Source organism: Hemitrygon akajei, chromosome 5 (genome assembly GCF_048418815.1).
Source record: "Hemitrygon akajei chromosome 5, sHemAka1.3, whole genome shotgun sequence".
Lineage (NCBI taxonomy): Eukaryota > Metazoa > Chordata > Chondrichthyes > Myliobatiformes > Dasyatidae > Hemitrygon > Hemitrygon akajei.
Window position 1 is genome coordinate 80,113,299 of NC_133128.1, and position 119,720 is coordinate 80,233,018.

Sequence of the window (119,720 nt, forward strand, 5' to 3'; positions counted from 1 at the left end):
CAGACCAAGACTTTTCTTCAGGGCTGAAAAAGGGTCTCAGCCAGAAACATTGACTGTTTAATTCTCTTCATAGATTTCTGCCTGACCGGCTGAGTTCCTCTAGTATTTTGTGTGTGTTGCTTTGGATTTCCAGCATCTACAGACCTTCTCGTGTTTGGAAGTTACCAGAGGAACTTTATACTTCTTCTATTCAGGGGGAAAGGGGGAAGAGATAGCAGAAGTAGAAGAGATGCAGTTAAGGGCCGCTTTCTGTAGTAGAAAGGAAACCATGGTTAAAGGAAACACATGCCTTTTACTATACGTTTACTAGATCAGTTTCATGTTTATTATTGAATGTGGACACCATTCTGTGATAAATATAGCCATAGGGTGCTTGGTGCAACACCTTTTCCACCTCCTCCTCCTCAAAAGGGCTGCACTTAATATTTCTTTTGAATCATTCTCAACTCCAGGGGTCTCCCTGAGAACATTATTGAGAACAGGAGAAAGTGAGGCGGGGGAATAGACAATAGGTGCAGAAGTAAACCATTCAGCCCTTCGAGCCTGCACCGCCATTTTGAGATCATGGCTGATCAATTACTATCAATACCCGGTTCCTGCCTTGTCCCCATATCCCTTGATTCCCCTATCCATAAGATACCTATCTAGCTCCTTCTTGAAAGTATCCAGAGAATTGGCCTCCATTACCTTCCGAGGCAGTGCATTCCAGACCTCCACAACTCTCTGGGAGAAGAAGTTTTTCCTTAACTCTGTCCTAAATGACCTACCCCTTATTCTCAAACCATGCCCTCTGGTACTGGACTCTCCCAGCATCTGGAACATATTTCCTGCCTCTATCTTGTCCAATCCCTTAATAATCTTATATGTTTCAATCAGATCCCCTCTCAATCTCCTTAATTCCAGCATGTACAAGCCCAGTCTCTCTAACCTCTCTGTGTAAGACAGTCCAGACATCCCATGTTGCATCATGATATCAGCTTTAAATGAGAACAACCAGACTTATCACAAAACACTGTTACAATTCATTGGAAAATGGTCCTATTCAAAAATGGATTGAAGAACTGGGTGCCATCTTAACTTTAATATAAAACCAGAGCAGCTCCACAGTGAAGTATGCAAAAAAGGCAAACTGTATTGTTGAAATCAAGGTGGCAAGTGAAAAAACAAACTAAATTAATTCATACAGGAAGCATGGAAATTAAAGACACTAGGGTCTTATGATTACTACACGTATGGATTTGCAGTCCAACAGTTTTCAACTCATGTGAGCAGTGTGCTTGAAGTGACTTTGCAATCATTTGATCTTAACAGAGCAAAAGGAATAAGATTAAACTGAAGATTAGTATCACTTAAATATGTGCAATTTTTGTAATTGAACACACGAAGGAAGATGGAGGTGCAAAGATTATCCTATTCAGTAATGTAAGTGTTTGGAACTTTTGGATTCTGGACCAAATGAAATACTAAGTCCAAATCACTGATGTAGTGATGATAATGCAGGATCAAAATGTTAAGGTCTTTCAAATGGCAATGAGAAATGACCAGACCTATTATAGCGATGTTATGTCAGATCACTTGAGGTACTACATGATTTATGAGACGACTATGCCATACTGCAGGACATCACCGTAGCAGCTTCTCAGTAGGAATGTAATCTTTCGCAGAGGTCAATGGTAAACACAGATCTGAGCCATAACTCTAAGATTGTTGTAACTCTCTCAGTACTGTGTTGGCTTTTCAGTCTGGATTATAGCTCAAAGTCTTTGATTCAATCTTGGACAGACTCGCAGTAACAGTTGCTGAGGCAGAAAGATCTACTTTTTCATAAAAGCACTTGAAGATATCTTAAGAAATGATAGGTTCAGGGCAGAGAGTGACGTCCCTAATTCAGATGAAGGAACAGCAAGCAAGAAAAAATGTAAAATGTATTAGTTAACCTAATAGAGGGGGAGAACAAAGAGCCTCTGAGGAAATGAAAGATATTGTTTATTAGTTAATTGCTAAAATACAGAGATTCTGATTACACTGGAAGTAGAGTCAGGGGACATTAGTGGTATTCGGCAAAAGAACTGAGGAAAGATGAACAAAATTCAATTTAGCAGTAATTATCATCTAGAATGCACTGCCTAAATGAAACTGAATACATTTGGGAAAAGGAAAACAAGTGTTATTGCTATGGGAATGTGAGGTAAGGAAGCTTCACTGGGTAGCTTTTCCAAAAGATATGTAGGCTCTCAATTGCCTTTCTGTGATAAATAAAATGAAGTGTATGAAATTCCAAGCTGGATCCATTTTTCAAGTAATGAAATAACCTACTAATTAACACATTGATTAAGTCATTCAAAAGCAAAACTTAAAGGTCACAAGTAAATTACAGCATAATTTTAATGTTTGAAGATTTATTCTGTATAAATTTGTTTTTCTGCATGATTACAAAAAATTGTCAGTCCATAAGGAGTGACACATGTTAAAAAAATTCTGTTTCCACTTCAGTTACCCTCAAATCAGCCTAGGTAACATTAAACTCAAATGAAAACATTCTGATGCTGTACCAAAATTAGGCACAATTAAGTCAATCTTTTTCAGCATTGACTATTCTGGTCAATCCAGTTAAAATGGTAGCAGTATCAGCTGAATCTGACTTCAGCTACCAAATTCACGCTTTGGTAAAGACAGTATAAAAAAATCCTCATATGTCCACTTCAGTGCTTTGCTACGCTGTAGAGTCCAGTATAAAGCTTGATTTGTATAGAAGTGTAGAAAAATATTACATCTGTGATACTGTTGCATTTTTAAAAACTCACCAAGTAGATTTGAAAATTCAAAATAACCACCCATCATCTTTACAACTTCCCTTCAAGCTTTGATAGCTGGGTGACAACACTTAATATGCATTATTTAAATCTATTGCAATCCTATCCCATCAATTTATAAGGAATTGATTAAGGCTACAATATCTTGAAACTATTACATAAAGAATGGAGGAAATGAAGGTATAATGGATACACAGTAAAAGATCTTCAACTGATTTCTATTTTCCCTCACTGCAACTCAAGTGCCTAGGTGAACCCATTTGAGAAATCCAGTCTATTTTGTTCAACAGCACAGTAAGCAGCAAAAAAAAATGATCATCCCCTTCACCGTTTCACGCTAAGCTATATATAATGAAAAATTACTTTATAAAACATACTTTCACACAAAAGTAAGAGTTTTCATAATACGTGCTCAAGTTGATAAGTTTGCCTTCTGGGTGATCCATGGATTACAGTCACATACTGGGTACAGTAGTTAAAAATCAACTCAAAATGCAGGTAAGTAGATGAATTGTCCCTCAGCTACTTAACAGTACCCCAAGGAAATTTCAACCATGGTATAGTGATGAAATTAGTGTGAAAACTAACCGATGATTCAGAAAACTATTGGAGGACTATTCGAGAGAAAATGCAGTTAGAATCACTGCCTCCATCCAGGTCATGACATTCAAACGTGGCACAAGGCTTACAAATGATAACACGTATAGGATATACAATTACTCAAGTGCTCAACTTCTTAAAAAATTAATAACAAAAACATCCCAGGTGGATTTGTACATTCCCAGTAAAAATTCAGTATGATTCAGAGTGCTTCTCCTATTACTAATTTACAAGTAATACAGTGTTCATTGCAATGCCAAGTTTCTATGCATTTACCCAAATAATTTTTGATCCTAATTATGATTCCACTTCACATTCCATCCAAAATTCCCAAAATCCTGGTATCCAATTGTTCAAAGCAGGACTAACAGAAGGCAAAAAGCAGCATATAAAGGCAACTGGGATAGTTTGTTTGTTTGTTTGCTTTGTGTTTTGTTTTTTTGTTTTTTTACACACTGTTCTGTGATATACGTCCAGGGTTGCTGCAGTCCAGTTTTCAGCAGAGGTCACTTTAAAGAGCAGTTGAGGTAAGTTTCTTTACACCCCTTCGCTGAGCCAGGTTTGAGCAGCCAACAGGTTCTAGAACAGGCTGCAACGGTGTGCGGTTCAATGCAGAGTAAGTGGCAGCCATGGCCCCCTTAAAAATATAAAATAACATGAATGAAGGTAAAGCAGTAAGGTTTCGGTATATGCACATAACTTTACTCAAAAATTTGCTATTGTGCTTACACATAAAATCATGATACTACAAAAAAATTTCATCTGCTGCAAAGCATTATGATATCCTGAGAATATGAAAGACACATCACCCAAGTAATTTTTTCAACCACGAACTCCAATAATAATGATTGTAACACCTTTCCCTCAATTAGAAAACAGAAACAAACCTAATACAGCGGAAGTTGATGGATATTACTATTGTCAGAAATTCCACATCAAAGTTCAAGTGTTCTGCTTCTACAGGTGTTGTTTATTTTGTATACAATTTGTTTTGTACAATCACTTCCTGTTCATTAGCTTTTTTAAAAAATCAATTTCTTGCACGGGTTAATTTGGATTTGATTTGGAGTAAACATGATTGAAAGACATCCATCTCCATCCTCTATTTGCCCTTGAAACAGTGATATCTATGAGCCTTAACCTTTCTTAATATTGGTAAACATTTATATTCATTGGTATTAAGCTATCGCTGTGTCACAAGCTCACTCTAGTCCACGGCATAGCTATACTGTAATATGTTGCATGTGTGTATTACATTATTTAATGCTAATCATGAGAACAATATTGGTATATTCTGCCTTGAATTTAATATGTGTTACTTGACTTTCTGTAGTTTCACAGTTTTCTCATTATAAACCCTGAAGAAAGCTTTCAGCTGGGGTGATTTTTGAGAAGGTTTTTAACTCCCTGCCTAGCTTTGTACGCAACGCACTGCGAGAGCAGTAGAATGAAAAGATAAATTGCCTTCAAAGGCATCGCCATGAACTGGAGCAGTGTCTGAACGCAGCATGTTACAAAGTACTCTTCAACCCTATCACTGAGCCTTGGAAGTCAGATCAGAGAGTGGCGCGTCAATTACTTCTCTGCGACACTCAAGCAAAACCATGCTGCAGCATGGATCCACGCCAGAGCTGAAACCAGCGTCTGCTAAGTGCAAAGCTGAAATGCTATGAGAAAGCTTGTGTAGAAGCTACACCTAGTGCACTTGAGGAGCGTGAAGCATGAAGGACTGGAAATTTTTACCTGGTCCTCCTCCTGAACTTTCATCCTCTGCTTCAGATTCAAACCCAAAGATGAGCTCTTATTTAAGGTACAAAGTGAGAAGTGCCCAAGGTCACTCAATTTGGAAACACGTGGGTGTTCACCACTTAACAAGAGCAGACAAAGGCTGAACAGTGCACCAAGTGGATCAGTAGTTCACCCTTCACTGGTAGTAGGCATTATTTTTTTTATATATATTTACAGCTCTGTGGGGTCAAACGCTCCGATTAATTTTTCTTTTACATATTGTAATGGTTGGCCTGGAGTTTTGTAGTGGCAGGGTGGGGAGGATACTAACTTTATGATTTTATTTTGGGTGCTTTTTCCTTATTATGAATTATATATTAGACACGTTTGTTTTGCACTGTATTAATCTCCATTTTGTTGATGGGATTTTGTTGTAGTTGTAGTGTAGAAACTCAAAAAATTAATTTTTAAAAAAGCTACTCCACAACCAACTGCACAGCCCTCACGCACTGCACCAGACTGTGGTGATAAATCACCATTGGACAACGGTTTGAGCAAGATGCTGAGTCTGGGCAGAGAAGCCCTGAGGCAGAGTCAGTTTGAATGTGGACAAGACAATCATCCAGAGAGTGGTGGAGAATTCAGCAAGGAGGACTAGAGAAGCAGTAACAATATATTGCAGAATACAGACTGACATGGTGCAGCAAGCACCAGTGTCTCCAAGAAACGAGGCCAAGACTCTATAGGCACTTAAGAATTAGACCCAGATACAGCTGCAACTTCAGGGCCAGGACCTGGGGCTACTGGTTCCAGCATAGCAGCATCAGAACATGGCGAGGAACCAGCTGAGCATTCATTACATGTAGCTACTTTCCTGTACATCCTAAACAATGTTCTGGAATGTCAGAAGTTACTGGAAGCAGAGCTGGTGGATTGTTGCCAAGTCATTCTGCTTACCACTGCCAATTCTCATTGACTGCAACCATATTCCCAATAACAGGGATGAAACCAACTCCTGAAGCAGCACGCAGTTGTTCACATCTTAAGGGCGTAGGTGACAAGAACACCCTCCCCCCCCACTTGACTTTTCAGCTGAGATTCTCCTGTTGCTTGGCAGAGACACTATCTGTGCACATAAGGTATGTGAACAACATAATGCTCAGCATGATGTACTTTATGGCCAACAACTAGACCTAGTTTGAGTCATAACGAGTGAAGTCTGCCTCGATGGTGCTTGCCAGCCCACTGTCAGTGCATTTAAGACTAATATCTTGAAAAATGAGCACCCAAGTCATTTCCAATATTGTGAGAGTAGAAAGAGAAGACTGGAGGAATAGCCAAATACAGCCTTTGCAGTGGTTGGTACATTGTAAGCAACCTCTCAGTATAGAGCAACTAAATCAGACAAAGATTAGAATCTTGTTGTTGGAAGACAGGTGAATGCAGAGGATGTGCAGTCCCTCACAAAGCAATAATCTCAGTGAACCTCAGTTACCTTAGTGAACTCTGTCCCCTTCTTGACTCTACGGGACTACAGTGAGTTGGAGGTTGTACTAAGAGAGCACAACTCACTTCAGAGGTATCTCAGCCAATCATCATTCTGGGTGAGCACCACTGTTACTGGTTTGCTCATCAGACATTACCACGAGCAAGTATGTAATCAAGGATGACATTTTTGAAGCAAGAACAGTTAAAGCCTGTGCAGTAAGATGGTTTCAAGACTTAGTCAGAGACTGTTCATCCTTTTGGCAAAGATGAAATGATCATTTGACTTTTAAGTTTCAGAAGTTCAACATCCTGGAGGTCAGACAGGGAGAGTGCTACCTCCAGAGGCGCTGTTTGTTTTGTACAAATATCACTTCCTGTTTGTAAGTTTTTAAAAGATCATTTCCTGTGCTGGTTCATTTGGATTTCAACGGAGCAAACATGGTAAAATACATCCATCGCTAGCCACTTTTTAGTTGCCTATGTAAGTCTTAAGGTTTCTTAATATTGGTAAATAGTTACTAGATGTTCCTTGAAGGAAGTATTTTTATTGTTCATCACTATTAAGCTATTGTTGTGCCATAAGTTCGCTCTAGTCCATGGCATAACTATAGAATGTTGCCCACGTGTATTACCTTGTTTAACACTGATCGTGAGAATAAATGACAATATGTATATTCAGGTGCATGGTAATTCTATATTGAATCTAACATGCGTCTTACTTCACCTTCTGCAGTTTCACAAAGTTTTCTCCATGAAAACCCTGAAGAAAGCTTCCGGATCAGGTAATTTTTGAGAAGGCGTTTAACTCCCTAACTAGCTTTGTATGCAACACATTGAGAGCAGTAGAGTGAGATTTCCTTTTATAAGTACATAGTCAATTTTAAAATTTGAGGCTCTGCTTAATTCTAGTAAATATCTAAGCTTAAGTCGAGATGAAACATAGTAACTTCTAAGCAAATTTAAAATACTTTTAATATCTTAATAAATGAGCTATAATAATATGACAGGAAGCATTATGAGCAATGAAGACACGATACTAGTCAACTAGTCACCGGCACAATGTGTTTTCTGCACCAAATCAATTGGATTACATTCATCTTTACTCTATATGGCCTGGAAAGGAGGGTTAGCAGTGATAGTTTAAAAAACATCAGATGAGGAGCTCTTTGTCTTATTACTTGAGGGCTAGCAGCAAATAAAAGAAAGGCAATATCTGGTATTACAGCGATTTCCAGAAGCACTACAGTTGAGGACAAAGTACTGACTTTAGAAAGGATGAACAGCAACTGTATTAGGCAAAGTAGATTTTTTTCATTTTCCTTCAGTTGTTAAAAGGGGGCAGAAATGGCAATCAGTGGAGTGTTATGCTTACCCTGCAAGATATGGGACATCAGAGGGTCTAGCATCCCTTATGACTATGTCAGACCGCACTGATCACATAGAACAGCAGTTGGATTCACTTAGGTGCATGCAAGATCAGAAAGTGTTATGGACAGGAGTTTCAGGATGGTGGTCACAACAAAGTTTCACTCAGATAGACAAGAGAGTGCCAGGAGGGGAAAGCTATTTCCCGTGGCTGCTCCTCTCTCAAATAAGTATATTGCTTTGGATACAGTTAGGGTGGGGGGGGGGGGAGAAAGTGGCAAATGGCCTTGCAGAGGAAAAAAAAATTGACAGCAGGAGCCAGAGCAGTGGCACCATGATTGGCCCTGATGTGTAGAGCAGGGGAGAGTAGAGACAAGGAGGCTGTAGTTACAGGAGAGTCAATAGCTCGGGGAACAGACAAGAGACTCGGTGGCCTTGAATGAGGTATATTGCTCCTACGAGCCAGGGCCGAGGATATCTCTAAGCAGTTGCAGAATATTATAAAAAAGGGGGAGGAGGGCAGCCAGAAACCATTGTGCACATTGATACTCAATACAAAGGTAGAAAAGGAGGTGAGGTCCTTCAGTGTACACAGTAAGTTAGATGATTACAAAGCAGGACATCAGGTTGTAATCTCTGGAATTACTCCCTGGTGCCATGTGCTTGTGAGGGTAGGAACTGAGGATAGGGAAGATGAATGCATGACTGAGGAGCTGGTGTAGAAGGGGAGGGATGGAAGGACTTAGGTTCTTGCCGTTGGGATCTCTTCTGGAACAGGTAGCACCTAAATAAAAGGGGACTAATATCCTAGCCGAGGAATTTGCTAGTGCTAGTTAGGAAGGTTTAGTCTGGTGGTGTGGTGGGATGTGGAGGAGGTAGAGTTGTGGGCCAAAGCAGTCACACAGAGCCTATGAGAAAGCTGAGGCAAATGTGGAAGTTGAAGTGAAAAAGGTTCAGAAGACAGCCATAACAGGATGGGAGAAATGAAGGTCTGACAAGCTAAACTGCACTTATTTTAATGCAAGAGGCCCATCAGGCAAGGGACATGAACTCAGGGCATGAATACAAGGACTGGAATGTTATAGTTATTACAGAAAAATGTCTGAGGGATGGGCAGGACTGGTAGCTCAATGGTCCAGATGCTAGAGGCATGATAGATGAAGGGGTGATGAAGGAGGGGGAGTTGCTTTTCTGATTAGCAAAATCACCACCACAGTACACCACAGAATAATCCTGGTGAATGTCCAGTGAGGCTATATGGGTGGAATTCAGAAACTAAAAGGGAATGATCACTTTGATGGGATTCTACTGCAGGTTCACATCGTTGACAACCCCTCCTCCCGAAAACATTCAGCAGGAATTAAAGCAGCAAATAAGTTGGGGGATTACAGATGGCCATAAGAATAATAATAGTAGGTGGTTTTAAGTTCCTATATATTGACTGGGATTGCTACTGTCCAAAGAATTTGAACGGAGCAGAACTTAAGTGTATCCAGGAAAGTTTCTGAAGCAACATACAGATGACCCCATTACATAGGGAGCAACACTGGACCTTCTACTGGGAAATGATGTAGAGAAAGTGACTGAAGTGTCAGTAGTATGGACTTTGGGATTAATGGTTACAATTCTATTAGTTTTCAAAGAATTATAGAAAGGAATTAGACTGATCGGAAAATTAAACTAAACTGAGGCAAAGATAATTTTCAATAGCATAGCCATGAACTTACAAGTGAGAAAGGCTGTTTGCAGTGAGAGGATGCTAGCCCAGGTACAGTATATGGAACAAGGCATGGATGAGTTGGGCCAAAGAGCTCGTTCTGCACTGTATAAATCAGTACAGCTTTACCTGACAACTATTATTTGCCTTAAAAGGTCTTTCACAAATGTTCCAAAGTGTCTACTTTGAAGTACTTTGAAACCCGTAGTAATTCCTATAGAAACTGCAGCAGCTAATTTACAAGCTGCAACAAATTGTGGGATTTGACTAAAACCATGTGTTTCATATCTATTGTCTGAAGGATAAATATTGACACCACCAAAAAAAGACTTCCTTCACATAGTAGCATGGGAATCTTTTAAGTCTAAGACAATACAAAGGATCTCAACATGCCTTATCTGAAAAGCAACTTTGAAAAATGCTGAATTCTCTCAGTGCACTCTGTACACTCCATTACTGTGTCATCCTCCTGCCCTCATCCTCTCACCCTCCCTCCCCACTTATAGTAATTGTTCATCTTTATCAGACTTGTGCCTTTAATGCCATTTTTATATCACTGTACAGATAGTGTTACCATACTGAATAAAGCTTTGGGTATTTTCCAACATATGGTTACAACAAGTTATGGATGGCTGTAAACCAGAACCCGTTTATGACATGGAGATGCCCTGCACACTTTTGTTCATGGCTGCTAAATCAGAGCTGTTATCTCCCCACCCCGTCCCCCACAGACAGTAATTTGAGGAGCTAAAACTATGTAGGATGAAACACTTCATTATGATCATTGTGCATCATGATATACATCACGTTCAATTACTAGTTCATGCATTTTAGTCAGAGGCTTCTGGGATCATTAAAAGGTTTGTGTCTAAAATCTCAAATGGCCTGTATATTAAATTCATTTCAGTTATACATCAAAAATTGCACGAGTTTGATTTATCCACTATTGACAAGATGTACTCTAAACTATTATCTGTAATGAATGTTTGAAATAATCATACTTCACATTGAAATATTAGAAGAATAGCCATGACAAAATACAATTTTTAAGTTTGGAATGAATGAATTAATTGCCTTTCAGTTTCATTTATTTTACACAGCAAAAATTACTCAATTCATTTTGTATTTAGCATGTCTAGTTAGTGATTTTTATTTTATATAGACTTCAGACAACAAGCCAATGACTATCACCCATTTTGAATATTAAACTAGGCTCCTGCAAGACCATTATCACTTGGCGGTTTTGATGTTAGGGTCATGTTGTGTCAAACAGGGTGCAAAGAGCTGATATGTACCTAATGAATTGCAATAGCCATTTTTTTTTACCTTTACTAGATGTGGTGCGTCCTGTCGGTTTAAGTGAAACTGTGGAAGTCGATCTCGATGAATAATCCATGGGTGCCGGAGGATCTGGGTTGTGGTCAACCTTCGTTGTGGATCCACATGAAGCATCTTTGATACAAGATCCTGTTACATTGAAAGATCAAACCATTAAGTTTGGTACAAATCAATGTTATCAAACAAACATACTGTTCAAATCAAGGATTTTTTTTGAAAGACAAATCCAGTAATAAACTAGTAATACATTTAGATCCATTGTTTCTTCAGCATCCTGGCACTGACCAATGCCAAACAGAAGCAAATCAACATATATTCATTTGGTGGATTTTAGAACTTGTGTTATTGCCAAATGAAGTACAGTCATTTAAAATAAAAGAGAAATTTGATCACAGCAAATTCCCAATATTAGCCAGGAAAGTGAATATTCTGAGGCAGAAGAACTCACACCCAACCTCCCAATCAAATATACACCAAAGGAGATGAGTAATCTACAAATAGTCACTGAACTCTTAGTAACATTTAGTGCCCACATAATCTTCAGATTTATGATTGCCATAAACCAGCAAATATTCTTCTACTTTGTTTAGTTATAATCCTAGACAATAAAGATGGGAACTGCAATTGTCAAGGTAGTATGGTGTTAGCCAGAACTCGGTAACACCAACTAACCCAAAAAGAGAAGGCTGTGCATTTATGACCCATGTTTTCTAAGCTGATTCTTCAAAGTAGTATTGAGGTAGTATATGCTTGTGTCATTAAATTTAGTCTTCATCTGCCCTGTGCAAGTCTCCTTCACACAAAGAATAATGGTGCAAATACCAGCACCACAGTTTGGATGCATTTAGCATCTTTCACAATATCCTCAGGTGTATTTGAAATACGACAGCTATTTGTGATGCAAGAAATGGTGAAGAACTTGTAAACAACGAATTGCCATAAACAGCGATTTCTTAAAACCAAGTCAGTTAACTAAGGAATACCAGTGATAACTCCTATACTCTTCCTTAAAAGAGTACAATGGAATCTTTCACATACAAGAGACCAGATGAAGCCTCATCTTAAAACACTATCTGAAAATTGGTGCCTCTGCAGATTTAAAAGTACAAAGTGATTCATTATTTCTCCAAGGTGAGAGTTCTTGTGTTGTTCTTAAAAACTTAAGACTGCAAACCATTGTGGGTATTAATCTGAAGAAAGATGCTGGAAGAAAGATAGATAATTCATCCATACGGATAATGGGATTCCAGCGCTCTGCCTCTAACACTTACACTACCACTAATGTAATGGAGTTCGTAGAGTTAGCACACAAAGATATTTAATACATTGATCCTGGATTTTTATCTTGGGTGTATTGTATTTTATGATCCTATTCATTCTCCCAGTAGGATAAAATTATTCAGATTCATTTCTGGAATATTACTTCAGTATCCAGCGTTCCCTTTACTTAAATTATTTAACGCATTCTCTACAGCACACATTCATGTTCCTCCTCTTCAAATCACCAAGAGCTGAATCACATTTATATTTCAGATAATGTTTAAGGCACCAACCTTAGCAACATCAGAAACAGTATCCCAGTAACCTCCAGTCAGACTGAACTTCCCACTACCTATTCTTGCCAATATTTCTTCGGGCGTGTCATCAGGTCCATTAGCAAAAGGGGTGTAACTGAAACAAAAGTCAAATTCTCATTATTAAACCATAAATGCAGAAATTATTAAATTAAATTTGCTGCACTAGTCAGACAAAAGTTAACATTTTTGGGCAACAGGACATGTGCAAATAAGTTACGTTAGAAATAAGATGGTGTATTTGAACAGGGAACAATATACCGTAGATTCCGGATTATAAACCGCTACTTTTTTCCCACATTTTGAACAGCTTTGAACTCTGCGGCCTTTAATCCAGAGCGGCTAATACATGTTTTTTTTTCATGCCGCCTCGTAAACATTTTGCCTCGTAACAGTAGACCAATAAAATTGATGAGTAGTTCACAGAGGTCCAATGAAATTGTACGATAAATCAAGCGCACTTTCACAATTAAATTATTGTAAATCAGTCATTTGTACTCACCCTCATCAACATGGAAAATACTCGAAGAAAAGCAAGACCCGAGCGTGTCAGACCCGAGCGCATCAGACCCGATTAGACCCGATCGCGTTACGCAAGCGCGTCAGACCCGATTAGACCCGATCGCGTTACGCAAGCGCGTCAGACCCGATTAGACCCGATCGCGTTACGCAAGCGCGTCAGACCCGAGCGCGTCAGACCCGATTAGACCCGATCGCGTTACGCAAGCGCGTCAGACCCGATTAGACCCGATCGCGTTACGCAAGCGCGTCAGACCCGATTAGACCCGATCGCGTTACGCAAGCGCGTCAGACCCGAGCGAAAACGCTGCTTTTAAGTTAAAGGCGATCAATAACTTTTCCTGGTAGGCTGCAGTCTATATATTTTTACCAGTCGCTAGGAGATATTGGAATGTTGTTCGTGCTGTTCAGTAAAAAAGTATATGCAACGTAATTTGTGTTACCGATACGTATGTATATTTAAAAGTAGCGGTGCGGCCTAAAATCCGGTGCGGCCTTTACAATTAAAATATTGATTTTATTTCTAAAATTAGAGCCAGCGGCTTTTAATCAGGTGCGCTCTGTAGTGCGGAATCTACGGTACTTCATTATTAATTGAAGGTAGGTATTTAGATTAAGAAAATACAGATGCAAGGTATATTTAACTGTACTGCATCAGTAGAAGTATAATTCTTAATGTGACTAAATGGTGTTACCATAGCCACCGAGAAGCATAAGGGGCCATATGGCTCCCTTCAACTCTTTTTGTTATTCAATAAGATCAAGTTCAATTTATTCCTGGCCTCAAACCTTTTTCTCTTTCCTGTAAACCTCAACACTCCTCAAAAATCTATTCCAGCCTTATAACAGTCTTTAGCTCCAATCCCAACTATTGAGACCCTGCATGATGTGCTGTTTTTCAGTGAGCCAGAACAAGGTGCAAAAGATAACATAAAAATTTCCAACAAATCATAGTATTTCTAGCATATTGAAATAGCAAAAACTAAAATCCAGGAATTTTTTTGATCCATTTTCCCTCTCAACCTCATTCGCCTACCTTCCTGTAACCTTTCATACCCTAACGAATCAAGAACCTTCAACTTCCACCTTATATACACCCAATGACCTGGCTTCCACAGCTGCCTGTAGCAACAAATTCCAGATCCATCACCCTTCTGGCTAAAGAAATTCCTCATCTCCATTCTAAATATTCATCCCTCAATTCTCAGGCTGTACCCTTTGATCCTAGATGTCACCAGCATAGGAAAAATGTTTCCACCTAGGCCTTTCAACATTCGATAAGTTTCAATGATATTCACCCCTCATTCTTCTAAATTCCAGTGAGTACAGGCCCAGAGATGTCAAATGCTCCTCATACGATAACCCTTTCATTCTTATTAACCTCCTCTGAACTTTCTCCAATGTTAGCACATCCTTTCTTAGATAAGAGACTCTAAACTGCTCACAGTGCTCCCAAGTGAGGCCTCACCAGTGCCCTATAAAGCCTCAGCATTACATCTTTGCTTTTATATTCCAGTCATCACAAAATGAATGCTAACATCACATTTGCCTTCCTCACCACCGCTTCAATCCGCAAGTTAACATTTAGGGAATGTAACGCAAGGACTCCCAGGTCATTTTGCACAGAGTTTTGAATTTTCTGCCCATTTAGAAAATGGTCTACACTTCTTTCCCTTCTACCAAAGTGCAAGACCATACATTCCAACAGGTCGGTGGGCAGATTCTTATCCTTCCAATGGATGAAAGTAGTCAGTTAATGTAGGAATTGGCAAAATGTTAGCTAAAAGCAGGATTACAGATTTGTACACTTGCATGGGAATTCCAAACTTGGTGGCACTTTTATGGAAAATATTGCACACTGAGTGTGAAAACTGCAAAATTTCCATCAGCCTCAGGCACATTATAAAAGTATTGAAAATGCAAACTGAACTATAAGTTAAGTGTGCTATTTCCAGATTAATATGTACCACAAGCCATTGCCAACATGATTCACTGCCTTTACCAATGGGTGGAAAGTCTTTTTACATTTCAGTGAGATCCATCATTAATATAAGCTTACCCTGTGAGCATAGTGTAGAGAAGAACACCAAGACTCCATATATCACAAGCTGCATCATACCCTTGCCGCTTTAAGACCTATGAAGTATAAAACAAAGTAATTAACTGTTTGTGTTTCCAGTTACCTTGTAAAGAATAACTTTAAAGGCAACAAGGCTTAGCATTCAAACCAGGTGCAAGGACTTTCAGAGTGTACCAGACCCCTGTGTGGTATGCAGAAATACAAGTTTTTTTTTGTCAAGAGCAATGTAAACTTTAGACACATAGGGCTATGAATCTATGGAATTCATTTTGCTGAATTATTGAAAATATAATTGCACGATGGCAATGAGGAGTCCTACAGGCATGAGACAGATCGGCTGGTTGAGTGGTGTTGAAAGAATAATCTTGCACTCAACATTAGCAAGACCAAAAAATTGATATATGAACTTCAAGAAGGGGAAGCCAGCAGAATGTACACCAGTCCTTATTGAGGGATGGGCAGTGGAAAGGGTGAGCAGCTTCAATTCATGGGCGTCAACGTCACAGAGTATCATCAGCCCAACATATTGATGCAATCACAAAGAAGGCTTATCGGTAACTATAATTTATTAGGAGTTTGAGGAGATTTGGTTTGTCACCAAAGACTCTAGCAAATTTCTAGGGATGTATCATGAAGAGCATTCTGACTGGCTGCATCACTGCCTGGTATGGTGACTCCAATGCACAGGATTAAAAAAGGAAGCAGAAGGTTGTAGATGCAGCCAACTCCATTACAGGCACATACCTCCCCACCAGCAAGGGCATCTTCACAATGCAGTGCTACAACAAGTCAGAATCCATCATTGAGGACCCTCACCATGCAGGACATGTCCTGTTCTCATTACTACCATCAGAGGGGATGTACAGGAGCCTGAAGACCCACATTCAACATTTTAAGAACAGCTTCTTCCCCTCTGACATCAGATTTCTGAAGTCTATGAACCCATGAACACTACTTTGCTATTCCTCTTTTGAACTATGTGTTTTTTATTTTTTGGTAATTTTTTTTGTCTTGCACTGTACTGTTGCCATGAAACAACAGGTTTCACGCCATGTCAGTGATAATAAACCTGGTCTTGATTCTGTCTCAGACTCTTGCTGATCTGCAGAATATTTCTAGCATTTATTTTATGCATACTTTGCCACTGTTTAATTACACCAGGGATTTCCAAATTTTCTCTTTATTACAAATGGTATTGAAATTTTAAGTTATACTCCCATAAAGTTACAGAATGAAGATAAAAGTCTATTTTATTTCTCTAATTGTAAACACCTCTTATCCAGAGTATACGAAGTCAGATGTAAATGGTTGCAAAAGCTCAGAAATTGGGAACACAATCTTACTTATGACAGAAATTTAACCCCTACATCAAGATTTGAAAATATACATTTTTGAATAAAGCCTGAAGCAACTAATACAAAGTGTTATTTTCAAAAACTCAGGTTTTTTCAGTATCAAATTACATACTGTATGAAATTACATAAAATAAATACATAGTTCAAAAGAGGATTAGTGAGGTAGTGTTACATTTATGATTTTGGCAAGAGCTGAACTGAGATGTCATCTATTAATCTGCAGTGCAAAAAAGGACAATAAGGGGATTTCTGAACATGTCACTATAATTTCTTGAAATTGAGATGTGACACAGAATGCTGTACTCCGTAATTCTTGGGATGTAAGTAGCTCTTAAATTGATAGGATCACAAACTACCTAATGTGGGGCAATCACACGTGGTTAGTCCAAGAAGCACTAGTGCTGATGATGCAGTTGGGTTGTTATTCTGAGGAAGGGGTTAAGGGAGATAGATGGGAAAGAATTGATAATGATTTACAGAGCAGCTAGCTGTGATGAGATGCTTGTAATTGTTTCATCCTGTCGCTCACAGAGTGGTCTTATCCCTATTTATTTCCCTCTCCTTGATGAGAATAAAACTTCTCTGCAAAAAAGAAAATATTGCATTTAGGGAAAAAATATTTGGTTTGAAAGGTTCCTTAGTATATTTTAATCACCTTGGCCTATTTATAATACCTATGTATATTGTATCATCTCTACCAGGCAGGATCATCCTGTATGAAAAGTAGCTTCACAGGGAACCTTCACAAGCACAGCTGAAACTGGTAGTCAGCACAATAGGTAAGTGGAGAAATTAACATGCATACTGCCATCCCTGTAGAGTATGGTTTTCAGAGATGCTGCACTATCCTGGAAAGCCCTGAAGAGCACTAATCAGTTTATTGTTTCAAGGGGTACTTAACGTTTGTACAATACTTCAATAAAAGACAATAAATAAAGCCTTACTTCAGGAGCAACAAAATTAGCTGTATAACATGGAGTCATGAGAAGGCCATTGTCAGCACGTAACTGCTTGGCAAACCCAAAGTCACATATACGAATCGATTCTGGATTGCCAGACTCATCCACATACAAGATGTTACTCGGTTTCAAGTCTCTGTGTACCACCTGTACGGATTAAAACAGATTAATACACCATAGAGCATCGCTGCTTTATTAATCCACTCTTAAATAATTTATGCTGGTATATCTATAATACCTATATTAAAACTGCCCATGTGTACAAGCAAATGTACAAATGGCTTGCTGAAATTGATAAATACAATTTACAATCCTGCTTAGATGTCGAATCACTGGATTATCTCAGAAAAAAAATCATGACACAGCTATGATGCCCTGTTGGTTAATGAATGTACAGTATACCCTTGAAGTTCAAGAGTACTTAGCACTCCTATATTGCATGTGGAGTTCAGACGTCAGCAGTTCCCCGACAGTTGCCAGGATTTTTGCACACTTTCTAAGTTCAACGAATTGAGGTGCTACTATTCTGAGCTGAGAATATGATTAAAAGAGAGAAAGTCAATAAGGGGAAAAAATATCGAAAATACTTTCCATGATTATTAGTTCATCTTTTTGTTTTGGTATTAATTTGCAAATAATAAAGTTATAATACTTAGGAAGCAGATGTCTGCTGAAAAGAGTTTTAAGTCAACCCTAAAAATGAAAAATTTTCTTACAATTCCAGTTAAATAGAATTAGTTTGGACAGTAACAATCAAATTTATAACAGGATAGATAGTGATTCAGAATAACAAAATTGTCCTTTAGCAAATATAAGCACACAAATATTATTCAGCAAATGTCAGCTGGCACACAAATATCAAAGATACAAACTATGGAAAAAACAATTTCTACCAAGCAGGATATTTTATGGGGGGGAAAAACATGAAGTACATATTGCCTATTCACGTGCTTGATCTCATTTCATTTTAATTCACATGTACATTTTCTGTTTTTATGGGTTTACAGCTGTTACTGGTTGGTGGGCAATACTAGTCAGAATGGTCTCAAATTGGAGGGGGATTCATGAAGAAAGGAAGTGGTTACAGGGGAATCTCCTGTGGGGAGGGAGGAGCACTGGTTCCAAAGCTAATTTTGTAAATAAAAAATGCCCAATGTTTAACACATTGATTAAAATTCCATCAAATTTGATTGTAAAACGTTTGCAAGGCAAACTGGTGTTTCAAGTAAAAAGTAACAATCAAGTTCTGACAGAGCAGGTTATGTGCTTGGATGTAAGACTTTGTGGACAATGAAACAATAGTACTTATCTCAGTTTTGAGAAATTGATTCCGAGTTTGAATTGGAAAGTTAAGAGACAACCTAAGGTGGAGGGACAAAGAGTATTTGGATAACTGTTCTTGGCTTTGGTCATGCCTAGCACAAAGATACACATTTTAAACAAATTTGATGGAAAATGATCTTAAAAATAGTTATCATATGAAACTACACTATAATATATTTAAAAAATTTTTTTAACCCCTTTCTTAATACAGGATTTTGGATCATTTCAGTCAAGCAAGACCCTTTTATTCAGAGTTGCACGAGTTTTTCTTTTGCTTAATCTGAATTACCTCTATGATGTCACTAGTGACATTATGCTAATACTAAAGTTTATCGAACATTGTTAATCAAAAATTGTTTAGCCAGTCAAATTAAAACTGGCGGTGTGATGCTAGCTCATGGTTCCTAGTTTACATGAAGATTTGCAAATTACTTTTCCAGTAGAAAATGTGGCCTCAAATTGCTCCTTACGTCAAGTTCTCTATGCAACAGAATTCTCCTAGTGGAGATTTCCATAACGATTTTTAAGGTGTTGATGCAAGAACATTTGAGTTTTTGGAAGGCTGCAGCTCCTTAGAGACCATGTTAAGGAACTGGAGCTACAGCTGGATGACTCACATGGGAGAATGAGGTGATCGATTGGAGCTACAGGGAAGTAGTTACCCCTAAGGTGCAGTAGAAAAAGGAAGAGGCAGCCAGTGCTGAATTCCCTCCAGTAATAAGTATACCACGATAGATACTGTTGTGGGGGAAGCCACAGCAGCTGTATCTCTGGCACTGAGGCTCAGAACGGAAGAGCGAAGAAGAGTGCAGTAGTGATAGGGGATTCCAAATTTAGAGTACGCAGGCGATTCTGTGGACGTGAATGAGACCCCCGGTTGATATGTTGCCTTGCAGGTGAGAGAGATGTCTCAAATCAGGTCCACAGCATTCTAAAGAGTGAGGTGAACAACTGGAAGTCATGGTACATATTTGTACCAATGATATAGGTAGGAAAAGACATGAGGTTGTGAAGAGAAAGTTTAGGGAGTTAGGTAGAAAGCTGAAAAGCAGGACCTAAATAAAGGGCATTCAGGATGAGGTAATGAATTGGATTAGACATTGGCTTTGCCGGAGAAGCCAGAGAGGGGTAGATGGTTCCCTCTGTGACTGGATGCCTGTGACTAGTGGAGTGCTGCAAGGATCGGTGCTCAGTCCATTGTTGTTTGTCATCTATATCAACGATCTGGATGATAATAAGCTAAACAGGATCAACAAATTTATGGATTACACTGAGACTGTGAGGAAGGCTATTAAAGATTGTAGTGGGATCAGGGCCAGCAGGAAAAATGGGCTACAAAATTGAAGATGGAATTTAATGCAGACAAGTGTGAGGTGTTACACTTTGGGAGGACAAACCAGGGTAGGACTTACAGTGAGCAGTAAGGCACTGAGGAGTGTGCAGTACAACAGAGGAATCTGGGAACAGAGATTCATAATTCCTTAAAAGTGACATCACAAGTACATAGGGTCATAAAGAGAGCTTTGGCAAACTGGCCTTCATAAATCAAAGAATTGAGTACTGGAGTTGGCATGTTATGTTGAAGTTGTACAAGATGGTAGTAAGGCCTAATATGGAGTATTACATGCAGTTCTGATCACCTACCTACACAAAAGATATCAGTAAGATTGAAAGAGAAAATTTACAAGGATGTTGCCAGCTCTTGAAGACCTTAGTTACAGGGAAAGGTTCAACAGGTTAGGACTTTATTCCCCAGAATGTAGGAGATTGAGGGGAATTTGATAGAGGAATACAAATTTATGAGTATAGATAGGGCAACTGCCAACAGGCTTTTTCCAAAGAGGTTGGGTGAGACTAGAAGTCCTAGGTTAAAGGAAAAGGTAAAACCTTTAAGGGGAACACAAGAGGGAACTTCTTCACTCAGAGGGTAGTGACAGTGTGGAACAAGTTGCCAGTGTTGGGGGCAATGTATTAGCATGGATAGAGGATTGGTTAACTAAATGAAAGCAGAGAGTTGGGATACATGGGTGTTACTCTGGTTGGCAATAAGGGGTGAGCAGTGTGCCACAAGGGTCGGGTGCTGGGCCCACAACTGTTCATGATATACAATCTGGAAGAGGGAACAGAGTGTAATGTATCCAAGTTAGCTGATGGTATTAAATTGAGTGGAAAAGCAAATTCTGCAGAAGATATGGAGAATCTGCAGAGAAATATAAACAGGTCAAGTAAGTGGGCAAGAGTCTGATAGATGGAATACAATGTTGGTAAATGCGAGGTCATCCACTTTGGAAGGGAAAAATGGAAAAAATTATTATTTAAATTGTAAAAAAAAATGCAGCAAGCTGCTGTGCAGAGGCTTGGGAGCGCTTGTGCATGAATCACAAAAGGTTGGTTTGCAAGTGCAGCAGGCTATCAAGGCTGCAAATGGGATTGCTAGAGGGATTGAATTTAAAAGCAGGGAGGTTATGCTGCAACCGTACAGGCTACTAGTGAGGCCACATCCAGAGTACTGTGTGTATGTCTGGTCTCGTTACTTGAGGAAGGATATACTGACTTTGGCCAAGTGGTTAAGGTGTTGGACTAACGATCTGAAGGTTATGAGTTCGGGCCCCAGCTGAGGCAGCGCGTTGCGTCCTTGAACAAAGCACTTAACCACACATCACTGGGGTTAACCTCGTAATAGACTGGTATCCTATCCTGGGGGGGGGGGGGGGGGGGGTCCTCGTACTCTCAGTCGCTTCACGTCACAGAAACCGGCATAAGCACCGCCCTGATAAGCCTATAAGGCTCGGGACAGACTTTAACTACTTTAACTTAATACTGGCTTTGGAAGTGGTGCAGAGGTGGTTTGCCAGGTTGATTCAAGAGATGAGGGGTTTGGACTACGAGGAGAGATTGAGTTGCCTGGTACTGTACTTGCTGGAATTCAGAAGAATGAGAGGAGATCTTACAGAAATATAAAATTATGAAAGGGATAGATAAGATAGAGTTAGGAAAGCTGTTTCCACGGATAGATGAGACTAGAACCAGGAGACATAGCCTCAAAATTCAGGGGAGTACATTTAGGACTGAGATGAGGAAAAACCACTTTTCCCAGACAGTGGTGAATCTGTGGAATTCTCTGCCCAATGAAGCAGTGGAGGCTACTTCAGTAAATATATTTAAGACAAGGTTGGATAGTTTTTTGCATAGTAAGGAAAGTAAAGGTTATGAGAAAGAGGTAGGAAGGTGGAGATGAGCCCATGGCCAGATCAGCCATGATCTTATTGAATGGCAGAGCAGGTTTGATGTGCCAAATGGCCTACTCTTCTTCCTATTTCTTATGTAAGTGGTAGATTCAGATTTGATTTCAAAATAACAAACATAAAATAGATCTGGATAGGTATATGCATGGGAAGGGTATGGAGGGCAATGGTCCAGGTGCTGGTTGATGGGACTAGGCAGATTAACAGTTCAGCACTGACCAGGTGGTTTCTGCGCTGTAGTGTTTTATGACTCTATAATCTTTGGATTGCTGCCTGTGTCATTCGCCAGTGAGGGCAAGAAAATGATGACTTGGCAGATGAATGCATGGCTGAGGAACTGGTGCAGATATGACCTGTACACTTAAACTCGAGGGGCACTAATATCCTTACTGGCTGCGTACCACAGTGATAGGGCAAAATTGCAGTCAGTAGGATGAGTTGAAGTGCAACATGGGGCAAAATTGAAAAGGGTGATGGATACAGGACTGAAGGCGCTATATTTGAATGCATGTAGCATACAGAATAAGGCAGATGATGTTGCACAGTTCAGAGATCTGCAGTAAGGACATTATGGGCATCATTGAGTCATGGCTGAAAGAAGACCATAGTTGGAAGCTTAACATAAAAGGCTACATATTGTATCAAAAAGACAGGCAGATAGGCAGAGGGGATGGGTGGCTCTGTTGGTAAAAAGTGAAATCAAATCCAAAGAAAGAGATGACACAGGATCAGAAGATGTAGAATCCTTGTGGAGAATTTCCTCTTTGCAAGGGTGAAATGACCCTAATGGGATTTGCATACAGGCTTCCAAAAAGTAGCCAGGATGTGGAGTACAAATTACAATGGGATAGAAAAAGCATTTAAAAAGGGCAATAGTATGTTAGTCGTGGGGGATTTCAATATGCAGGCAGATTGGGTAAATCATGTTGGTGCTGGATCTCAGGAGAGAAAAATAGTAGAATAGAGTTTTATAGCAGCATGTGGTTGAGCACACTAGGGAAAAGGTAATTCTAGATTGGGAGCTCTGAAATGAGCCAGATTTGATTGGAGGAAAGGAATCCTTAGGAGGCAGTGATCATAGTAAGGTTTCAACCTGGAGTTTGAGATGGAGAAGCTAAAATCAGATCCATCAGTTTTACAGCGGAGTAAAGGGAATTAAAGAAAGGATAAAGTTAAATTCACAATGTTAATTGAAATTTAACAAACATGGCATTTAAACTAGTAAGGTGAAAAATGATGACAACTTCAAATACGAGTAAAATCGGATAACAAAATGCTAAAATTTGGTGAAAGTTTTTTTCAGCAAAATTCATTCAAGAGGATCAAATAACCAACTTCATCATACATGCTTTATTGATTAGTATTTGTAAGAGTTCTAGACTCACAGAAAGCACAGATATTTATTTGCCCTATTCTTGGAAATGCATTCCAAGGATCTTCTGTCTGGAGTGCCGACAGTGCATTTACAAGTATTTTCAATAACTTACAGTCAGACTCAGTGTAGACACAGGCCCTTCATCCCACAACAACCATACTGATTTCCAAGTACTCATTTAATGTCATTTTCTATAGTCATGAGTTGTTCAGTGCATCACATCCATGCCAATTTTCCTGACCATCTACACTAATCACATTTACCTGTATCAAGTCTGTATCCTTCTACGTGCTGCCTCTTGAACCAAAGAGGACAACTTCACTGATCTTCACTTGCCCCATCACTGAAATGCTCCTACACACTATTCACTAATTCTTCATCTCATGTTCTTTATATTTATTGTTTATTTATGATTATTTCTTTTTCTCTGTATTTGCAGATCGTTGCCTTTTGCACACTGAGTTCCCAAGTTGGTGAGGTCTTACATTGATTTTATTTTGGTTATTACTATGGATTTGTTCAGTATACCTACAAAAAATGAATCTCAGGGTTGTATATGGTGACATAAATGTACTTCGATAATAAATTTTACTTTATTTTCATTGTATCTGATTCCACAGCTTACTTTTCCAGTTATCAACCTCAGTGCAAAAAGTCTCTCAGAACCTCTCCTTAAACCTAAGCCCTCATTTTTGATGCCAACTTTATACATCTCTAAGGCCACCACCCCCAACACCTCTCTCTCCAAGCAACTGCCATCTATCTCCTCAATATTCAACACTCCTATCCAGGCAACTTCCTGAGGAGCCTGAGCATTTTCTCCACCACAATCACATCCTTCCTATATTTTGGTGAACAGAACTGCCCACAATACTACCAGTTATTTACAGGCTTCCCAACAGTGGTTGGGAGGTGAACCACAAATTACAACAGTAAATAGAAAAGGTGAGTCAAAAAGGTAGTTATGGGAGATTTTAACATGCAGGTCGATTGGGAAAATCAGGTAGGTAATGGATCTCAAGAAAGTGATTTTATTGAATGTCTTTTGATTTTGTTGAGATAGCTTTTTAGAGCAGTTTGTTGTTGAGCCTACTGGGGGGATCAGCTATATTGGATTGGGTGCTATGTAATGAACCGGAGGCAATTAGGGAGCTTAAGCTAAAAGAACCCTTAGGAACCAGTGATAACAATATGATTGTGTTCAACTTGAAATTTGATAGGGAGAAAGTAAAGTGTAATGTAGCGATAATTCAGTGGAGTAAGTAAAATTACAGTGGAATGAGAGAGGAGTTGGCCAAAGTAAATTGGAAGGAGATGCTGGCAGGGATGTCAGCAGAGCAGCAATGGCATGCATTTCTGGGAAAAATGAGGAAAGTGCAAGACATGTGTATTCCAAAAAATGAAGAAATAATCAAATGGTAAAATAGTACAACCGTGGCATACAAGGGAAGTCAAAACTATTGTAAATGCAAAAGAAAGGGCATACAACAAAGCAAAAATTAGTGGGAAGATAGAAGATTGGGAAGTTTTTAAAAACCTACAGAGAGCAGCTAAAAAATCATTAGAAGGGAAAAGATGAAATATGAAAGCAAGCTAACAAATAATATCAAAGTAGATAGTAAAAGTCTTTTTCAAATATGTTAAAAATAAAAGAGAAATGAGAGTGGATATAGGGTCATTAGAAAATGAGGCAGGAGAAATAATAATGGGAGACAAGGAGATTGCATATGAACTAAATGAGTATTTTGCGTCAGTCTTCACTGTGGAAGACACTAGCAGTATGCCTGATGTCATAGTGTGTGAAGGAAGAGAAGTGGGTGCAGTTACTGTTAAGGTGCTCAAAAAGCTGAAAGACCTAAAGGCACATAAGACACCCAGAGCAGAGCAACTGCACCCTAGGGTTCTGAAAGAGGTAGTTTTGGAGATTGTGGTGGCAGTAGGAATGATCTTTCAAAAAAATCATTGGACTCTGGCATGGTGCCAGAGGACTGGAAAATTGCAAATGTTACTCCGCTCTTTAAGAAAGGAGGAAGGCAGCAGAAAGGAAATTATAGACCAGTTAGCCTGGCCTCAGTGGTTAGGAAGATTTTAGAGTCAATTGTTAAGGATGAGGTGATGGACATAGGACAAGATAGTAACAAAGTCAGCATGGTTTCCTTCAGGGAAAATCCTGCTTGACGAACCTGTTGGAATTATTTGAGGAGATTACAAGTAGAATAGATAAAGGGGATGCAGTGGATGTTGTATATTTGGACTTTCAGAGGGCTTTTGACAAGGTGCCATACATGAGGTTGCTTAACAAGTTAAGAGCCCATGGTATTACTACAAAGTTAATAAAATGGTTAGAGCACTGGCTAATATAGTATCTAATATAGATCCTTTTCTGGTTGGCCGCCAGTGACTAGTGGTGTTCCGCAGGGGTCGGTGTTGGGACCACTTTTTTATATACTGTACATCAATGATTTAGATGATGGAATAGATGGCTTTGTTGCCAAGTTTGCAGATGATACGAAGATTGATGGAGGGGCAAGTAGTGTTGAAGAAACTGAAAGACTGCAGAAGGAATTAGACAGATTAGGAGAATGGCAAAAAGTGGCAAATGAAATACAATGTTAGAAAATGCATGGTCATGCACTTTAGTAGTAGAAATAAATGTGCAGACTTTTCTAAACAAGGAGAAAATCCAAAAATCTGAGATGCAGAGGGACTTGGGAGTCCTTCTGCAGGACACCCTTAAGGTTAACTTGCAGGTTGAGTCGGTGGTGAGGAAGGCAAGTGCCATGTTAGAATTCATTTGAAGAGGTCTAGAATACAAGAGCAGGTATATTATGCTGAGGCTATACAAGGCACTGGTGAAGCCTCATCTTGAATATTGTGAACAGTTTTGGGCCCCTCATCAAAAGACGTGCTGCATTGGAGAGGGCCCAGAGGAGGTTCACAAGGATGATTCCAGGAATGAAAGGGTTATCATACAAGGAATGTTTGATGGCTCTGGGTCTGCACTTGCTGGAATTCAGAAAAGGATGAGAGAGAATCTCATTGAAATCTTTCGAATGCTAAAAGGCCTAGACAGAGTAGATATGGATAGGATGTCTCCCATGGTGAGCAAATCTAGGAGAAGAGGGTATAGCCTCGGGATAGAGGGGCACCCTTTCAAAACAGAGATGCAGAGACATTTCTTTAGCCAAAGGGTGGTGAATTTGCCACATGTAGCTGTGGAGGCCAGGTCATTGGGTGTATTTAAGGCAGAGATTGATATGTTCTTGATTGGACATGGCATCAAAAGTTATGGGGAGAAGGCTGGGAACAGGGGTCGAGGAGGAGAAAAAAGGATCAGCCATGATTGAAAGGTGGAGCAGACTCGATGGGCCAGATAGCCTAATTCTGCTCCTATGTTTTATGGACTTGCGAAGGCAAACATACCAAATGCCTTTTCGTTACTCTACCTACCTGTATTGCCACTTTCAGGGAGTTATGCACTTGCACCCAAGGACTCTTTTTACATCAATGCTTCTAAGCTCCATGCAATAACTATGTCCTATGAGAATTTGACCTCCCAAGTACATTTCCCTTGCTTGTCTGGATTAAATTCCAGATATGCCTACTCTTTCAAACTGATCTACATCCTGCTGGATCTTTAAATATTGATAAATCAAATTTTGAGTATAGTCACTAGAAAGGAATTCAAGCAAAGCATTTAATTTATGATATCAATACTGAAATAAATGATCCTATCAACAAGATTATTATTTTTCAAGACTGATTAAAATTGTGCAAACTCACAGGAAAATTTTAAGTTTAATTCTCAAGACTTGAGAAAACAGACTATGACTTATGACTTGTCTGTGCTGATGACTTCCCTTCTACTACTACTGCTGTGCCAATTCTGGTTTGAGGTTCCATCCAAACATCTTGATGCAAGATATTTTCTCCAACCAGGAATCCACCTGGAGATGGTATAAATGCAGGCCGTGACTGGGTCTCCAGGGAAAAAGAGGTGGATAAGGGTAGGCATAGTTGAGTGAGAAACAAGGGTAGGTGTTAGGCAAGACTAGAAGTACAGCATTAGCAGGATTGAAATAATTATCATTTTCCCTATGGCTGCAATGCATGTAGTAATTGAAACAGTATTGGAAATACTTACCCCCTGAGCATGCAGATAGTCCAGAGTCTTTGTTATGGTATACAACACAGCATTGGCTTCACGTTCTGAGAAAAACTTTTGCCTGAGAATTTTATCCAGCAATTCTCCTCCTTTCATTAATTCTGTGACTAGATACACATATTTGCCATCATGATAAACCTGTAGACATAACAGTAATATATAGTGTTATAATTAATATTGAATAACATCATTCAGTATTACTTCCGCATGCATTATGCTCTTGGCTTCCCACTGAATAGTGAAATAATGTCAAACAAAAGAAAATCTGCAGATGCTGGAAATCCAAGCAACACACAAAAAATGGCGGAGGAACTCAGCAGGACAGGCAGCTCTTATAGAGAAAAGTACAGTCGAGGTTTTGGGCTGAGATCCTTCATCAGGACTGGAGAGAAAAAGATGAGGAGTCAGAGTAAGGACATGGTGGGGGGGGCGGAAGGGGAGGAGAGACACAAAGTAATAGGTGAAACTGGGAGGGAGAGATGGTGGAGTAAAGAGCTGGGAAGTTGATTGGTGAAAGAGATACAGGGCTGAAGAGAGAAGGCAGCCATAGAAGAAAGATAAGGGGGAGGAACACCAAAAGAAGGTGATATGGAGATGAGGTGAGAGAGGGAAATGGGAACGAGGAATGGTGAAGGGGGGTATGGGGAGAGAATTATTGGAGGTTCAAGAAATCAATGTTCATGCCCTTAGGTTGTAGGCTACCCAGACAGAATACAAGGTGTTGTTCCTCCAACCTGAGTATGGCCTCATCGTGACTGTAGAGGAGGCCATGGACTGACACATCGGAATGGGAAGTGAAATTAAAATGGGTGGTCACTGGGAGATCCCAATTTTTCTGGCTGACAGAGCATAGGTGCTTGGCAAAACAGTCTCCTGCTTCTTGCCGGGTCTCACCGATGTACAGAAGGCAACACTGGGAGCACCGGATCCAGTAGATAATCTCAACAGACTCTCAAGCGAAGTGTTGCTTCACCTGGAAGGACTATTTGGGGCCTTGAATGGTACATAGGGGCAGGTATAGCACTTGTTACACTTGCAATGATAAGAGCCAGGAGGGAGATCAGTAGTTAGGGATGAATGGACACGGGAGTTACATAGGGAGTGATCCCTGTGGAAAGCATAAAGTCGGGGGGGTGGGGGGGTGAAGAACAATACGATCCCAATGGAAATGGTGGAAGCTACGGAGAATTATGTGCTGGACATGGAGGCTGGTGGGGTGGTAGATGAGGACAAGAAAAACCCCATCCCTCGTGGAGTGCCAGGAGGATGGGGTGAGGGCAGAGATGCACAAAATGGAAGAGATATGTCTAAGGGCAGCACTGGTGGTGGAGGAAGAGAAGCCCCCTTCTTTGAAGGAGGACATATGCTTTGTTCTGGAATGAAAAGCCACATACTGAGAGCAGATGTGGCAGAGTTGGAGGAATTGAGAGAAGGGGATGGCACTTTTACAAGAAAGAGGGTAGGAAGTAGTATAATCTACGTAGCTGGAAGAGTCAATAAGTTTATGATACACAGTAGATAAGCTGCCTCCAGAGATAGAGATCAAGAAAGGGGAGGAAGGTGTCAGAAATGCACCATGTAAATTTGAGGGCAGGGTGGAAGTTTGAGGCAATGTTGATGAAGTCGACAAGCTTTGTATAAGTGCAGAAAGCAGTACCAATGCAGTCATCGGTGTAGCATAGGAAAAGTTAGGAGTGACACCAGTGTACGCTTGGAACATAGGCTGTTCTACGTAGCCAACAAACAGGCAGGCATAGCTGGGACCCACGCAAGTATTCATGGCTACACATTTTGTTTGAAGGAAGTGGGAGGAGCCAAAGGAGAAATTATTGAGAGTGAGAACAAGTGAAATAATGTACAATGTTTTAACTATAGGAGTGAGAGGGTACATCACTGAAACATAATGGATGTGGAAGATGTTTTCTCCTGTAGGACAGTTTAGAACTAGGGATAAAAGGTCATCCATTTTAGACAAATGAATTTTTCCTTTGTTTAAATTACATACAAACAACAAGATTGAGGCTGCAATGTGGGTGAAGTTGAAAAACTGCTCTTACATCTTTCAAGGTAATGATATTGGGATGCTGCCCATAGCGCAGTAGAATGTCAATCTCTTCAGAAGGATCTCTCTTGCTTCTATCAATTATCTACAAAACAGTGGTAAATCGTGGAGCTCAGTATTAGAATACACAACTCTTAAATTATCATAGAATATCAAATGGTCTTATACATTCATATCAACATTGTTTTGTGTAAATAATACAATGTTCAAGGTTGATGGATAAAATCTTGAGTTATACCAGAAACTCAAAACATTTCTTAGTTAACTGCAACTTATGTTAAGATAAGCTGCTTAACCACCTCTTTTTTAAAAATAAAATGTTCCCCCAATTATCACCAAACTCCTATAAATGTTTTATAATGGGAAGGTACATGTCGAGGTGGTCACCACTGATCAGAAAATTAACAGGACCACTGTAGATATGACAAGCAAGAGGCTGAATATTCTTCAGCAAGTGACTCCATTCCCAACTCAAAACCTTTATGCTAAGTGCAAAGTATGAGCAGAACTAACGTTGGAATCCAACACTTGACTAGATACATACAACTGCAACGGAAGTAGCGCGATGCCATTTAGTACATTGACCTCTTCCACACCACTGCAATTTTTTTTGCTGAACACATCCAGATGCTTATAATTTCCTGAACACCCTCATAACTATGGCTACTACTTACAAGAAAGTAGACAACTATCTTTTGGGAATGCACCATATTCACAGCCAAACTGTGTTCTACTCTAGCTTGGAAATCATTCTTTTTCTGTTGGTGAAAATCCTGGAATTCACCATTTAAAAGAATAACCTTTATAAGAACCTCAGTTGCTGCTAAAGGAGATTCTCTACTGCTTTTCTTAAGGGATAAGCAATAAATTTTCACCTAGTCAGAAACGCCCCAATATAACAAACAAACAAACCACACCTCCAACATTCTCTTATGAGGAGAGAGAACTTCTTTTTCAGAATCCTCAAAAAATAAACCACTTAAGCTTGTTCTATTATTCAGATTTCAACTTATCCAAAAACCAAATCCCCATATACTAAAATGGAAAAGGAGTTGTGTTGGGGTGAAGGAAAGAACAAACTTAGAACTTTAATAGAGTGCAAATGTATCTTCATAATCTTATAACTACAATTTTAGAATATATTGACATCTAGGATTAGCCTAAATGAACATGAACCCTAATGAGTGACAATAAATCAATTTACTTAAGCCAGTCAAGGACTCCTCAACAACAGGCTCAATCTGAATAGATCTGCTAATTTCATTCATTGGTATAGTGACAGGTATATCTGCATCAACTTTCATGAAGCTAAGCAAAACATCCATCCCCACCACCATTCAGAATGTGCTCTCACCAGGAAGATGTTCCACCTCTGACACAATTTTTTAAACTGAAACTGTTACGCATACCTTTAATTTTTCATATTAATGCTCACCTGGCTGAAATTGTGCTCATCTGCCTCTACAAGCTTCCACTTATCCAAAACGCTGCAGAAAAATGGCAGTTAAGAAACAGACATCCAAAGCTTATTTCCAGGTTTTTGTACTATAAAATTGGAATAACGAAAATAGTTACCTTAACAGCATAGTCCATGTTAGTAGATCTATTCACACATCGTTTGCAGATCGAATAGGAACCCACACCAATGTCCTCTTTCAGGTCATAATTGTCTGCAAATTGAATACTGGTTCTGTGCAACTGTAGGAGGAATAAAAATGCAAAATAAATTTAAATCTAATTGATAGTATTGTTTTCTTTATTATGAAGTTTATGGATTTAAACTATTTTGACACAGAAACCATTATATCCCTAAACTAATTAGTCATTTGTTAAAATCAGGTGAAAATACAAATGATGTGTTTAACCTCTTTAGCCTCCTGTCATCTTCTACAGTTTCATTCATAATGGCTTTGTGACCAAGTTTGTGAATGATATAAAAATAGGTAGAGGGACAGGTAATATTGAGGAAACTAAGTCTGCAGAAGGACCTGGACAGATTAGGAGAATGTTGAATACAGTACAGGGACATATATGGGCATGCACTTTGTTAGAAGAAAAAAGTACAGATTTTCTAACAACACACAAAATGCTGGTGGAACGCAGCAGGTCAGGCAGCATCTATAGGAAGAAGCAATGTCAACGTTTCGGGCTGAGAGCTTCGTTAGGATTTCCTTGTGTTTGACAGATTTTCTAAACGGTGTGATTTCAGAAATTGGAGGTGCCAAGGAATTTGGGAGTCCTAGTGAAGGATTCCCCAAGGTTAACTTGGTGATTGCATTGGTAGTAAGGAAAGTAAATGCAAAGTTAGCATTCATTTCAAGAGGACAAAAACATAACAGCAAGGATATAATGCAGAGTCTTTATAAGGTGGTCTGACTAACACACTTAGAGTATGAGAGCAGTTTTGTCCCCCCAATCCAAGGAAGAATTTTCTAGGATTATAGCATTGATACATGGAATTGCAATAGGCCATAGAACATAAGAAACATACAGCTGATTTGCAACTTAATTCTATCCATAAGCTATAAGAACAGAATTAGACCATTTGATCCATCGAGTCTGCACCACTATTTCATGATGACATCCTTTTTTCCTCTCAGTCCCAATCCTCTGCCTTCCCCTTCCTAATCTGCCTTGACATGAAAATCTAAATAACCTTACTATTAAAAAGCTTTTAAATTTGTTTAATTTAGCCTAAGGAGTTAATTGGTAATGGAATGGGGGTGGATGCTGTAAAGGAGGGGAATGGTGTTCATGAATTTCAAAGTGCATAGTGTAATAAAGTATGTCTGTCTGTCAAAGTGTGTGATGACATTACACCCAAATTGCCTAGCCCCAATTTTAAGATGCGGCAGTAAAACTGTGTTAGACAATTTGCAACAGGTAATAATCTAATCTTGGAGCAAACGTTGGATTAGATACTCTTTTTCCAAATTGGTGTCACTTCATATTTTTTAAAAATTAATTGCCTGAGGTCAAAGAGCCTCAGAGTAGCATGTTCTGAGCCAGCTGGACAGCAATCCATCAGCATAGCTTGAAAAAAATAGACCACAGCGCAATTACAGCAAAAGCATCATTATTGGGCATTTTGTGAAAATCAATCTTTCTTATATCAACATGCAACACTTGTCATTCCAAATCAGTGAACTTGCTACTCCAGTGGTGATCAAATTTAAATAAAACTGGTATTGAAAGGCATAGGAAATAGAGCAAATTTAATCAATGGCAGAGACAAAACATTTTAATAAAAACGGAAAATGCTGCAAGTACGAAGTTAACATAGGTGAATGAATTTTTATTAGATTCCCTCTGCATAACTAATGAATAGACCTGAAATACTAAATAGTTTCCGTTTAATAAATGTTGTCTAACATGGAAAGCATTTCAGTTTTAGATCAGTCAAGTTCAAATAAATATATTGAAATTTGACCTCAGATGGGAATAGAGAGAATAAAGTTCAACATGTTTGGTACTTCTTATTGGCAATACCTTTAAAGGATGCATAGTACCACAATAAAAGTATATTAATATGAGCAGTACACCATGCCACAAATCTTCTGTTCATTGAACATGCAAGCTAAAATTTTTTGAACTTTTACAAAATACATATTTTCTTAAGTTTAGAAACATTTTGAAGATTCTATGCTGGCAGTTTAAAAAGTTATGGGATGACATTAGAAAATTTAAACTTCCAATTTTCAGCCAACTTGCAAAGCAGGATGGACAAGGAACTGGTCATTTCACTTTGTTGAAATTATTAAAAACAGAAAAGTTTAAAAATACGGTTTTTAAAAATGGGATGATGCCATGTTTTTATTTCAGGTGGGTTCAGCATCAAATCTGGATGATATCAAGCCTTTAACAGGCGTTGAAAACCACTTTCAATATATTTTGTTTTGCGTATTGTATGCTGTGCTCTCTTGCAGTTGCTTTTAAAAGGAGGTTGAAATCAATTTCAGACTAATACAGTTTTGGAAAACACATTAAACAATATACAAGGGAACAGAGGAACATATTTCTCAGGAAGAAGTTTACACATAACTCAAATTTCTGAATCAAATTTAACACATCTAGCCAAATTCTTTGGTCAGGATTTGTCCTTGTTGGTACCTGTATTTAGGACATAACCACGAATAATCAGGGACATTTCCACTGTATTTGTACCTTGATTTAAGGAAGCTAATATCATGTAAAGGGTCATTTTAACTTCTTTCAATGTGATTCCCAAAGAATTTGTTGTGGAGCTTCAATCAAGTTTGAACTAAAATATCACCAAATTTCTTCATTTGAATTTAAAATGTAACAAATGCTTTTGACCAAAAAAAAGATACTTTCTTTGAATTAGTCATTCCTGAAATGTTCAAACATAGTTCGCTTGTAATTTTCACTTTCATTACCTGTATAACTGGATGTGTAGCTGTTTGCATGGGCTGGGGTTCTTCCTCTGAGGTATTAGCCACAAAACTGAATCCACGAAAGAGCTGATGAGCATTGGCACTGGGTGGAATACCAGGAGAATCTAAACAGCATTATATTTGTCAATAGACTTTACAGAGACCATATTCACATGCTTCTGAAAATATATTTCAATTGATGTACATTGCACAATGAACTATTTATAATGACTCAATCGAAGGAGCCAGTCATTTACACCCGGGTATATTTTAATTTCACACCACAGACAAAGAAGCTGCAGAACAAGTAAAAATTTTGCATGCAATGGTTGTACAGCCCATCCTTCAACACACAAGTGCATCACAGTTGAACTGGCAATAAATTTATGGATCATTTACATTTACAGTGGCTTTTCAGCAGCATTACCTTTTGGTGTTTTTGCTGTGAATTCTGGATCAAAATAGAAAGTATCCTCTGGTCTACCAATTGCAGGTTTGAAAGGTGGCTGTATTTCTCTTCTGCACAATTTCTGAAATTAATCATAAATGAACATACATTGGATGAAACACTGAGTAATTGTGCAGAAAGATTTGACAAAATTCCAAAGTTGAAAGCTACACTCACAAAATCTTGCAAAAATAAGCAAGACTTACTTTTTGAAAATAAAATAATTACACCTTTCTACATACAGTACCTATTTATGGTTAATTAAAAATTAAAATTCAATCTAAAAATGACTTAAAAACACACACACACTTACATTCCAATCAATGGTGGAAAAGAAACTGTGTCTTTTAATTTCTTCGACACCATCTGGACCTGCTCCTGATTTGAAATAAAAGGTACAATTTATTTGTGATCCCCTCTCCACCACCCAGCACCTTAATGCCTCATTATAAAACAATGAATAGAAAATTTTCAATCTAAAGATCAACAAGAAAACAATTTCTATCATAATATGTTCCACCATCCTTGCCATCAAAAACTAAGTAATATTGATGTTATAAGTGGATCTTTCATTCCTATTATGCCCAAGGTTCTCAATGACCACATAATGCATGATGATTATAGTGGCAAGTGGCAAAAGAACACTGATGACCAAATTGCTGCATTTGAATTGAATCCATTTCTTGACTGCTGTACAAGATATTTATTCCTACTCTCTAACATTACGAGACAATCAAAGAAACAAAGCTTGTATTTAAAGCAACCACCTTTCAAATCCATTGCAGACCATCCAAAGCACTGTTTCAAGAAAATAATTTACCATTGAACTCCTGCCATGGTTGCAATAACTACGATAATTTAAATTTCTTCTAAGTAACATTGAGCAAAGATAAATATTAGCCAGAACTTTAGAACATTAATAAGAATATTCCCCCCAACCCTCTTCAAAATAGTACTACAGAGGTTTTCATATTAGCCTGGAAAAAGTCATAGTTCAGTTGATGGTGAGCTCAACTAAAAGGCTGCACCTCCAGCTGGGTACCAGCTACAGGGCAGAGCATCTGCTATGTCTGTAACTCTTCAGTTTCTCATTCCATTTAGTGTTTATACAGTTAATTTAAAAAACACTATTTCCACTGGCAGAAAAATGAATTCTCTGAAAACTAACCTGAAGTAGCTGGAGGGTAGAGAAAGCCAAATGAGAGCCTTTTTGTCACATTGAGTTCTGAACTGGAATAAACTACCTGAAAGTAACTTAACTGTAACCTTCAAAATAGATGCAATTGAATAACTGAAAATATACCAACAAAAAGGAAATTTACGGCTATGCCCAAAAGTCAGGCAAATAAGATTAAGATTAGGTATGCCTATGATAAAGCAAATTACCAGCTTTTATGCTTTATAATTCTATAAATACATTGCTTAAGCTTCCAGTGCATTAGTTATTTATATATTAGCATCATAAATACCTAGTCGATTTCCAGGATTGCGTTTGAAAAGCATTCGCAATAGGCTTTGAGAGTCCACACTTAAAAATTGAGGCATTCCCAGTTTTGCTCTGCAAGAAACATACAAGCAATTAGTAACCACAAGGGATCCTGGAAATCCAGAGCAACAGACCAAATACTGGAGGAACTCACTAGGTCAGGCATCATCTTTGGAAACAAATAAACTGTTGATGTTTTGGGCCAAGACCCTTCAATCAGGACTGGAAAGGAAGGGGGAAGAAGCCAGACTAAGAAGGTAAGGGAGGGGGATGAAGTAAAAAGCTGGGGGTGATTAAGGGTTGGAGAAGAAATCTGACAGGAGAGAAGAGTGAACCATGGGAGAGAGGAAAGGAAGAGGGGGCACCGAGGAGGTGGTATACAGGTAAGAATAGTGTTACAAGCAATTAAGAAACCTTCCTTTGCAGAATGGAACACAAGAACAATACTTTCAGCTGAAAACTATAATTTACAGGCCCAAAATACTGAAGGATACTTACTTTAGGATCATTGTCATAGTTTCTTTTCTGTCCTTCCCTTGAAAAGGCAAGGTGCCTGTAAGCATTTCAAACTAGAAAGAAATACAGAATTAAAGTTACTCTAGCACCATTTTCAAATACAAAATGTCCAAGACAAGGTGTCAGCCAGTTTTGGAAATGACTGCATGGTCAGGTCCCAGAAGACAAAGTTCATTTGTTTGGTAAACTGTCTATTTAAAATAACTGAAATAATGGCTTTAAGAAACTTTCAATAAAATTGCAGCAATTTCTCCTGAAAGGTTTATCGGAAGAGAACACCAAACAAATTACGTTCATGAGGTCACTAGTACAACTACCACATTTGATTAGCGCAGAGATTATACAATCATCTCCATTCCAACTACAAACAGCAGCTACTACTGTAGGATTTTTGTGACTAAAGCACGAGAATTGTTTTATGAGCTTAACAAAATTATGAACAAATCACAAACAGTTGCCTTACTCCGACATCATTATGTCAGTCTCTTAAAGTATACACAACAACTCAATGATTGTGATTGTGAATTGTGTAGAACAGTTTCTATTTTTCACCAAAACCGTCATTGAGTGTCCATCTGGAGCTCGAATGAGTCACTCGAAACAGATCCTATGTGCCTTGGTTACAGTAACAGCAGGAGCCTCTGGTTGTTCATCCAGGTCATGTCATGATGCAGGGGCTTTGACAGTGAGACCATCCAGGTCTTGTTGGGCTGGTTTATGGTGATCTACTGAAACACATTCAGGTTTACGCTTCCTATCTACAATAAAACCGTGTCCCATTCCAAAACGTGGAAAGCTCCATTGTAAGGGGGCTCATGGGGATCCCACCACCAGCCACATCTTCCCCTCCCCCCCACTGTCGGCTTTCCGCAGGGATTGTTCCCTGCACGACTCCCTTGTCCATTCATCCCCCCACCCCTCCCCACCGACCTCCCTCTGGGCACTCATCTCTGCAAACGGAAGTGCTACACTTGCCCCCACACTTCTTCCCTCACCACCATCCCAGGCCCCAGTCCTTTCAGGTGAGGCACCACTTCACCTGTGAGTCAACTGGGGTGATATACTGTATCCGGTGCTCCCGATGTGGCCATTTATACATTGGGGAGACCCGCCGCAGACTGGGAGACCGTTTCACTGAACACCGGCGTTCAGTCCTCCAGCAGTGGCGGGATCTCCCTGTGGCCACACACTTCAATTCCACAGACCACTCCCACTCCAACATGTCTGTCCATGGCCTCCTCTACCGTCAAGATGAGGCCACATGCAGGTCGATGGAGCAATACTTTATCTCCTGCCTAGGTAGCCTCCTACCTGCCGGCATGAACATCCAACTCACAGACCTCCGTTGATACCCCTGCCCCCCCTTACCCCCATCCCTATTATTTTAGTCTGGTTCTCTTTCTTTTTCCCCTCTCACTATAATCTCCCCCCAGCCCTACCTTTCTTTCTCTTTTATTTCCCATAATTCTCCACCTTCCCCCTAGCCCATTTCCCTCCAGCCTATCACTTCCCAGCTCTCTACTTCATCCCTCCCCCCACTTCTTATCCCCTCTCCACCATCCCATGTTACTTCACTCCTGATGAAGGGTTTCGGCCTGAAACGTCGTCACTACCTCCTCCCATTGATGCTGTCTGGCCTGCTGAGTTCTGCCAGCATTTTGTGTTTTTAAGGTAGAATGAAGGTCAACTGTAACTCAAAAGTGCAGTATGCCATGATGGGAGGTAGGAATAGGTGTAAAAGGACTGAGTTTACTGAGGAGAGCAGATTGCTGCTGAGACACCAACTAGGTGATCATGGTATCTGGAATAAAATCATCTGGCACCCGTAGCAGCTGCCCGTATACCAACTCAGCTGCAGAAGACTGCAGGTTCTTTTTGAAGCCATCCTGAGCCACCAAAGAACCCACAGGAGATGATCGTGCCAAGACTAGTCCATTAGGGAGGCTCACAGAGCAGCCTTTAAGGAACGGTGAAACTACTTACACAGGTCATGGGACTGCAGGTGATACACCATGGTGTGAAGCAATTTAACACCTAGTTTCTGAGCTATTGGGGCTTGCTGAACAGAGTGACCTCGGGGTTGATGGATACCCGGGCCACGTTGTATAGCCCACTAGAGTAAGGAGATGCGTGAAACTGTGGGTGGGGGAGAAGAGGACCAGCCAGGTCCATATTGACGTGGTTAAGCTGCTGAGGAACCTTGAAAGATGTCAATGGTGCCTGAACGTGAGTAAATTTTTCACCTGCTGACACACAACAAAGCTGTACTCCAGTCTCACATGGCCCTCACAAAATTTAAAGCAACCAGTTTCTGTGAAGCCTCCCTGCCTGGATGCAAGAGGCCATGAATGCCTCCAGTTTGCAGGCACAATTGTGCGAGGGGGACTGGCTGAGACTGTGTCCCCGAATTTCATGTCAGCAAACTGCAGGCCCATAACTGATGCCCTGTAAGTCCAGATCTCTGGGTCAGTAGCTTGGTTGGCTGCCATGCCGGCATAATGTGTATGACATTGACAGTAGGCCGTGAGAGGCAATCACCCACAGCATTATTTTATCCTTTGATGTGGTGTATGTCAGTCATGAAGATGGCGTTGCTGCCATTCAGACCAAGTGTCTGATGCTTTGGCTATCGTGGGCACGAGGGATTCGTGGCCAATGAACGTTGTGAAATGCCAACCCTCCAGTGAAAATGATGGACAGCCAGGTAGAGACTGAAAAGCTCACAGTCATCTGTGCTGTACTTCATCTCTGGGATGTGGTTCTGCCTGCTGAAAGAGGCAAGCTGCGGCCGCACCTCTCCAACCAAATGTTTGTGCACAGCACACGTGGCATATTCTGAGGCATTAGTAGTGATGGGTATAGTGCGTAGGGGAGTGGGTGCGCTAATAGGGTCCTGTTTGAAAGAGTTCATTTAGTGTCATCAAATCCCTTGGTCATGTCCGCTGTCTTTTACCGGAGTCCATTAGTCGCTTTAAAATCTGCTGCATTTTTCAGTCCAGAAACTCAAAAAGGCCAAACAGGGTTATAACAGCAGGTTTGGGAACATCCTCAGCGCACACAGGCACCTAATGGTAGACCCTAACAAAGTCCACTTTAGAAAAAATTATCTTTCTGGCTAAATGTGCCGAAAAGTCTTGAATATGTGGGACTAGGTGATGATCAGAGGCGGCAGCCTTGTTAATGCAGACAACAACCACCATTGAGCTTAGGGATCATATGGAGGAGTGAAGCCAGAGAGAAATTTGACCAGTGTACACTGCCAAGCACTTCCATTCCAAAGAACAGTCTTCGTGCTGGCCAGCTTTTGAGTCCAGTCTACACAAACAGGCAAGTCAGTTGTGGAAATGTGGTGCTCAACCCCAAACTTTGTGACTGTAGTGGAAAATAAGGGCTTGGTAAGGTTTTGGAATTTACCCAACAAGCAAGTGAATTCACATGTGGTGGTGTAAGCATTAGACAGTCGTCGTCGGGGGGGGGGGGGGGGGGTGATCAGAGTAACAACCTAAAGTCCTTAGCGTCCACAAGCAGACAGCTCTGAAAATCTACTAATAGTACGTTTGGTGCACAGAAATCTGTGCTGAGCAGAGTTCTACCAACTTTAGCCAAGATGAAGTCCCATGTGTAGCATTGTTCACTGAAGCAGAGTGTTAACATATTATATCCCATTAAGTCTGGAGCCTGCTGCCATTGGCAGCCTCCAGTGAGGGCCCGACACTCTCTGCCTTATAATTAATTGGTGATGCTGGCAGCACATCACTGGAGCACCCATGTTACACAGGAAGCATCGTCCTGAAAGGGTGTCTGTAATGAACAATAGATGACCCTGGCAGCTGGAACCCACAGTGCTCACAGACCTCCGATGTCCCAACCCGCTGGCACTGTCAAAGCTGCATGACAGTTGGCACTTGGCGTTCATGCCTAAATGTGCGTGGTAAAAACAGACCTGGTTCAGAGTCACTGGCGTGATTCTGCTGCTCTGCTAACAAGTCTTGAGACAGGGAAAGGAGGAGGAGTTATGCACATTTGCCTAGCTGAGTGTAAACCATCTCCTTGCCTAGCGTCACCTGGGCCAGGCAAGGAGAACAACTGTCTAGCACACAAAGACTCAACAATCCAAAAGTCTTTCATAGGTGAGTCTTCAGTGGCATATTCATCACGTGCAGACGGTCTTCTAGTAGACTCATCACTCTGGCTTCAGTGGAACTACTTAGCAATGCTACGACATTGTACAATTCGGAATTGTTCACGGTGATTTCTCACAGCGCAAACTGGGCTTCAGTCTGTGCAAAACTATCCTATTCCCCAAACTCCAGCAGTTTCAGACCGACTGCATTGGTCGACAATCTGGAATAGTCCAAGGGTGTTAGTGTCACCAGTGTAGGATTTTGTGAATAAAACACAAACACACGAGTGTCGTTTTCTGTGCTCAACAAAAGCTGCAGCCCTTCACTTCCATTACGAACAAACCAAAAGCAGTTGCCTTACACTGATGTCATTATGTCAGACACCGTCCCTTAACGTGAACAGAACTCAATAACAGTGATTGTGAATCATGTAGAGGTTTCTATTATAAACAATGCGTTATCTGTCACCTATTACATTACCCGACACTGTGAGCAGCATTTTGAAAAATAATGAAACAGTTCAAAATATTCAACACACTACCTCCAAATAAAACATTCCCAATGAAATGCAAAATAAATGATGGGATCACTGCCAAACTTATTCTAAAGCATTTCCTGGAACAAGTGGCCTCATTAAGAGAGAACAAAAAGCAGTCCAGGTGAGGCGACACTTCACCTGGGAGTCCAGGTGAGGTGACACTTCACTTGAGAGTCGGCTGGTGTGTTAGACTGCGTCTGGTGCTCCCGGTGTGGCCTTTTATATATTGGTGAGATCTGACGCAGACTGGGAGACCGCTTCGCTAAACACCTATGCTCTGTCCGCCAGAGAAAGCAGTATCTCCCAGTGGCCACACATTTTAATTCCACGTCCCATTCCCATCCTGATATGTCTATCCATAGCCTCCTTTACTGCCAAGATGAAGCCACACTCAGGTTGGAGGAACAACACCTTATATTCTGTCTGGGTAGCCTCCAATCTGATGGCATGAACATTGATTTCTCTAACTTCCATTAATGCCCCTCCTCCCCTTCTTACCCCATCCCTTACTTATTTATCCCCCCCTTTTTTTCTTCTCTCTGCCCCTCTCACAATCACTGCCTGTTCTCCACCTCCCTCTGGTGCTCCCCTCCCCCTTTTTTTCTCCCTAGGCCTCCCATCCCATGATCCTTTCCCTTCTCCAGCTGTGTATCCCTTTTGCCAATCACCTTTCCGGCTCTGAGCTTCAGCTCTCCCCCCCCCCCCCCCCCCCCATCATTTCGGATTGCCCCCCCCCCCCACTTTCAAATCTCTTACTACCTTTTCCTTGTTAGTCCTGACAAAGGGCCGAAATGTCGACTGTGCTTCTTCCTATAGATGCTGCCTGGCCTGCTGCATTCCACCAGCATTGTGTGTGTGTGTGTGTGTGTGTGCTACAAAAAGCTAATACATGTGTAGGAACCTTGTATCTATTTTCCGTCTGTACTGTATTTTGTGGTGCATTTATTATGTAATCTGTTACATGTTTGGGGTGCATTAGAAACAAATGAGTATAATTATGAATTCACATTTTATTTTAGTTGTTAAGAAGCAGCTGGGGGATTGTATTTTTTGTAGACTGCTAATAAATTATTCCAATTATAATGCTTAGTTATATCACTAGTTGATCACCAAGTATGCTATTATACCACTTAGTATCACTAATATTGCTATAAAACTGTTAATTAGACTGTTATATCGCTAATTTAATTTTGTTAGCTTTTTTTAAAAATCACTACAAGATTGTTAGTCTTTGCTGGTTTTGTAATGAAGGTTCAAAAATACCTTTTTCGATTTGGAAATTCGTTATTTGGAAGCGCATTATACAGTGTTGATTACAGTCTCTCAGCTGTTTTGGCTCATTTTCAAGTAACCGCTACATTTTGTCAACAAAAAACGTTAAACCAAATGAACACCAATCTTTTGTCTCAAACTGGAGCAGCTTGTGGCAACTAGAGTCCAGCTGAAGGGTCTCCGCCTGAAACGTCAACTGTACTCTTTTCCATAGATGCTGAATAGCCTGCTGAGTTCCTCCAGCATTTTGTGTGTTGCTTGGATTTACAGCATCAGCAGATTTTCTCTTGTTTGTGTAGTGGCAAGTAAATTACCTTTTGTTGATTCATGCTGTGTACTTGTGGTTTGACCACAGTTTTGAATGGTCGGTACTGTCTGTCTACTGGGGACCATTGCTCGATCCAGCGTTATTTACCTGAAGGTTCATTGCTTTCTTTTATTGAAGTGCTGGAATTTTCTGGTTGTTGACATTTGATTTGAAGGCTGTTTGCTCGGGCTGGTTTAAGCACTGTGGATGCATGGACAGTTTATTTGTTTGCCTACATTATTGAATCGAAATATTACCAGTGCTGCAGGCAAACAAAGTTAATTGCAAGCCACACTAGAGAAAGTAACAAGAGTGTACTGAAGCATGGAATTGGCGCCAACAACACTGGAGTTGAGGTTTGCAAAAGAGAAATTAAAGTCAAGGCTTATCTAATCAAAAGTCTTCAAAGTACAAAACCAAACATCAACAAATTAAAGGTTTAATACCATCAATTAATGATCTTATGAAAATTAAAGAAAATGCCTACATGTGCAATCTTGTCTTGAAAACTTGACAAATCTCTGAAGATGTTAAGCAACATCACATGCTAATCTCATTATTTCCCAAGGTTGAACCAGAAAAGTAGAACCAATGTTTGAAAAACATTGATCGCTATTGCAGTGCATTCATAGAGGATACGAAACAATGGATGAACCAAACATGTTCCATTTAAGCTCATGTTGCTGCAACAAGCGAATGTGATTCACTTTCCAACAGACAATATTTCTCAAATTCCACGGCATGGTTTGACTGCACATGCAGCAGAGGATCCACAAGATGTGAAACTGATTAATTGTGTCAAATGTCAGTGCTCAAACGTCTGTTGCAGAAAGAAAATCTTCTGCATTACTACCTTCTTTGCACGCATTAAAACAGAGGCCGACTTAGCTGCATTAATCCCACATCAGTGATTAGCAAAGGACAAACAGGCGCTGGAAGCGCAAGAGCAGCAGCTACAGAAAAGGAAAGAACAGTTTCAGTTGGAGGAAGAAATTGCCGCACAGGTGGCCACAGTTAATGTGCTAAGGGCTTCAAGTGTGGCAAGTATTGAAAGTGCTCCAGAAGGACAGCCCTATGGCATGAGTTCCTATATGGACAGGGCACAGAAGAAAACAAAAATATTCAATGTCAGTATTGATTAATTTGTTCCTCAAGTGTCGGTGAAACATGGGCCAAGAGGTAGTTCAGGGTGTTTACTCTCAGGCTATACTAATGAGGCACTCTGAACCTGTGTTATATCCAACCAGCTCAAAGGGTTCATGGGGACATTCACATACAGCATGGAAACACTAAGGAATTATGGATAAATGGAGAATGGTGGTCTGTGAACTGCAAGAAAGTCACAACCATACGATTACTTCCACAGACATTGTTGATTTTATTGAAAGCCAAGTGAAGATTGCTACGCACCTGATGTTTGAGAATATACAGGACACTACATCACCCGCAATAAGCCAAGGTTGTGAACAAAAGCTAAAGGAAGCAGCTTTGCCATTACTGTGGCCACTGTGAAAAGTAAAGCTAAAACTGAACCTGGAACTAATGGAAGGGAAATGGTCTTGTCAGCTAAAAGTGTTTGTTTGTTCTGTGTGGATGAACTTGCATCAAATTTGTGCCCTCTGATGAAGAAAAAGGTTCATGGTGAGAAGACTGTCTTTCTACAGCAAAATGGTGTCTGCTTTGGCTGTTTGAGTACAGGACACATCAGCAAGCATCTTTCATGCAAGGTATGCAAGGCAAGCATCCCAGCATACTTCACATTCACTTTGACGAAAAGAGTGCAGAATTAAAACAAGCTGTCCAAGAATCAGACGCAGCAGTGAGTAGTGTCCTGGTATCTAACGGCCTTACAACGGTTGGTGACCATGATTGTAAACTTTCCATAGTTCCAGTACAAGTGAAGCCTAAGAATGGTAACAAGACAGTGATTACTTAAGCTTTCCTAGATCAAAGTACAGCAGTGTTCTGCACTGTGGCCTTATGAACAAGCTCAATATCACAGGAAAAAGGACACATATTCTCTTATGCACTATGGGTCAAGAGAAGCCTGTGAATAGCTACATTGTTTCAGATTTGGAAGCAGCTGGTTTAGATTGTGAAAACTATTGTGAACTACCCTACATCTATACTCAGGAAAGTAAGGTATGTCTGTCCACAAAGGGATCTCCAGGCTGGTCTCACCTGAAACTTCTCCATTTGCTGGAGACTGATTCAGAAATTGAACTGTAGATAGGGACAAATGTGCCCAAAGCATTGGAGCTGTTGCAAGTGATTCACAGTGTTAATGATGGACCCTACGCAATCAGAACAATGTTCAGTTGGACTGTGAATGGACCACTGAAAGGAGACAATGTTACTGGAAGAGACTGTGCACAGCCTGAGCTGATAGTTAACAGGGTGTCAGTTTTGAACTTGGATAAGCTTTGGCAGCAGCAGTTCAAGGCAGACTTTACAGAAATGAAACTTCCATGAATGCAGTCAGGATTAACAACCTGGTTTATTGAGAGAAGACAAGAAGCTCATGGAGCTGATGGCAAATTCTGCAAAACTAGTGGCTGGTCACTACCAGATTAGCTAACCTTTAAGAAAGGAGGTTAACATGCCTAATAATAGGAAGATTGCTGAACAGTGTGCCCCAAATCTAAAGAAAAGGTTTAGGAAGGATTTGTCATTTCACATTGACTACACAGCTTTCATGAAGGATGCCATCTCCAGTGCTTATGCCTAAAGAGTGCCAGCAGAGGATCTGGAATGCAGTGATGGGGAAGGCTGGTATATTCAATATCATGGTGTTTATCATGATGTGGAAAAGGGAAACTGTGTTGTGTTTGACTGTGGAGTGACTTATCAGGGAATATCACTTAATGCTCAGCTATTACAGGGACCAGACCTTACTAGCTCACTGACTGACATCATAACGTGATTCAGAAAAGAATCAGTGGTGACTATGACAGAAATTGAATCAATGTTTCATTGGGTTAAAAGTACCAGCAGAAGATGCAGATCTGCTGGTTTCTCTGGCGGCCTGATCGTGACGTCAGCCGAAGTAGGGTGAACTTTAGAATGGTGGCACATCTTTTTGGGGCAACTTCATTACCATTTTCGCCTTAGGAAATGCACAGAAGACAATGAAGAACAGTTAAGTTTCGAGACAGTGGATAAGGTTTTACATTGCTTCAATGTTGATGACTGCCTTGTACCAGTGTCCTCTGAGGAAGAAGTGGTGTCTCTGTATCGTGACCTTGTATCCATTTGTGTTAAAGGTGGCTTTCGACTCACATGAATATGCCACATTTGTCATGGATGTTATAAAGTCACCCTACAAAATTATTGAGTCTTCCAACCAGAATCCCCGGATGAACCAAGAGAATCACAATCTGCTGAGGACTAGATCAGTGTTATTCAGGTGTGGCGACCAAGTAAAATACAAGAGGTCCAAATACAACCTCAGGAAAGCCATCTCACATGTGAAGTAGCAATTTTGGACCAAATCGGAATCAGAAGGATGCTGGACAGCTGTGGCAGGGCATAAATGCAGATAGGAGGATAGCCAGATGATCAAATTTCCCAAAATACAATGTAGGGATGGAACAGTAGGCATTCCTTATGGTAGTATAGCAGTTGTCTGGTTGTGTTGGGTCCCCTAGTGCTTCAGGTAATATGTTGATAATTGGGCAGGTTGGATTGAAATCCCCAATGATTTGAAAGACATTGAGATAGAGTATTTCTTGATTTGCTGAAGGAGGCACTTAACACCTTAAGTGCTTGCTTAACATCAGCCTTTGGTTGTATGTAAACTGTGGTCAAGATTACAGAGAACTCTCTAACTAGAACAGGTAACACTTAATCATTAGATGTTCCAAGTCAGGGAACAAGAGTGCAACAAGACTGCTACGTCTGAGCACCAAGAAGTCTTTATCATGAAACACAGATCCCCACCTTTTGCCCACTTCAAATCAGCAGTCTGACATGAGCCATGCCTCTGTGAAACAGAATGCAGCAATTCCTCATTTCCCTCTGATACAACAATCTTGGCCCTTGTTCTTGTTCTTCAACAACTGTATATTTGCTATCAAGAATCTGGGTAGAGGAAGCCTTACATCCTGCTACTTTTGTCTGGCTTATTCTCCCCTCCTTCCTCTCTTCTAGCCATGATTATACCTTCGCCCGCTTAAAAATGCCATATCTGCATTCCTGAACATTAAGTCCACTGAGTCCTTCAAGAGACTGTAAAATCTACTTCATTAGGGTGGTTTAAAAGTACAGTATTAAAGGGGAAAATACAGACTTCAGATTGCAGTGAGAGCAGTTCAAAATAGATACACCAAGAAGTTTTGAGAGCAGTCTTAGAGACAAACTGAAGGTCTTCAGATCTTTAAACCTTGCTCTTTGGAATAGCATTGGGAATCCAAATGAAATACCAAAAACTTTATTCAAATACAGTGACCAACCGTTCAAAGTGACTAAAGGTGGCAGAATAAAAGCCCAATGCAGCAAGACAGCATCTTTTAAGAAACTATAGGAAAATGAAAAATGGCAATCAGGTATTTGGCAGTTTACTGATGGTGACAATTTGTTTACTATGCAAAAAATCAACCACTGATCTAGCCCCAGGTTATTAGGAAAATTCATTAAAGTACTGAAAGTGGTGCAAGTCAAATGTTAAATTAATCACAGCACTACATTTAGAGTCATTCAACACAGGAACCAACCCTGTGTTTATTAAGCCATTAGAATCTATGTCAACGATAAAGACCGATAGACTTCTGTTATTAGCTTGGTGGCCAAAATCAAGACAGAACCTCAGAAGCAATTAAGCCATCAGTTTGTACAGATGCAGCATGACTTCCAACACTTTACATTCTAGTGTCATTGAAATGGTGAATTAAATATTTCAAAATGCATTTTGTCTGACTTTAGCCATTTCTGTTCATAAAACTTCAACTTCTGCCTCCATAATTTCTAGTGTACAACTCTGATCCACCTATTTTGTGTCTAAAGTAGACCTTCAACTTCCTTTAATTCCCCAGAGTTTAATATTTCAGAGCTCTCTCCCCCCCCCCCCCCCCAGTTACTTTATGAAATCCTTTTGCAACTTTCTCTGCCACTTTGATTGTATAAAAGAGACAACACCGGCATATTGTTACCATTTGAGACATTTAATTTTGAAATTGAGGTGGAGGTATCAGAAGCCAATTTATAGCACTCTCAGCTGGACTTCTGGATTACTGATACATAGAAATGAACTTGAATCCCAACACAGCCACTGGGGGTTTTAAATTCAAGTAAAAATTATATTTTAAAATTAAAGTTATTGTTAGTAATAGCAATTCTAGCTATCAGAATGTCAAGTGCCAAATGGTTCTTTAAGCTCCACTGGGGAGGACACCTGATTAGTCTGTGAGTCTAACCAACAACGTGGTTGACTTAATTGTCTCTTCAGTTCAGGGATGGATAATACATATCAAAAATATTCACATTCCATTAACAGAAGTGCTGGAACTACAAATCAACTAAAAAGTTTGGATTAGAAAATGCAATTTTAATTTTGCTTTGTAGCAAATATTTGAAATAGTTTGCCCAAAACAAGCTTAGTGTTGAATTCTTTTGCAATTATAAATCAGTCCTCAAAAACAAAATTCACAACTGAAATAAATTTACTCTCTGAAAACAAAATATTGCAGATGTTGGAAATACATATGCACAAGAACTAGCCATTTCCTTAACTTTGGCTCTATTCCATCAATCATGTTCCATAACCTTATATATTACACATACAAAAGATTATCTGCTGCTTAAGTGTTACATTAAGATGGGCTTGTGCTATCAATATTGTTTACTGTATCCATCCCTACCGTACTCTTAATAATTAAGACAATTGGTTTTCTGTTGTTTCAAGTTCTGATGTATGGTCCTGGACCCAAAACATTAACTGCTTCCACTTTCCATGGAGGCTGTCTGATCTGATTTGCTGTAAGTTTTCAGTATTTCCATATTTATTTTATGTTTGAAGAATTTTGAGCAAACTGGCCAAATACATTTTAGTGCAGGAAGACCAATATGGTCAAACTAAAAAGCTTACCATGAGAACACCAAAAGACCACCAGTCGGCACTCTGAGTGTGACCACGACGGTTGACTACCTCTGGTGCCATATACTCCACGGTACCACAGAACGAATAGGCTTTCTTCTCATGATCGATAGATTCTTTGCTCAACCCAAAATCTAAATGCAAAAGAACTTAATTTAGAGTTCATGCCATAACCAAGTATCGAAAACTTGTACAGTTTTGATATTTTTGAAACCAAATCAAAGAATGTGATGGGGGGTAGGGTTAGAAAAGCCATTGGGTTAGGTTTCCTGGAAGTACCATGTGACACTTAGCTGATACTTGCAGTCTGCACTGGTTCAAAATCATGATACACAGGCCTCAAACTAAACTGGAACTGCTACACTGCATAATATATGTGGTCACAGGAAAAGCACAGACAGTGGTCCATCTGGAGCATTTTCTGACTCATTAGCTATTAACATCCAAGTGTAATATGTTAATCCAACACTTGGGCAAAGATGACATTTTGTTCAGGAATGAGCACAATGGAAGAGTAATCTATCATTTGATGGTTGCTTTTCCACTGGTGTCCAAGTTATTGATTCCCAAAGATTCTATTTTTTAAGCTGATAATGAACAAACTGCATATTAACCCACTGAAGACAAGTAGTTACCAAACTGGAGGAAAATGCCACAAAGTTTAGCAACATTACTTTGGCAAAAGGACTGATTTAATGAGTATTTTAATCTAAATTTGTCTTTAGTCATACTATTCAATTTGGCTGTAATCATTAACTACTAGAAACATTGAAAAATACTCAGCGGCCACTTTATTAAGCAGACCTGTATACCCACTTGTTAATGTAACTATCTAATCAGCCAATCATGCAGCAGCATTTCAAGCCATGAAAACATGGTCAAGAGGTTCAGCTGCTGTTCAGACCAAACAACAAAATGGGGAAGATGTGATCTAAGTGACTGACTATGGAATGATTGCTGGTGCCAGACAGAGTGGTTTGAGTATCTCAGAAACTGTAGTTCTCCTGAGATTTTCATGCAAAAGAGTCTAGACTTATAGGGAATAGTATGAAAAACAAAAAACATCCAATGTGTTACAATTCTGTGGACAAAAATGCCTTGTTATTGAAAGAGGTCAGACTGTTTCAAGCTGTTAGGGAGGCGACTGTAGCTCAAATAACCACGTGTTAAAATAATGATATGTAGAACAGCATCCTTGAACGCACAACACTTGAAACTTTGAAATAGATGGGCTGCAGCAATAGAAGACTACACCAGGTTCTACTCCTGTACCTAATAAAGTGGCTACTGAATGTACTAATTTAAAAATATATACCCTGTATGCCCATGTTACGTCAATGTTGATACCAAATTCATCATTACAGAATTTATAAATAGCAACCAATTTCACTCATGGAATTTATACAAAAAAGCAAAATCTATACAGAGAACTGAACTAATTTACTGCTTGTTTACTGAACAGCTAAATGGATTTGCTGTAAAAATTGAAAGCAATTTAATTAGTTACTCATACAATGATACTTTGTCAAACAATATCCATTTCTAGTTAATTAAAACAACTACCATTTCCTCTTTTGCCTATTATTCAATCAGACTTCCCTTGTCTATGGACTACATACACAGAGGGGATTACGGTTGAAAGAAAAAAAGCTAATGGAGAGGAACATTTCTCCACTGTTTAAATGAGGGATGGGGGGGGGGGGGGGCAGAAGAACCTCACAATCTGTATTGTTTTCTAGCAATGCAACCATTTTGTAACCTGGAGGTACATTGCAAGGTTACTTGTCGGCATATTACAAATGTTAATTTTATGGATTTTCACATCATTTTTTGTAAAAGCATATTCACGCTAATACAAGAAAATACCTGGGAGATGATATAATTAGTCTGTTTTCCCAACATTTTAAATGATAGACATGTTGTTACAACTATTAGTCAACACCTCAAAGAAAGTACAGAAATTTGCTCTTTCCAGTGGTTTAGAGATTTTAATAAAAATCATTAAAACAAAATTACGTGAGCTTGACAAATATTATAAGGTGGTGAGAACACCGCAAGGAGTCATAATGCCTTGAATTAGAAACATAGAAAACCTACAGCACAATACAGGACCTTCGGCTCACAAAGCTGTGCCAAGCATGTCCTTAACTTAGAACTACCTAGGCTTACCCATAGCCCTCTATTTTTCTGAGCTTCATGTACCTATCCAGGAGTTTCTTAAAAGACCCTATTATATCTGCCTTCATGCACTCACCACTCTCTGCATAAAAAAAACTTAATCCTGACATCTCCTCTGTTCCTACTTCCAAGCACCTTAACCTGTGCCCTCGTGCCAGCCATTTCAGCCCTAGGAAAAAGCCTCTGACCACCTCACACTTATCTGGGTTGAACTCCATCTGCCTCTTCTCAGTCCAGTTCTGCATCCTATCAATGTCCTGCTGTAACCTCTTGACAGCCCTCCACACTATCCACAACACCCCCAACCTTTGTGTCATCAGCATAATTACTAACCCAACAATCCACGTCCCCATCCAGGTCATTTATAAAAATCACAAAGAGTAAAGGTCCCAGAACAGATCCCCAAGGCACACCACTGGTCACCAACCTCCATGCAGAATATGACCCATCTACAATCACTCTTTGCCTTCCGTGGACAAGCCAGTTCTGGATCCACAAAGCAATGTCCCCTTGGATCCCATGCGTCCTTACTTACTCAATAAGCCTTTCATGGGGTATCTTATCAAAAGGCTTGCTGAAATCCATATACACTACATCTACGGCTCTACCTTCATCAATGTGTTTAGTCACATCCTCAAAAAATTCACTCAAGCCACGCTGACTATTCCTAATCATATTATGCCTCTCCAAATGTTCATAAATCCTGTCTCTCAGGATCTTCTCCATCAACTTGCCAACCACTGAAGACTCACTGGCCTATAAGGGAATAACATCCGCAACCCTCCAATCCTCCGGAACCTCTCCCGTCCCCATTGATGATGCAAAGATAATTGCCAGAGGCTCACCAATCTCCTCCCTCGCTTCCCACAGTAGCCTGGGGTACACCTTGTCCAGTCTCGGTGACTTATCCAACTTGATGCTTTCCAAAAGCTCCAGCACATCCTCTTCCTTAATATCTACATGCTCAAGCTTTTCAGTCCGCTGCAAGTCATCCCTAAAATTGCCAAGATCCTTTTCCGTAGTGAATACTGAAGCAAAGTATTCATTAAGTACCTCTGCTACCTCCTCCACTGTCACACTTGATTCTCTCATGTCTTATCCTCTTGCTCTTCACATGCTTGTAGAATGCCTTGGAGTTTTCCTTAACCCTGTCTGCCAAGGCCTTCTCATGGCCCCTTCTGGCTCTTCTAATTTCATTCTTAACCTCCTTCTTGCTAGCCTTATAAACATCTAGATCTTTATCATTACCTAGTTTTTTGAACCTTTCGTAAGCTCTTGCTTTCTTGACTAGATTTACAACGGCCTTTGTACACCACAGTTCCTATACCCTACCATCCTTTCTGTCTCATTGGAATGTACCTATGCAGAACCCCACACAAATGTCCCCTGAAAATTTACCACATTTCTTCCATGTTTCCGAGAACATCTGTTTCCAATTTATGCTTCCAAGTTCCTGCCTGAAAGTCTCATATTTCCCCTTAATCCAATTAAACGTTTCCCTAACTTGTCTGTTCGTATCCGTCTCCAATGCTATTGTGATCACTATCTCCAAAATGCTCTCCATTGAGAGACCTGACACCTGACCAGGTTCATTTCCCAATACCAGATCAAGTACAGCCATGATAAATACAGCATACTATATCTTAGAATAAGCAATATAACATTTATTTTCATGGCACATAAATACAGAAATGGTTCGAGATATGAATACACATACACACACACACATATAATTGAGTTGTCAGGGGAAGCCAAAGCAGGGGCAAGAACTGGAGAGTGGAGGGAAATCACATAGTCAGAACTAAGTTTTTAGAATGGTCTAAAGGTGAAAGCTGGAAGGACTTAAAGACAATACTCCAGAAAATGCAACTAAATGCACAGATACCAGCAGTAAAGTCCAACTTTTTTTTTTACAACTCTGTGTCCCTGATACTTGTATCATTACCAATGACTTCAACAAATTTTTTTTGTTATCTGTAACAATTGTGTCCCCAAACACTCATGAATGAGGACAGTATGTTTTATGCTGTTACCAATTTATGATCTCTTCTAATGAGTAAAATCAGCAAAACTAATGAATTTACTCACCTGTCAATTTAATATGGCCCTCTTCATCCAGCAAAATACTGAAAGGGAACAATTAAAGATAATTCCTTTAAATAATACTACAAAGGTTCTTTGCAGAAAAAAGGACAGGCAGAACTAATAACAATCGATCACGTGCAAAAAAAGCAGAGACTCTGCAGATCATACAGGGAAAAAAATGCCCAAAATAAACAACTTACTTTTCTGGCTTTAGATCTCTGTAGATAATTCCCAGACCATGAAGATGATCTAAAGCAAGTGCCAACTCTGCAAGATAAAACTTAACATCCTCCTCAGTGAACATGACCTTGAGAACAGAAATAGAGTAGAACATATTCAAGTAGGAGATACTTTGAAGGTACAGTACATAAAATGCAAGAAAAATATCTTTGGATAAACATCTAACAATTTTTAATCAATTTTACATAACCTTTTCCGTATTAAATGACAAATACTATCCTGATAAGAAAATCTCTACCCTAGACCAGGAGTTCCCAACCTGGGGTCCATGGACCCTCTGTTAATGGCAGAGATCCATAGCGTAAAAAAGACCAGGAACCCATGCTTGAGATACAAAGCTAGTGCAATGAATCTTGAGTCCAAGAACATTATGTAAAACAATGTACCATACAGTCTGAGATGAAAAAGGAACCAGAATCAAGCTCAGGGTGTGGGGTGGGTGAGGGGTTAGGGAGAGAATTGCAACTGATAGGAAGATTAAAAGGGTTTTTTTTAAAACAGATCTTTAAAGGAGAGTAGCAGCAAGACAGAAAATTGTATAATGTACTGCCAAATGACTAAATATTTAGCAGTCAAAACTAGCATGTGCAAATCACAACACTGTTGAAACTGAAGGGGATCATTAGAAACATAGGCTTGAATAATTTGATGAAGAGCTTTGGAAGAAATGAATAGAAAAGGAAATAACTTCCCAAATGTGTAAGTAAATGGACAGAGAATGATAGACTAATAAAAACATAGTTTTTCCCTCCATTATCTTAACAGGCTGAAAGGACATTTATTGACCATTCTTACTTGTGAAGTAACAATTTAGAGATTTTCATAATCCAAAAATAAAAGCCTTAAGCTGATTAAAAACAATAGGATGGAAGAATAGAAACACATTCCTATGTGGAAGAAATAAGTAGAAATAATGCAAAACTGATACTCAATTTTGCTTTCTTGGTTATGTTTTGAGGTAGCCATTTATGGCCATGCTTTACCAAAATTCCCCATCTCATATTTTTAGCGAAAGAGGCAAAGAGTCAATTATAGAAAAGTACAGCAAAGAAACAGGCCACTTGGCCCATCTAGTCCATGCTAAACCATCTGAACTGCCTACTCCCATCGACCTGCACTGGGACCATAACCCTCAATACCCTACCATCCATGTACCTATCCAAACTTCTCTTAAATGAAATTGAGCTTGCATGCAATCACTTGTGCTGGCAGCTTGTTCCACACTCTCATGACCCGAATGAAAAGGTTTCAAACTTTTCACCTTTCACCCTTAACCTATGACCTCTGGTTGTAGCCCCATCCAACTTCAGTGGAAAAAGCCTGCTTGTAGTTACCCATCTATACCCCTCAATTTTGTATACCTCTAATAGATCTCCTCTCAATCTTCTACATCTTAAGGAGTAAAGTCCTATACTATACAATCTTTCCTTATAACTCAGGTCCTCCATACCAGGCAATAGATTTTCTCTATACTCTTTCAAACTTCTTAATATCTTTTCCTGCAGGCAGGAGACCAAAACTGCACACAAAACTCCAAATTAGGCCTTGCTAATGTCTTATACAACTTAAACATAACACCCCATCTCTTGTACTCAATATTCTGACTTATGAAGGGCAATGTGCAAAAAAAAAATCGTTACAACCCTATCTGCGTGTGATGCCACTTTCAACAATTTATGGACCAGTATTCCCAGATTTCTTTGTTCTACCACACTCCTCACTGCCCTACCCTTAACTGTGTAAGACCTACCCTGGTTGGTCCTACTGAAGTACAACACCTTGCACTTGTCTGCATTAAATTCCATCTGCCATTTTTTTAAAGCTTATTTTTTCAGCTCATCCAGATCCCACAAGCCATGATAGCTTTCCTTGCTGCCCACTACAACTCCAATCTTGGTGTCCTCTGCAAATTTGCTGATCCAGTTAACCACATTATCATCCAGGTCATTAAAACAGATGACAAACAACAGACTCAGCACCAATACTTTTGACACTCTTCTAGGCACAGGCCTCGAGTCGGAGTGGCAACCATCTTATTACCAATCTCTGGCTTCTCCCACAAAGCCAATGTCTAATCCAATCCAATTTACTACTGAGTGACTGAACTTTTTTGACCAACCTTCCATGCAGGACCTTGTCAAATGCCTTACTAAAGGGGACAGGATAAAAAGCTTGTCTATATAACTATTGCCATAGACTTCTTACAGACTCTGCCATGTAACTTCACAGGAAAGAATCAAAATAGATCGAAAGTACAGTTACTTAGATAGTTACTGGAAAATTCTCTTGACCCTTCTGAACAAATGTAACTAGTTGAAATGAATTTTTCCAATGGATGTACTGGTCTTGTGGAATCCGAGAAGAGTGGTTACACTGAAATGCAATTTAGCATCCCAACTGCAAGGCAGCAGCTGGAGGGTGTGGCAGTCAACTCCAGAACACTGTCAGTGATGGAGCAATTAAATACTCAGCTGACCGTAGGGATGGAAAAGATTTTAAATAAAACAGGCAATGGAGCGATTTCAAAACAGATATGAAAATAAAAAAACATGCACAGTAAATCAGCTCAGGCCAGAAGGTTCAGCATCCTTCTAGGTTGGAAAGAAAAGAAAATTAAGAGTTCCTATACCTGATATTCAGGTGGGTTGGATGATGGGATGTCAGATAGAGAAATAATGAAGACTATATGAATAATGAAGAAATAATAAAGATAAGCTAAAAAAGGACAGTCATGTGATTTTTACATGGGTGAATGCCCAATGGCTGTGTGACATAGCCCATATATGAATGGCCTGGTTCATCGCAGAGAGGTTTGGAAATTAAGCTTATAGCAGGAAATAAAAGATAATGTTGCTCAAATCTTCCAGTATTTACTGGGAGGAAGTATCTGCTCAGAATACAAATGCCTAATAGGGTGACTAATCAGCGGAACTTGAATTGTTAAGTCTGGTGTGGTTGGAAGCTGATGTAATGTTTTTATATATCTTAGCAGAGAGGGGACATGGACATGCAAACAGCTAAGAATAGATCCTGGGGAAGTATAAAGGCACTTGCAGGATAGGGAAGTCTTTGCCGGCACTTCTCGGCCTTCAGAGAGATGGATAGACATAAACAGAACCAGGCAGGGGCTGCCTCTCCCATATAGATAGTTTAGGAATTGAAGATAAGATGTTAACCATAACAGAAGATTGAATAAGAGTGACTGGGAGGCATCAATTGCAATGATCAGTGTCACATATATAATTCTGATGACAGCATTTCAGGACTTGCATAGGGACATCTAAATTTGTACAAAGGGGCAATGACATTTAGATTTCTACCAGTATTTCTGAGAAAAAGAATTTGAGGTCGTATATTGTATACATTTCTGACATTAAATGTACCTTTTGAACTTATTGAACTTTACTCAAATGTCTCTCAAACAGGAGGTTGAGAGCTTCAGCTTTATACCCAAGTAGTCCCTATCATTATTTCATTTTCAATAATTAGAAACAGAAATCTACAGCACATAACAGGCACTTCGGCCCACAATGTTGTATTAACCATGTAACCAATTCTAGAAACTGCCTAGAGTGTCCTACCACATAGCCCCCTAATTTTCTAAGCTGCATGTACCTATATAAGAGGCTCTTAAAAGACCCTATGCATCCTCCTCTACCACTGTCACTGGAAGTGGATTGCACACACCCACCATTCTCTGTGCAACTCCAGTTCCCCTTGCACAATTGACATCAATGGATCTGGAGTTGAGAGGGGAACAGCTTTAAGTTCCTCAGCATACACATCACAGAGGATCTCACATGGTCTGTACATACCGGCTGTGTGGTGAAAAAGGCACAACAGCGCCTCTTTTACCTCAGACAATGGAATAAGTTTGGTGTGGGCCACCAAATCCTAAGAACTTTCTACAGGGGCACAAATGGGAGCATCATGACTGGCTGCATCAATGCCTGGTATGGGAACTGTACCTCCCTCAATCGCAGGACTCTGCAGAGAGTGGTGAGGACAGCCCAGTGCATCTGTAGAGGTGAACTTCCCACTATTCAGGACATTTACAAAGACAATGTGTAAAAAGGGCCATTGGAAGGATCACTGGGGACACAAGTCATCCCAACCACAAGCTGTTTCAACTGCTACCATCCAGGAAACGGTACCACAGCATAAAAGCCAGGAACAACAGGCTCCAGGCCAGTTTCTTCCACCAGGCCATCAGACTGATTAATTTATGCTGATACAATTGTAGTTCTATGTTGTATTGACTGTCCTGTTGCACCTACTATTATAAACTACTATAAATTGCACATTTAGACAGACGTAACGTAAAGGTTTCATTCATGTATATGAAGGATGTAAGAAATAAAGTCAATTCAATTCAATGAATGTTGTGCTGCAAATGGATGATGGAAGGGAATATTGGTGAACTCACCACCTGAACTAATTTCTTTGTACTGAGTGCTTTGACACTACCACTGAAGCATGGGGAGAACCGTTCTCTATATTTCAAAGCAGAGCAAGACTATTGGTCTCTGTCTACTGCTACTTAGATAAAAATGTATTGCACATCTGAAGTTCTTACCTCCTTGGACAGCCGTGTAAACAAATCACCTCCCCTGAGAAAATCCAACAGAAGGTAGAGTTTCCCTTCAGTCTGGAAAGCTTTGAAAATATGTTAGTTTTATTATGGGCAAGATTTAAACACTAGCAGTGAAGAATTGAATTAATAAAGCATTGCTCACAACTTCAGAATATCTCAAAGTCATAACATTTTTAAAGTGCAGTCACAACTATGAAACAGGAAATGTGACAGGAAGGTATAATAAACAATAGACTGGACTTTATAGCCAGTGATGAAAGCAAGTTGCTCACAATTTATTACATTTATTGATACCCAAAGATTTTTAGATAGCTGATCAGCAAGTTATACCTTTCTGATATCACAGCCACAAGACCTGGTGGTTTCTCAGCAAGATAACCAATGGAGAAAACTCAGGCTGAACAATCTTACTAAGAAACTAAATAAGGACTGCAAGCTATACTTCAATAAAATCTTGGAATCAAAATGTGGCACTGGAAGATAAAAATGACTAAATACGAATTTTAATTCAGTACCCAACAGTAATTAAAAATACAAATGCTGGAAATGTCACCTAGTTTTCAATGCCACAAGAATTTCATGAAAATAAAAAAAAAATACTTTCACATGAATAGACACAGCCAACCACTTTCTGGTAAATTTATTGGATAACTGCTGGTTATCCATGTGCAAATAGTGCACCTTTGCAGCCTTTATGGATTGTTATGCCAGGTCCATCAAAGTGTCAAAGCAATACACTGGACAGAAAACTTCCAAAGTTTGATGTTTCACAGTCCAACTGCCAACTGAAATTCGTCTTGTGTTAGATTACCTCAACATTAAAAATCTAAGCCAAAGATATAGTAACTCTTTAGATATTCTACTCAGCTGCAAATACTGAGAGAGCTGGGATACAGTTTTCTTGTCACTTTTCTATATTCTCATAAGCCATATTTCATACATCTGATTCTAGATAACCAAGGATTAGTCATAAAAATGGAAAGCACCTTAACTTTTAAGTTCATTTTGAAAGATTTCAGAATGCAATTACTTTCAGCATCTAATGATAATTAGTCATTTAATCAATTCCCACCAATATATTTCAAGAATATTGCAATTAGTCTAGTTTAAAGGACAAAAAAAACTCACCATAGTGTAACTTGACAATAAATGGATGATTCACTTCAACCAAGATGTCACGTTCCATTTTAGTCCGAACACGATCTCTTACTATGACGAAAGTGTAAAGGAAGAAAGAGCTTCAATAAGCAAATTTGCTAGGAGCAGCAAATGTTGTGCCACTGATATTAAAATATTTTGTTCACTAAATTAGTACTGACAGATTAATACTAAACATGCAAAATTTGTAAAACGTACTTCAGCTGTCTTTTCTGATGCTGATTGAATTACATTTTTTTCACTTGATTCATAGCATTTAAATGCTAGTAATATTTACATTGCAGAGATACACAAAGATCATGACTCAGCTCAGTATTATCATGCTGTCAGGCAAGTGCTTCTAGGACTTAGACCCTATATTAATGGTGATGATATTGCTTGTGGGACATAAAGGGCAACTTGCATATGGAAACATTCCTATTATCTATGGTCTCTGCCTTTCTGTATGAAAGGTCACAAATATCAAGAGAAATTAATGTTATGTTGATTGGGTTACAGCTTCACTGTTTATCCCTTCTCTTTCTTGAATAGTGACAGCTCTCCAATTCTCTGATGCTATCTCTACAGCCCCAAAAAAATCTTAAATGTTTGATCAATGCATGCTTATTTTAAATTTTAAGATTTAATTCTACAAGAGCAAATCAATTCATCTTTTGTAATGCCATTATTTATCCAGTAGTTTTGTACCATAAATTCTCATACAACAGGCAAATGTAAGAATATTAAATAATTAAAAAGTAAACACTAATTTGAATTTGGTACATCAGATTCAAATGCAATTCTGTTCATGGACTTTCCCCCACCAGCCTACAGCACAATGCAACCCACCTTCAGTACCTCAGATGTGATTACAAGCTGTAGGTATTTTTGGGGGAAAAAATGGAAAGCTCTGAACAATGCCTGTCTCAACATGACAACTTTGTTTAACAGGCCTATCTTTGAATTAAGTTCTCGCATTTTCCAGTGTCTTTAAAGTTATCAACAGAATCTTGCCCTTGATGCATATCACAAGTTTCCTGTGTTTCATTTTAGTTTAACTTCTATTTCCTTTATCACTGAGAACACTGGCTTTGGATGTTCTCATTTGTGCCTGAATTATTACCTCTGGCCACCCAAAACATCTGGAATGACTGTGCAATGGACCTGTGCTAAGTCAATACACTATTTTATCATGCTCTTTATTCCTTCATTTATGTTCACAAGCTCCCTTATTTCTTGCACAATCTGTTTTATTCCCTTCCATTGCAAAATGTCCTGTCAAAGCACACAGCAAAAGTGTGTAATGTTTTGTTACACCAACCATTTTAAAAGTGTGAAGTTCATTTTTTATTCCCATCTCCTTATCGCTCTTGGTGGATCAGAAGTCAGTTCTACAAATTATTTAAGTGGCAGTCAAATCCCAGCCAAATAATATTTTCATTGTATAGCACTGCACAGGAAGCTGACTCAGGGCAGGGACTGTAAAATTATTGGTTTATGCTTGTTGGACAGTTAAGTACAATATACCCCATGAACACAGGCTGTGGGGATGTCATGCAAAGAATCAAGCCCTAACCTAGTAAAGTAAACTAAATATACTAAAATAAACTAGTCACATTCCTGGGATTTTAAGCACAGAAGTTCTGCAATTCACTTGTTAGTAATGCTTCAACTTTACTGGAAGACCTATACAACATTTATTCAAAACAGGGAGTGTGGGGGGTAATCACATCAGAATATTTTGTTACAGCATTGCGAACAGGGTGATCCACTCTGAACATCAAGCACTTAGAAGTCGTATTTAAAAGAATGAAAAATCACCTTTTAATGTAGCTTTTTTAAGCACCTTCATAGCATAAAGATGCCCAGCATCACAACCTTGCGTCTTTCTAACCAGAAACACCTAATTGCAGGAAACAAACACAATTTAGCCAACACATTCACATAACATCTTAAATGTAAACAAAGTTGAAGGCATAATTAGACAAAAGTTGCCACAAAGTCATCAACTAAAACCTGATCAGAAAGGCATTTTTCTAGATGAAAAAGAGAGATGGGTTTCTGCGGGGAAATAAAGTTCTTGGGACTAAGATTTTTAAAGACACAGGACATTGGTGAGTGTCAGGAAAAGCCACATCCAAAGTGGAATAATGAAAATAGCACAAGATGTAAACCAAATACAGTCGGCCCTCCTTATCCGCGGGGGATTGGTTCCGAGACCCCCCGCGGATACCAAACAACACAGATGCTCAAGTCCCCTATTTAACCTGGCTCACTGCGGTGGTCTTTAGGACCCAGCGGAACCCTGGACCTTATTTAACATGCTCAGTGCAGTGGGCATTAGGACCTGGCAGTACAGCTCTGAATCTGCAATGTTTCTGTTCACGAAAATAATCACGATCACGATTGAAAATAAGGTGGAAGTAATAAAGCAATCGGAAAGAGGTGAAACGCCATCAGTCATTGGAAAAGCATTAGGCTACAGTCGGTCAACGATCGGAACAATTTTAATGGAACAGGTGAAAGGCCCTGCCCGGATGAAAGCTACAATTATTACTAAGCAACGCAGTGGTTTAATTATTGAAACACGTATGTTTCTTAAGTGTTTTATATGCATAGAAAGGTAAAATATGTACTATATACTAAGAAAAACGTTTGACTATCAGTACTATATTGACTGGTATCTAAATAATACCGGATGTAGCTGTTCCAACTTCAAATCTGACTTAAAGACTGACTCAGGAATGGAACTCATTCATAACCCGGGGACTGCCTGGACTTTTAAGTCATTTCTAGATTACTTATAATACCTAATACAACGTAAATGCTATGTAAATAGTTGTTATACTGTATTGTTTAGGGAATAATGACAAGAAAAAAGTCTGTATGTGCTCAAACAACGAGTGCTGGAGAGAGAACTTCTGGGTTTTCCCGATTGGCAGCTGGTTGAATCCGTGCATGCGGAATCCACGGATAAGGAGGGCCGACTGTAAAATTAAAGAGCCTATAGATGCTGGAAATCTGAAAGAAAGAACAGAAAATGCTGGAAATATTCAGTGGGTCTGGCTATATCTGCAGGAAGAGAAACAGAACTGAGAGGGAAACAAAAGTCTGTCCTATCCCCATGCTCTTTGTCTGTTCAAAAACTTTGGACAGATGGAACCGGGAGCGGGGGAGGGTGATGAGTCTAGGTAAAAGTGAAGGAGGAAGGAGAGGGAAGGCTGAACAAACCTGGTGGAAGTGGGATATTGGAAAATTTCCCAATATTTATACTACTGGGCAATAGTCTATCCAAGTGGAATATGGTGCTGGGAGGGTGGGAAAAGGATCTCTTACAAGACGAAGCCAGGATATGATGATAATGTATAAACAAAGATATCTTGGCAATAAGTGAGTGGAAGCAGACTAAAAAATGTAGGAGATACAAAATGAAAAGCAGGGAAAATGCTCAACAAGTTCTATTGGGCACATCCTCCACTCCAAGAAAACAAAAGGAAAAATCAATAAACAAACTGTCCACAATAAGGTGCTATCTGTGGAAGTGAATGAGAGTTCCCCATTGCAGGTCACTTTAATCCTCCACTCCACTCTTTAACCCCGTGGCTACAAACCAGCAGTGTAATGGTACATTCGTCTGAAGGAGTGAAATACAAAATGCTCAAAAACTCCTATGGATTTGTCTTGTAAAGTAGACAAAGAAAAGTCCGCCAAAATATTCTAATATTTGTCATTTGTAAAATATCAGATGTTCCTGAGTTTTTAAGTAAACATTTTCACACTGAATAAGTTCAGTTTTAATTGCCATGCAATTACACACGAGTACAGCCAAATTAAACAGTGTTCCTCCAGGGCCAAGGTGCAAACCATGGTATCAACAGTCACCCACAGCTCAAGGCACATATAGTACATATAATTACGATGGCAGTAAAACACACAGTCATAAAAAAATAAAAAGCTCAGGTCCCTGAGTGTCATGGTCTATAGACTGATGGTGCATGGGATGTTGTCTGGGAGCCACATTTCTGCAAGAACAAACATGCAGCAGTCCTCATCAAGAGCTAGTGCAGCCACAGATGAATACAATCCAGCTTGTCTTCTACTAGAAAGCAGCACTAACTAGAAGTGACAGCCCCTCACCTAGCCCAGACACTAGCCTCTGCCTCACTCCTCCCTCTAACTTCTATAGATTGGACATCTTCCTGTACAGTCTCAGTCCAGTCCACTCCTGCCTACCCAGATGCCACTTAAAACTACTGGAAGGACTCAGTGGGTCATTGTTTTTGTTTCAATAATTTGTTTACTTTACGTGCTAAACAGTTTCTGAACTCCTATTTTTTTTCCACTGCAACATTTGCTGACTTTTAATGATTTATCTCAGCCTCATTTTGAGCTCCGCTGTGGCAGTACAGATGGAACATCTATACATCACTGCCTTATTAAACCCACAATTTTTAATCATTCAGAATTTCCTTCCACAGCAAGGTAAAAATGATATTTCTCCAGTTAAGATAGGAGGTTGAATCCTGCTGAGGTTAAGGCTTCTTTAACTGTTCACAGTAGCGTAATGGTTAGTATAACCCTATTACAGCTGGGAACAGTGGAGTTCGGAGTTCAACCCCAGTGTCCTTTTTAAGTAATTTGTACGTCTTCCCTGTGGAATGAATGGGTTTACTCCGGGTGCTTCAGTTTCCAGACACAGTCCAAAGATGTACCAGCTAGTGGGTTAACTAGTCATTGTAAACTGTCCTATGATTAAGGCTATGGTTAAATTGGGGGTTGCTGAGTGGCACGGCTAGTAGGACCTATCCCATGCTGTATCTCTAATTTTTTTTTTGCATGAGCTCTTGCAAAATTCATTTGCGGAGTGTGGTTATTTTAAGATTAGAATTACTGCCAAACAAGCATATAGTTTGAGAATAAATTCCATTTGTGATAAAACTGACCAAAAATAATACAAATGAGTTGTAAGACGTCAGAGATGCTATCACTATTATAAATATGTTAGAGTTAGATTAGCACAAAGTCATGCACAAGACTCTCAAACAAGAGAAAATCTGCAGATGCTTGAAATCCAAGCAACACACAAAATGTTGGAGGAACTCAGCAAGCCAAGCAGAATCTATGGAAAACAGTACAGTTGACATTTCAGGTCAAGACCCTTCAACAGGACTTGTTTGTTCATTCATCCAACCTCCAATGTCAAAATTACTGATAAGGACAGCATTACACATCCAAACAACTTGTGGCACCCCTGAAAGTTCCGCTTCAGCGATACATAATCTTCAGCGAAATGTCACTTGAAAACATTTTTCAAAACAGAAGCAGCAAAACCAAAATTCAGATAAATATATTAACATTTCAAGCAATTAATATTTCTCTTTTATGCTCATTTTAACTTTTGGGTGCCATTTTTCATCAATAAAGCTTTGAGCTTTTCATTACCCAATCATTCAAATTGTATTCTTTATTTAGGCTTTCACAATTTGGAGTCTTTAAACAGAAAAGACTTTAATGATTTCTCAACTAGCACCTCAAGCCAGGTTTAGTGCAAATGTGTTTTATTCCCCATATTTCCTTAACTTATGTCATGTTGAATTAAGGGTGAAAATATTAAAAATCAAGGCTTTGTTGAATATCTAATGAAAGGTGGAATTATCTACTGCTTCACTTCTCTAACTTCATGCCTAAGTTCAACTCCCCACAAGACACTACTAATCATTAAACCCACAGTTTTTACTTGTTAAGCAAATACTTGTTAGCTGACCAAATGATGATCTCTCAACAGTTAATCTTGAAAGCTAACTCAGCAGCGTTTCAGCAGACAGTACAGGTGAAAAAAAAAACCTTTAGTAACCCAGCTTTAATTTTGACCTCCATTGCTGTTTGCAGAATTTGCAGGTTCCCCATGACTGGATGGGCTTCCCCTGCCTGTTCTGCTCTTCCCTTATCCAAAAGACGTACTGGTAGGTTGATCAGCAACTGCAAATTATAGCTTCATTTCAGATGAATTCACTGTGGGGAAGGGGTGGTATTAATGGACTTTTATGAAAGACTGGCAAGGAGAAAAATCACTAATTTATTAATAATAGAGCAAATCGTCTTTTCTATTGAGGAAAAAATAATACAATTATTGAATATTGAAAGAATTACAGAATACTGTATAAACAAGAAAATTTAGAGGGATGATTCCACATCTTTAATACTATTTGTACATTAAATATTTTCAGGTTAATTTTAATTCCTTTACCTTTCCAAAGGATCCTTGCCCCAGAACTTTAAGTATCTCAAACTGCGTAGGGTCCGCCTTTTCACAGCCTTCTTTAACAAGGCACGTAATTGGTATCTCTTGCTCATTTTCTTCATCTTGCTAGAAGGGGTGAAACACAAACATTCAGCTGTATCCAAGATTTATTCATCAAATGAATGACGTAACTGAAGTTACATTGACATAAATAATTGACAGGGCAAATATTTAAAACACTAGCAATGTCCTTAAACAAGAATTTAAGGTCAATTTTATTTTGAAATATGCATTCCATTTGTCTCTATACCTTGGAAGCAGATACTGAGTTGACTATATTGATAATCATAACCAATGCAATTAACTCCTTAAGTAATAAATGTTGGCATTTCTGGCAATGCCCACAACCTCTAAATTAATTTAGTGTCCTGGGTTATGTTAAAATGCCAAAAGTTTACATTAAGATTTATCCACTCTGCTGATGCACTGGGCATTGACCTTTAATGCCTGTAGGGTGGCATCCATCATTAAGGACTCTCACCAACTATATGTCCTCTCGCCATACTGCCAGAAAGGAGCTACAAAAGCAGAAGCAGTTTCTTTCCCTCTGCAAATTTCTGAACAGTCCATGAACATACCTCGCTATTTGTCCTTTGCACTATTTTATATTGTAACTTATCCCTTGTACGGTACTGCTGCCACAAAACAAATTTCATGACACATGCAAGTGATAATAAATTTGATTCTGAGATTTTGCTCTCAATGTAAAGCTATATTGCAAGGAACAAGAATAACGAATGAGTTTGGAGTCAATGAGTATGGTTTTAAACAGTTCATCAGAGACAAATAATCTTTGACAACTTCATTTAGATATAAAGCGTAGTAAAAGGCCCTTTCAGCTACATGAAGCTGTGCCACCCAGTTATATCTATGTGACCAAATAACTTTCTAAGCCATGCGTCTTTGGAACGTGGGAGGAAACTGGAGCACCCGAGGATCCTACAGGGTCACTGGGGAAAAATACAAACCCCTTACAGACAGCAGCAAAACTGAACCTGAGTCGCTGGCACTTTCAAAACATTTTGATCTATGGTGCCGAAGCTCAATGGAAAGCCACATCTTTATGCTTTTTAAAAAGGCTGTGATTTCTAACAAACCACCTGGGACTATTAATACAATCAGAGAAAGCCCGTGTACTAATTTGTTGCCATTCAAAACTCTGAACCACCATCTATCCAGTATTCAATGACGAGAAGAGCACAAAATGCAACTTGTTGTTCAGCCCTCATTCTGCTTGCCCCCTTCCAAAATCCATTCATTTCTCCTGCAATTCCACAGCAAAATTATGGATCATCCAGTATCCAAGTGGATTCCTTCCATCTCTTGAAAGCAGTTAGCATGATAAATATTCACAAGCTCGTTACTTATGGGAACCATTATCCCATTCTGTCAACTTGGAAGCCACAGATATCCTGATGCCAAATAGTTAGCAGTAGTCAAATTATCCAGTCAATCGTTTTGTTTTCAGTTCTTTCCCTACTGGTCATTACATTTCATTCTCTCAGTGGCAAGTTGGAAAGGCACCTTTTCTACTGGATATTCTTTAATAAGATATATTCGGTCAGATATTAAATTCACCAGTTATGCATCAAATCAGGCTGCAATATCATAAATATAACTCTTAAAAATGCCCCACTGCATTACCTTTATAGTTTTTGGATTATATGGTGATTTTTTTTTGGGGGGGGGAAATATCACTCTTCAGAAGAGACTAATAAAAGAGATGTGAACAGAAAATTTTCTTTGGAGTAATGTACAAACCCATTTCCGGAAAAGTTGGGATATTTTCCAAAACACAATAAAAACAAATATCTGTGATGTTAATTCACGTGAACCTTTATTTAACTGGCAAAAGTACAAAGAACAGATTTTCAATAGTTTTACTGACCAACTTAATTGTATTTTGTAAATATACACAAATTTAGAATTTGATGGCTGCAACACAATCAACAAAAGTTGGGACAGAGTTAAAATAAGATTGAAAGGTGCACAGAATATTCAAGTAACACGGGTTTGGAAGACTCCACATTAAGCAGGCTAATTGGTAGCAGGTGAGGTATCATGACTGGGTATAAAAGTAGCGTCCATCAAAGGCTCAGTCTTTGCAAGCAAGGATGGGTCATGGCTCACCCCTTTGTGCCAAAATTCATGAGAGAATTGTTAGTTCAAAAGGAACATTTCCCAACACAAGATTGCAGAGAATTTAGGTTTTTCAACATCTACAGTACATAATATTGTGAAAAGATTCAGAGAATTCAGAGACATCTCAGTGCGTAAAGGGCAAGGTCGGAAACCACTGTTGAATGCGCGTGATCTTTGAGCTCTCAAGTGGCACTGCCTAAGAAACCATCATGCTACTGTGACAATTACAGCCACCTGGGCTTGGGAGTACTTCTGAAAACCATTGTCACTTAATACAGTCCGTCACTGCATCCAGAAATGCAACTTGAAACTGCATTACGCAAGGAGGAAGCCATACATCAACTCTATGCAGAAACGCCGGCGAGTTCTCTGGGCCCAAGCTCATCTCAGATGGACCGAAAGACTGTGGAACCATGTGCTGTGGTCAGATGAGTCCACATTTCAGCTAGTTTTGGAAAAAATGGGCGTCGAGTTCTCCGTGCCAAAGATGAAAATGACCATCCTGATTATTACCAGTGAAAGGTGCAAAAACCAGCATCTGTGATGGTATGGGGGTACATCAGTGCCCATGGCATGGGTGAGTTGCATGTATGTGAAGGTACCATTGACTCTGAGGCGTTTATTAGGATTTTAGAGAGACATATGTTGCCATCAAGGTGACGTCTCTTCCTGGGACATCCATGCTTATTTCAGCAGGACAATGCCAGACCACATTCTGCACAGGCTACAACAGCGTGGCTTTGTAGACACAGGGTGTGTGTGCTTGACTGGCCTGCTGCCAGTCCAGATCTATCTCCTACTGAAAATGTATGACACATTATGAAGAGGAGAATCAGACAACGGAGACCACGGACTGTTGAGCAGCTGAAGTCTTATATCAAGCAAGAATAGAAAAAATTTCCAATTGCAAATCTACTGCAATTAGTATCCTCAGTTCCAAAACGATTAAAAAGTGTTATTAAAAGGAAAGGTGATGTAACACAATGGTAAACATGCCTCTGTCCCAACTTATGTTGAGTGTGTTGCAGCCATCAAATTCTAAATTTGTGTATATTTACAAAATACAATTAAGTTGGTCAGTAAAACTATTGAAAATCTTTTCTTTGTACTTTTGTCAGTTAAATAAAGGCTCACATGAATTAACATATCACAGATTTTTACCTTTATTGCATTTTGGAAAATATCCCAACTTTTCTGGAAATGGGGTTTGTAGAATTTGATGGTGTACAATCTTGGACTAAGCATTTAAAACAAAGATGAGGACTTTTAAAAAAACACTTCCAGGGCTGCGAATCTGTGGAATAGATGGTTTCTGGGACTTTTGAGGAACTGAAGATAATGGGAAACAGCCAGGAAAAAATAGATTGAATTGTATCTGAGACAAGCAGAAGGTCATTTCACATCAGACTCCTCAAATATTTAAAATCTCTGAATCTAAGAAACAATGAAATTTCTGACAGTGGCTCCACGGTAAGGCCTCAGCCATATGGCACCCTAAGGCCACTCATTGCTTGGAACTCATTCTACATCCTGAAACACCTCTTCAGCAGAAATATTAGGTTATCCAGGTCTGCACATCCAGAAACAAAAGATTGTGGGCAGGCACCATCTATCTTTTCTAATGGGTGGATGCAAAAGGGTCAACCAAAAGACCGGGGTCCAAGATAGAGTTCTTTGAGAGATAAATTCTAATATTATAATATTAACCCTGGGACAGATGTACAAAAAAGACATTCGAAGGAACTATCATTTCTTGGGGTTCCAAGTTTTATGTCATCTCATTCAGTTCCTGCATATTTGGACCATATTTCATGCATATACTCACTGGAAAAATGGCAAGTCCATGACAGCTCTTACAACTGTAGCTAACAATAGCTCCAACATTACTGAACTGGAGTGGACTCATTGCCCTTCTGCCCAATAGGGACAGTGATGCTCTCCCTCAGCCTGAATTACAAGATTTTTTTTCTCAGCCACCTGTTTGGCCGGTGTCTGTTCACTTGTTCCACTCCAAACAGTCCTTTACAGTCTCAGTCAAGACACAACAACCACAACCTGGCCATGGACCCAATCCAAGACAGCTGGTCTGTCAGTTGCCTATCTTTTCAGGAATTCATGTTTGGATTTGGGCTGATTTCACGGCCCTGATATGACCTCAGCATGCTGATCACCGTAGCTGGTTAAAGTTAGAGTCCCTGATAGAGCACTTTGCTTTTGGGAATTGGGGGTGGTTACAATGGTCAACTTTGCCAGCTATATCCCACCCATGTAAAATCAAGTGCTGTGCACAAGGACACGCGAGGATGAGGGGTGATGGCCCACTTGGTCAGCTAGTCATCCAGGGTGCACAGGAGCTGGCAAGTCTGGAGTTTGAGGTCTAGAGTTCAGGGTCTTGTCATCAACTAATACCAGAGTCAATACCAAAGATTGAAATCTGACGGTTGATTGCAAGTCCAGAGGTCGAAACCTGATAGCCAAAGATCTGGGTTCACAAGTCTGAAGTACACTAGGGAAGTCAGAAGCCCTTTGTCCACAAGTCTGCTGGAGTCATGGCAGCCTGCCCTGGGATTGGAGAACTGTCTGTAGGTGAGTGGGAGAAAATGGGCTTGTTTTGCTGTTGTTGATTTGCTCATTGCGTTTTGTATCGTTCTGCTGAACATTGTGGGCATGTATGCTGGCACTGCAATGTGCGGCGATACTTATGAGCTGTCCCCAGCACATTCTTAGGTTGTGTTGACTAACACAAACAATACATTTCACTGTATTTTTCAATGTATACATGATAAATTAATCTTAATCTGAATTATGTAGAGTGGCATAGTCCCAGAATGGTTCCTTCTGTATCATTAGCAAGGCAAGTTCTGTGATTTCTTCAAGAGTTAACAGATTAGCTGAGTGGCTGGTCATGGAGATCACCCTCTCTGTGCTGTTCGTGTAGTTCTTGCAGTCACAAATGGCAAACCAACAGGAGCCAGAGGCAAAAATCACCAACTGATTGGGGAAACTTAACAAATTGGGATGTGTTTCTCTCTGCTCTTGCTGGCATAGGAGGGAGCACCAGCTACCAGATATAGGGTCGGCCTGAATAATAGTGAGTTGCACAAAACTAAGCAAATGCTTCCCATAAATCCATCATTTTTGGTGCCTAAGACACACAAAAGTGAAGCAATCTTCACTCTTGGGAAAGAAATACTTTGAGAAAGATTCCACAGTACCATTTTGAAAATCAATTTAAAAAATCCACTTGTAGGAGATAACTATGAACAAATTGGCTGCCATATTCCCTACCTACCTTAAAACTGTATTCACAATTTGAAAAATACTTTCCCAGCTTTAAATCAATTAAAATGGTACATCCTGTTGTAGAGTAAAAACACAAAGACTTTGCTTTCTGAATAACCTGGTAAATAGAAAGCACTTTACCAATTACTTCATTTATATTGCAATGAGAAAATATTACTTAAAAAAAGGATATTTGATACTAAACATTTCAAACCTCAGACACTGGAGAAACCTGAACAAAAGTAAAATGCCCAATGCAAAAAGCTGCAAATGATTTTGTTTGTGAATTTATCATGAATTTACTGCAAGAATGGTGTAACTGATACTTAGGAATGATAAGATACAGAATCCTCGACTTCCTAACTGGAAGACCATAACCTGTGTGGATTGGTGATAACATCTCCTCCTCACTGACGATCAACACTGTCATACCTGAGGGATGTGTGTTTAGCCCGTCTCTATATAAACATGACTGTGTCGCTAGGCATAGATCAAATACCATCTATAAATTTGCTAATGATACGACCATTGTTGGTAGAATCTCAGGTGGAGACAAGAGGATGTACAGGAGTGAGATATGCCAACTAGTGGAGTGGTGCCACAGCAACAACCTGGCACTCAACATCAGTAAGACGAAAGAGCTGATTGTGGACTTCAGGAAGGGTAAGACAAAGGGACACATACCAATCCTCAGAGCGATCAGAAGTGGAGAGGGTGTGCAGTTTCAAGTTCCTGGGAATCAAGATCTCTGAGGATCTAACCTGGTCCCAACATATAAACGTAGTTATAAAGAAACCGAGTCAGTAGCTATACTTCATTAGGAGTTTGAAAACATTTGTCATGTCAACAAATACACTCAAAAACTCTACCGTGGAGAGCTTTCTGACAGGCTGAGTCACTGTCTGGTATGGTGGGGGGGGGGGGGGGGGCAGGGGGTTGCTACTGCACAGAATTGAAAGCTGCTGCAGAGGGTTGTAAATCTAATCAGCTCCAGCTTGGGTACTAGCCAACAAAGTACCCAGGACATCTTCAGGGAGCAGTGTTTCAGAAACGCAGCATTCATTATTAAGGATCTCCAGCTCCCCGAGCATGCCCTTTTTTCACCGTTACCATCAGGTAGGAGGTACAGAAGCCTGAAGACTCACACTCAGCAATTCAGGAACAGCTTCTGCCATCCAATTTCTTAATGGACATTGAACCTTTGGACACTACCTCACTTTTTAAAAAAATATAGTGTTTCTGATTTTTGCACATTTTTTAGTCTATTTAATATGTATACTGTAATTGATTTACTTACTATTATTTTTAATTTTTTTTTCTGTTCTATATTACGTATTGCATTGAACTGCTGCTGCTAAGTTAACAAATTTCATGTCACATGCCAGTAATAATAAACCTGACTTTGAAAAGATAGTAAAACGTTGGTGTTACGGCTTTTCAATGTGACAGCAAAATATAACAAATGTGGAGATACAACCAGAGAATGAGTTTCAAACACAAAATGCTGGAGGAACTCAGCAGGCCAGGCAGCAACTATGGGAAAAAGTACAATCAAAGTTTCGGGCCAAAACCATTTGGCAGGACTGGAGGAAAAAAAGGTTAGGAATAGATTTGAAAGATGGGAGGAGGGGAGAGAGAAACACCAGGCGATAGGTGAAACTTGGAAGGGAGGGATGAAGCAAAGAGCTAGGAAGTTGATTGGTGAAAGAGACAGAAGGCCATAGAAGAAAGGGGGGGGGGGCAAGGAGCACCAGAGAGAGGTAATCGGCAGGGAAGGAGATAATATGAGAGAGGGACAAAGGGATCAGAAATGATGACGGGGTTGGGGGGGGGTCGGGGGCTAAGCATTACTGGAAGTCTGAGAAATCAATGTTCATGCCATCAGGTTGGAGGCTACCCAAATGGAATACGAAGTATTGTTCCTCTAACCTAAGTGTGCCTTACCCTGACAGTGGAGCAGGCCATGGATGGGGATATCAGAATAGGAATGGGAAGTGGAATTAAAATGGGTGGCCACTGGGAGATCCCACTTGTTCTGGTGCAGGGGCGCAGATGCTTGACGAAGTAGTCTCCCAATCTACATCGGTTCTCAAGGACATACAAAAGGCCACAATGGGAGTACTGAACACAGGACATGACACCAACAGACTCACAAGTGTAGTGGTGTATGGGCAGGTGTTGCACTTGTTCCATTTGCAAGGATAAGTGCCAGGAGGGAGAAACAAATGGACAAGGGAGTCATGTAGGGAGCAATCCTTATGGAAAACAGAAAGTGGGAGGACAAGTGGAACCCTATCCCTGGTAGCATGGTGGGAGGATGGGTTAATAGCAGATGTGTGTGAAATGGAAGCGATGCGGTTGAGGGCAGCACTGATGGAGTAAAGAAAGCCTCTTCCTTTGAAAAAGGAGGACATCTCCTTCGTTCTAGAATGAAAAGCCTCATCCTGACAGCAATTCCGGCAGAGACAAAGGAATTGTGAGAAGGGGATGGTGTTTTTACAAGTAGCAGGGTGGGATGAAGTATAATCCAGGTAGCTGTGTTGGTTTATAATAGACATCGGTGGATAAGCTGTCTCTGGAGATAAAGACAGAGAGTCTGCAGGGATCCCTTCCTATGCAACTCCCTTGTCCATTCATCCCTCCCCACTGATCTCCCTCCTGGCACTTATACTTGCAAGCGGAACAAGACTGCACTTGCCCCTACACCTCCTCCTTCACTACCATTCAGGGCCCCAAACAGTCTTTCCAGGTGAGGCGACACTTCACCTGCGAGTCTGTTGGGGGTCATATACTGTATTCGGTGCTCCAGTGTGGCCTCTTGTATATCAGTGAGACCCGACATAGATTGAGAGACCGCTTCGTCGAGCATCTGCGCCCCTCCGCCAGAACAAGTGGGATCTCCCAGTGGCCACCCATTTTAATTCCACTTTCCATTCTGATCCATCCATGGCCTCCTCTACTGTCAGGATAAGGCCACACTTAGGTTGGAGGAACAACACCTTATATTCCATTTGGGTAGCCTCCAACCTGATGGCATGAACATCGATTTCTCAAACTTCCAGTAATGGCCCCCATCCTCTCCCCTCACTATTTCCAATCCCCTTGTCCCTCTCTCATGTTATCTCCTTGCCTGACCATCAGCTCCCTCTAGTTCTCCTCCCTCTTGCTTTTTTCTTCCTTCCATGGCCTCCGTCTCTTTCACCAATCAACTTCCTAGCTCTTTGCTTCATCCCTCCCCCTCCAAGTTTCACCTATTGCCTGGCATTTCTCTCCCCCCTCCCCAACTTTCAAATCTACTCCTCGAGTTTTTTTCCTCCAGTCTTGCCAAAGGGTTTCAGCCCGAAACTTCAATTGTACTATTTTCCATAGATGCAGCTTGATCTGCTGAGTTGCTCCAGCACTTTCTGTTTGTTGCTCAGATTTCCAGCATCTGCAGATTTTTTTCTTGTTAATGAACTTCAAAGTCCATTGCCACAGCAGAAAATAATTAAAGAGGAATTGAGGAAAAGAGAAATGACAAATGAAATTACAGAATACCTCAAGCTGATTCCGAACATTCCTGAAGACAGAATTCTATTCTTAAAACAATCAATTCAGAACAAAAAGATGATGTACATTTTACTAATGTTGGGGGGAGGGGTTTAATAATAGAAAGTGCAACCTAGGCCAGAATTTACAAAAAAATCATACTATTTTCCACTACAAATAATTGGGACAGTAATTTAAGACATTTGTAAACTGAGAGCCTCCGATGCGATCAGTTCTCAGCTTCATTGTCTTCATTATCTTAATATGAATTTAGGCAGAGCTTATCTGCTTCACAGAAATAAACAATACGACTTCAGATACTTGATTCCACTATTTAAGTCATTTTATTTACTGCAAATTAACCTTTCTGATGCAAAGCTGAAAGGTCTGGAGCTTCATTCATAGGGACATAAGAATGCAACTAGTCCACTTTACCTCTCCTATGATGGCTGGCATCTTCTTTATCTACTTTGGGTCATACACCTAAATTCACAACAATCTAATGATCTCAGATTAAACCAGCATTTGTGTTTCAACAGCGGAATCTGCCCACTTAAAGCAAAAGGAATTTTTCCCAACTTCTCACTTAAACTGAAACAGTAATCTAAAGCCCTACAACAATGATCCAGAAGCGGAGTTAAAATTTCTCTGCAGCAGGTTAATGTTTACTTCATTAAACCGAATTTAAAGAAAATCCATGAATGATTGCAGCTTTGCAACTAGCCTGTACATGGTTCAAACCCCCCTGGATTATGGTTGACTTTTAAGCACCTTGTAAGCCAGTCAATTCAAGGAGTGGCTAACTGATAAAAGTTGCTCGCTTTCCTATGAAATAAAAAAAATCACAGTATTTCTACTCTAATCAGCTTCTCTGTACAGTGAAGAAATGCATCATCCATTAAACTAAGGAAAGAATAACCAGTCACCATCTACCCAAGTATAACTTTGCTTAAGTTATTATTCATTTGCTGCTTTAAGCAAATCAACTCATGGAAAAATCTTTAAATCTATTGCAGAATTAGTGATTAGGACGTTTAAAAAAAAATACACCTAAAAATGGTACCTTGTGTACAAATCACTAAGATTATTTAAAAGGAATCACTTTACCATTGCTATTAAGACCTAGCACATTAGGCCCTGTGTGATATTCAAGATTAGACATTCTACATTCAACAACTATACGGGCTAACAACAGATCTTACATTTACAAATTTGTATGAACACAAGAATGCAAAGTTGATTGATTCTGAGATACAATTACAGTATCTCATGAAAATATCCAAATATGTTCACATCTTCACTTCTTACTGCCACATTTCCAATCAATATCTAATAAACATTCAAAAATCACACACTAACCAGTACTCTATAATGCTACAGCAATCAAATATTGGCAGAGCCTTCCACTACTAAGCTCTTTGAAAATAATTTGACTTCTAACGTCATCCAGTTTTACAAAAATTTCAACCAAGCTTTAGTTTAGTGAGCTTAAACAAAATATTTTAAAAATGGATATTCATTTCTATTTGTAACTCTCTGGATATTTTTCAACTTTCATTAATAATTTAAACAGTATCCTAGTCTATGTATAGAACTATCTCCAAAGTCTGTGTTCAAGCATCAGTTTAGGACTAGAACAGAAGTTATACTGGTCTTTTTATGAATACTGATACTGCTATACAGGCAGTGATATTAACCTTGAATGAGGATTTTGCAGGCTATTAAGTTTTCTCAAAATAACAGGTTGTTCCAATGTTTATGAAATATTTTCTTTAAATACAAGAATAAATTGCCTAATCATTTCATTCACTAACTTTTCTGGAACACTTAGCAAAAATTGATGCCGCATTTGCTAACAAGGTAATACAAACTACACATCAAAAGCAATTAACTAGCTATAATCCATCACTGTAGTGGCTTTATGAAAGCCAAGCACTTCTAAGTCCCCCGTTTTGCAACCTCCTCTGGTCCCAATCCTAAATTAAACTCATCATTTTCCCCATTAGTTCCTAATGTATCACTGATTTTTATGGCTGCCTAAGTGCAAACATTGAAAAATACTTAAAGTAAACCTTTATGTATTATGTATCATACACAGTATTGATGGCAATCATTGCTGTTTTAACACTGTATTCCTTATTGTTACAGCAATCAGCACTGTACTACAAATTTCTGGTCACTCACAATGTTTAGTGTTTGGCACAATTTGCAATGCCCTTAAAGCTTGTTGATTTAGTTGGACAGATGCATAAAAAGCACAAGACAGAAAAGAATGATTCTCCAACTAGCAATATTCAAACTACAATACAGATCAATTCTGTTCTCTGGATGATGAGGCAATACCTCAGAACAGCAACCAAGGTCAAATTTCACAACTAGAACAATTAGCAAGAAGTAATTATGATATTATGTGCTCTTCTGACAACATGAAGTGAATTGACTGCAAAACAAGATCAAACCTACTAACCTGATATCCTGGTATCCTCTTCTTCTCTTCCCCCACCTCACACACACCATTTTATTATGGGTATCTGGCTATCCTCCTGCTCTTTAGTCTTTTGTTCCATTTTAATTAATATTATGGACATCTCATGTTCACCTGATATAGATGGGTGTGGTCTTTGATTTCAGGAAAGAATTTTTATTGTACTGCGATGATGATGTGGCTTGTTTGACTCCAAGGAATGGTCAAGAAATTTATCCAGGCCAAAAGGTGAAACCAACTCTGAAACTGTACACATTAAAGACTTATTCTATCTTGTCTATGTTATTTGCCGATTTTAAATGAGATATTCCACAACATCAATCAAGACCAAGTGAGTCAGAAGCAGAATCAATGATTCAATCATACAAAACATACTTGCCAGGCTTAGTGTGCAACCACTGACGAGAGAATCAACACAAAGGTCAACATCACTAAACAGCATCAGACATAAGCATCTCTCCATTACAGTCTTCGTGAATTGCTTATCAGTCTTTGTGGAGACAAAACCCATTTTTATACTAAGGACACGTTCCATCATGCTAAGTTAAGATAAAGTCAGAACAGAACTAGCAGCTGCAACCATGGCAAAAAGGCAATTGGCCATCAGTAAAAAAAAATATTTAACCATCATGTGTAATCTCCTAATTTAGAATATTCCTTACTGGTTGGCTTTTTCTGCACAGCTTCAGGCCAAGCATTATGCAATGTACTCTTGTGGGAGCAGAAACCAAGTACACCCACAAGTGAACTGCTACCCTGGAAAAACATTAACTACTGAACGCAGCTTTGCAAAGATAGATGCTCCCACAATCAACTGATCACAGGAAAGCTGTTCAATCCTGTCCCACTAGATGAGAATGGAGGAGAGAAATTAAACAGCTACTAGGTGGCAACTAAGAAAATGACAGTGTACGCCAATGGCTGAAGCATTTGCAAAATGATTAGTGCCTAATGACCAACTATGGAGTCTCTCAAGATCTTTGCAATTCTTATTTCAACCAACCCAATTCACTCCAAGTTAAAAAGAATGGGGAAAACACCTTGGATAAAGCAAAGGCTACGGGACCAGATAACACCCCAATTTTAAAAACTGAAAAGCTGCACCTGAGATGAGCTGCACTACTACCCAAATACTTCAATTAATACCTGCAATTTCTGCATCTTCCCTATATGGAAGATTTCCCAAATTAGACCAGTCCACAAAAGGCAGGATAAATCTGACCTGTGAAGTTTTCCAGCAGATGGAACCATGCACAAAGGAAGATCAATGAGGCCACTGAAAATTAAACTTCTCAGCCTCAGACTCTGCAGATTATTTGTTCAGTCAGCATCCTGGACCTCAAGTTCTTTGGCAGTTTCATCAATAACCTACTCTTCATTATAAAATAAAGGTTTGGAGATGCCCCAAGACGATTGCACAATATTGTCACAGCTAGGAAATGGAATCACCCCTTTCCTGTGCAGGAAGGGTAGGGTCTTGCAAAAGACTGCAATTTCTGTACCTATGTGGCATGCAATGAACATTCCCAACACCTGTAATCCTAGCAACTTCTTCAGGACAATCAATGTTATTGACACACCACCATAGCAAAATCATGAGAGTCACTATTACGCAAAGCTTAAAGTGATTAGTACAGAAGTACAAAGGCAACAGATCATGTCACTATTTGACTGCAAGACTTTGTTGCAACTGCTTGTTCTTTAGGAATCAAACCATGGCAATACAGTTGTTAAAACAAGGTGTGCTGCAAAACATCCAAAGGAGTCCAAAAGCTGTTAAAACAAGCTCTGAATTAATCAGCTACATAACACTAGTAACAAAAATGTTCACTTGAGTAATAGACCATTTTACACTGAAACATGCACTCAGTCCCCCTCAACTGTTTACTGGCCACAAATTCAGCAATAAGGCTGTAAGACATAGGGGAAAAAATCAGGCCATCCGGACCGTCGAGTCTGTGCTGCCAATTCAATCTGGCTGATTTATTTATCCCCTTAACACCCTTGCCCTTACTAATCAAGAACCTATTAATCTCCACTTGAAATATTCCCAATGACTTGGCCTCCTCAGCTGTCTATAGCAATGAATTCCACACATTCACCACCAACTGGCTAAAGAAATTCCTCCTTTATCTCCAATTTAAAGGAGCATTCCTCTATTCTGAGACTATGCCTTCTGGTAGACTTCCCCACTACTGAAAACATCCTCTCCATGTCCACTCTATATAGGCCTTCCAATATTTGGTAGATTTCAATGGGATAACCCCTCCCCCCAGCATTTCATCTAAACTCCAGTGTATAGACAGAGTCATCAAGCACTCCTCATACGTTAACCTTTTCATTCACAGGATCATTCTCATAACATTTAGATAACGAGCTCCAAGATGCCCCTTTCTTCGTCCACCATCTCCAAACCAGGCATAGTATTAAAGGAAGCCACTTTCATTTATATTGCTGAGACCCGATGTAGATTGGGAGACAGACGGCTTTGTTGAGCATCTACGCTCTGTCCACCAGAACAAGGAGGATCACCCAGTGGCCACCCATTTCCATATGTTCACTGTCGGGATAAAGCCACACTTAGGTTGGAAGAACAACACCTCCAACGTGATGGTATGAACATCGATTTCTCAAACTTACAGCAATGCTTCCCTCCTTCCCCCCATTTCACCATTTCCTATCCCCTTTTCCCTCTCTTAAGTTATCACCTTGCCCACCCATTGCCTCCCTCTGGTTCCCACCCCTTTTTTTCTTTCTTCTATGGCCTTCTGTCTCTTTCATCAATCAACTTCCAAGCTCTTTGCTTCATCCCTCCCCCTCCAGGTTTCAATTATCGCTTGGTGTTTCTCTCTCTCCTCCCCACCTTTCAAATCTACTCCTCAGCTTTTTTCTCCAGTCCTGTTGAAGGGTTTCGGCCCGAAACATCGACTGTGCTTTTTCCATGGATGCTGCGTGGCCTGCTGAGTTCCTCCAGCATTTTGTGTGTTGCTTTGGATTTCCAGCATCTGCAGATTTTCTTGTTTTTAATCACTTACACAATAGGCAGTTATCTATACAAGGCAAAATTTTCTATCAGAGCGTCACAAAGATCTGGAAGGTACGAATTAAAGAGCAGAAATAGGCCACTTCTCATTTTTTTCCCCCCATTTGACCGTTGTGCCCCAACTAAGAATGTAACTACCACTATCTTAAACATAGGCTTTGTCATCACTGAGGAACAAGGCTTCAAAGAATTTCAAATCCCAATCAAACATTTCACCTCCCATCATAAATGGAAAGCTGTTAATTCTAAACTCTCATGAGTGGCAACCCCTTCTCCATATCCACCCTGTCAAGTTCTCTCAGACCCTTTGCATGCAAGTTTCCTGTCATTCATGTAAACTCCAGCAGATACAAACCTAGCCTGACAACCACTCATTCTGGGCCGTGTTTTAGTTTTTTTCAGCTTCCAAAGCATTAACATTCTTCCCTAAATAAGGAGATCTCTCTCTATCTATATATCTATACATCTTTATATGTATATCTATAGACATACCTATATATATTTTTAACCGCTGCTGTCTCACTAAATTCCTTAAATAACTGATAATTCAAAATATTCCACTTCCCTAATAAAGCATATTATCAAAATTTCTAATTACTCACTGTGCTTGCATACAAGTCTTTTGCAAATTTTACACTGGGGAACCTAAGATTCCCTGTACACCAGAACTCCATAAATTCTCACCATTTGAAAAAATAGACAAAATTGTCAAAATAGACAATCGCACATTAGGCTCAATTACCATATTTATATTCACTTTGTAGCCTTCATACTTCAGACACAAATCTGCTACAAAAGGAGAACCTATCAAAATTGCTTTCTAGCCTTCTGCTCTTCACTACTCATCTCGAAATAAATTTTATTATCAAAATACATATATCACCATATACAACTCAGATTAATTTTCTTATAGGCACACTCTGCAAATCTACAAAATAGCAACTATAACAGGATCAATGAATGAACAACTGGAGGGCAGAAGACAACAAACTGTGCAAATGCAAATTAAAATCAATAGCAGTAAATAATGATATCAAGATAATGAGATAAACAGTCAAAGTGAAATTATTGGTTGTAGGAGCATTTCAATGACAGGGCAAGTGAGTGTATTTATCCCTTTTATTCAAGGCCTGATGGTAACCGGTGGTATGACAACAGGAAATTTAGCAGCATTATCAAAGCCTTTCCTAAATGTACAAAATGTAAAGCAGACGGCACAGCAACAATCATTGTGACATTGTTACATCATTCCAAATGATGAATCATTTATGCCCATATCTCATTTTTCCTGTTGGAAGATCAATCTCCTATTAATGCCAGTATGTAACCACCTCTATTACAAGCCTTATTTTCTGCCATAACCCATTCAATGAGCAGTTTTCAAAAAATCCACAAGTATATCCACTGATCTTCTGTTTTCACAGAATACATTGCTCCAAATTACACACATTTTTCACATTACTCGGTAAATCTGCTCGTTAACACTAATATCCAATCAGCCAATGCATAAAAGCATGGAGATATGGTCAAGAAGTCCAGCTGTTGTCAAGACCAAATATCAGAATGAGGAAGAAATGTGATCCAAGTGACTTTGACCATAGGATTGCTGCGTGCCAGGCAAGCGGTTTGAGTATCTCAGAAACTGCTGATCTTTGGGAATTTTCAAGCACAAGTCACTAGAGTTTAGAGAATGGCACAAAAAGCAGGCAAATATCTGGTGAGTGGCAGTACTGTGGATGAAAATGCATTGTTAATGAGAAAGTTTAGAGGACACCAACCAGACTGGCTCAAGCTGAGAGGAAAGCAACAGTAACTCAAATAACCACACGCTACAACAGTGGTGTGCAGAAGAGCATCTCTGAATGCACATGCTGAACCTTGAAATGGATGGGCTACAGCAAAAGACCACAAGCATATTAAAGTAGGATACACCTAATAAAAGTGGCCACTGAGTGTATAGTCAAAAAGGATTTCTCTTTCACACAGAATTTTCCTGATTTTCTTGAACCTTAAGTATCATAGTACATCACCTCTAATAGTAGCTTCTAAAATTTTCCCTGACAATTGTTAAATTAACTGGCCTATAGTATCCAACTTCCTGCTTTGTTTCTTTTCATTTGTGTGTCATGTACATGCTTCAAATTTAAGGTTATTTAAACAGGTGTATGGAAATTTCTTTCAGAGGGTAGTAGATCTCTGGAACTATCTGTCACTAAGAGTGGTAAAGGCTAGATCATTTGATGCATGTAAGGTGAACATAAATATCTGAATGATCAAGGCAAGGAAGTATATGAGGAAACTGACCCATAAGTGTTGTGTTCTGTGCAGATCAGTCATGATCATATTGATCTAGTGGGGCAGAGTGGTCTATACCAGCTCCTATTTTCATGTGGTCTCTGGCCTTTTGAGTAAGAGAGTTACATTTGCTATTCTCTAACTCAATGTGATTTTCCCCAAATCCAGGATATTTTTTAAAAAGTTAAAACAAACATCGCATTGACTTGTTACTTGTTATAAGACCTTCTTCCTTTGAAGGCAGTTGGAGTATTCTTTGGCTATTTTAAAAGACAGGGACAGATTATTGATGTGCAAATAACTGAATGGTTACCACTGTTGGACATGAAATTGGAATTGAGATTAAAACCAATTTTGATATTCATCAGATATTTAGCTTGAAGGACCTAATCTTTCTCCTGATGTACTAGAAATTCCTGTTTCATGTTTAGAAGGCAAAGTATGACATTGGCCATAATCTTTCTATTTTATCCAAAAGGTTTGATTTCTAGAATTGAATATATGCTACAAAACTTTCAGTGTAAGAGTGCAGAGCTTTTTCAAACAAAATGAAGATATCAAACAATTTAATTAGTCATGGTATTAAAAGAAAAAGCTTCTTCTGGGGTTAAAAAAACCCCCAGTGACACTCAACTTAATTGCCAAGAGGAAGGATCAAAACAAATATTTATAGTCAGAAGAGAAAAACTGACTTTAAAAAAAAATCAACTATCAGTTTAATTTCAAACTTCATGTATCTCAGAATAATGGGATTCCAACATTAGTGGAAGAAATGTTGCTGGTCAATTGCTAGGATGCTCTCGTTGTTTAGCTGGTACAAAGGCACTTCATAAAAGGCAACTTCTTAAAAAGTTACATTGACCAGCAAATGATGTTGATTAAACTGAAGTATAGACTCTGCAGACATAGCTCACAGTTGTCTGGTATACATCCAAGAAGCATTCAACCAGATCTTGATATTCATCTATACCATGATAAATTATGACCAAGGCTATCTAGCATTAAATAAATTTACACATTGAATTCATACACCAAACTTGTAAATCAAAAAGCCATGAGTATGCACTACTGAAAACTATCTCTGTAGTCAGATCTATTTATCAGAAGCATAAATACACATTATATCTAAAGGGCAGGTTGGTAGGCAGAGTTTATGGCGTGGCTGTGTTGGTAAAAAATGAAATCAAATCTTTGGAAAGAGGTGACACAAGATCAAAAGATGCAGAGTCGTTGTAGGTAGAGTTAATGAACTGCAAGGGTAAAAATACCCTGATTAGAGTTATATACAGGCCTCCAAACAGTAGCCAGGATGTGGGCTGCAAATTACAATGAGATAGAAAATGCATGTCAAAAGGATAATTTCACGATAGTCATGGGGGATTTCAATATGCAGGTTGATTGAGAAAATCAGGTTGGTGCTGATATCAGATCCCAAGAGAGAAAATCTGAGAATACCTAGGAGATGGCTTTTTAGAGCAGCTTGTAGTTGAGATCCAGATCAACTACTCTGGATTAGGTGTTCTCTAACGAGCCAGATTTGTTTAGGGAATTAAGGTAAAAGAACCCTTAGAAGGCCGTGATCACACGATAAAATTCACCCTGCAATTTGAGAGAGAGAGAACCTACAGACAGATGTATCAGTATTACAATGGAGTAAAGGGAATTACAGAGGCATGAGAGAGGAGTGGGCCGAAGTTGATTATAAGGGACACTAGCAGGGATGACCACAGAGCAGCAATAGCTGGAGTTGTTGAGAGCAATTCTCAAGATAGATATACTCCAGGAATTATTCTAAAGGCAGGATGACATAGGCGTGGCTGACAAGGGAAATCAAAGGCAACATAAAAGCAAATGACAGAGCATATAATTCAGCAAAGATTAGTGGGAAGCTAGAGAATTGGAAAGCTTTTAAAAACAGAAAGCAACAAAAAGAGCCATAAGGAAAGAAAAGATGAAATAAGGTAAGCTAGCCAATATCAAACAGGATATCAAGCTTTTTTCCAGATTTATAAAGAGTAAAAGAAGCAAAAGCAGGTATCAGGCCATTGGAAAATGATGCTGGAGAGATAGCAACCGGAGGCAAGGAAATAGCAGACAAACTGAACAAGTAATTTGCTTCAGCCTTCACCATGGAAGACACTTAACAGTATGCCAGAAGTTCAAGAGTGTCAGGAGGCAAAAGTGAGTGCAGTTGCTATTATTCGGGAGAATGTGTTTGGGAAGCTGAAAGGCCTGAATGTGGACCTGATAGACAACTGGGTTCTGAAAGAGGTAGCTGAAGAGATTAGTAATTAGTAATAACATTTCAAGAATCACTCAATTCTGGCATGGTTCCAGAGGGCTGGAAAATTGCAAATGCCACTCCACTCTTCAAGAAGGCAGAAGAAAGGAAATTATAGGCCAGTTAGCCTGACTGTAGTGTTTACTTGAAAACAAACCAAAACGACTCAAGAGATTAAGGACGGGGGCTGACATTGTATGATGCGCTTCAAAATAACAAAGCTCTAAACTAAAACTAGCAATATAACATCTAATAATATAATAGCGACCTAGCGTTAGCTGTCAACAAAAAAAAATCTCCCCAGTTGCCACCCTGGCTCTAACTAAATTGAACTAAAGACGGCAAAGCATGAATACATAACGAGACTCATTCGCTTCCACCACACCCCAATCCACGTGACAAGATTACCCATAATAAACATGCAACACAAAACACAATAGACAGAAAATAGATACATGGATCCTACATCCCCACCCCTAATTATTACACAATAATTACAACTACATACTAGTAAAAATAAGAAATATGAAATCTTAAAGGATAAACATCTTAAACATTCATACAAATGGAAATTTTCTTCCAGTTAAGTCATGTAACAGTTATCTAGGCAGATGTTACCAGCACTTAGCTCAGTGCACCACTCTGTCCAGTCAGTAAGTCAAGTCAAAAATCATGTTTCTAGACCTATATAGTTCCTCTAATCTCTGCCTCCTGTAGAAGATAAATCTTGGTTACAAGCCTGTCCAGACATCTGGACTTGGTCTTGATGCACACTTGCCACACAAATCCTCTTCTGTCCAGAAAGACTTGGATGATTCTTCCCATGAAGTTGGAAGTTGGCACCGTGTCATCAACTATAAGCAGAATGTCTCCTGGGAGGAAACTGTGTTGATATCAGACAATTTCTGACATTCCTGCAGCTCTGGTAAATGTTCCTTGACCCACCATTTCCAAAACAAGCATAACATGTATTGGACTTGCTTCCATCTATGACCAGCATGAATGTCTTCCTTTTGGAATTCTTCAAGAATGGGGAAGTCTTCAGAAGCAACAGATGGTTGGGTGTTAGTGCTTTCAAATCATTGAGATTGGAGGATGCTTTAGTAATTGGATGACCTTTGATGACAGCATCACTTCACAAAAGACTGTGTAGAATCTTATCAAAAATTTGTACCTTCATGGAGGAATTAAGTACCTTTCACAGACCTGATCAAACTCTCCCATGTTCCTCCATGATGTGAACCAACCAGGTTGCTTATAGTAATTACATGCCTGCAATGAGATGCTTGTGAGACCTTAAGAATTTCTGAAACCATTTGCAACGAATGGTTGGAACCTGGCAGTTTAACTCTTGATGTCAACATAGAAGCAATGCAAAACCTTATCCACCATCTCGCTGGTGAACTGTTCATTATCTTCTGTGCATTTCCAAAGAGTAAAATTAGCACAACTCAGTGATGAAGTAGCTCCAAAGAGATGTAGCAACATTCTAAAGTCCACCATATCTTGGCTGAGGTCATCATCAAGGGGGAAACCTCAGTAGATCTGCATCTTGTGCTGCTAATGTAACATGATCAAACATAGATTCAGTATCTACCATGATCACCACTGGTTCATTTCTGAATCTAGTTATGACTCCAATCAGTAAGCTAGTAAGATCTGCCCTTTGTAAAAGCTAAGCATGAAGAGATATTCCATGAAAAATTGCTCCACAGTAAAAAAAAACACAATAGAGTTTAGGAGGAGACAATAGCACCTAACGGCGACTCCTTTGCTTGCATCTTCAGAAACAGCTCTATTTCCATCTTTAATATCTCTATTTTTCCCTTTCAGGGTGTTTTTTTTGAAGACCCTGGCCTCGAGTTACATGCTGACTTTGGTTCTTTGCGGGAATGAGACCTGCTCTCGGGGTTTCACGACTGGTTGTTATTCAACATGTCAAGGGTGCAGCCTAAGAGCTCAGCTCACCTTCGGAGGGCCGAGATCTAATGGCTCTGGAGACGGGCAGAATGAAGATCAGTGTCCCAGAGATCGGTGTGTTGTGGGAGTTGGAAGATCTACGGCTGTGTGCCCAGAGACCTGAAATCTTTGGGTATAGAGCACCGAAAAAACAACACAATGGACTTTTATCATTGTAAACCAGTGAGCTATTTGTTATGTCTCCCTTCATGCTGTGAAATGGAGATACCTCTGTCTCCCTTATTAGAGAGAGAGAGAGCCTGTGGTATGTCGAATACCGGGTGAAACACGTAGTCTTTAGGATAACTGCAAGTCTGTGTCTTTGCTGTTGCTTTGCTGCATGCTTGAACGCTTGGTGGTGGGTGCCGATGCTTTTTTTTTCGAAGTGGGGGGGGGGGGGGAAGGGGGATTGTTGCTTGCTGCCGCTTATGCGTGGGAGGGAGGGGAGCTGGGGGGGACTTTATGGTTCTGACATTTAACTGTCATTCATTCTTTGGGGCACTCCTCTGTTTTTGTGGATGTTTGCGAAGAAAAAGCATTTTGGGATGTATCAACACGTACAAACAAGCTGGAGGAAATCAGCAGGTTGGGCAGCATCCGTGGAAACGAACAGTCAACGTTTCGGGCCGAGACCAAGACTCGACCCGAAACGTCGACTGTTCGTTTCCACGGATGCTGCCCGACCTGCTGAGTTCCTCCAGCTTGTTTGTACGTGTTTATTTGACCACAGCATCTGCAGTGTACTTTGTGTTTATTATTTTGGGATGTATATTGTATACATTTCTCTGACATTAAATGTACCTTTGAAGGTTCCCTTTTCTGAGGTGCTAAACACTTTGATGTTGAATATACCAGACTTTCCCCATCACTGCATTCCAGATCCTCTGCTGGCACTCTTTTGACATAACTTTTGGAGATGACATCCTTCATGAAAGCTGTGTAGTCAGTGTGAAATGTCAATCCTTCTTAAACTTCTTCCTTAGATCCAGAATACACTGTTCAGCAATGTTCCTATTATTAGGCATGTTAACTTCCTTCTTTCTCCAAGTAATCTGGTAGTGGGCAACTACTAGTTTTGCAGAATTTGCAACCAGCTCCATGTACTTATGATCTTCTCTTGACAAACCAGGTTGTTCATCCTGACTGCATTCATGGAAGTGTGCCTTAAACTGCCACTACCAAAGCTTATCCAAGTTCAAAACTGACACCCTGTTAACTATCAGCTCAGGCTGTGCACAGTCTCTTCCAGCAACATTGTCTCCTTTCAGTGGTCCATTCACAGTCCAACTGAACATTGTTCTGATTGCATTTGGTCCATCATTAACACTGTGAATCACTTGCAACAGCTCCAATGCTTTGGGCACATTTGACCCTATCAACAGTTCAATTTCTGAATCAGTCTCCAGCAAATAGACAAGTTTCAGGTGAGACCATCCCTGGAGATCCCTCAAATGTGGAATGTTCCCTCTCTGGACAGGCATACATTTCTGCATATAGATGTAGGGTAGTTTTCACAATCTAAACCAGCCACTTCCAAATCTGAAGCAATGTAGCTATTCACAGGCTTTTCTTGACCCATAGTGCATAAGAGAATGTGTCCTTTTCCCTGTTCAGTTGAGCTCGTTGATGAGGCTTACTATGCAGAACACTGCTGTACTTCCTTGATCTAGGAAAGCATAAATAACCGCTGTCTTGTTACCCTTCTTAGACTTCACGTACTGGAACTATGGGAAGTTTAACAATCATGGTCACCACCCCCAATAAGGCCATTAGATACCAGGGCACTACTCACTGCTGCATGATTCTTTCACAGCTTGTTTTGATTCTGCACCCTTTTTGTCAGAATGAATATGAAGTATGCTGGATGCTTGCCTTGCATACCTTGCACAAAAGACATTTTCTGCTGATGTGTCCTGTACACAAGCAAACAAATCAGACACTATTTTCCAATCTTCTCACCATGTGCCATTTTCTCCAGCTGAGGACACAAATTCAATGTATGTTCCCCATCGCAGAGCAAAGCCTTTTGGCTAAGGAAAGCATTTACCTTCCATTAATTCCAGGTTCAGTTCTAATTTACTTCTCAGAGTGGCTACAGTAGTGGCAAAGCTGCTTCCTTTAGCATCAGAATGAAATTGTGATTTAGTTTTGCTTACACATTTATGTAGGTGACGTAGCATCTTGTATATTCCCAAACACAGGGTGTACAGGAATCTTTATTTGCCTTGTAATAAAATCAACAATGTCAGCAGAAGTAGTCTTACAATTGCACCTTTCTTGCAGTTTACATCCCACCATTCTCCATTTATACCCAAGCATGCAGGGCAATTTCTTTATTACAATTAAGATATGAGTAGGCATGTGCAGCTCTCGCATGTACTGCACCTCTTCCACTGGCACTACAACAGCCTCAAAGAAAAATAATGTATTCTTGAAGGGCTTTCACATATTCAGATTTGATAGGTACCCACGTAATAACCTTCTCCACATAGGCAGATGCAATTGTTTTGTTCATTACTAAAATGTTCCTGTAATAAAGCCTTGGCCTTTAGATATCTTTTCTCATGGTCAACATTCTGACAAGTTCTCTAGAGCGAACTCTAATGTACTGTTCAAGGAATAGAGACAGTCAATATAACTATCAATCTTGCCTTCAACACTATTCACAAAAGCCCTCCTAATTGCATGATACCGCAATGGATTGCCAAAGACATGAATCTCGCTTTTAGGCAAAGATGAAACACGTTGTTGCACCAATAAAATTATTTCATTTTGCTTCAATATCAAAACCACTACTTTGACCTTCATTGAAAACAAAAATGTTTCCACGCTCTAAGTGAATGTCCCCATGTGCACTTTGAGCTGTTGGATATGACAGGTTCAGAGTGCCTCCTTAGTGCAAGCTGAGAGTGAACACCTGAACTACAGAGTGTTCACTCTTGGGGGTCTAATTCATGCATTACAGATACTTGAGAAACAAATGAATCAATGCCGACATTGAGTGTGTTGGATTTTCTGTGCCTTATCAATACAGGAAATCATTCTACTGGCCTGACAGTGCACTTTTAGCACTTGCCACATATAAAGCCTTTACCACATTAACTTTGGCCACCTGTGTGGCAATTTCTTCCTACAGCCTAACTACTTAGAGGAACATCTCTTGCTCTTCCAGCACATTTGTCCTTCAATAATCGTTGACATGTGCTTTAACGCGTGCAGAGGAGGTATTATGATACAGAAGATACTCTGCCTGGAGAACTTGGAGCACTGCCATTTGACACACTGTCGCTCAGTTTGACATCATCCTGTGAATTCTCTGCTATGTGTAGTCAAAACATGCCTTGAAATTTGAGAAACCTTTTCACTTGTTACAGCAACATGACCTGCAACAGAACACGCTTGAGTCAGCCATGTTTAATTTCCCCTATGAATGCTTACCAAGACAACCACTGTTTGAAAAACACTGGATCTCTTTCCTGTTCAACCTTGGGAAGTTGTGACAATACATGATGTTGCTTAGCAACAGCTTCACAGACTGCTTGAGTTCTTTAGATAAGATTGCACTTGCAAGACATTTTCTTCATTTCACATAAGATCCTTTATTGCCAGAATTAAAGCTTTAACTTTATTCACATTTATCTTACATTTGTCTGGATTCTACCCGCTATAGGTTTCAAAGTGAGTTTAATTTCTCTGTTGCCAGAGCCAATGAGGGTTACTGACATCAGTTTCACGCTTCAATTCACTCATGTTACTTTTCCTACTTGTGCTACTCGCAACTTTGTTCGCCAGCAGCACTGGTGATATTCTGATTCAATAAATGTAGTCAACAAACTGTCTGTGCATCCACAATGCTTAAACCAGACAAAACAGCCTTCAAATTTAAATGTCGGCAATCGAAAATAATTTCAGCTCTTCAATAAAGTGGCAAATCATCGGGCAAATGGCTCAAGATTGTGCAATGGCCCCAATGAACAGGCAATGCTGGTCATTCAAAACTGTTCAAACCACAAACACACATGAATCAACAAAAGGTTCTTACTTGCCACCAGCTGTTCTGGCTTCTGTGAAGTGATTCCAATTTCACTAGCAGGCCAAAGGTTTTGTTTAATGTAACTATATTTTTGTTAGTAAAATGTAGCAGTTACTTGAAAACCAACCAAAACCACTCAGAGACAAAGCACAGGGGTTTACACTGTATGATGCACTTCAAAATAAAGTTCTAAAGATCAAAAGAAAAGGTCCAATCCTTTATTAAGAAACCAAAGACAAAAAATCTTGTAGCGATACAAAACTAAAGCTAGCAATATAATGAAATAAGCGGTCTAATAACAAAATAATAGCGACCTAGTGCTAGCTGTCAACCCAAAATATCATCCCAGCTGCCACCCTGGCTCGAACTAGACTAAACTGAACTAAAGACAAGGCATGAATATATAACTATACTCATTCACTTCCACCATGCCCCAATCCACGTGACAGATTACCCATAATAAACAAGCAACGCAAAATACAATACAGATAGAAAATAGATACATGGCTTCTACACCGACCTCAATGGCTAGGAAGATGCTGGGAATTGATTGTTAAGGATAAGGTTTTGGGCAAAGTCACCAAGGTTTCCTTAAGAGAAAAATCTTGCCTAATAAATCTATTAGAATTCTTTGAGGAAATAAACACAGACAAAGGAGAATTGGTGCATGTTGTGTACTTGAATTCTCAAACAGCCTTAACAAGCCGCCAGACAAGAGGCCAAGCGTATTACAGGAAAGATACTAGCATGGATGGAGCACTCTCGCTTTCAGTGTGTGCTGCATCTGCGAGGCTGGTTTCGACGGAGCTTTCATTGTGTGCTGCGTCTGCGAGGCTGGTTTCGACGGAGCTTTCATTGTGTGCTGCGTCTGCGAGGCTGAGTCGGGCGGCGCCTTGGAAGTCCATAGCGGGGGGTACTCCCTTCTGCCGCTGCCGTGGGATGGCGAGTCTGTCGGGACCCTGGGGACTTGTGGAAACTGTGGTGATTTCTTTTGAACTTACAGTCCTTTAACATCTTGGGCTATTTTTACCGTGCCCATAGTCTGTTTTTTTTAAAATCAATTATGCTATTGTTTGCACTGTTGTAACTATATGCTGTAATTATGTGGTTTTGTGCAGGTCTTGTAGCTTTAGTTTTTGGTCTTGTTTTTGTCTGGTGGATTTGGAGGTCCTTTCTGGGGAACGCGCTAGACTGTTGCGCGATATTAATACACAGCAGCCTCTCCGGACTCTGGATTGGGGATTGCCAAACGTTACGTGGATTTTCTGGTGTAGTCTGTTTTGTCATATGCTTTTGTGATATCATTCTGGGGGAACGTTGTCTCATTTTTTAACTGCATTGCATTTGTGGTTTCTAAATGACAAACTGAATCTGAATCTAAATATATGATGGTCAAAGCGAGCAAAGAGGACTGGAAGTGAAACCCTGCTATTACTTATATCGCATGACTTAATTTTAATAGGAGGTGACAGTATTCAAGCCCCGTCATACTGCTGAGTATTCTTTGTTGATTCAAATTTGATCAGGAATTGCCACTTCACCCGTCAGATGGCTAGCTTTCTGAGATTGTACCTGGACCGCTTGTAACTTTCTTAGTCACCAGACTTGAATGCCTCTGATCTGGCTCTCAGCAGATTTCAGATCTCACTGTTCATCTAGAGCTTCTGATTGGGGAAGACCAAATTATTTTGTGGGGACATACTCATCTACAGCTCCTTTAGTAAAGTCCATTACAAACATATGGTGTATTCATTTAGATCCCCAGATGAGTCCTTGAACACAGTCCACTGACACAAAGCTATCCCGTAGCCACTCCTGTCTCCTGTGACTATCTCTGTTGCGCTAATCTCTGGAGCTTTGCTCTTTAGCTTCTGCCTGTATGCAGATAGGAAGACAGCCAAGTGATTCGATTTACCAAAATGCATCTAGGCATGGAACAACAGGCATTCCTTATCTTAGAGTAACAGTGGTCTAGTATTTTGGGACCTCTGGTGCCACAGGTTACATGCTGATGGTAATTGGACAGGGTTTTCTTCAAACAAACCTGGTTGAAGTCTCTGATGAGGCAGTTTTCCAATCATCAGGATGTACTATTTCTCGTTTGGAGACTGCATTATGCAGTATCGTGAGCATTTGATTATAAGTCGGCTGATGGTGGTGTGTAAACTGTGGTCAGAGACTCTCTAAAAGAACTGGAAAAGAACTCTCTAGGTATTTAGAACAGACAGCATTGGACCATTAGGTGCTCAAAATTGGGGGAATTCAAGTTTGACAAAACCGCTATAACAGAGGACCACCGAAAGTTTACCATGAAACACACAGCTCCTACTTTTACCTTTTCTAAATCAGCAGTTCGGTCCATTCCGTAAATTAAGAAGCCTTTGGGTCAAATTGGTGTATCTGGTGTGCTGGGAGAAAGCCAAGTCTCTGTCAGACATACACCAGTTTGAATCAGTGTCCTATGAATTATATTACCCCTGATCCATTACAGATAGGACAAACCATAATAACCATCCACATATAACAGTACAGGATAAACAAAAACAACTTACTTAATAGACATACCCATTCCAAACACAAACACACAGAAATCAAAATTTGAAAAACAGCAGAAATATGCTGAACTAAAAGAGGAAATTGGAAGATGATGGAATTATCACAAGGTATACATTGTCCCAATATTAATATCTACAACTAGTTTCATCCCAAAGTCACAACACAATAGCACAGCAATAGGCCTACACAGCAATACTTATGTAAATATCCAGAAAACCACAATACCAAATACCACTAGAATAATCTGAAAGTTCCTAGCAATTGAGAAATGAATGTGCTTGACTCTGCCCACACCTTAAGTTTTACCAGCTTGAGCTGAGAAAAGATAAAAATATAATAACTTATTGATAGAGCACTTTTCATATAGATTTGACAATGGGATAAAGTACAAATACGAAATTAAAACACAAGATGCTAGTTAATAGGAAGGTTAAATAAATAGGTTTTGAGTTGCCATTTAGAAGTGTCAGCTGAATCTGCATCCCTAACAGTTTTAGGCACCGAGGCACCTGCCAATTATCTTTTGAAGGGGAAGGTTTAAATTTGAGAGTACAGTGGAAGACCTAGGAGCTTCAGCAGGATTACAAAATGAAAGCAATTCGGTGATACAGTGATATGCAAAAGTTTGGGCACCCCTGGTCAAAATTTCTGTTACTGTGAATAGCTAAGTAAAAGATGACCTGATTTCCAAAAGGCATAAAGTTAAAGATAACACATTTCTTTAATATTTTAAGCAAGATTACTTTTTTTATTTCCATCTTTTACAGTTTCAAAATAACAAAAAAAGGGCCTGAAGCAAAAGTTTGGGCACCCTGGATGGTCAGTAGTAACACCCCCTTTGGCAAGTATCACAGCTTGTAAATGCTTTCTGTAGCCAGCTAAGAGTCTTTTGAGGAGATTTTTGTCCATTTTTCCTTGCAAAAGGCTTCTAGTACTATGAGATTCTTGGGCTGTCTTGCATGCACTGCTCTTATGAGGTCTATCCACAGATTTTCGATGATGTTCAGGTTGGGGACTGTGAGGGCCATGGCAAAACCTTCAGTTTACGTCTCTTGAGGTAGTCCATTGTGGATTTTGAGGTGTGTTTAGGATCACTATCCTGTTGTAGAAGCCATCCTCTTTTCATCTTCAGCTTTTTTTTTTACCGACAGTGTGATGTTTGCTTCCAGAATTTGCTGATATTTATATTGAATTCATTCTTCCCTCTACCAGTGAAATGTTCCCCGTGCCACTGGCTGCAACACAAGCCCAAAGCATGATCAATCCACCCCTGTGCTGAACAGTTGGATAGGTGTTCTTTTCATGAAATTCTGCACCCATTTTTCTCCAAACATACCTTGCTCATTGCAGCCAGAAAGTTCTATTTTAACTTCATCAATCCACAGAACTTGTTTCCAAAATGCATCAGGCTTGTTTAGATGTTCCTTTGCAAACTGCTGACACTGAATTTTGTGGTGAGGACGTAGGAAAGGCTTGCTTCTGATGACTCTTCCATGAAGGTCATATTTGTGCAGGTGTCGCTGCACAGTACAACAGTGCACCACCACTCCAGAGTCTGCTAAATCTTCCTGAAGGTCTTTTGCAGTCAAATAGGGGTTTTAATTTGCCTTTCTAGCAATCCTACAAGCAGTTCTCTGGGAAATTTCTCTTGGTCTTCCAGACTTCAACTTGACTTCCACTGCTCCTTTTAACTACCATTTCTTAATTACATTATGAACTGAGGAAACGGCTACCTGAAAATGCTTTATCATCTTCTTATAGCCTTCTCCTGCTTTGTGTGCATCATTTATTTTAATTTTCAGAGTGCTAGGCAGCTGCTTAGAGGAGACCAAGGCCGCTGATAGTTGGGACAAGGTTTGAGTCAGGGTATTTTATAAAGCTTTGAAATTTGCATCACCTGGCCTTTCTTAATGATGACTGCAAACAAGCCATAGCCCTAACAAGCTCATTAAGGTCTGAGGCCTTGGTAAAAGTTATCTGAGAGCTCAAATCTCTTGGTGCTCAAATCACCAACTTTTGCATGGTGCTCCTTTCCTTTTTTTTCCACTCTAAAATTGTACAAAACAAAAATAATACACTAATCTTGCTTAAAATGTCGAAAAGAATGTTTCATCTTTAACTTTATGACTTTTGGAGATCAGTTCATCTTCTACTCACTTAACTATTCACAGTAACAGAAATTTTGACCTGGGGTGCCCAAGCTTTTGCATGCCCTTGGTCATGGTCACAGACCATTTGAGCATTAAAAACAGGAAAATTTAAAATAAATTCTAAAAGATACAGGAATCCAATGCAGAGTAGCTAGGCCAGGAGTGAAATGCTCCCTCATCTTGGTTTTAGTTTAAAGTAGAGCAGCAGTATTCTAAATGAGTTGCTTTGTCAAAAGATTTGCTTTGGAAGTCCAGTAAAAAGTGTATTCGATGTAAAGGTGTGAATCAGTCGTTTAGCATTATTACATAACAGAAATGGATGCACTTTTGCAATATTTCTTAAGTGCAGAAATGCAGCTCTGGTAATTTTCTTCATGTGGAACCTAGGGCAAAACTGTCCCATTGATTAACACACTCTTCATCACTGAACAATTCTAGCTTCCACAGCAAACTAACGATTATGGAGAGAACACAATCCACAATATTCTATCAAATGCCCCTGTTCTCATTTTTATTTATGGTACTAGAATCTGTAAATGTGAAAGGCACTGTTGAAGTAGTCTGTGATTCTTGAAAATCCCTTAAGATTTCTCGGTAGCTGCTCCTGGACTTCCAATTTCTATATCATCCTTTACTGGAAATAAACTGTTTTTCTATTGTCATTTGGCCAAAACATTTGAATTCTTTATCAAGCAGCATTGTGAGCAAGGCAACAGCTCACCACCACCTCTCAAGGTCAATTTGGGATAGCCATTGAAGTCTTACTAGGAAAATTCACACTATACAAGAGGAAGTTCATCTTTATCATGAGCTTTCACTTTTAGTAGAATAATTGAACCAAAGTTTAATGTGAAATAATTGTGTATTTTTAATAGATAATAATAAATATACAAACTCAAAGCAAATTACTCTTCAGACTTGTGACCAATGTCCACCTTAAAATGTGAAATCTTGAAGTCTTTTCCCCTACACCAACTCAAAAAGTGCTAAATGCTTTTGGTGTTTGATTCTTTGTAAACAGGAAACACAACAAAGAGGCTAAACTAAGTGAAGTGGAAGTACCCTTTGAGTAGGCCATGCTACACTGCAAGCACCTCTGCAAAATTTCATGCCTATTGCTGCGGATACACATGGGTTTCACACTGTTCATGCAAATACCTTAAGGCAAATGTATTGCGCAATTAACCGTTCTTAGTTGGATTCTTCAGAATATTAATACTTTAGGAAAAATAGCAACTAGCCCCACTAAATGGTGCTCTTGTAAGGTCTGAGCAATAAAATCATGACCAATTGTAAAATCTGCTGACAAACTGAACTCAGTAAATGAATGCAATGTACTTTGTTGTAGTACAAGTTTCAACGCACATCTCTACTAATACAGCACTAAGCCCCAAGTAATGACACAATCTAATTGAACACACCAACTGCTTACAGTATACATTGATGTACAATTTTTTTGTGAATAATGAAAACCTTCTAATTAAATTGCATCAAGGACAAATGTTAGATAATAAAACTTATCTGTAAAGGCCTATGAAATCTTGACCTGTATATCTGGTTGTTCAGAAAACAAGAGAATTGAAGCTGTGCTAAAACTATTAAAATTGTCTAGCTCTTCGTCACAGCAGAACATATGGGTCCACACTTGAGGAAGGCTTAAATAAAGACAAAGGGCAGATTTATCAGATTCCCAGACTGAAATACAAGAAAAACTTATGCAACTAATATCTATAGATTAGATGATTATTAGGGATGTGATGCATTTCCCAAGATGAGAAATAACAAAACTATTTCCAGTTGTTAGAATCTAGGACCCAGAGCCTAGCTGAAAAATTGTGACAAGGCTTTTGACACCCTCAAATGCAAATGGCAAAGCCTGAAACTATTCTACAAATGACAACCATGTTGGATCAATTGTTTAATTTCAAAACCATCAACTGATTTTTGCTGACTATAATCACTGACAATTATGGGATTAAAGCAAATATATAGATTACCCATAATCTCAATTAATAGCAAAACAAGGTAGATAATTAAAAGGATTGGTAGGGCTTCCATCTTTCTTTTGATATGAACAGCATCCACAGGAGAGGACCAAAGTCCACACAGAAAACTTTCAGAACAGCTCAGCAAATCTCAGAGGCGATGTAACTTGCTGTATGAAATGACAATGAAAAAAACCCATGAGATAGACCGAAAAAACATCTGGGACCAGTTGGTCTACTTAGAGGTATAACAGAACCTACTGATAATTGCTAAATAATGATACACTTGGGTATCAATAAAAAGTGAAAACACAGGGAATTAAGCAGACTGCAGAGTAGAATTTATTTGAAGAGGAATTGAATACAAGAGTTAGCCTGGTGAAGCCACTTCCAGAATAACTTACACAGGACTGCTTTCTGTAGCCAATTCAAATGTCCCTTCATTGACGTCATACAAAGATGAATTTTTATTTAGAAAATACTAATTTTACTTTCTACTGAAAGTATCAGATACAAAGCACCTTTAGTTATCCAAACACTCCAAATCTCCAGTTTAGAAAGAGAAGTGCACAAGGATCAGATCAAAAACAACTCCAGGAAACAAAATTACAGATGAGGGAATCAGGATCCTGTACAGACCCAGACCAATACCCTCAAACATCAATTAGCTCCAAAACCAGAGCCTCTGCATCTTCCTCTGTAACTGAATCCTTGACTGGCTCATCTCAAGGACGTGTGCTTAGCCCACTGCTCTTCTCTCCCTACACCCATGACTGTGTAGCTACTCACAGCTTAAAAAGTGTCTATAAATTTGCTGATGACACAACTATTGTTGATAGAATTTCAGTTGCTGTCGAGGAAGCGTACAGAAGTGAGACAGATCAGCTTGTTAAGTGGTGTCGCAACAACCACCATGCACGCAATGTCAACAAGATTATGGACTTCAGGAAGGGAAAAATCAAGGGAACACACACCAGTCCTCATTGAGGGATCAGCAGTGGAAAGGGTGAGCAGTTTCAAGTTCCTGGATGTTATAATCTACTGAGCCCAACATAATGATGCAATTATAAGGAAGGCACAACAGTGGCTATATTTCATTAGGAGCTTGAGAAGGCTTGGTATGACACCAACGACTCTTGCTAATTTATACAGATGTACCACGGAAAGCATTCTAACTAGTTGCATCACCGTCTGGTGCGGGGGGTGGGGGTCACTGCAGAGGATTAAAATAAACTGTAGAAAGTTGTAAACTCTGTCAGTTTCATCATAGGTACTAGCCTCCCCAGCATCAAGGACGTTTTCAAAAGGTGATGTCTCAAAAAGGTGGCATCCATCATTAAGAATACCCGTCACCCAGGACTTGCCCTCAATGCTACTATCAAGGCGGTGGTACAGGAGACTGAAGACACACAATGTTTTAGGCACAGCTTCTCTCCCTCCACCATCAAATTTCTGAATGGACTATGTACCCATGTAGACTATATCAACATTTTTTTTCTTTTTTTGCTCTCTTTTTGCACTAAATATAATTTTTAAAATATACTTATTATAAATTATATTTTTAAATTATGCATTGCAATTTACTGCTGCCATAAAACAATTTTCACACCATATACCAGTGAATTCTGAGTCTAACTTAATCAACAACAAGGTATTCAATGTCTGGGGCAGTACTATAACCAAACTTCTCAAATCCTCACCAGATGAGTCACAGAGACATTCCTTTTGCCTTGAATCAAAAGCATCTTCCTTTGCTAAATTTGCAGTAATGAGAGTATTGATAAAACTACGCTGAGATCACTAACTTAAGCAACCAGCAACATAAGTGCTCAATATGTCAGCAAATTCAACAACTCAACCAGTTTCATATTTGTTATAAAAATTTAGTGAAATGCCCAATGAACAATTTCACCTCCAATAAACTATTTACAAAATGATTACAAAAGTAAATAGTTAAAAAAAAATATTTGCATGAAATCACTGACTTACAGTTTGAATTGTTTCATCCTCTGACATGGGCTCATCTGCCATTTGCTGCCCATCCTGCTGCAAAATTTAAAGACAAAGACATGTATTAAATAGCAAAAATATAAAATCATAAATATTAATTTTCAGGCGTGTTAGTTTGAATCTTTAAATCTTCTAAATACTGCTTAATCTGAGTAGTTCTAAAATATTATTTCCAACTAGACCTCACCAATCTGCTTCTTATGTGATATACATAATAGATTAAGTGTGAAATATATTCAGCTGAAAGATTGATTCTACTTAGATGCACTATGAGAACTTTTCAATTTATGAAGCAACCAAGAATTGCCAAAATCCAATGCAAAATTAATTGATGGGATTTTGCATTGCTTGCAAATCCTACATCGTTATATATTTTAAAAATAATTTTCCATGTTCCAATCATATTCAAGTGAACTTGAAATTAATACATTTGGAAGAAAACTTTCATTCCCATTGAAAACAAACACTTCATTTATTACAATTTACATGGGTAACCTGTAGAATAGTATGTCAGAAGTCAATAACAGGGTTTGAAGCCCATTTATTCGGCATTGTATTTTACTTTATATATAGTGGTCTTTCCAGCCCTTCAAGCCACTCCATCCAGCAACCCCCAACAAACCTGATTAACCCCAACCTAATCATGGGACAATTTACAATGACAAATTAACCTACTCAGTACATCTCTGAACTGTGGGAGAAAGCAGGAGCATCTGAGGAAAACCTACACATGGGGTACAGAATAGAGTCTCCTTACAGAAATGTGCCAGAATTGAACCCTGGAACGCCCCAGGCTGAAATAGTGTTGTGTTAACTGCTATGCTACAATGGCACCAACTGAATTTTTATTTAACAGATCAAAATTTTTCTTATTTACAAAGGTATTGTTAAATGCAACATGAAATCTACAATTTTCACATTCTACAGAGGCAGCTCTAGCAATCAGCAAGATATTCACTTTGAGACCAGAAATTTTCTGAACCCTACACTTCTAAAAGGTTACTATATTTGTCATGACAGTGGTCTATTAGTACAATTAGATATTACAATTACATTTTCCAAATTAGATCTGTTAACTCAAAAATCTAGAAATGTTGTTCAATGTAAAAATTATGGCCATGTTTCCTGACTATACTGCAAATTAGTGTGAAGTACAGAGCTTAAAAATGCAGCATTACTTTTTAATAAATTAGGAAAATAACTTGGAAGCCTATATGAAAATGCTATGTTCATATGACTTGTGATGAATACATAATAACAATTCAGTTTAACCCAATTATTACCAGATCCGTAAATGACCTTGCTTACAGTAGAACAGAAAACGTTTTATCCACATATAATCAAAGTCCAAAAGAGCTATAAACAGCTACATCTCACTGCGTCATTTGTTTCCAGATGTTTCCAAAAATTTTAGTGAATACTCCAAACTGATGTTACCAAAGGAAATTCTGTCAAGAGATTGAACAGTGCACAAACTAGTGCAAACTAGAAGACTATCAGTTCAAACTCTTCTTTCCACTTAATAAACAGCTAGTCCCAATTCATATCCACTCACAGATGTCATTAAAAATGCACTGAGTATTACTGACAAGTTTTCTGAAACTTACTTCTTGTAATGTGTCTTAGAATGCGGTTAATATTGTTAACATGGTATTAGACAGCAGTTATACACTAACTTGAGGGCAGTCATTGGGGTCCCCTTTAAGACTCATCAGTTCATACATCCCCCCTTAGGATCTTGCTTTGCTCAAATGCTAATACTCTTGTACATCTCTCCCTCACCACTTCTCCCCCATCTTTTTCATGCAACCAGAATTGAAGCAGGGTCAGAGTTGTCTTATCAATATAAGCAATTTATTACCATCCTAAAATATCTGTCCTCTTTTCAAATTTAGTCCTATCAATCTTAGCATCCAGATTGCTTTTCTATGGCCTTTATTAACCAACGTCAATAATTTTAGAGAATTATGCAACTCTGGTGTGGGAGGGGAAACAAATACAAGCCGGATCAGATAGATGTAACATAATCACTGAGACAGGCATGAAAGATTTTTAAAATCATTTTAATCAAAAACCAGTACACAAATCAGACTGAACAATTTCCATGCTCAATTCGAATTCAAATTCTTTAGCTCAGGGATAACACCTACTACTGTACAAGGCCCAGAAGTGAAAGAACATTTTGTTAACCATCTATACAAAAATATTAAACTTACTGTGCATTACAGTAAAAAAAAATCACACAAATGGAAGGTGAACGAGGTCTTGTCTAGTACTGCTAAAAAATCTAACTCCAGCACAAAGACAATACACTCACTTGCCTTTTACTTGAGAAACTTTATATCAGTGAAAATTCAAAAATGAAAATCAAGACATGTACATCTATCAGAATCTAAACAGGAATAAGACCTTGGAGGCCAACAATCACCAGAAATAGCGATAAACAGCTTCAAGGTCAGGTATTTGCTCTTGTAACACTGATCTTATCAGTCAATTCAAGAATATTCTAACACTACATCCCAGTCCCTAGGTACATTCTGCCTCACCAACTATAACAATCATATGGCAGTGGCCTGGGACACCTTCTGATGGCACATGGAAAGTTAGTCATGGCAATGCAGATAATACCCATCCTATTATAGTTTCTGATACAGCATCTTCTGACTTCTAACTAGAAGCAACACTAAGTGCAGTCGGAATGGACCAGCTCACAATTTTAATGTTCATTACCATCATACACCAATATTTAAATTGACTATCTAAATGATCAAATCCAGCAGTTTAAAACAAATTCAACATTCTACATTAGAAGCATAGATGCTGGAAATCTGAAAAACAAAACAGAATATCAAAAATGTTCAGAAAGTCAGACAGATTCTGTGGGGAAGAGTTAAATTTTAAATTACTGATTCCTTGTCAGAGCTTAACTGTGTCTAAATGCAAGGGCTTCTTTTGGTTCAAAGAACCTCAAGTGTGAGCAAAAGGCCAAATGGTATTCGGACTTCAAACTCCACACTGCTGCAGCTCCACTTCCTACTGATGCTGCCCCCAACCCCCACAGCTTTGGTAGCTGGCAGCTTTGCTGGTTTAAAAGTTGTCAACAAAATCCAGGCCCCCAAACTTGATATTCTACCATCAAAGGCCCAAACTGCTAAATAAGTACGTAAACTGGTAGCAACACCACACCAAAATCAACTAGTGTTTAAACTGAAAGTGCCATACACATTGCTAAGAGATCAAAGTACTGAATTTCTGTTACTCTAGTGTTGAATAATATGAATAATTAACAAGAGGCTGAGACAGAGCTGAATTCCAACAAAGAGCTGCCATCTTTGATATTGAAAGAAAATATAAATAACGTGGAAAAAACATTTAATGAAATTGAAGTCAAGAGGGATCAGGAGTTTGAGGATGGTAGTGATTATTGGAGGTCAATCAACATTGACAGGAGCTCCTCAGGGCAGATACATGATTCAATCCACCACTTACCTTGATATGGTTAGAATAAGAATGTTTGCTGTTGATCAATTTTCTATTTAAAATTCTGAGCAACCAAGCAGTCTAGGTCCTGAATGGGCTCATAAGCACTAAGTAACATCACCATTCCCAAAGATCCTTTGATGCTCAAAATCTTTGTAATCAAATCTCTCAATCCACCAGTATCACAAACAACCAGCAACATAAATAGCTACAAGAGCAAATTTAAAGACTTGCTATACTGCGGTAACTCATCTCCCAAGCTGCCAAATTCTTTCCAAAGTAAATGTTCCTACTTTGCCCAAGACCACAAGCACATTTAGAGGTTTCCCCATTAACTTTATACAGATAACTATTTATGCTCATTATAGACAAGCATAATGTGAATATTTTAATTTGGCTGACAAACCATGCTAAGATGCTAACAAACTAAAACACACCTGACACCTCAACAAGTAATCTATGTAATACCAATCTGGTAAAGTACTCAATATATGATCAAATTATTCCTGAATGACAAAGAAGCTTCAATTGGTAAGCAATCGTATCAAGAACTTAAGTACATCATGAATAACACTTCATTGAAAGAAAAGGCATCTTCCATGACTTTCTTCACATTGTGATTGGATATTAGATGCTCCATTAGCAATTGAGATGCAAGTTATTACTCATTTTAATCTTTGAACCAATGCAATTTCAACAGATATGTTTAAAAAAAAGTTAATGAGAGCTGCATCTTTTATACTACTTTGAACATTACAGGCCCTTCAGCCCACAATGTTGTGCTAACCTTTTAACCTAATCTAGATTAATCTAACCCTTCGCACCTACATAACACTCCATTTTTCTACATTCATGTGCCTCTCCAAGTTTCTTAAATATCCCTAATGTATCTGCCTCTACCACCACCCCTGGGCAGCATGTTCCATACACTCACCACTGTGTAAAAACACTTAGCTCTGACAACCCTACTACATTTAAGCGAGGACATTGGTTACAATAAACAAATAGCTAACACTCAACTACAAACATTTTTATTGTTTATTTAGAGATATGGCACAGTAACAGGTCCTTCCGGCCCATGATCTCATACTGCCAATTACACCCAATTTACCAATTAACCTACTAACCCATACGTCTTGGGAACGTGGAAGGAACCAAAGCACCAGAGGAAACCCACGTGGTTGGGGGAAAGAAACATACCAGCACCTTCCAGACGCAGTGGGAATGGAACCTAGGTCACTTGCAGTGCAATAGTATTACGCTAACCACTACGCTACTGTCCAAAACAGATACCATTTGACTACACAGCCTAACAGCAGAAAATAGCTGATCTGTTGGTCAGGAATAAAGTGAATAAATTGTTTCGAAGCATGTATGGCAAATAAAGCTAATCTTTGAATCTGTAAGTATATTTTAAGACAGTTGATATGATAAATAGTGGTAGGTCACCCAGCTTTTAAAATTTCTCTAAAACTCAATAAAATCATGTCTCATTTTATACTTCAAATCCTTAATTATACACAATGGCTATATTGTTCTAAACATCCATTCTTAACTCGATTAATTGAACTCCTTACACATCACCTCAGGCTGCTTATGAGAAACATCACAGCCTTTATTGGTATGTTGCATTTCTGCTGTCTCATTGAATCGCATGATATTGTTCCATACTTGAGTCAGATATGGGCAAATCAAGATGGTACTAGCACAATAATACTATCACCTCAAAACCAGAGAACAGGCAATCAAACTGAAAGGACAAGTAGCCAGTAAACAAGCCTTAGGCAAAGTATTAAATCTCATGTCTAGAAAGGCCTGAAAAGTGGGGAAGACAAGACCAAAACAATGAAAACATAATTACTGGTTGAAAATGGACCAAGGTCTGTCCAACTTACTGTTTACTATCCTGATACAATGGAGTTATTCACGAACTCAACAATCATGCTCAATTAATAAATTGACAGAGACAGTCACTACCGCAGCAAAGCTCTCTAGTAATTGAGTTGCTTGATAGTGATGGAGCTGGACTTACTGCATACCATTGTTATGTTTTTGCCTGGACTTGTGTGTACTGTTGAACAGTGCGCAGTGCAAGTGATTACACCGGACATTTTTTTTTTACTGTGATCGCAAGACCATTTTGACCATTTGTAATACAGAAGACTGCAAGTCTGGTTCACTGGCAAGACCAACAGCAGGGGAGCTGCATTGCCTCAGTTGTAGAGAAGGCTAGGCTTAGGCTGTGGAATCACTTGTTGCAGCCCACTAGGAGAGGAGACGCTGAGGTGGTGTGGGAGAGCTTCTGAGGGGCATCCATACTGTGACTGCCCTTCTGGTATCTCCTCGGTAAAGAACAAACTAGACCAGGATAACTTGCCATCAATCTAGTCATGCCACACAGGGGCTTGGGTTATATTATTATAATTTTTCTCTTTATGAATGCACATTTTACTAAAATTGACCATACAGGCTATTTCTGCTATGAGCAGTGTGCTTCTGGTAATGTGTTCTGCATCTTGGCCCCAGAGGAACACTGCTTCATTTGACTATATTCATGTATCGTTGAATAATTAAATCTGAACTTGAATCAAAGGTCCTACAAACATGCTACAGTTTTCATGTTGGAACATTCAACCTTGTGAATTGTCAGTACTGGAATAAAATGCCTTTTCTTATCTTTGGTTGAAAAGTGGCCAGAATCACAACCACCAAAATTGTATAAACGACACAGACAGGAACTTCATCCACCAACCTATGCAGATCCCCAGGTGACTCCCCCTTCAGTAACCCAGGCTCTGCTAATTTTTTTTTAGTGTACTGGACTACAGAATAGCAATAAATTTTTGAATAAAAGTCTCTGGCTCAATCTAAAACCAGACAACAAAAAGGTTTTGTGATAGTGAGGGGTCAAGGGAATATTGATGAATATACTTAAAGAAAAAGATTAGATGGGTTCTTCCACTTTTGATCACTGCAGGTATGAACAGAAAAGATATTTCCAAGGCTTTCTCTGTCAATGACCCAGGAGAAGACCATAACAGATAGGAACAGAATTAGGCCATTTGGCTCATCAAGTATGCTCTGTCATTTCATTATGGCTTTTTTGCTCTGAAACCCATTCTCCTGCCTTAACCCCATAAACTTTCACGGCCTGACTAATGAAGAACCTATCAATCTCCATGTTAAAAAAACAATAAACTGGACTCCACAGCCACCTGTGCCAACAAATTCTACAGATTTACCACCCTTTGGCTAAAGAATTTCCTCAGCTCCATGTTAAATGGACATCCATCTATGAGGCTGTGCCTCTGGTCCTACACAATCCCACTACAGAAAGTAACCCCCACATACCCACTCTATCTAGGTCTTTCAACAGATTTCAAGGAGATTCCCCCTCATTCTTCTAAATTCCAGTAAGTACAGGCCCAGGGTCATCAAACATTCATGAGATAACCCTTCCATTCCTGGAATCATTCCCTTGAGCCTCTTGTGAACCCTCTCCAATGTCAGCACATCCTTTCTTGGATAAGGGGACCAAAACTGCTCACAATACTCCATGTGACGCCTCACCAGTGCCTTATAAAGCCCCAGCATTACATCCTAGCGCTCATATTCTAGTTCTATCAAAATAAATGCTAATATTGCATTTGCCTTCCTTACCGCCGACTCAACCATTTAGGTAATCCCGCACAAAATGCCCTTGCACCTCAGATTTTTGAACTGTCTACCCATTTAGAGAATAGTCTACGCTTCTGTTCCTTCAGCAAAGTGCATAACTATAAACTTCCACCTGCTACTTTTCTTGCCCGTTCTCCTAATCTGTTTAATCTTCTACAGCCTCCCTGCTTTCTCACCACCTGCCCGTGTGTCATCTGCAAACTTGGGCATAAAACCATTAACTCCATCATTCAACTCATTGACATATAACGTAAAAATAAGTGGTTCTAATACCGACTGACCACTGCAGAATACTAGCTACCAGCATCAAACTACAAAATTTTCCCTTTCTTCCCACTCTTTGCCTCCTGCCAATTAGCCAATCCTCTATCCATGCTAGTTTTTAAAAGCTTCCCAGTCAGTTATCTACCCACTAATTTTTGCTCTTATATGTTCTCTCTTTTGCTTTTATGCTGTTTTCATCTTCCTTTGTTAGCCACTGTTGTCACCCTGCCTTTGGAATACTACCTCTTTGAGATACATCTATCCTGCACCTTCTGAATTTCTCAAACTTTAGCCATTGTTGCTGTGCTGTCATCCCTGCTGATGTCGCCTTCCAATCAACTTTGGCCAGCTCCTTTCCTATTACAGAGGCATTTGACTTTGCTCTCAAATTGCAGGGTCACTGCAATTGTGATCACTGTCTCCTAAGGGTTCCTTTATCTTAAGCTCCACAATCAAATCCAGTTCATTACACAACAACCAATACAGAATAGTGTTTCCCTTATTGGGCTCAGCCACTAAATACTCTAAAAAGCAACATCACAGGCATTCTACAAATTCCCTCTCATGATCCAGCACAACCTGATTTGCCCCAGTCTACCTGCTATTGAAATCCACCATGACCATCATAACATTGACCTTTTGACACGCATTTTCTATTTCCCATTGTAATTTGTAGGACACATCTCGGCTACTGTTCGGAGGCCTGCATTTAACTACTATCAGGATCTTTTTACCCTTACAGTCTCTTAACTCTATCCTCAAGGATTTTACATCTTCCAATCCTATGTCACCTCTAAGGATTTGATTTAACTTTTTACCAATAGAGGCACCCCAAACATCTGCCTACCTGCCTGTCCTTTCAAAACAATGTGTATCCTTGGATGTTAAGCTCCCAACTATATTCTTCCCCAACAGCTCTAGCAAACGTAGAGGAATAAACTCAATTTGCCATTTTTAGTAACAAGATTGGTCACAAATTTCTAACCACAAAGTATACTGCAGATGCTGTGGTCAAATCAACACATACAAACAAGCTGGATGAACTCAGCAGGTCGGGCAGCATCCGTTGAAATGAGCAGTCAACATTTCAGGCCCAGACTCTTCGTCAGGATGTCACAAATTTCTAAAAGCCCAGCCTGCCAAGCTCAGTCAGCAGAGCCTTTCTGGGAAATTGGTGGTGCACATCACAGCTGAAAACTGACAGCCTAAAGTAGTTTTAGTTAACTGATTCCACAATAAATTCTACTGACTTATTCTGCCTGTGAACACCATTGTGAAGGATTAATAATCATATTCCTTTAGCAAACAAAAAACCATTGATTAAACTGTTGGCTCATTCAAACAAGAAAAAGCAGAATGATTTTTAATCAAGAACAAAGTGTTAATTAAGACAATACTTAACGTGAACTTCAGTTGAATAATTAATGATGTTAAACTAGTAGATTAGTTCTTTAAAGTCAAGTATTCAAACCAACAAAACTCAAAATGGTGATGAACAAGACTTCAAACTATTCTCAAGGCGTGACCCTACAGATGTTCTCAGAAGCCTACAACAAAGGAAATCCTCAAATCCTACCAAAACAATTATGAAATGAATAGTGGAATTGTTTCATATGAAAACAGACAAATCACAGATGCAATGGGGCAATGATTTTATTATTCCACCCACAATAAATATCTGCACATCCATTACCCAAATTAAAATCATTCCACTAGAAAAGGCAAACTATTTTTGGAAATTGCCATTTACACTTCCATTGCATATTACTATGCATCTTTTAAAACCAATTCTATGTTATACAGAAATATTCCAAAGTGTTAAGTATACCTCATACTGTGAAGAACTGTTAAGTTGTATAGCAATACTAGCCTGACATCGAGTGGTGGAGTCACGTAGTGTTGTGCCCCTGTTTGGGCTCTCAGTTGGTTTCTGGCTGTGGAGAAGTTTACTTAGGGGAAACGATGTTGACTGTGAGGCAAAAAGATACATAAAGAGAAGAAACTTCATCTTTTGCAAAAGCTAATGAACAACTTTAGGCAGAGTATATGCAGTAGGAGATTTGCACTTTCCATGTTATCACTGTTTTAAAAATATTAATAATGTCTGTATGCACAGTATGTAGCAATTCTGTTTCATACAGTGGATTCCAGTTAATTGGAAAATCGGTTAATCAGGGCAGCCAGTTATTTGGGACAACTCTTAAAGAACCAAAGCTAAATCGCAAAAATAGGCGGGAGACTATAGCCAAACAACTTTTAACCAGTCATGTTCACTTGTGTGGATTTAGACACACTGTGCTTAGAGTGATCAGTTTCTAAATAGCATCAGTTGTGTGTATTTCTTTTCAAAAAGTGGTGATTTTTGTCAATGATAGTTGGCAAGAAATAAGTAGCAAGACCACTTGGAACTGTTTTGCTCACTGCAGTTTCAAGCACTCAGGCTTGGAGAAGCCAGATATGAGTGAAAATGAAATGATTTCACTACTTCAACAAGTTTGGAATTACAAAGAATTTAAAGGTATCGACAATCATCTTAAATATTACAATGAAAATGAACATTTGGAGGATGCAATCATCTAAAGAATGGTATAAAGGCAGTGTTTTATCTGCACTGATTTTACTCATTTACAGTCAATCATAAGAACATGACAGATTAATTCCTCTGTCAATAATTACAGTATTAGGAACTAATACAGTGTTATAGTACTGTTGTAGTTTTGGCAGTGATCTAATTTGAATTTCATTTGAATATATAAGTTGTTACTCCGTTAAATGATAGTTTATCATTTTTAAATGCTTTTTTAACTACTTCTATGAAACTTCAGCTAATTGGGACAGCCACTTAATTGGGCCAAAATACACTGGCCCCGATGTGTCTCAATCAACCAGAATCCACTGTATTTACGCTATCTTGATTACTACATTTTTTAATGAGAAATGAATAGAAATCAGTACCAACGCAATATATTAAAGGAAGCAATCATGCCAAAATCATACAAGCGTTGTAATTTTGAAAAGCTAAATTACTATATTTAATCTGATAAATGGCACTTTCATTCATTAAAATTCTTTTGACAACTTTTAATAAAACAAAGTAGTCAGAGAATAGAAACCACCCTTCAGCCAATCGCGTGCATCAGCCATCAAAAATGTATCTATACTCTTCCCATTTTCCAGCATTCTAGCTATAATCTTCCATAAGAATATAATTCAAGTGCACATCTAAACATTTCTTAAATGTTTGTGTACATACCACCACTGTCTTCCCAAACTATGCATTCCAGATTTCAACCAATCTTTGGGTGAACATTCTACCCTCCCACTCAATCCTCTCATTACCTTAAACATATACGCTGATATTACACACATCGGCAAGGGGAAAAATTTCTTATCTACATATCTATGTCCCATGTAATCTAGATACTTTTATCAGGACCTTCACCCGAGCCTTTTCTCCTTCAAACAAACTTGGCCTATTCAGTCTCTCCTCATCATTGAAATGCTCCATCTTAGGCAATCACCCTGCTCATCTTGTGCAAGCTTCCCCCCCCCCCCCCCCCCAAACCATATACAAAAAGTTTAGGACAGCTTAAAGTTGATAAATATAAAGTATACCTGCAGTTCAAAGTTACCAATTATCTACAAATTCACTTGCACAAATGCAAAAAAAAAATTCTCATGTTGTCAATTGTTTCATTGACAAATCTCTACTCTTTACATAAACATCACCAACTTCTAGAGATAAGAAATAAGAAACAGACTTGGCTTCAGACTTTAACACCCATACCATTCCCTGCCAAAAAAACAGTTGCAATGTATTGCAAATAGAAGATTGTTACTTAATCAGCCAAATGAAGTATTTCCAGCCTCAAATAGACCATGTCACGAGGCTGACATCAATTCAAACAACTCATCTCAAAATAAACCTTGGAACAATATCGATCAACTATGTTGTTTAACTTGAAGATATGAGATAACAAGATCCAATGCTATTAGAACTTTATAAAGGTATAGTTGCTAAATTTTGAATAATTCAATAAAAGCCTAAAGTATGTCAGGTTTTAATCAGGTTCAGAAATTTCAAGTTTTGAAGGCAACAGCAAATTGCTAAGATACAGTTTTGCATAAGATGTCATGCAAATGAAAACAAATCAATAAATTAACTTCAAATGGATCCTATTTCTATTTTTGTAAGACCAAAGCAACCTTATAAAAATTATACAGCATCAAACTTTGCAGACATTGAAGTAAAACTAAACACAAAAACCTGAAAAATAGACTCTGAATGTAAAGTCAAAATGTAGATCCTTGAAAATTTCAACACCAGAAATGCTGTAGATGCCAGATTCCTTCATCTCCAGCCCTTTACCTTTCCTACCTACCTGGCTTCACATATCGTCTTCTAGCTATCCTCCTTCCCCAACCCCTCCCCCCACCTTTTTATTCTGGCATCTTCCCCCTTCCTTTCCAGTCCTGAAGCAGGGTCCAGGCTTGAAATGTTTCCATGGACGCTGCCTGACCTGCTGAGTTCCTCCAGTGTGTGTTACCTTAAAAACTATGTTCTTTACTGACTGAAGGTTACATCATGTAATTTGGCTTTGTTGTAATCATAACGGAGACGGATCTCCCAGCCTATTTAACTGAAGACACAAGACACCCTAGTAACAGTGATAACGATAAAAGTTAAAGCACACCAGAAAGACAGACCCTCCTCATCCACCCCACCCACACACTATGATACAAATTACAAGACCTGTACATGCACTGAAATGGGGGGGGGGGGTGAAGAAAGAGCAGCGCGAGTGTGTGTGAGAGGACGTATGCGTGTAGAAGCGAAAAGGGGGTGTGTTTAGTGACAGTACGTGGGGACAAATGCGGTGAAGGGAAACAAAATGAAAATGTATTGGGGAGGGGAAGTGAGGAGAACGAGGGGAACGTATGAGACAAATGGGGGAAAGGAGTGTAAAACGTCCCCATCCAGGGGACATGGGAGCCGGCGAATGGAGGGGAGGGGTAGCCGGAGATCGGAGGGCGTGGGGATTGGGCACTTGGCAAATGGGGGGGGGGGGGGGGAGAGGAAGAGAAGGAAAAGGAAAATAGTTCGGGGTGCGAGGAAAGATCGAGGTCGGAAGCTGAGCAGGAGAAAGGTGGTGGGCAGACGAGGAACTGAAGGAACGTGTCCAGGGAGGCGGGGGGAATGACTCCGAGAGTGGGGGTAGAAGAGGCTGAGTGTCGATATTGATGGGACAGGAGGTAACTCGGACGGTGGAGAGACAGGACGTGGAAGAGCGGGGCGCGGACAGGAAAGAAAAAGTTCGCGCTGGCCTGCCAGGGGGTACGGCTTACCTCGTTCTCCTTCTCCACAGCCATTTTCTGCCAGGGGTTCACCAGCTGAGCGAGCGGCATCTTCCCGGGAAGGGGCGGCCGGCTGGCGCACGGGGTTTGGGGGCTTGAGCTCAGCCCGAGCGCTGCCGTTCCAGTCGGGTGGAAAGGTGCCACCGGCCGCGCTCTCCCACGCCTGCGCGACTCAGTTAGGCCTCGGGTCCCGTCCCGTGCGTTTCCGTTCCCGGGTGCTGGATCGCCAGCCGTCACCCTCCCCTCCCTTTCTCTCGGCGCTCGCCTGCCGCTTCCGCTCTCAATATGGCGATCGCTCGCAGCACTACCTGTGCGCTAAAGCGAGGCCGTCGCGCGTCACCCCGAGGGGCGTGGCGACACGCGTCTGCCAATCACTGTGGCCGCCAGGTGAATCGAACGCCAAGCGGAGGGAATGTGCATCTGCACTTGACATCCGGTACACCTGGATCCTGCTCCAACACACAAACACACACACACACACACACACACGCACGGACAGTATTGTTTCGCCACACCGTTCAGAGGGAAAACAGACACCATCCAGATTTAACTCGACCTGTTGCAGAATACAAAGGGAAGTAAGGGAGGAGAATGTTGGGACCTTGGCAGAGATCCTTGTATTGTCTGCAGCCCTCTTTCGTTCAAGAATCATAATCGCACGCTGGCTGTTGCTTTGGATTTCCACCATCAGCAGATTTTCTCGTTTTCAAGTTTAACATAAGATCATAGGAGCAGAATTAAGCCATTCAGCCCATCGAGTCTGCTCCACCATTCCATCATGGCTGATCCTGGATCCCGTTCTATCTTCGGCATATGTTGTGAAACCTGTTCTTTTGTGGCAGCTGTGCATTGCAATATATAATTTTAAAACTATAAATTACATTAAGTATATATATAACTAAATAAGTAATGCAGAAAGAGAGGAAAAATGGTAGGATAGTGTTCCTGGATTTATTGTCTGTTCAGAAATGTGATGGAGGAGGAGGAGAAACTGTTCCTGAAAGGTCGACTGTTCCTGAAAGGTCGAGTGTGTGTCTTCAGGCTCCTGTATCTCCTCCTTGATGGTAGCAATGAGAAGTGGGCATGTCCTGTCTGAAGGAGGTCCTTAATGATGGATGCCGCCTTTTTGAGGCATTGCCTTTTGAAGATGCCCTTGATGATGGGAGGCTCATGCCCATGGAGTGATGCAACCAATTAAATGTTCTCCATGTTACATCTGTAGAATTTTGCAAATGTCTTTGGTGACATACCAAATCTCCTCAAACTCCTAATGAAATATAGCCACTGCCATGCATCCTGTGTAATTGCATCAATATGTTGGGCCCAAGATAAATCTTCAGGGTTGCTGACACCCAGGAATTTGAAACTGCTCACCTTTTCCGTTGCTGATCCCTCAATGAGGACTGGTGTGTGTTCCCTCGACTTCTCCTACCTGAAGTCCACAATCAATTCCTTGGCCTTACCGATGTTGAGTGCAAGGTTTTTGTTGCAACACCACTCAACCAGCTGATCTATCTCTGTTATATTTTGTAACTGTAAAACATAAAATCTAATTGAAAGAAAAATACTGTTCTGGGAAAACCAGTATACTTTCTTAGTTTCAATTTTAGCGAGGTGCACACGTACAACATGGTGGTGTGCCACTCATCTATATATTCATTGAGTCATCTATACACACACACACACACACACACACACACACACACACACAGAGTATACTATATAACACAACTACTATACACATATACACAACATAGCAATTTTTTAAAATTCTCCCATTCAGACCTAAAGATTTAATCACCCTGGAGGATTTCTTAGTCTTGTGGGATAATGTCTCTTTCCTGACAAAAAAATGTCTCTTTGCTTGTCAGGTGAGGCTTGTGGCTGTGAAACAATCTCAGGTTCTGGGGCCTCCTCCATGGTGCTTGTAGGAGTTGACTCTAGGACTGCAGGAAGTGGTTCTGGCAGCTCTGGACAACTTTTTTCTCTAACAATTGACTCCACTCCCCTCAACTGATCAAGGTGTCGTCTCCAGATGACAACAGATACAATCTCCGCTGTGTAGGAGAGTGGTCCAGTCCTGTCCTTAATCTTCCCAAGTACCCATTTTTGATCACCTCTGTACCCCTCGTCAGAACTACTTGTTCAGGAGTGAAACTTTGAACCTCCTTGTTTGAGGAGCCCTCAATTTGTCTCAGCTGTTTGTCCTGCATACCTCTTCTCAGATTGTGTTTTCGGAGATCCTCAAGGGACAACACAGGAATAGCATGGCTGGTGAGTTGTTGGTTGAGGAGTGTGCTGAATTGCAATATGCAAGGGGGAAATTGGCAGGCGTCTGATTCAGTGTTCTGCAGTGTGTTCTGCTGACGTTGCTCACAGTGCATTCTTTAGACTGTGGGCAAACCTTTCCACCAAGCCATTTAGCTATTTGGTACAGTGCAGATGTAATATGTCTTATTCCATTCATTTTCAGCAATGACTGATACTGTTCCACAACAAACTGTGGTCCATTGTACCTGACTAAGTGTTCTGGAACACCAGTCCTGGAGAAGAGGCTTCTCAACACATCACCAGTGTGTGAGGGTGTGCTGGAGCACTTCTGGCCACTTTGTAGCTGCATCCACTACACCCAAGAAATTTGTGTCCATGAATGGTCCGGCAAAATCCACATGAATTCTCTGCCAGGGCAATGCAGGCCATTCCCCAGGGATGGAGAATCTTTACTCTTTGCATCTTCTGGATATGTTGACATCCCAAACAGTGCATGGCAAGGTTTCTTGATTTGTTACAGGCCATCAGGAAAAGCTTCGAGCCAACATTTTCATTTTGACCACGACTAGATGACCAGAAAGTAACTATTCCAACACTTTAGCTCTCATCTTCGAAGGTACAACTCTCAATCCCCACATTAGAACATAAGAATTAGGAGCAGGAGTCAACCATCTGGCCAGTTGAACCTGCTCCACTGTTCAATAAGATCATGGCTGATCTGACCATGGAGACATCTCCACCTTCCTGCCTTTTCCCCATAACTTTTAATTCCTCTTAGCAAAAATCTATCCAACCTTGTTTTAAATATATTTACTGAGGTAGGTTCCACTGCTTCATTGGGCAGAGAATTCCACAGATTCACCACTCTTTTGGAAAAACAATTCTTCCTCATCTCTATCCTAAATTTACTCCCCTGAATCTTGATGCTATTCCCTTAGTTCTAGTCTCACCTACAAGTGGAAACAACTTTCCTGCCTCGATCTTATCTATCCCTTTCATAATTTTATATGTTTCTATAAGATCTCCTCTCATTCTTCGGGATTCCAGCGAGTACAGTCCCAGGTGACTGAATCTCTCTTCATAGTCTAACCTCATCTTTGGAATCAACCTGGTGAACCTCCTCTGCACCGCCTCCAAAGCCAGTATACCCTTCCTCAAGTAACAAGACCAGACATGCACGCAGTACTCTGGATGTGGCCTCACCAGTAGCCTGTACAGTTGCAGCAAAACCTCCCTGCTCTTAAATTCAATCCCTCTAGCAATGAAGGCCAACAATCCATTTGCCTTCTTGATAGCCTGCTGCACCTGCAAACCAACCTTTTGTGATCCATGCACAGGCACTCCCAAATCCCTCTGCACAGCAGCATGCTGCAGTCTTTTACTATTTAAATAATTATCTGATAAGGCACAAGGCAACTTCCGTCAAGGGCAAGTTCATCCCTGCGATGGTAAAAATGGAAATGGGATTCCATGCACATCCGCTCCTCATTGTCACTGTTCTATTTTGTAACTCCCAAACATAAAAAAACTAATTGAAAGGAAAACATGGAGCCAGGATAACTCGTGTATGTACTTAGTTTTACTTTTAGCAAGGCGCGCTTGTGTAAAGCGACGTGATTACATATACCATTCACGTACTTTTACAGAAACCTGCAATGTATTATGCAAACAACAATGCTTAATTAAACAATATTTCTCAAATATTTCTGAAATATTAAATACAGAACAATCTAGCTGCAGTATGCCTCCTCGTCACCATCTGAAATTCTGCCAACAATATTTGTGTCGTCAGCAAATTTATAGATGGCGTTTAAGTTATGCTTAGCCACACGGTCATGGGTGTAGAGAGAGTAGAGCAGTGGGCTAAGCACCCATCCTTGAAATGCGCCATTGTTGATAGGTAGGGAGGAGGAGATATTATTTTAGATCTGCATAGACTGATGTCTCTTGGTGAGGAAGTCAAGGATCCATTTGCAGAGGGAGGTACAGAGGCCCAGGGTCTGGAGTTTGAAGATTAGAACTGAGGGTATGATTGTGTTGAATGTTGAGCTGTACTCAATAAACAGCAGCCTGATGTAGATAGTACTATTGTCCAAGTGATCCAAGGCCGAGTGTAGAGCCAGGAGACTGGAGATTAGTGAGTGTTGTTCCTTTGTTTAAGAACAGCAAAAGAGACAATCCAGGAAAATATCAAAGATATTTTGAAAAGTTTGGATACTAGGGCTAACATGCCTTGTGTGGGGTGAAGTCCTGCTCACAAATTTGACTGAGTTTTTTTTGAGGAAGTGACCAAGATGATTGGTGAGGGTAGGGCAATGTACGTTACCTACATGGACTTCAGTAAAGCATTTGACATGTCTGTTATTATAGGCTGGTCCAGAAGATTTAGTTACCGAAGATCCACCATCATTTAGTAAATTGGCTTGGTTAAAACTGGGTAGTGATAGAGGAGTGTTTCTAAGACTGAATGCCTGCAAGGCTGCCGGTGTTCTGCAAGGAGGAGAGCTGGGACCTCTGTTGTTTGTACATATAGATAGAAAGGAAAAGGTAGATAATCTGATTTATAAGTTTGCAAGTGACACAAAAAAACACGAGTTGTGAATAACAGGGAAGGTTGTCAGAGGATACAGTGGGGTATAGATTAATTGGAAATTTGGGCAAAGAAATGGCAGATAGAATTTATTTCAGAGTAGGACCTTTGAGCAGCGCCACCTGGCCACCCCCAATTTAACCCAAGGCTAATCACGGGACAATTTACAATGACCAACTAACCTACCAACCGGTAATTCTTTGGACTGTGGGAGGAAACTGGAACACCTGGAGGCGACCCACACAGTCTCAGGGAGAATGTACAAGCTCCTTACAGGCAGCACCAGGAATTGAACCCTGGTTGCTGGTACTGTAGAGCCTTGTTGCTAACCACTATGTGACCATATTTAATCCAGATAAGAATGAGGAGATCAATCTGGGAGGTTAAATGAAAGAGGGAAGTATACAGTTAATGGCAGGTCCTTTGGGACTGTAGGTGTACAGAAAGTTCTTGAGGTGCGTCCATTGTTCTTGCTTTGGAAGACGTAGGAAGATGTACAGAAGAACATTAAGTGGAAGAGGTATGGAATACTTGCCTTCATTGGTCAACGCAACAAACATAAAAGTTGGGAAGTAATTTTTTTAACTATATAACAATTTGGTTAGGGCATATATGGAGTAGTTTATGCAGTTCTGGTCTCCCTGATTTATTATCGTCACATGTAGCAAGGTACAGTGCAAAGCTTGTTTATATAGATAAGATGATTAGTGCCTTGAACTAGGTAAATCTATACCAATGCAGAATAAAGTGTAAAAGCTACTGAAAGAGTTTAGTCTAAGTAGATGTGAAAGTGGAACATTGTAATGAGTCGCGGGGTGAAACCAGTTGAAATGTATCTTTCTCAGCAAGTTACAAGCCATGCCAAACAGTGCATTCATAGAAAACAATTCATGATTATTTAGCAGAAAAATGGACCTCTTGGCCCAAATTGACCATGTTGATCAAAATCCCTATCTAAATTAATCCAACTTACCTGCCTTTAGCCTATATTCCCCCTAAATTTTTCCTATCCATGCACTTCATTCCAACACAATGTTTCTTTTAAAAGATTGTAATTGTCCCACCTCCACTGGCAGCAGGTTACATATATCCTCCCCCCACTGTGTGCAAACACTTGCTGTTCAGATCCCCTTTAAATCTTTCCCTTCTCACCTGAAATCTAGTTTTAGACTCTCCACCCTTGGAAAAAGCCTGTGACCGCTCACCACCATAGGCCATGCTTCAACCTCCTTCACTCCAGGGAAAACAGTCCCAGTCATTCAAACTGATAACACTAGTGCTCCTATCTAGACAATGTCCTGAGAATCTCTTCTGCACTTTCTCTACATAAACACATTCTTCCTTTAGCATGGTGACCAGAACTGCACTCAATACTCCAAGTACTGGCTAATCAAAGTTTTGTACATTTTAAATTACTGAATGCTATCTAGGGGTGGAGAGTTGCCATTTGGGAGCAGACTTCTGCCATCAAAGAGCAGGCAATTATGGATGTGAGTTGAGTGCATGTAGTTATACAGGTCTGCAGCAATAATGTAATGTTATTCACACCAGATTGCACAGTAATTGGATGCTAGGCTGTGGGATAATGCCAGCAGTACCGTAGACTAAATCCTGTTCTCTTTCAGGATGTTAGCATTTTTCGACAAACCATTGGTTTTCCTGTTGTAAATACTGAAAGAGAAAGATCTTCCACCAGTGGGCAATAATTAGAAGTAGTAACTGAGTAAAGCAATTTAAAATTAAATGGGAGAGCATTGCACTGTAGTTAGTGTAATGTTTTACTGCTATAGCTGTAAGACCAGGGTTCAATTCGTACTAGCGCCTGTAAGGAGTCTGTATGTTCTTCCTGCGACCACGTGGGTTTCCTCCAAATGCTCTGGTTTCCTCCAACAACCCTACAACTCAGGGTGAGTAGGTTGTGGGTATGCTATGTTGGTGCCAGAAGCATGGCAACATTAGTGGGCTGCCCCCAGCACATCCTCAGTGCAAACAGTACATTTCATTGTTAGTTTCAATGTACATGTGATAAATAATGCTAATTGATCTTTAATCTATTTAAAGAGCTACCTCAAAGTAAATTCATGTCTGTGAAGTTCATAAGTTTCCTTAAACAGAAATAGTCACAATATTATTTTTGTTAATAAATCTCTCAGGCTCAATTCACAGAAATTTCTACAGTGATGATGAAAAAGCACTCAGGGAGTCTCCCATTTCCCCCCTTTCTTTATATTCCCTGTTTTCCTGCAATTTATTTACTTTCACATACTTCCATCAACTTCCCTATTATATTTTTGTTTGGTCGTTAACTTACCCAAAGGGATAAGTTACAGTAGTCCATTATCAAGTCTTTGGGATGTTGAAGGAAATTGGAACTTCTAGACAAAAGCCAGAGAGCCCACAGACATCAGCCAAGTTCAGGGTTGAACCAGGTTGATTGAACTGCTGTCCCATCATGCTTTTATTGTCAGTATTGTTCAGCAGCCAGGTTAATAGCAGACCTATGTTTGCCAACATTTAGTGTGATGTCCATTCTCTTGTATATTTAAGTGAATAAGCTGATGAGGATTTGAAGCTTGACCTCCAAAATCACATGTACCATATATGTTGTCTCTGAATTGTAGCACAATGGCTGATATTGGGATTATTAGGGAGCATTCTGGAGTTATGTGAATATAGTAGATATTAAGTCAAATACAAATTAGTCTTCTCTTCTTACTGTAAATTGTAAGCAGTGCATGGAAGTTAAAAGCACAGACTAGCCCACAGACTAAGAAGAGTGATTTGCAAAATGGTGACCATGAGACATCTGCATATGAGTCAGCCAAAAGTGTTAGGACAATGGGGTTGTGTTAATTGGCCTGCAGCAATCCAGGCAACATGAGCTAAGTTGTTTGTACCATTGTGACTTGAGTTCAA

At 39.6% G+C, this 119,720-nt stretch overlaps 1 protein-coding gene across 3 annotated transcripts; it reads right to left on the reverse strand.

Moving 5' to 3' along the window:
• Nucleotides 1-2,382: 2,382 nt before the first annotated feature.
• LOC140727909 (ribosomal protein S6 kinase alpha-3) lies at nucleotides 2,383-112,272 on the reverse strand. 3 transcript variants are annotated; one of them, XM_073045867.1, is made up of 23 exons: nucleotides 111,935-112,272; nucleotides 108,459-108,557; nucleotides 99,146-99,199; nucleotides 65,364-65,483; nucleotides 60,938-61,019; nucleotides 59,108-59,188; nucleotides 57,962-58,041; nucleotides 53,346-53,452; nucleotides 53,149-53,186; nucleotides 48,874-49,016; nucleotides 36,533-36,603; nucleotides 36,018-36,106; nucleotides 34,862-34,926; nucleotides 34,528-34,630; nucleotides 34,104-34,225; nucleotides 31,282-31,404; nucleotides 29,702-29,791; nucleotides 27,624-27,782; nucleotides 17,522-17,683; nucleotides 15,202-15,278; nucleotides 12,603-12,720; nucleotides 11,038-11,178; nucleotides 2,383-4,050 (listed from the first exon to the last, which is right to left on the reverse strand). In XM_073045867.1, the coding sequence occupies exons 1-23, from the start codon at nucleotides 111,992-111,994 to the stop codon at nucleotides 3,925-3,927; spliced, it is 2,310 nt and encodes a 769-aa protein (XP_072901968.1). In that variant the 5' UTR covers nucleotides 111,995-112,272; the 3' UTR covers nucleotides 2,383-3,924. The 3 variants fall into 3 exon arrangements, with proteins under 3 accessions (XP_072901968.1, XP_072901967.1, XP_072901969.1); XM_073045866.1 differs by having other exon boundaries at nucleotides 99,146-99,202; nucleotides 108,417-108,557; XM_073045868.1 differs by lacking the exon at nucleotides 108,459-108,557 and having other exon boundaries at nucleotides 99,146-99,202.
• Between the last annotated feature and the right edge of the window lie 7,448 nt (nucleotides 112,273-119,720).

Bases quoted from the DNA above. Each gene is read 5' to 3' on its own strand.
- LOC140727909 (XM_073045866.1), bottom strand. From the start codon at position 111,994: ATGCCGCTCGCTCAGCTGGTGAACCCCTGGCAGAAAATGGCTGTGGAG. The intron at 58,042-59,107 runs GTGAGTTTTTTT...ATATTTTCAAAG, and splicing joins TATTGTCAAGTTACACTATG to CTTTCCAGACTGAAGGGAAA. The intron at 29,792-31,281 runs GTAACTATTTTC...ACTGTTTTGTAG, and splicing joins ACATGGACTATGCTGTTAAG to ATAATTGATAGAAGCAAGAG.